The sequence below is a fragment of the Phyllopteryx taeniolatus genome, chromosome 17 (assembly GCF_024500385.1).
Source record: "Phyllopteryx taeniolatus isolate TA_2022b chromosome 17, UOR_Ptae_1.2, whole genome shotgun sequence".
Taxonomy (NCBI): domain Eukaryota; kingdom Metazoa; phylum Chordata; class Actinopteri; order Syngnathiformes; family Syngnathidae; genus Phyllopteryx; species Phyllopteryx taeniolatus.
This window is the reverse complement of record NC_084518.1, coordinates 16,879,994-17,020,370: the sequence shown is the minus strand read 5'-3', so window position 1 is coordinate 17,020,370 and position 140,377 is coordinate 16,879,994. Positions and strand designations below refer to the sequence as shown.

The following is a 140,377-nucleotide window of genomic DNA, read 5'->3' as shown; positions in this document are numbered from 1 at the left end:
ACAAGGCGGCCGCTTGTTGGGACGTCCAATGAAAACAACGCCAGCGTTTGCAGCTCGGACAAATTGTGCAGTGTTTGCTGAGGGCAAAGCGCCGCCAGGGAGGACGTACGTACGCATGTGTGTACATGGCATAAATTAATATACATTATATTAAAGCACACAGGCCGCAGAGAAGAAGTCGTCCCGGCAATTTTCGAACTTTGGAGGTCGCATCAGGAGGTCGCGGGACTTCTAAATCAAATGTATTTTAGTGCGAGGATCAAAAAGTAGATCTTGTTCCTGCTGTGAGACAAAGCAAAATGTATTAGGGTTGGGGGTCACCGGTTGCACGACTCAAACGATAACTCCCGGTTAATGTGTGTATATATGACATCGCCGAAGAAGAAATAGGCAGACACTTCTAAGAAAGCAGCCATCAGGTTGTATTTGAACTGTCTGCTTGCATCCTTTTATTAAAGTGTATCTTTCATTATTTTTGAAGTGCTTGTCCTGTCTCTTGTCAACTAAAGGGTTAACATTTTCCCCCTCGATGGACACACCAGACATCGTTCAGTCATGTGTTTGTGGGATGCCGTGTTGCTGTGTGAAAGCACGCACATTGGCAGCAACATCCCACACCACTGGGATACGTGTAAATACAAAGTCGGAAAAATTCTCCGACGCAGCAACTTTGCGGTGATTTCTGTGTGAAAGAGCCTATACACTCTTAATCAGTAGCTAATTTCACACTGCCTGTGTCATTTCCCACCCATGTCCGCATTTCTACATGCGTGGAAATGATGCAGAATGGGAGTGAGAGGACCCCAGAATTTTCCACCTTCGAAGGTAGTATCAGAGCCGTGACTGAGAAGGGACAAATCCTGTGTGAAAGGGAACTCTGCCATTCCGCGACAGGGGTGTGAAGTTTAACACCGGACATTCACTTCCCCGACACCTTGTTGCGGTGAAACCAGTTGTCTGGAATTGATTCACGTCACTGATCGGATCTGCAAATTATGTCATTACAGCCAATCACAACATCTGCAAAAAATGCAAAATATCGATCAGATCAGTGGAAAGTCAACTTTTCTGTCCTTGTTGTGTTGAAAGCAAGTGTGCATTAGTATTTACAATGACACTTTACACTTGCAGGAAGAGCAGGGACAGGGGGGGGAGGAGGGGGCCTCCACAATTGTTCCTCACTGCAGCTTTAGGCCTGGCTTGCATTTCTGCTGGGATGACGAAAGCGGCCAGCGTCACCCGAACGAACGGCTTGTTATTTTTTGTCAGCGTCCGTCTAAGCACAGAAACACGTCACCAACATTAAAAGCAAGGCGCCTGCAACAAGCGCAAACACTGGATGTTTGCAAAGTGATCAAAGTCTGCATCCCTGCTTGCACATGAGATGATTGAGTGTTCCATGGGGCCGCTTGTTAAACATCGCCAGGCAAATGGTTTATAGATGAAAAAAATAACACATTAATAAATAACAAATGTTGCCTCGTCTCTCACATATACAGCGGTACCTCCAACACCTTTAACTTTGTACTTTTCCCACAGGTGTTTTGGTAACATTTCTGGGACATCAAAATATTGCAAGGATCATTTTTCTAGAAATTCTAGAAGAATTATAGCACACTGAATGAAGTTGTAGACTGCTACGTCAGCTCCTACCTAGCCGCCAAAATGGCTCCCGGTCACTTGTGTTTAGAAGGTATGGTGTGTGTTATGTTTTAGCATTTTGCATTACATTTGTGGTTGATTTAATTTTATACTTGACTTTTATTACCCCTCAGTCATTATTAAAGCTATGAGACAGTGCCGTTGTTTTTAACGTCTTAATATTGGACTGGTTACCTTCTGCTGATACCTGTATGACAATTAATTGATAAAATGTCAATTTCGACCCAGAAATGAATTATCCCAATGTTATGTATTACGTAGTTTATCTAAATGGGAATTCTGTTTTTCAAAGCCAACAGAACCGGTTTGCTTTACCGTATCCGTGTCGATGGGCTGGTACGAAAAGTCAGCTGCTTTCTGGAAAACGGGATTCTTCTGAACAAACATCCGCTGATGGAACTCCTGCAGTACCTGTAGTAGATTTTTGGCAGATGAAAAACAGATGCGATGCCGGACTTCGCAACGAAACGAAAAGGCGTAGATGCTTCTTACCCCGTTGGAGCATTCCAAGAGCTTGTTGAAGACGTTGTGGACGGCCTGGTAGCTCTCCAGCTCAGTCTGACACAGCGACACCAGGTAGTCCTTCACTTGCTCGTAAATCCTACCATCCAGCACCTGCAGATGCCCACCAAAAAAAATTCAATCTAATGTCTTTAATTCTAGGAATAAACCGATACTTTGCGTCTGTACAGTACTCGTAAAAATGCACCGATACTACACACTGAAAACGCCGTGCTGCTCACCTCTGGCCGAGACAGCCACGTTCTCACCACGAAGCCGTGACAGTACGGCACGTTTATTTCATAGCTTGTGGTATTCTTAAGAAGCAATTTTATATTTATTTTTACTCACTTTATTTTGTAGTTAACAGAGAGCGAGAGGTATGATGGCAACCATATTCCTACCTTTCTCCTATGTATACTATGCCTCCTAGTAATCAGACTGAGACACCACATTTAACTGAAATGCCTTGCGTTACAGGCTACATTTAAATGAAATATGTGGCAAGACTGTGAGAAAGTGTTATATTTGAGTGAAACTTATGCCATGTTCAAGAAACTTTTGTTTATGAATAGTATTCTCAAATAAAACATCACAGATGCAAGACGTAATGGCATTACAAACTATAAGTACTCTGTATCGGAGTACTCAAACTTGAGTACCTGTACTGTGTCTCAAAAAAAGTGTTATTGGTGCATCACTATTTAGTTCCATGCAGTAGAAGAAATTATGATTTGATCCCCTGCTGAATTTGTAAGTTTGCCCACTTACAAAGAAATTAACAGTCTCCAATCTTTATGGTTGATTATGGTAAGAGGCAAATATCCGTCAAAAATGCCTTTAGGGACACGAAATATAAAATTAGGATCCTTCAACTTTTTTGGCGGCCGCTGAGAAACTCGCACTCAAAACAGATTTTCTATTGGGTTGAGGTCTGGAGATTCCTGCCGTGTACTTCCAAGACTGCTATCTTACCTCTCTCAATATCATCATCATCACTCCACCAGGCCAGCTCTCGTATGGAACTCCAGACCAAGGTCAATTGATGGTCATTTGTGCGTCTTTAATTTTTTTGAATAATGGTGCCAATAGTCCCTACCTCGCTACAAAGCCTTTTGTGGCTAGTTTTGTAAGCCATTGCAGCCCTAGCCAGACTAAAACCATAGCTGAGTCGTAGGGGATAAAATAGTAATTTCACCCAATATTTCTGATTGAGATTCTGTCCATCGTCACGATCAATAAAACAACTATCAAATTAAATAAATCCCCACTACACATGTATATGGCGCAACAGTACACCTTGAGGCAGTCGCTTAGGTCGGTGTCGTAGTAGCGCTGCTGGTGGGCGTTGGCGGCCGCTAGCGTGAGCAGGTAGTCATTCCGGCCGTGGGTGGCTTTGGAGTTGCACTCGCTCCGCTTGGCTTTCAGCTGGAATGCAGGAATTTTGTCAGAAAATGTCGACTGTGTCTGTCGTATCCTTTGCAAATAGCTCATCAAACCTTGACAGTTGCCCTCTGCAGACTAGATCTGGACTGGAAGAGACTTAGCTTGGACCTGGACAGACAAGAAAGAAGACAACACGTCCCATTTTCTTAAAAATGAGATTTTGCACGAGAGAGTACATCTTTAACAGGATCAGGCCATCAATCAGTGCCCTCGGTGTAATTTATAAGCCACAGTCAGCTCGGGTGGCCAGAGAGTCATTACAATTTACTAGCTAGTTTTCCATGTGTAGTGTCATAATGCTGAAATCGAAGCAGGTTTGGTCCCACTGCTGCCTCGCTAGCACGCTAACCGCAAAAATTACGGTTCAGAAAATACGTATTTTCAGGGGTTTGTTTTCAATCATACTAGCAGTTATTGTTTCAGGCCGTAATACACTTCCTTTCTGTAACACTTTTAATAGCAACAATAGCTAGCAGTAAAAGTGTACTGTATTTTAATAAATAGTGTTCTGGAGGGTGTTTAGTTCCTGAACTGTAGATGAGGGAGGCATTTTTTTGAATAATATTGAACAATGTTAGCTTAATATTTCAATTGATGTCAAGTAAAAGCAGAGTTTCAAACAAAATAATTTGGACAGCTAGGGAGAAATGCTACAAAACTGCAATGAAGTCGAATAGGTTGACCGAATGAGGCACACAATATTGTGGAGTGACCATCTGTTAAGTCTGCTGCGGTGATTCACAACCACTCATGTGCTGTTGGAAATGATCCAATAGCACTTAATTAATATTTACAACAAACTTATCTTTGTTCTAACAATCTATCTATGCCAGAAACTTATAGAGACCGGCAGAACAATTAAACGCTCTTTCACTAGATAGCAGAAGGTACAACTAAACTGTGTATCCACATGCTGCCATTCAACAGAATTATAATAATTATTATCATCAAATGTCATTATTTTAGTACGTATACTTTTTGTGACCTTTTTGTTTGGTGGAGTGCTGTGACATTCTTCAAATGTAGAATATATGAAACACTGGTCTACTGGACCGCTAACTGTCATTAAAGACACCTTGTCGGCATCACGTAAAAATATCTTTAAGGGCCAGGGGATTCCACACATTTGATCGACGGTTTACGTGCTGTTGTTTTGGTTAGCAAATGAGTTGGCTCTTACTTGGCTTCTAGCTCGGCCTTCTCCCGCACGGCTTGCGCCATGGTCTCTGCCTCCTGGTACTTCTTCCTGCTCTTGGTCAGGTCTTTGACGGACTCCTGCAGCTCAGCCTGGATGCTCGTCAGCCGTTCGATACACTGGTCGACACACAAGGTGGCATGATTTTTACACTCACGCAAATTCAAAGCCGTTCTAAACTACGTTGGATTCGACCTGGGTTGCCACAAAGGGTAATGACACGATGACATAAGTATTTTGATAACAGTAAGGGTTCCAAGGTCAAGCTGGTGCTTAAGATAGTGTAGTGCCACAATAACTTCAAGGTATAGTCAATATCTAATAACTAACTATAGCGCAATAAGAAAAAAATGAAAAGAAATGACCAATCTACTCAAATCCTGTAGATGGTGGTAATGTGTATTACAAACATTAAAAGTCACTTAAACACACTAGAGTTGCATTTGCTGGATCTGTTGGGTGTATACCCTGCTCGGTCTCTACTGCGGAGCTGACTCATAGAGAAAACTGAAAATTTTGTAGTTGGAGCATAATCCCAGCGAGCTAGCTAACCAACTAACTAAGCTACAAACGGCGTCAAACCATTTTTTTTTTTTTTTTTAATGTTTTTTGCACCTGGCAGAGGTAATAAGAAATAGGCCAGATTTATTGCTCCAAATCAGCACACCAAAATTAATCCATCTGTTCCGTGTAAAACAAATGGTTGTGTACACCCAAGATGAATACCATGGGGCATTATAAAACAATTCTGTTCCTCTAATAAGGTCAGCTAAATTGAAATTGGCAGTATTTAAATGGCATTAAATCAAAGAGAAAAAAAATCTGAAGTTCATTTAAAACTGAACAGAGACTCAATTTTGGGGCCATGTTGACATTGAGTAATATTCAGGCTGTTGAAGAAGGCTGGGCTTAAACATCAGCCCGTCACCGAGGCCTACAGAGGACTCGTTGAAAACATCCTCACAAGTGTTTGCACAGTGTGGTACAGGAATACTACCCTGGCTGAGAAGAAGATGCAGAAGTGGGTCATCAAAACTGCAAAGAGGGTCATTGGCTCTGACCTCCCTTCCATGGACACTATTTTCACACAGGACAATAGGAGGAAACCTCAGTTTGTTTTTTAAGGAAAAAACACCATCCAGCCCGTGCCCTGTTCTAGCGGGTGGACTCAGGCTACGACCTGAGACACCGCAGGGCCGTGAGCATCAGCACTCACAGAAATTGCTTCGACAGCAGCTTTTTTTCCCCCCAGCCACTGTCATGCTAGTGGCACAGGACAAAGAGGGAAAATATCACACACTCACTCAGACATTGAGCAATGAACCCCTGTGGTTGGACCACTTATTTGCCACTACCTCAAAAGGACATATGGGCAAGCTCTATGTGATCACTTCAGGTCAAATCCACTTCATTTACACTGCAGGTCCATGTGCCCAATTCTGACTCAATGTCCATGTGCGTTTGTATATTTCTAAGTCACATATCTGCTATTTCTGCATTTACCCTGACGGAACATATGAAACAACCCACATGCGCAGGCAACATGTATGTGACTCCACAAGCGGTGACAACACAGAAGTAAACAATAACACGTTTGTGTTTGTTTGGGAAGACGTGAGCCTCTGTACATCACCAGTCAGGGTATTTCAATGTTACACTCACAATGACAGGTTGGATCCGCCAAACTGCACTTGGATTAGCAGATATCCGATACATATCAGATTTTTATTCTTATTTAAAAGAGGCCTGATTTTGGTCTGAAGATATCTGATTCCATGTTGCTGTTTTTTGTCTATTTATGCATCACACATATCCCAGTTGTGCCACTTGAGAAACAAAAACAATCTTCATTTGAATTTGAATCTGAAATCACTTGAACCACGCAGTGTAAATCCATCTTAATAAAGGGTTAAGTATCTTGGTTACAGTGACCTTTTAACAATACTACAGGGGCGCGCTCTTTGAGGTGGGCTGACCTAAATGCCGTCTGTGTGGCCGTCCAAACGGTCGAGCTTGTGTAACACAAGTGACAGAAACCCGAACTGGAGATTGTGAGTGTCTGACCCCTCGGCGTTACCTTGCGCAGCTGCTGCTCCTTCTGCAGCCGGGCCGTCTTGGCCGGCTCGGCGACCTGCACTTTGTAGTTGTCGCAGGCGCTGATCCTGGACTGGGTGACCTGGACAGTACCCTCCAGATAAGCCCTCCATACGCAGTACATGTTCCTGGGCCAAACACACACACACACACGCAGTGTTGTTTTACACAGCTGAAGCAACAGTGGAGCGGTTCTCGCACACCCGGGGAGGAAGTTTGTGGCCCAAATGGAGCAACAGAGGAAAAGTAGAGAGTTTCATGAAGTGCAAGAGTAGACACCTGATCCACATTGTGCACCCAGAGGAAAGCAATGTGCTCAATTGCTCAATTAAAAGTTAAAGACGTTCACTTTAGGGAAAGGTTTTCAAGCCTGGATGGACTAATACAACATTTCTTCAATTATTTGGAAAACTTTATTTAACATAAAAATGCTCTTAAGCACAGCTAACGTGGAAAAATAAATTAAATGCAATACTGTAAAGATATATTTTTATTTTTACTATAAAGACAAAGGTTAGTTAAGTGTAAGGTGTTGCAAAAAGAATTCATATACTGTACAGTACATAATCTGTACAAATAAATAAATGACGAACATCCTTTTTCCCTTAACTGTTTTCTTTTTATAAATTGCAATATATCCTATTTGAATAAGCCATTTGATTGGCCAACTATTATAGTGTCACATGGGGAGGAGTTACAAAGCATTGCTGTGCATTTCCTATATGTATACTTTAACTAGCATAATGACGCAAAAAAAAAAAAAGACAGGTTAAAAACAAGACATCCGTGAATCCCATAAAAGTTGCACTGGTTAAAAACGAGACTACTGCAAATCCCTGAAATGTTGGTCAAAGTTATGAGAGGAACACCATCAATTCTCCAAAAGTTGTCCAGGTTAAAATATGACATAAACCCCTGAAAATGTCATGCAGGTTAAGACAAGACCATCATAAATTACCTAAAAGTTGTACATGATAAAAAACACAAGTACTGTAAATCCTGCAGAAAATCTTAAAATGAGCCAACCATAAATCCCCCTAAAAGTTGGGCAAGTACTGTAAATCTCAGAAAAATGATGCATGTGAAAAGAGACCATAAGTACACCAAAAGCCACTAGTATAACAATAAGTGTTGGTCAAAATTATCAATTAATAATAATTTTCTAGGTCTGGATCCAGAAGACTGTCATAAACGCCCCCCCTCCCTTTGGTGTTGTTTTTACTCACCTATGATCTGCTTCTTCTGACAGGCTGTCGGGCCATTCTCTCTTCAGGTACTGATTGGCCAACTTTTGCAGGGCCTGGAGGAGACAAAGTGCGGACGACACCTTCACCTTTAACACCAAACTGCATAAATTACCACAGACATGAACTCTTTCACCTATTAGAGAGGGATTTACATTGCTTGAAGGGGGGGGGGGGAGAAAAACTTAATTCATGGACACCAAATGGAGCCCTGAAGATATATTAAAATGCTGCACCTCTGCCAAGTGAGGTTAACCATACCAGAAATAGAGGAACAGAGTAAACATTCCAAGAGACGCAAGGTCCAAGCCGTGTATTAACGGTATGACCATCACTTTAATTTGCATCGCTTCTGGTTTTTAACAGACTTGAATCCCCGCAGAATGTCGGCGATGTGGAGAGATGCCTCTGAACCCGATGGTCCCTGGCGGTCCCGGTGCCAAGGCCGGAGAGCCGCGACAAACCGGCTCATTGTGGGGAGGACGAGCGACTGAACTGGGCTAGCGGACACGTCTGAATGGCAGCGCACGGAGGAGGAAGAGCTCAAACAGAGGAGGTCATTTTCATCGCTGGCTGTGATGGGAATAGCAATCCTCCCAGTTGGCTGGAGAAGCTTGCAGGTGTAAGATACCAACCTCAAATAAGAGTGCCCAGTTTATTATAGCACAAGTCCATCTTTCATGCTTAAAAAAAAAATAAAAAAAAACACACACACCCTCACTTTTAGGCAATGGATTAAAATATCACAATGATTGGTATGTTTCCATTTTGAGATGCTTTTAAAAACAAACAACTTGGGTAATTTGACATCCCTTTGCAGGACTCGCCAACAAATTGCTTGCTACGCTTCGGTTCTGCACATTGTTCTTCTCTCCAGAGATGTTAGCCGCGTCCCAGTGCGGAGGCTGCATCCTTCGGAAGACGGAATGAGTCAAGTCCAAGAGACGAGGCGGACAGCTTTTAAAAAAGCGACACGTCCCACATTTTCATGAATTTGTACGCTCAAACAGCGCCTAGCCAACCTGTATCCCGAAACTTCAAATTTTGTTATGATACTAAGCACAAGAGCTTAAGAAAGGCAACTGAGGCTCAAAGCTTCATTTATTTACATACATATGTAGCAAAATTACGTAACTTGAGCTTGCTCAGGATGACATAGCCAAACAATTTCCTATAAAAACTCAAACTTTTAACAGCATATTAAGCACCACAGTGTAAGAAAGTGAACTGACGCTCCAAGCTAAACCCATTTACATGCGTACACCAAAATGTGTTAATTCCAGCAAGCTCATTCTTAAATATCAAAACAATTCTTGTAATATTTATACTTTTATACACATTTAAACATATCCATGACACAGAATGGCGGCTGAAGCTCAAAGCTAAACCTATTCTAAGAGTAGGAAACAGGATGACTTCAGATTGCATTCTGCAGCATGCATTCTTGCAGATCCCAACACTTCTATTAACATTTAAACCTGTAATAGGAAATAAGAAGACCAGCGGAACAGAAACGCAGCTGAAGCTCGGATCTAAACCTTTTCCCGTACATATGCGTGTAGTAAAATTGTTTCACTCTGCATTGCACATTCTCACATATCCCAATACTTAACACTAAAACTCAGAACTAAACTTTTTCACAGACCCTTTAAACAAAGTTAGGTAACTCCAGCTTGCTCATTCTCATATGGCCACACAATTTCCTAATCATTTAAAGTTATTAAAGTACATTAAGCAGACCAACGGAACAGACAGGCAGCTGAGGCTCAGCGCTAAACCTCAATACATGTAAAACTGATAAGCTTCCTTATTCTTCTTGGGAAACATGGGCCTGTCAACAAGTGAAGGCAGGCCAGAAAAATCACCACTGAAAACTTTGAAACGCTACCCTTGACAGCCTTTTAAAACTTTATTTATTTATTACCTTTCAGATTTGTTCTTCAGTCAGTTTTAGGGGCAAACTGCTTGAGTCTGATGAAGACGCTCTGAGCTAAAAAATAAAAAAATAAATCTTTACCTTCAACCCCAACTAAATTAAGTCAACGTGAACGCAGCCAAGGAAATAGCGGTAAAACTAAACAAAACAGTATAACAACAGATAAACTACCAACAAAGGGGAAATTACGAAATATTGAGGCGCTACCTTTGGCAGCCTCACTACATTGGCTTTACACCACTCTGCCTTGCAAGTAGAATACATAAAGTATGGCAATCCATCCATTTTCTATAACACTTTGTCGGTCGCTGGTGAGCTTGAACCTCACGCCATTCAAAGGCAGCCCAAGTTGTTGCAGTTACTACACAACAAAGTATTTTAAAAATTCTCGCCATGCATATATAGAGCAATTATATATTACTCGTGCACTCACTGTAGTAGCCTCGCCAAGCTGCACTATTTGCATATCTGTTGTTGACCAATACTGGCCACTCATGCCAAAGTAGCATCTGCTCCATTTGCACACTGACTGAGGAGTATCTGCAACATTTGCACAATCAACATTGTCCCAGATTATCACACTACTCGCTTGAAGTCTCAGCGCCCTTTGCACAATGGTCATTGCACCGGACTATTACAATTTTAGTCATTTGAACTGCTCTAAGTGTGAGAGGACTCTGCATCTTTTTGCACAATTGTAAAAAAAAAAAAAAAAAAAAAAAAAAATAATTTTTAAATTAAATTAAAAAAGTACCGGCATTACCAGATAACTAGCAACCCTTTATTGCTGAGTGACTGTTTTTTTGTCAATGTCTTTATGTCTCAAAAGTGTTCTCTGTCAATTGACTGTCTGTTGTCCTACTAGAGCGGCTCCAATTGCCGAGACAAATTCCTTGTGTGTTTTTTGGACATACTTGGCAAATAAAGATGATTCTGATTCTGAAAAACATCTTGGTGAAAATAAGACCGTTTTTGCGTAATGGTGCAGACGGCTGAGCAAACAAGACACAAGGCGGAGGAAGTGGCTCGGACAAATGGGCAAACAGACATGTCGGGATTGCTAGGTGGACCGCAGTCGTGGCCCCTCTTGTCACAGAGGTGCGGGACATTCCTCACGGGGATGTAACGCCACAACACCGCCAAAGGGATTTTTTTTAGACGTCCGATTGACGTCCTTCTGAAAGCTGTGGCTACAAACAACATGTCATCAAACAGGTTGTTTCTTCCTTACCACACACGAGAACAATTAAGTGCCCACAACGACCACGCTATCATCATGACGCCTAAATATCATAAAGAGATCAGACTGGGCAATAAAGATTTATGACATGAAAGAGCGTTTCCTTACCTGAGCGTAGTCCCGCTCTATAGATGCCCTCTTTTGGCTAAAAGTTCTGCAAAAGACAAGTGTGAATTATAAAACCACCAAAAAGTCTTATTTTGTCCTGTCGTATAATAACATCGGTCATTAGTCTACCCGAATCATGACGCCGTGAATTTTGACGTGGAACAGAATGTAGCTTACCAAAGAAGCACCCTGACTTAGGAACAAGGAAACGACTGTAAATGTAAAAAAAATAATAATACATTTAAATGTTTTTTTAAAAAGTCTTCACCGATGTCGTTTTTTATTTTGTTTTTGTATAAAAGTGTTTTCCATAGCACGACATCGACACTTTACAAGGTTCCTATCTCAGGTAACCTTCGGAAACATCGGTGCATCGCCTCGGAGGACTTGTTCCAAGATTGGCAGTCGAACAAGAAACTTTGTGTGTGTGATGTTGAGCTTATCAACACAAACCACACATAATATGACCAAAACTGAGAAATACCTGATTTTTTTTTTATCTTCATGCGTGTCATTGCAGATACAAAATAAACAACATTTTAATATTTGAAAAATCCTTGTGTTTACCAGGCCTTAGTGTCATTCCACACATTTAAAAATGTAGTATACTTGATCCCAGGCCCTGCCTCTTCCTGCTACTGCAATATTTCCAAGAGTTTCATTTGCTCGCTCCAAAGACAAAGCACCAAATGAGAAACAGCTCGTGTTCCTTCGTGTCTGAGCTAATTTACAAGCCGAGGAACAAAGCTGCAGGGACGCCCTGGTGTAATTTATAGGTATACTTCAAGGGGAGAGGTCAGCGCCCCAGGGGGAAAAAGCAGAGCGTAGCAAAAATCATCACGAGGCAAGTAAACATGTCCGGACTTGACCGCCACGCCTCCAAATGATCTGCCGTGACTTCCCGGGAGCTTCCTCCCCGCTCTGGATGTTCCTGTCGTCGTTCTGGCGACGGGAACATCTGGCGGCTCGCCCGTGGTCTTGACTCCCAGCTGTTGGGAAGCTTCAGAGCTGTGCCACCGGCCACAGACAGGAAGTGGGGATCGGTCGGGCTGTCAAATTGACAGCGGCACGAAAAACACGACCGCAACCTTTGACTTCTCAAGCTTTGCAACGCATTTTGATAACAATACTGTCTGGTTCTGCTCCACCACTTTGACAACGTGTCTCGATTACATGCGAGCGTGTGCAAACTAAAACATAGGAGGTCCTCGGTTTATGTTGGCCAAATTCAGATTAAAGATCCCTCTCATCAGATGTGTTTTTATTTTTATTTTTTTAAACACCGAAGCCACGATTGGACATGCGACCGCTAACCTCAGATCCTCCAAAAGGTCACACTCGGCTTGGTGTTTGACGTGCAGTCTGCTTAGCTGCTCGCCGTGAGTGTGTTTCAGCTCCTGGGTGACCCGGACCTGCAAAAGAAGATGACGAAGAAGACGTAGAAGAAGAATTGTTTTGAAACACTTTACTAACAAAAGGGCCAGAGTCCAATTTATCTATTTGATAAACATAAATAGCCAACTTGGCTTCCCTGGAAGCATTTACATTTTAAGAGATAACACTTAAATGTGTCTTTTTTCTTGTATTTGCTTGCGCACATTAACTTTGCAGCTGAGAAAACGGCACCGAAGAGGTTAAAAACATTTGTAAGCATAGTATTAGTATCAAAAACATCATCTCCTACACTTGACAAAAACATGGAAAATATGTTCATGAAATTTTGAAAATGGACAAGATTGACAACGTATAAAAATGCATTTGTGCATAAGTACATTGGAGATCAACCATATTTACATTTGTTTGATGTTAAACAAAGTAAAAAAAAGAAACGAAACAAAAAATGAATTTGAGAGGGGGGCAAATACTTTTTCACAGCACAGCACTGTATGTTGAAGTGATACATCTCCACTGAGAGACAAGCTTTGTATGTTGGGGAGGAGCTACTTTTAGCCTGGGTTGTTAGTGGACGTTATAGTGACTCTTTGAGACACGCATGTGCTCGCGTACTTACGGCGATTTTTTTTTTTAATTCAATCAATTGTGAGCCATTTATTGTTAAGGGTAATGTTGTAAGATGATCTTGAAATTATATTCATCATAATTGCAACCATAGCGTTAACCGTTGCTGTCATAGTATCGGCACATTTTTTCGAGTCACAGTATGAGTACAGACATACTGTACCTAGTAACCATTGATGTAAACATGGGGGCAACATGCATCAAACTAGCCTATAAAAAGTGTCTATTTATGCTTGCATACTTCCAGACACTCATAAAGGGAGGGGGGGGGGGGGGTGTCCACTCTTGCATTTGGCTTGGATAAAAATATAAACCGCAATGAGAATAAGAATAAATAAATCCCTTTCTTTTCTCTATGGAACTGTACGCTAGTTTTAGTGCAGGAGCTGGGTAAATTTAAGTGATATTTCATTGAACTTGAGAAAAAAAATTATCAAAACATCCATCCATCCATCCATTTTCTGAGCCGCTTCTCCTCACTAGGGTCGCGGGCGTGCTGGAGCCTATCCCAGCTGTCATCGGGCAGGAGGCGGGGTACACCCTCAACTGGTTGCCAGCCAATCACAGGGCACATAGGAACAAACAACCACTCGCACTCACAGTCATGCCTACGGGCAATTTAGAGTCTCCAATTAATGCATGTTTTTGGGATGTGGGAGGAAACCGGAGTACCCGGAGAAAACCCACGCAGGCACGGGGAGAACATGCAAACTCCACACAGGCGGGGACGGGGATTGAACCCCGCACCTCAGAACTGTGAGGCTGACGCTCTAACCAGTCGGCCACCGTGCCGCGATTATCAAAACAATATATAAAAAATATAGGCTCTCTAGAAATAAAATACAAGAGGTTACAAACGGCCGGCGATTAATTAGTTTGCCCAAAAGTGTAAGAATACCTGTTTTTCATTCATTTTACATTTGTCTTGTAAGTGTTTTTCTTACAGCTTTTACTGTAATTATGTCTTTAATACTGCATTAGTGATACACTACGGTACGTTCCGATTTACGTACACGTTCGGAACTCCGTCGTTAACTGTGGACCCCCTGTGTCGACACTTAACATCCTCAATTAATGCGTTGTTGTGATTTTTAAGACATTTAAGCCACTATCGTTGTTCCTTTTTGTCATCGACAAAGGGGGAAACATGAACCAAACTACCATTAAAATGTAGTCGTTTTAAGCTTGCATACCGCCAGACATTCGTAAAATGAAGAGCAGGGATTAATGCGACATATATGTAACCAAGTTGGGTCCACTCTAGCATTCGGCTAGGATAAAAATGAAAACTGCGTCAGACTAAAGTAGACTTTTTTAATCACAACAACAATCTATCGCTTCGATCTCGCAACCGTCCGCTCGTTTTAGTGCGGGTGAGCCGAGTGAAGAGAAGTTATATTTACTTGAACTTAAATACGCTTTAATGAATAACTTGCGCACCGATGTAACACGTTCATCGTGAAAATAGGAGTTATAGAAGGATTGAAAAATAAAAAAACTGTTGAAAAGTGAAGTTTGTGTGCAAGTGAGAATACCAATTAATTCAAACGGGAACGAGCCGAGGGCACTTCAGGCATAGATGTTTCTCCTAAATTGTGGCACATGAGATTTTAAGTAAGTTTTCTTCGCTTTTTAAAATTTTTTTTTAGGGGCAATTAAATGTGTGGGGTAGGTAAATCCAAGCGATAAAGTGGCGAAAATGTTCAAGCAAAAGTGGTCTTTTTCCGTTGTTGGTCTGGCAACCATTAAATATGCACCACTTCGTCGAGTAACGTTAGCTTCGGAGGCTACACACAAACTACGGAGGGGGGGGGGGGAACTCACCTTTCTCGGTGGGGGTTGCATCCTTCTTTCTGGACATAAAAACAACGCGAAAAACTCCTAAAGTTTATCAGGGCGGGAAAAAAAGTTGGTCCGTGTTTCAGCGATTTGGGGGGGTGGGGTGGGGGTCGACAAAAAGAACGATAGTCTCAGGCGGCCATGGCGAGTCCGGTAAATTGTGAGTCCGAGCCCCGTTGATGAAAACAGTGCTGTTGCTTGCGGCCCCACGGAGCAGACAGAACAGAAAGCGCCAAGTGGCCGCGGTGAGTAAAACTACTTCCGTCCTTTGCTTCAAAATAAAACGCAAACTGCTTCCGCGTTGTGTGTCAAAATAAAATATAACAACAACTACGGTACATCTGAAATGACTCAAAAGAGTATTAGCACGTAATTTAATGATAATCATTTGGATGCAGGACATAATTACTATATTGTTATTTTCACACTTATTTTTGTTTTATTAATATCAGTTTATCAGTTTCGTGTTTTATTAATTTAAACTTATGCATTGTAAAATATTCCTTAGATGTTTTTTAAGAATGAAACGATTTAAAATATGGAATTGGTGAACATGAGAATTAAAATATTTTATAATTTCTTAGTCCTTTTTTTGTCAATGTCTTTATGTCTCCAAAGTGTTCTGTAAATTGACTGTCTGTTGTACTAGAGCGGCTCCAACTACCGGAGACAAATTCCTTGTGTGTTTTGGACATACTTGGCAAATAAAGATGATGATGATTCTGACTCTGATTCTGATTCTGATTCTGATTCTGATCAGATATGTGCATGATTACAAATGAAGACTAAAATAGAAAAGCTGTTTACTCGGGACTTTTTGAGCAGTTGGACCATTTCAGCAGTAGGTGGCAGCAAAATTTCAAACTCGACTGACTTTAAAACGTGTGCAAGAAGGGAGGCTGCCTCTGCGCATTTAATTAACCGCTTCACAATTGCAAAACCACTTTTATTATTTCAAAAGGAAGAACTCCACATAATCTAACACCAAGTCCACAGGGGCTATATAATGTCAATTTTGGGGTGAAAGTAATGCAATTCCCGTTTTCCTCCCCTTTCATGTGGGAAAGATTGATTGGCAAACGTGGACTGCCAGACTGTAAAATAGTTTATTTTTTTAAATGGAGTTCATTCTCATTGTTTCATTATTTAGAATGAATTCAATTATGACTAATCAATTATTTATTAAAATATGTAAGCGGTACAGAAAATGGATGGATGGATATTTAAAACATGTTTAATGTTATGTACAGTAAAAAAAATATATATACATTAGTGGATCTGTGATTTTTGTTTTTGATGACATGGTGTAGATAGAAAAAGTATATGACTGCTCGTTTTTGCATCTTTTATTCTTCTATGACTGTACAAATAAACATACAAGTAAATTAGATGGATAGCATCTAACTTGCATTTTATTCTTATCTCTGAGGGCTGGACTTCTATCCTAAAACCGCATATGTTGGTACTGAGTGTATGGTATAAACTCTACAGAATTTGAGACAACAAATCCAGCCTTTGCTAAAGGGTTAGCATTTGCGATTAGCATTAGCACGCATGCAATTACCATTTTAGGTTTAAAAAAAACAACCACTAACTACCATTCAGCTCATGCATACATGATGTTATATGTACATTACACATCTAATATTGTCTTTAAAATGACTTGCAGACGCGCCTATGTCATCTTTGGCAAAGTTTATCAATGGCCCAACACTGTGTCCGTCTGCAATAAATGTCGGTGTGAAACACTGGTTCTGGCAGCGCAAATATGGCTCTGGGCGGAACTTTTTTTTTTTTGGTCCCGGTGGCGCTTTGAGACAGAAATTCTCCATCGAATTGCGTTTTTTTCTCCTGATACCAAACAAGCTTTGAAAAATCCCGCACCCCCCCCCCCCCACCCCCAAAGAATTAACTTATATCACCTTCCACAGAAATAATAGAAACATTATTTTAAAAATATTGACAGATAACAAGAAAATACAGTCAGGTTTCCATTTTGCCTAAGCATGTATGTTAAAACGATACTTAATAAACATTTAAGAAAAAGTTGTCCATTTTATAGAAACTTGTCCTGCAGGACAAAAATGATGTATATTTACAAGAATTTTGCAAATACATTTGAGAAAATAGTTTTATATGTATATGTATATATATATATGAGGATCAATAATATACTGTACATTGACTTGGTCATGCTAAGACTGTTGTGTGTGCATGTGTCCAATTAAAAAAAATATGAGGAAAAGGATGTCATTGTACCAAAAAAAAAGGATATTTACAAGAAAAATATATCCAATTTATTGAGGAAAATTGTTTTATTCTAAGAGGGGCAAAAAGCTGCAATTTCCCAATAAATAGTTATTATAAAAATATGAACAAATGTTATTTCAGGTGAAAAATATAATTTTACAAGAAATATTTTTCTAAACTGTTGGTAAGTCAAACTTGGCTACAGTCCTCGAAAATGGCCAAATTGACCTAAAAATGTATTGTGGATCTACTCATGCTGAGTATCCCTACCAAATTTCATGTTGCTAGGGAAAAAATGTTTTGCACGGCTGAATGTTAAAAAAATTAGTCAAACTTGGCCGCCATTTTCTGAAACTTCAAAGCAAAATGGCAGACTTCCTGTACCTGAGAGTATGGCGATAAGAGAGACACACAGCATAGTTGTGTTGAGTTTAAAAAAGTACCTCAATAAAAGATAAAAATCAAACAGCTCTTAAAGATTAAATGCAAATATATTGGACTAAAAAGTTAAATGCAACAGATATGGACTTAAGCAGTCATTTCTTTCCGCGTAAAACTAAAGGAAGCCTGTGAACCACTACTAGTATACCAACCACACTTTGACAATCACTGTCCCAGACAGACAAAATAGACAGCCTTGGAAATGTTCATTACATTTGCATTAACACAGCTCAAATGGTACAAAAAGTGATTTGAGCGGTAGAAACAAAAGGCCAGCATAGTTGTGTGTTTATTTAACTAGAAACAAAAACCTCTGTTCCCGTACCGGGAGTCAAACCCAGGTCACCTGGGTAAAAACCAGGAATCGTACCCACTAGACCATATGGGACTTCAGGTATCATAGCCTTGCTATCCCAACAGGATGACTTATCATTCTGTAAAAATATAATAATAATAATATAAGTATCTAGAAGTTAGTTATTTAAAATAAACTATTTATTTATTTATGATTACAATTATTATCTTTTAAACCTCATTGTCTGTGCTTGTGAAAAATCAGATGTGGCCCTTGAGGACAAAAATTTGGCCCCGCCAAATGTGCTTACTTTTTCCATTTCCTCTCTATGAGTGGGAATGAGAGGGAATTATGAACAGTTCCAAATAGTAACCAGCGTGAGCACAAAACCTTCAGGCTTCAGAACGTCTGAACTTTTGGGGGGCTTAATCAGAGGTCACACTAATGGTTGAAAAAGTTTAGAAATAATTTATCTTGGTCTCATTTTTTAAAAGCACCAAAACCTGCCATTTGAACAGGGGTGTGTAGACTTTTGATAGCCACTGTATGATGCAAACACAGTGGCGAGGCAGCAGGCCTCATTTGCATAAAGGGGAAGCTCGTCAGAGCAGCTCATCACAGTGTGACTGTCTTTTTGTCTCTCAACAGTTGTGCACGTCCATCTTGTGCTCCTTCCTCTTCATCATCCCCATCATCATGGAAGTCAAGGTGGTGGAGAACATCTACCTGCTGGTGGTCGTCACCTTGGTCAGCGTGGTGCAGAACGGTGAGCCGTCGCTTGACAGTTACATCAATTATGGATTTATTGAAAATTGTTCCCCTTCCCAAATGTCGCTTGACGGTAACATCAATTATGGATTTATTTAAAAAATGTTCCCCCTCCCAAATGTTTTTCAAGCCTTCTTCGCTCTCAAAGTGGAGAAGGAGTGCAACAGTCCCGCTTTCACTCGAGTGGCTTGTGCCAAGTAAGACACACTTCACATTCTACTCAAAAATAATAGTAAATAACTAGACTAAAACTTAATTATTCATGTTTTATTTAAAATAAACTAATACACATTTTAACTCTTTTATACGTAATTGGTTTTTATTCATTTTGTGATGTAATTGATTAATTCATAATGCACACTTAAATAAAAATGAGAATGAATGTTTATTGTATTTACTCCAATTATTCTTTTTAATGTATGCAAAATACCATCAATATAAAAATAAAAATACAGAAATGATTGACTTATTATTTGAAATAAACAATTTTAAATATTTTTCTCATACACATTTTAACAACACCAACAACAAAAATCTACAGATAACCTGCAGGCATTTGACCCTTGAAGACAAACGTTTGACCACCCCTGGTCTTTGCATTTTGGCTTTTTATTTCAATTTGACTATCCAGGACCAGGTCAAGTGTCTCATCTAACATTTTAGACACTTGAACAGGATTTCCTGTTTCTTCAGTGGGAAGCAGCTTGTGCCACTTCCTGTGGTGCCACCGATCCAAAAAGATGTCCAAACTCACTCTGGTGAAGGCGTAAAACACTCCCTACGTCTTATTTTTTGAAATGTATTTCTTTTTTACTGAGCCGCTTCTCAGTAAATAATACATGATTATGGCCCAAACTCATTTTGAATATGAATTTCATACAAATTTTGTGGAGTTGGTGGGGCAGCGACCAGTTACATTGAGAAATTTCAGTCTGGTTACAGAGCTGGTCAAAGCACTGAGAGGGCCTTCCTCAGAGTAACTAATGACCTGCTTTTAACAGCAGATAAAGGGTAAGTCAAAAAATCGGTGGCATCTTTTAAATCACTTTTTTTTTCTCATCACGAATACCACACATTTGAAGAGGGGTGTGTAGACTTTTTATATTTACTGTACGGACAGGTGTGTGTATTTTTATTTGCCAACTCCCAAGCTACGGCTTGGGGCCCCAGTTTAACTGGACCGCGTCAAAGGACTTCCTGTTGGTTGTTGCATTAAACACATTATCACTTTGATAGTGTTTCGATTGTACCGCTATCACACTGGAGTCATCTGGATGCGCATGTGAGGACAACAAAGTTACGTAACTTGGAGGAGGCGAAAACAAATTTTGTCTTTTGATGCCACAGGTTTGGCACACCTGTCTTCATGAGCTCTATCAGGTTGTAGGAGGAGCATGTTTAGAATTTTGAGTGGCAAAATGAATTTGTTAATAATCCTGACCATAACAAAATGTGGAAAAGGTGAAGCGCTGAGAATACTTTGCAGATACACTGTACAGTATTAAAAATGGTATTCCAAACTAACACCCAGCATTCCCATCCATTTCCCTTCCCTGCAGCCGAAACTGTATGGATGCCTACACCACCTTCCTGGCTCTCATGTGGTGTGCTGGCCTGTCCCTCAGCCAAGGTAAATCATTAACACGCAGTCACGCACTATCACTAGCCTTTTGTGTCTCTGTCTGTGGAGGTGTGTGTGTCTCTGTGTGCACGTGTTTGAGTGTATCTGTGCGTGTGTTTGTGGGGGGAGGGTTGTGCACGTGTGTCGTGTCTGTGCGTGTATGTGTGTGTGTGTGTGCATCTGTGTTTATGTGCTTCTGTGCATTTGTGTGTGTCTGTGTGCTTGTTTGTGTCCGCAAGTGTGTATTTGCGTCTGTGGGGGTGTGTGCACGTTTGTATGTGTGCGTCTCTGCTTCTCTGTGAGTGTGTTTGTTTGAAGGTACCACAAAATATGCATACACATAACTCTTCCGGGTGTGCCTTCCCGTTACCTTGTTTATCTCGGCCACAGGTACAAAATTCAGACAGTTGGTCCAGATATTTAAGCCAATATTAACAGTTCTCTCAACACGGGCACGTTTGCATCTGCTTTGAAGCACGCCATTGTTAATCCTCTGAGAAAAAAAGTTAATTTATTTAGTTTAGTTTATTTCTTTTACGAGCAATAATCTGTTGTTTGAGAAATTTCCACTCTCTACGCAGCACTGAGACTGCTTTGGTCAAGGTCTCAGATGACTTGCTGCTCGCGTCCAATAGAGGCCAGTCTTCTATTTTAATACTCCTTGACCTCAGCAGAGCATTTGTCACGGTGGACCATGATGTCTTGATCAATTGTCTGGAAAATGATGTTGGCATCAGTGTCCCATTAAAACCTGGTTCCACTGACTTTTCACGTCTTGTCTGGCTGATGTCAAACAGTTGATGTCAAAAAATTATTATAACTTAATCACTCCAAAACAGAAGTGATCATTATACCCCCACTCCCCTTGTCCACAGGACTAGTCGTATAAATAACCTCTCCTCTGGTCTCGGTGCCCTCTCTGCAAATATTTGCAATGAGGCCCGAAAAGCGGGGTTCAATCCGGCCTCGCCTGTGTGGTGTTTGCATGTTCTCCCCGTGCCTGTATGAGCTTTCTCTGGGTACTCCGGTTTCCTCCCACATCCCAAAAACATGCATGGTAAGTGGATTGAAGACTCTAAATTGCCCGTAGGTGTGAGTGCGACTGGTTGTTAGTTTATATGCGCCTTGGGATTGGCTGGCGACCAGTTCAGGGTCTACCCCGCCTCTCGCCCGCAGTTAGCTGCACCCCAGTGAGGATAAGCGGTGTAGAAAATGGATGGTGGATGGAGGCCCGAAAAATTGGGTGGCATTTTTTACTCAAATTTATCATTTGACTCCAAGGTGACCAAAATTCTACAGTCATGTTTCTTACGCATCAGAAAACTTACCAAGATAAAATCATTCCTCTCCCTTGGAGACTTAAAAAAGGCTACTCATGCCTTTATAAGACTTGACTACTGCTATGCACTTTACTCTGTATCAGCAAACGCAATATACAAAGATTGCAGTTAGCCCAAAATTCTGCTGCCAGGTTTTTAAGAGCCACTAAGAGAAGAGACCACATCATACCAGTCCTTCATGCCCTCCATTGGTTACCTGTGAGGTTTAGAATTGATTTTAAGATTTTACTCCTTGTTTTTAAAAGCTTTGAATGGTCAGGCTCCAGCTTATAGCTGTGATCTACTTACTCCATGTATGAGCCTGATTGCTGCCTGAGATCCTCCAGCAGGGCCTTTCTTAAGGTTCCAAAAGCTCACCTCCTCGCTAAGGGTGATTGGGCCTTTTCAGCTGGAGCTCCTAAAGTGTGGAACTCCTTGTTTGAAGATCTCTGGCAAATAAACTCAATATCCTCTTTAAAATCTATCCAGAAGACTTACTTTTATCGTTTGGCTTTTCTTAACTTAACATTTATAACTCTTATCTTTGTTTCTATTATTGCCCATTGTTGTGTATCTATTTCATTTTTAAGGACTTTATAACTTGTTTTTGAAAAGTGCTACATAAATGAAGATATTATTATTAAAATTATTATTTCTGTGAATTAAAAAAAAATATATTAATAGTCATTAATAATGGCATTGTTTTTTCAAGCTCCCGCTGCATTCGCTGGCCTGGTGTACGTGCTGGTGCGTCACAAGTACTTTGTGGGCTACATGGGACAAAGCTCTCAGAGGTACTTTTTTCTTTCTGATTCTTCCGCATACTTTACCCCAAATTCTCACTTTCCCCGCTATTCCACAATTGTCATGAAAATAATTTCCATTGAATTGAATGGAGACATTTTCCTAATTTAATTCATCCTTCAATATTTTCTTTTCAATATTTACTTAGTCAACCGATTCAAACCATTTCAAATTCAAACTGTTCGGTTTATTGGCGAACCATATTTCACATTTCCCAAATTCCCACAAATTTTAAAAATGTACCTAATTATTCCACATTTCTTGACTGATTCAAACCGTTCAAATTGTTCAGCTGACATATTTGCTATCCATACTCAGTTTACGATTTTGCTACGTATCAGTATCACAAGCATTAGCGTGTTAGCATTCCATCCATGCTCATAAGAAATAGCAGCTGAACACAGGGCAAGAGATAAAATCCTTATAAGCAGCCTTAGTGCTTTCTCTACTCAGGTTACTAACTTGCAAACTTGGGTATTTGTGCCATATCATGTGTAAATGTGTATTGTTATGACAACAAAATTCCTTGAATCCATATGTCAGCATAGCAACAGTTAGCATGTTAGCATTCTATGAAATCTAATCAGAAACAGTACATGTGTACGAATGTAAGATATAATATTTTAACCTGCCTTGGCACTTTTGTTACTCAGATTGCTGTCTTGCTGTTTGTTAGCATAGCAACCGTTATCATGCTAGCATGTAATCGATTCTCATTAGGAATAGCACCTGAATACAGGGCAAGACGTAAAATTCGTATTAAGTAACCTCAGCACTTTATCTACACAGGTTGCTTACTTGTTACATGTTAGCACAGCCAATTTGAACATGTTAGCATTTTATCAAATCACATTGGAAACAGTACCTTGTCTTGGAACTTCTGTTTCTCAGTTTGCTATCTCGCTCTATGTTAGCATACCAACCGTTAGCATGTTAGCAATTCTCATATTAGTACTAGGAAGGGGTGACTGCTGATACCAAGTATCAGTATTGGGCTGATACTGGCCTTATTTCAAGGTATCAGGTACTCGTAAAGGTTGCTGATACCAGCCACCGATACTTATTGCAAAAAAAAATCTGACATCCAGTAAGTCCTCCTTGCCAGTAGTTGGCGCGACACTGCGGCAGTTTGACACCCATGTCCCATTGAAACCTGGTTCCACTGACTTTCCACATCTTGGCTGTCTGATGTCAAACAGTTGATGTAAAAAATGTCTGTCATTGTGTAATTGAAATTCTATGTGTCAAAAGTACTAGTACTACAATCAAGCTGTGAGAACATTGATCCTGACAGCACTATATGCTCGTGTTTTATTATTGATTGTTTTTTATGTTTTCATAACTCCCAATTTCTTTGAATCAGCACTGTACGATGAAAATAAAGATACTTGGATAACTGTAATAATTATATTAGTAACACATCATTCACGGTTAATTTACGTAACGCCGTCAGACAGTGAGTGTACTGTACTTTGAAGAGTTTTATGGTGTCATTGTCATCGGTATGCATTTGGCTGGCAACCGAAAGTTAGCATGCAACCTCATCCCAAGCGCGGAAGTTGTGTGTGCATAGTCCATTCATACTATAAACAGCATTAGCAACATTTTCTAGTATGTCTCAAAATCAACATTACTGCTTCCATTTCAATTGATTTTACAGATGTTTTTGTTTTGTAATATTTGTTGTGGTCTGACTGGTTTGTTCACATTGGCATGAAGCACTCCTGGCTACCTGTTTGGCAAACGCGTGCTCTTCTTTCTGATGCTGATGAGCGCACTGGGAATCGTCAACTTCCTGCTGGCGTACTACTGCGGGAGCAACTTTAATAAGGAAATTCTGGAGACCCTCACCAAGGCCACATCCGCTCTGCTGCTCATCCCTTAGCCCCAACAAAGATGGACCCCCACAAAAAACAGCAACTTTTTTTTGTAACCTTGTTTTCTTTCCATTCATCTGAACATGCAATAAAAAACATGTAGAGTATAAAAAGTGTATAAATGCATCAGTGCAAAACATCACATCCATCACACGGTACTAGAAAACAATAACAGCAAAATGCAGCGTGTTGACTGAACAAGCTTTCAGGTCGTCATTAGGTTTTCCGCAAGGCTTCGTGGGAGGCGTCGTCCAATCGCATCTCCGCCAAAGTCAGTCAGGCGCCCCCATCAGGACAGTCGCAACTGTCAAGAGTCAACAAGAGATGACATATATTACCGTCAGGATACTTTTTGTGTGTAAATGTCTCAGCATTCATCGATTTCCACGACACAAAGTGAAATCGATGCAATGTCACACGATGCTCATCTCTCAGCATTCCCACACTATATTTTAAGCAAGACATGCATGTGTTTATATTTAATGCAGAATATGTCAATCTACAGCAGACGATGCTGAGAGTCCCTCAGAAAAAAAATTGTGAATGTTTAAAGGGGTTTTCTTTGGGTTTTTTTTTAAATGTACACTGGAAGTAGTGTAATGCTGGTCTCTCAGCATTCACACAATAACAAGAAAAAATTGGGTGGGAGGCGGTGTACAGTGGAAGTACTAATGCTCATTTCTCAGTATACATCAGTATTACTCTACTATAAATGATCGTCTCTCAGCATTCACACAATAATTTTTAAATATGTATTTTTATGGGATGTACATGTTTCGCAGTAGACCTATTTATATGCTAAATGTTTTTGGGACACGCAATAGAATAAGCTTAGTGCTCGTCTCTCAGCATTTGTTTGGCATTCAGTTGCGTTACAACCAAGATCAGAATTGTTATTTTAGCTTGAAGGCTTTTTTCGCAATTCGGTTTTTTCGCGCCAATTCTTTTTTGAGACACAATTGAATGAGTGTCATGCAGTCTCTCTGCATTTACACAAAATGATGTTTGCTTGACATACAGATGCGTAATAATCAGGTTCAGAATTGTTCAATTATCTTAGTGTGAACAACAGAACGATTTAAGTGCTCATCTCTCAGCATCTACACACAATTAGTTTTGTTTGATACAAAGGTTACGTTACAATCAGCAGAAGAAAAATGTACACTTTTTTAGTGTGAATATCTGTCTCGCATTAATCACGCAATATTTTTTGGGATACATAGTAGAATGAGCATAATGTTTGTCTCTCATGCAGTAGGGTTAAAATCAGGATCAGAAAGATGTATATTTTTTAGCTTCAATTCTTGTCTCGCAGTATTCACGCGAAATGTTTTTGGACAAACAATAGAATGATTAAAGTGCTTGTCTCTCAGCATTTACACAAAAGGATGTTTGTTTGATATACAGTTCATTTATAAGCAGGATCAGAGCAGTAAAAATACTTTAGCGTGAATGCTTGTCTTACGGTATTCATGCTAAATGTTTTTGGACACAGAATACAATGAGTGTAATGCTCGTCTCTCAGCATCAGCATAAGAAATCCGAGTCCAACCTTGAACTTCCTCTTGCTGAATCCCAGCCAGTGCGGGAAGTCAAAAAGTGGATCAGAGTGGTACTTGAGCGTGAAGGAGGAGTCAACCCACTCCGGTTTGATTCCAGTCATGTTGTGGGTCGCCCACATGTTCAATGCGTCGGTCAGGTCCACCTGGGGTGGAAGACTTGAAAGTCACCTTTTTAAATGAGGACAATCATCCAGCGTTGAGATTTTGACTCACTTCCACCTCGTAGCTCTCGCCCGCCACCGACGAGATGGTCCAGTCCAGACCCGCCTCCATGTGCCACCGGACCACCGGGTCGGCGCCCCGCACACACACCACGTAGCGCTTCGCAACCTCTGCAGGGAATCCAACACACACTCAAAACACATTCATGCATGCTTGTGTAACACTCGGTGAACCACTGAAAAACGTTCATCTAGCATTTACCAAATTAGAAAACACTTATGAACGTACAACAGCATTTGCTTTATGCTTGTCTCACAGCATTGGCACCTTTATGTGAGTACTCGTCTCTCAGCATTTGCACAAAAATGTTTTTTTTTGGGGGGGGGGGGGGGGGGGGGTCTCACACTTAGCATAGACCCTTGTCTCTGAGCATTCACCCAATAAGAAAAAACTTTTTCTTTAACATACAAAAGCATGCGTGTAATACTTCGGCATTGGCACTGTTGTGTGTGCACTTGTCTCTCAGCATTTTCCCCAAAAAACCTTTGTTGGTTGCACGCTACGCTTAGCTAGGACGCTTGTCTCCTAGCATTCATCCAACAGGGAAACGATATTTCTTACATACATACAACAGCATGCGTGTAATGCTCGTCTCTCAGCATCCAGTATAATTAATTACCTGTGCACTGAGGCAAGCGCGTGGCCACCAGCATGAAAATGTTTTTGGTCACCAAGCTCCTCCGGAAGTCGCTGTACTGCCACAAGTCTGTCAATGTGACGCTCCTGTTTAGTTGTTTGGAGGAAAACATCACTTTAATTCTTTTACTTTTTAAGATCAACATTTCTCAACTTGTTGAATCACGACTTTCATTCATACATTCAAATGTTCATCACTGTTGAAACACAACTTTAATTCTTATATTTAAAATACTAATTCTTTACACTTTATGGAAACACACTTATAATTCCGTTGTTTAAACATTTCTCACTTTTTTTGAACAACTTGAATTCTGGTAGTTAAACAATTACCACTTTGTCAAAATACAATTTAAATTTATCATCACCTTATTGAGAAACACAACTTTGTTATACCCAAATATCTAATTCAAACACTATTTAAACGCACCATTAACTCTTGCTTGAAACAATTTCCCTGTGTTGAACAAATACTTTAATTCTGAACTTTGAATGCAAACGATTATCACTTTTTATTGAAGTTGAATTCCTCTTGCTTCAACTTTCATCACATCGTTGAAACACAGTTTTAACTCTTCTATTTGCATGCAAACGACAACAAATGAGCCCCCCAATCCCCGCTCCAAACCAACCTGCCCAGCGAGCCGTGGAAGACGACGCTCCCCGCGGACGTGTCGCAGGGGTCGGCCAGCAGCAGACTGGTGTCGGGGTCACCGCGGACGACGCTGCGGAGCGGGGTGCTCTCCACCGAGAAGCCGCTCGGGGGTCTCCGGAGAAAGTCGTCTAGCTCACTCACTGTCATCCTCGCCAACCTGGCGCTCTCTTCTTGTTCCATTTTGTCAACTTCGTAAAACTGGCTGCTCGGCGCCTCGTTTTTATAGCGCCGGAAAGCTAGCCGTGTTAAGAGCGTGCCACTTCCGGGTTCACGTCAAAGTTAAAGATAACTATAAAGTCTTATTGATAAAAATGGCCCTAAAAAATTTAAGAAACGATGTCCTTATTGACCTCCAGACTGGAAACTCAGGAGTTACAGCAGTCTATTAAATAATTCCCCCCAAATAATATAAAATAGATTAATAATACATAAATAAATAAGACATTCATTTTTGTTAACTTTCTCCCTCTTTAAAAATGTAGAACTGTTTAAGTCTTGTTAAATTTGATGGCAGTGGCCTTAAAAGGTTTCTCTAAAAGTCTTAAATTTGATCAAAGTCACACAAAAAATCCTAAACTTCATGGAAATATCATTTAAAATGCTTACATTTTATGGCGTTATCCTTAGATATGCTAAAAGTGGCCTTTAGAGGTATTCAATTTGGTGATGGCGGACCTAAAAGGTCTTTTTAACGTCCTGAATTTGATAGAAGTGGCCTTAAAAAAATATTTCAAATATTTCAAATTTGATGGAAATTGCCTCCAAAAAAAAAATCTTAAATTTGATGGAAGGGGCGTTAAAAAGTCCTAAATTTGAAAAAAGGTTGCCTAAACAAAAAGTGTTATTGAATCTTAGAAAATCAAATTTTTAATGGAAATGCCCTTTTTAAAACTGATGGACATGTTAGTAAATAGTGTAGTGTTAGTAAAAAAAACAAAAAAAAGTCTTGATGTGATTAAAGGAGGCCTTAAAAATATTAATTTTGATGGAAGTGGACTTAAAACATCTTTAAAACGTTAACATTTAAGAAAATAAAAACATTGCAACTTTGATGGAAGTGCCTTTGAAAAGTTAAATTGATGGACATCCATGTAAAAAGTCTCCTAAAAAGTATAAAGTTGTATATATTTAAAAAAAAAAAAAAATCAAAAATTTGAATACAATACTGTTAACAATTAACAGTTAACAATTAGCTGGAAGTGGAAAATTCATTTTATTTCACTATGCTGCAATGTCATCATTGATTCATAAAAAATGAGTCATCATTTCAATGAAATGAAAGCACTGTAGCGATTGAATGTGTTTCACTTTTTAACGTGTAACCTGTAGCACACTTTCCCGACACGTTACGTGGATGTCGACATGCAGTGCACTGAGCTGCTCCTCAGTTTTCCACGAGAGGGTCAAAATATTCTGGACAAGTCTTAAATTCAATGGCGTTACAGTAATGCAAGTGCCCAGAAAAAAAGGACATTTCTTATGGTTGTTGTTGTTTTTTTTTTTTTTTATGGTGTATTTGTTATTTTGAGTATGCAGTGACAATAAAGGTGAATCTGTTTAAGAAAAAAAAGGTGTAAATTCAATGTAAGTGGCTTTTCTTGTAAACTTTAATTTTTTTCTCGTATTATTACATTATCTTTCCTCACGATATTATGATTATTACTATAATGAGATTGTTGTTGGTAGAATTACATCTTTTTTTCCTCATAGAATTAGATATTTTTCTTGTAAAATAACATCTATTTTTTTTGTGAAATCAAAAAGAAATTCTCCCAAAATTTCCCTTTTTTTCCCTAAGAAGATGACTTTTTGGCTTTTTTCTTGAAAAAAAAAATGTGTCTCTCGTAAAATGAATAAAATAAAATGACATACTATTTCTTGTGATTTACTGATTTCTTCTTGTAACATAGCATTTTTTTCTCATGAAATTTGTTTTTCTCTGGTAAAATTAAATCTTTTTCACATAAAATTCTAAAAGTTATGTAACTCAAATAACAGCATTTTCTTGTATAATCAAGCCTTTTTTTCCTTGTGAAATTTCTTTTTTCTCTCCTAATAAAATGACATTGTTCTTCTCATAAATTACAACTTTTTTCTTGTAAGATGACATATTTTTTGTCATCTATCTTTTCAAATGAGTCACCTGTTGCCTTCCAGGACACTCATCAATCATAGAAGCATAAATGGTCATTGCAAACCATTGATGGATAGATGTGCTTAAACAGTGAGTCACACGGAATAACTTTATCACTTCTTTTTTTCACATTCTGTGCTTTGGCTCCATGCCGTGTTTATGCACGCTGGCTGGCGTTTGTCCTATTGTCTCCGCTGACGTCCGTAATTTACATAAAACACTTGTTTTATTGCCGCAGATAACCGTTTGCACACTTTGCCCTCGTCATCATGCTTCCTGCTGCACATTCCCACTTGCTAAATGTGGTTTTCTTTTCCTGCAAAACTACTTGAGGAAAGCTTTTTTTTTTTTTTTTTTAAGTTTCTGTGGTTCAAACTGTTTGACTCACTTGCTCCAGATTACTGCAAACCTTAGAGGCTGGCCACATTTAGTGCCTCATTTCTGTAAGTCATTGTAAGTCTTTTTTTTCATGTAAAACAATTCTATTTTTATCTAAAAATGACATATTTTTGACTCAATTACATTTTTCTTAGACAATTAATTTTTTTTCTAATAAATTATATATTTTTTTCATTTAAATTATAGCTGTTTTCTCTCACGATTCTTTTTTTTTCGTTAAATGACGTTTTTTTTCTCATTAAGCTACATATTTTGTCTTAAATTGATATTTTTTCCTCATAAAATTACTAATTTGATTCTTGTAACATTACAACCTTTTTCGTGAAAATTTAATATTTTCCTGTAAATTTCATTTTGTGTCTTTCTCATGAAATGCCACCTTTGCTCATACAGTCACATAACATTTTCTCCAAAAATTACTTTTCTCCTGAATAACAAAAACTAAAAAAATCTTAAAAGAAATTTTTTTCTCCTAAAATTCCATTAATAAAATAATGTTTTTCCTCATAAAATTACATATTTTTATAACATTATATCTTTCTTTGTAAAATGTAATATTTTTTCTTGTGTAATTACATATTCTTTACCCCGTAAATTATATATTTTTTAAATCATAAATTAGTTTTTTCTTTTAAAATCACATACCTTTCTCTTAAAATGTTAAAGTTTTCTCTCAGATTTTTTTCCCCTAAAATGATATCTTTTCTCTTGTCAATTTAGTTTTTTCCCCCTTGTAATATCATGTGCATTTTTAAAATTAAATTTTATCAAAAACAACGTCATTTCTTTTCTCATAAAATGACAATTATCTCAAATTATCTCAATAACATTTTTTGTCATGAATAAAAATAAAAACAATTATTGTAAAATGTAATCTTTTTCCTAATAAATCACATCTTGTTTTCTTGTAAATTACGTCTTTTTTTCTTGAAAAAGTTTATATTTTCTTCTTGGAAAATGCCATCTTTCTTTCTTATAAAATTGCCAATGATTTTCCTCCAAAATGGCACCTTTTTTGAAAATTATTTTTTCCTCATATATTAACTTTTTCTTTGTAAAGGTCAGTATTATTCATTTTAAAATTATTTTCAAATGACATCTTTTTCACACGCATCTCTTTTTTCCCCCCCATCAAACTCAATGGTCTCGATGCGACAACCTCTGATGTCTCTGTGTGCATGTGCACACTGGATTTGACATTTGCACCGGACAAACTGTAATGTACTTACATGTGATAAGATTTCACCTTTTCAAATTGCAATAGCAAACAATAACACGCAAGATCAGTTAGAAAGATGTATTTTAAAGAAAATCAAAATTAAAGAAAGAATACATCATGTCCTCCGGGCCAAAGAGGAAAAGAACCATCCGGACTGTTATGGACGCAAAGTTTAAAAGCCAGCATCTGTGATGGTATGGGGCTGTGTTTGTGCCAATGGCATGGGTAACTTACACATCTGCGAAGGCACCATTAACGCTGAAAGGTACATACAGGTTTTGGAGAAACATATGCTGCCATCCAAGCAACGTCTGCTTATTTCAGGAAAACAATACCAAACCACATTCTGCACGTGTTCCAACAGCGTGGCTTCGCAGTAAACGAGTGCGTGTACTAGACTGGCCTGCCTGCAGTCCAGACCTGCCTCCCATTGAAAATGTATGGCGCATTATGAAGCGTAAAATACGACAACGGACACCCCGGACTGTTGAACAGTTGAAGCTGTACATCAAGCAAGAATGGGAAAGAATTTCACCTACAAAGCTTCAACAATTAGTGTCCTCAGTTCCCAAACGTTTATTGAATCTTGTTAAAAGAAAAGGTGATGTAACACAGTGGTAAACATGACTCTGTCACAGCTTTTTTGGAACGTGTTGCAGCCATAAAATTTGAAGTTAATGACTATTTGCTAAAAACAATAAAGTTTATCAGTTTGAACATTAAATGTCTTTGTAGTGCATTCAATTAAATATAGGTTGAACATGATTTGCAAATCATTGTATTCTGATTTTATTGATGTTTAACACAACGTCCCAACTTCATTGGAATTGGGGTTGGACATGGCTGCTATTTGTTCACGTGCGTCCACATGTTTTTTTCATGTTGTTTTTCAAACAAAAGCGTCTCAGCTTGCCAAGCGATACATTTGTTTTCCACTCTCTGTGATGTATTTTTCCCAGAGCTATTGAACACAACGCACCACACAACCTGTGTACTGTACACACACACACACACACACACAAAACATACAACTGTTTACCTCATCACAAACATAGTTGTTTTTCTTGTGCTCACAAACATACAATTGTTTTTTTAAAATATTATAAAATAGCATATAGAAATAAATTGGTTTGATAAAGTGTCATTAAAATCATTCAGTGCCAGCCCTACCAGTTAACATGGATATTTGACTTCCAAAGCAGTCAATGGCAGTGAATGTGTTAAAGTTGTATATTTGTATGTTTCTGTGCCTTTAATGGGCCTTCGCTTTGGGTGAATTCCCAAGTAGGATTTTGTCAAGCCTGGGAAATTGCCCAAAATGGCTGTTTCAAACCAAAATGGCTAACTTCCTGTTCAATTTTGTGTCCAACTTTGCAGGTGGTGCGACATATTCCTATTAACTAAATTACCTTTTTGTAGTGTTTTAACATGCTCACCAAACTTTGCAAACACGTGTATCTTGCCCCAGGCACGACTGCTTCTGAAGGCCCTGGGCAGATTAGATTGAGATGGAAACAAATACAGGCTGAAATATGATTGGACAAAAAACATATCAAACATTCACATACATGTACTGGAAGCAGTGCAGTCAAGAAAAATACTACAAAATGAAGATAATATACTGTTGGGAATAAATCAATACAATTTCATGTAAAAAAAAAAATGTTAGGCTCTGTGTTGTATAGGTCATTGGTTCTGATTGTATTTAGGCCACCACTGCCTCCTAGTGTTATTATTGTTACGATCAGGCTGTCCTTTTTTGTAATTTAACATCTTAGGGAAGTTTGCTCCATAATATATACACAATATGAAATCTCGTGAAACAAGAAGTGTGTAGCACGTAGGGTCCTGTTCTAAAATTTCGCCTGGAGTTGTGTGAATGCTCCACATAGCGAAAGAGAACTGCAGCCTTGCTCCACTTCCTGCTTTCGTTCCACACTAGTTCTAGTTCTCTATTTAGAGGCACCAGACTGCAGACGTGACTACACACTCACACCCGGCACAACATTAGGTGCACCTGCACAAGCTTTGATACACTTTTGCACCTATTTAGACTGGGCATAAAGAGCAGCTTGCTTGTGATAGCGTCACTAAAAATTGAGCACTATTATCTTTGTAAAAATTCAGCCCCCCCCCCAAAAAAAAACAACAACAAAAAAAACCAGTTAAATTTAGAAACATACTTTTTGGCAGGTAGGTCCAGCATAAAAAGTCTCAAGAAGTCATGCTATAAGATTCACATGAAGTCAGCCATTTTGGTTTAAGGCAGCCATTTCAGGGTGAAGTTGATCATTTCCAGGGTCCCTCAGAGATTTCGTCCAATTGTTTGAATTTGAACCTCCTAAACTAGTCGAGTGATGCTAAATTGTGAAGCATTTGGTCATTGTGAGTGGGTAGAGCATGGCGGCAAAAGTTTGATGACTTGCTATAAAACAAGAAACTCCAATAAATTACCTTCACAAAGTCTTAAAAATTCACCCTCTGAAGCCAGATTCTCTTAACAACATGAAATTCGGCAAGCAGGTCCAGCATAAGCTGACCCACAAAAAAGTCTCAAAAAGCCATGCTATAAAACTCACTGGAACTCTACCATTTTGGTTTAAGGCTGCCATTTTGGGGTCAATTTGTTCATTTCCAGGGGTCCTTGTAGATATTTTGTCAGCCACAGTGCTGCCTGAATACAACTCAAAACTACAATTTGCTCTGCACAGCTGCTTTGCTTTTAATCCCACAAAAACATCATTTTTTTTCTCTTTCTCTTTTCTCTTTTTCTCTTTCTTTCATCATTTCACTGATTCGCTTCTCAGCATCCTCCATGGCAGGTGTCTTGCCCTTGGACCCGGGTGCGCCCTAGCGACACGTTGACGAACACTTGGCACCAGCCAATGGGAGACGTCCTCGGCGCCAGTTTCCCGAACGAGAGCCGCTGATTGGTTGCTAGGGGCGCGGCCCCGGGCCATCTCGCTGCTGTGTGCAGGCCGGGTGCTGTTGGGCTGTCAGCGGGAGCGAGGAGGCGAGACAGACGGACGGATGAAAACCAGCCACACAAACAGCACAAAAACAGGCTGAATAGGTGGCGCAAGATGGCTCAGTGAGCGTACACGTCGACGAAGAGAAGGTACAGTTGGGATTTCATGTTTGGCTTCCCTGCTTGCCTGGCGCTGGCCACAAAGGCAGAGAGGCAGGCGATGTTTTGATGGAAGATGTGACGACCACCGGGGCTCGAACGGGGTTAGCTCGGTGGCTAAGGACTTAGCTTCGGGCACGGCTGGTTATATTAGAAAAAGAGACCTCTTCGTGACCTTTCAGCCACTCACACGGTGGCTGCACGAGAAATGAATATGCTAATCGTACATTGGATGATAGCGTGACAACAAGGCAAGCCAAATTAGCATTGCTAATTGCTATTATCAGCAGAGACCACCTATATGAAATTAGTGGTAATGGGCCAGGCTTTGAACTGGAAAGAATTGTGACGTGATGTTGATTAGTGTTAAATCAATAACGATGTGACTAGATTTAACTTTATTGTGGCAGTATTTGGCTTTACCATTAAAGCTAGTCACATTGTGAACGAGTCCTGACAGTATAGTCAACCCACTCGCAATGACGAAAACTCCAAACTTTTGCAATTCAGCGTCACCCATCCGTCTAGAATATATAGCTAAAATTGGGTAACAACTGGACAAATCTCTCTGAGGAGTTTGTCTTTGAAGGACCCCTGGAAATGGCCAAAATGACTCTCAAATGTCCACTTCAAACCAAAGTAGTAGATTTCCTGTGTCTTTTCACGCATGGCTCCTTGATCATTTTTTTGTCCGTCTGCTCATGATACACTTGTCTACCGAATTGCATGTTGCTATGTTAAACTGGCTTTTGAGGCTAAATTTCCCCCAAAAGTGCGCATTTTGTGGCAAATCATCAGACTTCGCCATCAGGCTCCACCCACACTCAGTGTTGAGGACTCCAATTTTTCACAATGTATTATCGTTCATCTCTCTCGTGTAAGAATTTCAAATTTAATAGGAATCAAGACAAGATCTCTTGTAGGAGTTTGGTTTTGAAGGACCCCTGGAAATGGAGAAAAATTACTCAAAAATGGCCACTTCAAACCAGAGTGTCAGACTTGTCAGTCTATGGAAAGTCATCAAAATTTGGCATCAGGCTCCACCCACACGTAGTGACAGAGACTATTCACATTGTATTGGCTGCCTACTGTCTGGTATATGGGGTTCAAATTTGGTAGGAAATCTCTCGTAGAAGGTTTGCTTTGCAGGACCCATGATAATAGCCAAAATGACCATAAAATGGCTGATTCAAAACAAAATAGCGGACTTTCTGTGTCTTTCCCTGCACACTTCTGAAGGGTTTTTTGTGTATCAACTCATTGATAGTCATGATACCCAATTTCTTGTTTGATGTTGCTAAGGGAAACGGGCTTCGGGGGCTGAATTTTCCCCAAAACCTGGAGCAATCAGACAAAAATCTTGCGTTTAAAGGACCCCCGGAAATGGCCAAAATTACCCTAAAATACGCGCCTCAAACCTTGTCACCTTTCCTGTGCCTTTTCTGGCATGCTTTTTGAGACTTTCTTATGGACTTGCATCTCAACCCTTGCTGATTTGCAAACACACGTTCTGTAATGCCCTAAGATGTCGCCCACACTGCTCCTTAAGACGCTATGTTAGCGGAGGAGTAGCTAGTTGATAGTTGGCCGACGACAGAGAACAGCACCTTGATAGAAAATTCCAGTCGAGGTCCGACAGGCGGGCGAAGCTCCTTGCTGGGTTGATGCCGGAGAAAACAGGGTGCTAAACTTCTCAAGATGATGCAAAGAAAGTTACGGATTGTTGTAGTGCTGGAGGTTAAGAGCTGATCAATTGCTAACAGCTAGCTGCTCAACATAAGGTACAGTAAGTACCCAACTAAAGATAAACAGTCGTTTGCGATATATGTATTCATAAAAATGGGCTTATCTATGTATCACTGAGTCACAAATAGAATAAAATCGCTCATTGGAAAGTAGTAACTGGTATTTTTACGGGTTAGGAAGCGGCAACATTTACACCTGTATCCTTTCCAAATCAAAACATCTGCAATTTAGGTTGCAAAATTCCAGGAATTTTCAAAGTTGTAAACTTTCATAGGGAATCTATGGGAATTAACTGTAAATTTGTCTCTATTTTCTATTAATTCTCTATTAATAATCTATTTTTGTCTAGCCACGCCCCAGCGTCATCATCCCCCCGGGACCCTCCATCTCACCAGCTGTTTTCCACAGCCTGTCTGCTTTGGCGACCCACTTAACTCCATTGTTCTGCCATTTTTGTGTCAGTTTGGGTCATCCATTCAACATGAAGTATGCAATTGAACGAGATCCAGTAGGACAGATGCTGCGGTTGCAAAGATCATAATTTCTCAGGTTTGATTGACACTTATGAATGACGATGTAATGAAATTGTACCTCGCGACAAACCGCAATAATAAAAACGTCGTTAAAGACCCTGTAAACGGACCCCAAAAAAAGTGTTTTAAATTTGATACACCACAGAGAAGAGTGTTGTTAAAAAGTCTGCCAAATTTGAAAGATTGAACAAATCAGCAGTTGTGTAAAATAAGGCTCCCAAATCATCCATCCATATAGCCATCATGAAAAATAAAAATAAAGCCCGCCCTCAAGTTGCAGGACTGTGTGGTCTCAGTTGTGCCATCTTTGTTTGAAGTGTCCATTTGAGCCCTTATTTTCACATATTTGCATATCTGTTGTTGACCAATACTGGCAACTCATGGCAGAGTAGCATCTGCCCCATTTGCAGACTGACTGAGGAGTATCTGCAACATTTGCACAATCAACATTGTCCCAGATTATCGCACTACTCGTCACTTTAAACTGCATTCACTCCTTGAAGTCTCTGCGTCCTTTGCACAATGGTCATTGCACCGGACTATTGCGAGATTAGTCATTCGAACTGCTCTAAGTGCTAGAAGACTCTGCATCTTTTTGCACAATTTTCCTCCCAAAAATAATAATTTGTACCGGCATTACCAGATAACTATATATTTTATTTTTGTGATAGTCACGTTAACGCTGAGAAAAGAGCTTATTAGCAGGAAAATGCCGTTTCACTGCTTGTTTGGTATCATGAGAAATCCCAGAAAGGGGGGGGGGGGAAATCTTTTTCATTTTGAATAATGTTATTGTCATTTTATTTTAATGCCAAATCGCCCAAATCAACACGCAAACACAGCTACAGTTAACATGCGGCTAGCTAGCTCGCTAGCTGCTAGTTTGTGTGCTTGTCTCGGTGCTGCAAATTGTGTGAAGTTGCTCACAGATGTGACATGTAGCACATATTTTGTTTTAGTGTTTTCACATGCGTCATGTTCAGTCCATCCACTCAGCAGGTTGTGTAAAAGTGGGTCAGTCGTCGTCCATGACGATGATGGTGATGATGATGGTGTGGGTCTCGAGTGGATTGTTTGCTCCCGGTGCTCATCTTGCTGAGTGTGCGTGGGACTGTGTTTTTTTTCAGGTTGTCGGTGGATGCTTCTTTAGTGTATATTGTTTCAAAAAAGTGCAGTGAAACCTCGAAAGTGCCTGCGCAGTTGACGTCGTACAATTTAAAACTCAACCGAGACCGTCCGTATACCAAGGAGACATACATTTTTTTGGTCACAATTCAAAACAGTTCCCGGGTGTCTTAACAACATTTCTGTGGCATACTTTCGTCAAATACTCAAGAGGATCAAGAATGATGGACATACAGCGTGTTGTGTGCCATGGCGATACTGCTGGGCCAATGGCGAGCCTGGATCTTGTTGGGCGTGATTGTGATTGTTATGTGAATTCGCCCCACCGTGATGTCGCAATCGAGCAAAATTCAAAAGAGCTGCCTCACAGACATATTTTAATCAATAAGTTGATGACTTAAGAATTACTTGTTTGGTAAATTTCACACTGGACAGGCGGGCAGACGTTGCGGACGCAAAATTATTTGAGTACAACCACGAAAAAGTTAGTTTTCTATAATATATGCCCCCTTTAATTGTTCATTGGAGTCTACAGGTTGAGCGTTTCTTACTGGTGGGCAAAAGAGCATACTTGTTTTTAACCTTTCAATAAAATATACCCCCACCACCATGTCGTGAACTCACTCCCATCTTTACTCAGTCATCATTGTTGCCATGGATACCACCTGGCACCACACACCCGTTGGCTTACATGGTGCGGTCCTTCGGCCAGGCAAGTTTGCGCACACACAAACACACATGCAGAGACACAAAAGCACACGTGCACAGTGCACACACATTCCTCGGAATCCACTCCCTGTCTTAATATGGCCTCAAGTGCTGCCAAAGTTACCTAACGCAAATGCGTTTATGTGAAAAAGAGGAGATGAACACGCCAGAATGTGTTGTTTTCCTCCACCAAAGATGCTATGTCAGCATTTCTGTTTGTTTATTTGTTTGTTTGAAGTTTTGAATATTTTTTCCCCCGTTTTAAGCCTTTTTCCCCAAACTTCTCTGTGACCAACAATTTATTCAATTCAGTAATTTTGGCTTGAAGCATACATTTTAGGGACATTTTGTTTATTTCCAGGTGTTCTATTTACTCAGTCCGGCCCTTTTTTTTTTTTTTTTGAAGCATCCATTTTATGGTCGCATTTGTCATTTCCTGGTGCCCTTTTGACTCAGTTCTGCCATTTTGGTTTGGAGTCTCCATTTTAGTGATATTTTGTCTATTTCTAGGGGTTCTACTGAAAAATTCAGCCAATTTGGTTCAAACTGTCCTTTTGGGGGATTTAAAGTATAAGTTTTAGGTACATTTTGTCCGTTTCTAATTGTCCTATTGGCTGAATTCTGTGTCCATTTTAGCTGTCATTTTGATTCAGTTCTTCCATTTTTGAGTTTCCAACGTCCATTTTAGGGTAATTTTTGTCAATTTCCAGGGATCCTATTGACTTAATTCGAATTGTGAATTACAATGTCCATTTTAATGACATTTTGTCCCTTTTCATGGGTCCTATTGACTGAATTCAACTGTTATAAATGGAAGTTTCTCTTTTAGGTACATTTTGTCCATTTCCATCGGCAGTATTAACAAAATTCAGCCATATTGGATTGAGGCGGCCCTTCTAACGCCGTTAAGACTATTACCCGCAGTTATCACAGTCTTTAGTGTATTTCTGATTGCCAGTGTTCATCCTGAGGCCCTTTAACGTTGACAATAACAGCTGTGACTGATAGAATGGGCTCAAGGGGGCACCATTGCAGTGTGCAGAATTGACGGCTGCCTGCGTAGCACCAGGGCAACTGATCCACTGTGGAAATTTGATACTTGACAGTGAACTTAAAAGCAGATGATGATTTGATGATCTGCGGGCGTTGAAAAAAGTAACAAGCCTATTTTGACAAAGTAAGGAATCAAAAGTACAGATATGTTTACAAAGTAAAATGTGGTCAGAAAATAAATACTGAAGTACAGATACCACAAAAATCAGCTGAAGTACAGTAACGAAGTACTTGTACTTTTTTTTCTTCCCACCACTGAACGCTTGTCATCGAAATCAATTCAACCTGCTGTCGACAGGTCTTGGCTCATGTGTACTCGTCACTGATGTAAAATGTTTGTTGTATGGTGTCATTTGTTACTATGAGTGAGTTGGCATCATGAATTTCACCTGTCAGCCCAGTGAACTCTTGAACTGCTGGCTTGATGATTTCGCTGAGCCAAAAGTCAACATGTTCCTGCCCTGCTCTACGTTTCTGTTGGACCAAGCTGCTCGCTCATCAGTCCCGGCAGGACTGGTTTTGAATCTCGCTGAGTTATCAAAAAGATGGGACGAAATTGTCTGCGATGCAGTTGGAAAAAAAAGATGTCACGAATATAATTTGAGACTAGCCTACTTTAAACATCATTTCAATCCATAACGATCTGTTTGTATAGTACCTAAAAAAACAAAACAATATTCTTTGAATTGCATCACATCATAGTGTGTTGTATTATTAGAGAAAATACAATTAGTTGATTAGTTAATTATAGTGAGTGAAATCGTCTCATAATTGGAGAGTAGTGTCTTGTAATTGAAATCTATCGAATTGTAATTGGAATGTATTGTATCGTAATTGAAGTGAATTGTTCCATACCGTATTGAATCGTAACATCATACGGTATCGAAATCGGAGTAAATCAACTTGAATCGTAATTGGAGTGTGTGACATTATATTATAATTGGAGTCAATCGTGTTACATCGTATCAGAAAATGGTATGGTATCGTAATTTCAATGTTTCGCATCATAATTTTGGTGAATCTTATCACATTGTTTGGTTATCGGAGTGAATCTCATAACATCGACCGTTTTATTGTTATGTTTAAGTTAAAAAATACAAGCTCATGTTGCACATTTACAGTGTAATGACAAGCAACAATAAAAAAAATAACTCTGCTTTGTCATCTTGGGCTGGGCGATTATGGAAAAAATAATAATCACTATTATTTTGATTGCTATTGAAAACACAATGGATAAAGACGATTATTCATTGATTTCCAAACTTAGTATTTATTCAACTACCAAAATTCAACTTTAAATAGAATGAAAAAGAACAACCAGAAAATAAATTAGTAACAAGTAAAATAATATATATGGTCATAGAAACTATATATTCAAGTAAATTTCTGTCGTTCCTGCTGTGTGTACCTTGGCCTCTTAGGGGCAGTGTGGTGCACGTATGGAAATACTCTTACATAAAGAGAGAATGAATAGAAGAAGAAATTAGCAAACTTTATTAATATAACCCGTTTTTGGAAAATTATGAAGAATATATGCCTGTGAATATTGTTATATTACATGGTTGTGTGTGTTATTATAATGTTTGCTAGCTGGTCGGGTAAATAGAGTTTTCAATTAAGTACGAGCATGAAGCTGGCGATGTTTCTAAAAAAAAAAAACCAAAAAAAAACAAAGAAAAACTGTGTTTTGTTTAATTGTTCAATGTGTGTGTAATTTTTGTTGTTGCGTGTTTAGTTTTACAGTAAACTCCAACTGGGATGTCAAAAAAAAGGTTAAAGCATGCTTTGTGGGGTGGGGGGGGGCAAGGTAACAGACATCACACGCTTGTTTCAAGAAACACAGATGCGTTCAGGATTCTTTCACAGCACAGGAACTTGCAAACTCACAGCGTGTTGTTCGGCACAATCGTTTTTCTTCAATAATAATGTTTTTATGATCGTGAGAAGCCAAAATCAAAATCACGATTAAATCTCCATTAATCGCCCAGCCCTAATACACACAAACACACACACAAAGTTTGCGTGTGGATATTAAAAAATATCAGCGCTTTCAGTTGATTTCTTGTTCCTCAGTGTCAAGCTAGCTTTGTTAGCTTTCTTGTCTTTCACTTATAAACACGACACTATTAGCAAACTGAATGGCAAAAAAAAAGAAAAACACTTAGCACCTGTTTCCCACTGAGGGGGAGGACACAAGCACTCTTTTGTTAACAACTCATCAGAAACCTGTTGAGCAAGACCGTTCACCGTATGGCCTGGCTTCATGGCTCAACTTCGTTTTGAGCTTCACGGGACCATTACATCAGTTAAATGATACGACAGTTGCGGTTTCAAAAACAAAACAAAACAAAGAAAACACAAAAACCAACAACTGCTGATGGAGCAACTGCTATTGGGGCGATGGCCCACACGCCTCCTTTCTCTTGCGATGTCTACCCGCGTGGAATCAATCAAGACTTGTTCGGGACTTTTCCGACCCTCTGGCGACAATTTAAAAAAATCTATTTATTTATCTATCTATCTTTTTTCAAAAGTGGATTGCAATTTTAATTCCTGCTAAAGAATAGACAACTTGAGTGGTATCCTTTTTACATTGTTTTCCATATGGCAAGAAAGGAGCCCAGTGGAAAGCAATGGCGGAGTCAATCGCACTGAACATTGGCAGACATGGTGCCCATTTACAGTGTACGTTGCAAAAGCAGTGATTTATCCACATTTTGGTAACTTGTGACATTTTTGAGGTACAGTATGTTCTTCCAAGTCGCAAGATGAGAAGCCCGCGAGAGAGCTGAAATAGTGTTTTTGTGAATTTTTTTTTTCATCAAGATTTCCTTTTACGGCCATATCGCCCAGCCCTCAGACGAGAAGATCAGGAAGAATTCATCTAATTACCACGAGTCTAGTTGTTGACCTTCTGGCATATATGGCACACTGACTAATCAGGTCGAGCAAAGCAAGTAGAGCGACTTGTCACAAGACTGACTGTCACCCAATAATGAAAGCCAGCCTCACAAACAGCCGCTACGGCCGCCGATTACATAGTAGGATTGCTTACGTGCGCGGGTTTTTAATTGATAACGCCCAATTGACAGTTGTACAGAAGTAAAAAGATAATAGGGAGTTTGCAGCGTCTCCGCCTCGTGGCAACACACCTTTGTTTATCTTCCATTTCCAGCCAAACCCAATGCTTCAGTCTATAATGTCTAGTGTGATGCCAAACCAAAGAGGTTGAAAAGAAATGGTTTATTCAAAATCAGATATTTACATAAAATAAATGAAAGTGCTTTTCTCCAATCATCTTGAAATGGTAAAATTCTAATGACTTAAGTGAGTGAGCCAAGCATATACAGTATTTTAGGTTTATATTGGCTATTTCCTTTTTACTCAATTCAGCCACTTTCATTCAAAGCATCACTTGTAGGGACATTATGTCCATTTGTAGAGGTCCTCTTGACTAAATTGTGTCATTTTGGTTCAAAGCCTCCATTTTAGGGATTTTTTTGTCCATTTCCAGGGGTCCTACTGACTGAATTCTGCCATTTTGGTACAAAGCATCCATTTAAGGACCATTTTGTCAATTTTTTTTAGGTAGGGGTGTCGCGATCCAATATTTGATGTCAGCTAACTGTCTGATATCAGCACAAAAAACAGTACCAGATTATATCGGAATGAACCTAAAATGTCCGTGCTGATATCGTGTCGGATAAGTATCGGTATCGGCCAATACTCAAGGCTGCAATATCGGTATTGGAAGTGAAAAAGTTGTATCAGGACATCACTATTTTTAGGTGTCCTTTTACCTGAATTCCACCATTTTTAGTTGCTTAGGGGTAATTGATTTTAATTCCAATCCCATTTAAGGTAGGACCTTAAAAGACAACATTTGCTTCTATTTTCACATTCTAAGAATAATTGCAGAGTTGATAATTTCTTTAGCCATCAATATTCACATATACATAAATGTGTGTGCGTGTGTGTTTTGTTGCTGTTGTTGTTGTTTTCCGTTTCATTCAGATGAAACATGAAGCAACTTGTTTTCCCACATTGGGCCGCTTGGGTGTGACACTCAATGGGGTGATGTCATGACAGTGGTGGCATCAACAGCGAAAAGGCCCCCCAGGGGATAGGTTTTCTACACGGCAAAATAACAAGATAGTTTTTTTTTTTTCTCAGGTGGTACGAAAAAAGGCTTTCTGCAATCTTGATGTTTCTTTGCTTGTTTGTGCTAAATTGGGAAGTGCTGAAGGGATGAGTAGTAGTAGTCCTTATTTTTAGGACAGAATGCCACTTATAACTGATTTGGTGACAAGTAGAAAGCAGCACATTGCTCAAAATAATGTATTCAATACCTGGGTTACTCTTATCAGGATGAACCGGTGAAACAAATGCCATGAGAGCAATTGTCTTTGCTAGAAGCCCTGCACATTATCTTTGCAAATGCCATCTGCTCATCAAGTTTAACAGTCAAACTTGTGCGTCTGTCCCAGCATTGAGGGCTTTTCCTGTTTGTGTTTGGCTTAGTCCCACCCGCTTGTTGAGGGGTGTGTCAGCTCCCAGTAACCCAACACCATTAACACGTTGAGGTTACTGTAACTGGCTAAACAGCCTCGACCAGTGAGCTGAAGGAACTCAAACGCTTACTCACACCCACATGCCGCATGTGTCGGCCGTCTGGATCAAGCCGGCGCATGCATGGTATTCTATCACACTTCCACACTGCTGCGGGATGAGCGAAGAAGAAGAAGGAAGCAGGTGTTGGGAGTAGTACTTCACGTATGATCAAAGGGAGTGTTGGAAAAGCCCCTAAGAGGGAAGAAAGAAATACAGCAAGTGGACGAAGAAAGGGGGATCCACCCAAACATCTTCAAGCACCCAATCGCAGCAAGCTCTCAGAATTGGATCCCACCCTCGTTCATCACCTGAGAGTTGAGTGCAGTTGTGCCTCGGAGAGTCAGACAACAAAGAACCATGCCTGGCGCGTTCGCTGAGCTTTGAAAGGAAAGAAGATCTTGGAAAACAAAGAACGTTTCGGACGAAGACTTTTTGGGAGGAAAAGCTGGAATCTCTTGGGCAACTCCGGCGACTGATAGACAGAACTTATTAAAGAGTGCGAAAACACTGGATGTACAAGGAGATGAAGATTTCAGCCACACGATCAACACCATCATTTTGAGTTATTTGTAAAAGTTTTCCGTAACCAGCTTTTCATCGTTCGCTGTCAAGACATCATGTGTCTTCTTCCTCCAAATGGCAAATCTGAGGTTTTAATGAGAAACTACTGAGAAAAGCACTCACCCGACAATGATGTCCACGGAAGATTTTGGAAGCATTGCCAGCCTCGGGGCTGAAAGCGGAATATCAGACTACGGTGACAGCCTTTCCATGAGAAGCCAAAGCCAGAGCCTGGATCAGGACCAAGACCTGGTCGATTCAAGCCAAGGCCTGGATGGGATTGTCATGGAGCGCATTGCCTCTTTGCCACTACCTTTGGACATGTACGATCCCATCGACTTTATCGGGAGATTTTCAAAGTTCCAGTCTAGGTCCAGAAAGCGAACACGAATCATCGTAGGTAGGTGACCACATGCTAGTTCCCTTTAAAGACTTAATATTACAATGGATACAGGCAAGGCTCACCTAAAAGTCACTGATGAACCGTAGGAAACCTAATTTGAATGGGATACACTCATGCAAATGTGCTCATGAGATGAAGGTTATTGAATGCTAGCCAATCAGTAGTCACCCCGTGCGAGCAGGCGCTTGGTTTGATCCACTGCGTAGTCCTCTACTACCTGTTTGAGGCCACTCTCTTCTGAATGTCTATGACTTGAGCAGTTTACTAGTTGCTCTGAAAACCGAAAAAAAAAATATATATATATATATATATATCAAAACGTTTTAATTCTTGGTATCTGACACAAGCACACAACTAACTTTAACTTTAGTGAGGGAAGACATTGTTGAAATAATCAAGTTGTGCACAAAGGTGAAACAAAATTGGGGTTTTAGCTCACTATGTCAGTCGGCCAAAGATAAGTCATTTAATTGAAATTTGGTTCACCGCTTCCTGTCCACTCAGTTAAAAGGACAGCCACGTGTCTGTTTATGGCAGCCCCAACAAAAAACCGCTTGGTTTTTGTCAGGGCTTCTCACTTTCACATGCCGTCACTAGGCCCGTCTTCTTCTTTTTCTTCTTCAAAGTGAGCCCTCAAGTACGTTGGTAGCGAGGCTGTGACAGAATGTAGAAAAGGTTTGTCAGGTCTGATTAGAAATAACTTCCAGCAGGTAGACTTAATGTTCATTAACGTCATCGATTTTCCATTCTGCTGCGACAGAAAGCTCACGCAAGGTGAGCAAGTATGTGCAGCACACATGCCTGGTGGGGCTCATATGTGTTCATCCAATGTCATGTTAAGCGTTCCAACAATCCACATACCACACCAGGAGTATTTGAGGTTATCAGTTCATGCCGTGTTGTCTGCTTGATACTGCTGGCCCAGACTGACATGGAGAATGTGTGTGCTGTATGTGTGTTTTGTCATCATCAACTGTCAATTCGATAATATCCTATCAACAGTGGTTTTTCCACACTCAGCTTAATTAATGTTGCAAACGAGGTGTGAAATGTGCATTTCCTGTGTGCATAGAGAGATGTGCATGTTAGAAATAGGGCTGGTCAATATGGCCTTCAAGTAAAAATTAGTTTTTTCCACAAGAATCCAATTGAGAGAAACCTCCCCCCTTTGTTTATAAGGAAAAACTAATGAATGTATTAAATGTTGCCTTTTTTAAAAATGTTTTTTTTTTCGCGAAGAGCCCTTCAGTCATAACCTGCATGTAGTCACGATCCTTAATAAATTAACATTTTAAATGGTTAACATCATAAAATAAGCTGTCAAACTGCATGGCTCAGCGAGGAATCCTGGTTAAAGTAAGCCATTTGAAACTAAAAAGAAATACTTTTCCAGAGGCAGAAGCAGCAGCCAAAACACACAAGCATACTCTTTCCGGTTCAATAGATAGTTTTCAAATAATCAAATTGGAGTTTTCAGTATTGGAATATGACAGCTATTTATTTCCAAATAGTACAAGGAGTAATGATTCTATTCATATTCTGAAGTCACTCGTTACTGTTCACCTGAATAACAAATTTACTGGCGCCATGTAGTTAGTCCAAGCAGTGCACATCAGCGGGGACTTTGGACTGCGGAAGTTGCTAACATAAAATCTATGGGGAAAACAAATCGCCCTGAGAAATAGACTTGAATTAATCAATAAAATCGATGAGCCGTGCAGCCAACCCTAGTTAAAAATAATACTACGCTAAATGGCAAAATAGTGCGCCAGGTTAAATTACAAGATCCGGTCTCCAGCCCTTCATCCCCTTCCTTCCATCCATCCCTCCCTCCCTCCAACTGGCCTCTAAGAGGATTGGCTGCTCTCCTCTCCCGACGACATCTGTGTATCGCTGTCCTGGGAGAGCAAAACAGAGAGGGGATGGGTGTTGTTTAGCCGGCAAGATAGCAAGACCGAGAGCACACATCCCTCTCTTCCGGCACTTTCCATCCGCAACGCCTCATCCTGTTCTCCGCTGCCTGTCACCGTGGCGACATAGCCCCTGCAGCCATGGCGACCGGCCAGCAGGATTCTGGCTTCTTCGACATCAGTCTCAGGTCTCTGCTCAAGTCCTTCGGAGGCAGTGAGTAACGCCCGGCTATTGACTGCTCGAAACGCGTGCATTTTCAGCTGGCAGTCTTGACAGGACCGTGTCACAGCGTTTAGCCGCTTTACGTAATGCGCTGACACTGGATGAAGGGTGAGCTGAGGATACAGTGGATACACCTCAGCACTTTACTATGTTAATTACTCAGCACATCATTTGCATCTTGGCGGGCCAAGGTTATAATAGTTAACAAAAATGAACGAGGTAGTGAAAACTACATGAAAGCTAAAGATAAAACAAGTACAAAACAATCCGTAACTAACTATGTTCTCCATTTTTGTCTTTTTTCCAATTTATTTCATACATATGCTTTTTGGGTTGGCTCTACCAGCAACATGGGTTTATGTTGTGATGTTCAGGTGTGTCTTTAGTCTGTTGGCTATTGTGATTTTGACCAAGTACACCATCTGCATCATCTAGGCGTCCACAATACTCTTAGAAAGCCCGATTTCATCTGATCTTGGAAGCCAAACAAGGTCAGGCCTGGTTACTACTTTGATGCGACACCAACTGGGAATACCAGGTTCCCGTAAGCTTTCCTAAAAGAAAGATGCTCATTTCCAGTTGTGCCAGTCCCAAACCTGGATACATATGGAGGGTTCGAGTCACGATAGGCATCTGCCAAAACGTCATCCAAAAAACAGCAACCCCGACTAGTGAACAAATTGAAGACGAAGAACACATTATCTGCAGCTAATCTCAGAAGCAGTATTGTACAATGTACATTTTGCACTTCAGTTTCCGTCTTGTGGACTGCTATTTTTGATTGGTGGATCATTTGTTCATCTGTCCTAACTAAAAAACTTTTTTTAAGTTGTATCTCAAGTTTTTATTTCACAATACTTAATGTTACCTTTTTTAATCTCTCATCTGACAAAACAGAACTAACACTAACCTAATAAAAACTAAGCAAAAACAATGCATTTAAAAAAAAAAAAAAAAAAAGTCCATCCATCCATCCATTTTCTGTACCGCTTCTCCTCACTAGGGTCAAGGGCGTGCTGGAGCCTATCCCAGCTGACTCTGGGCAAGAGGCGGCGTACACTCTGAACTGGTTGCCAGCCAATCGCAGGGCACATAAAAACAAACAACCATTTGCATTGACCTTCACACCTACGGGCAATTTAGAGTCTTTAATTTGCCTACCGTGCATGTTTTTGGAATGTGGGAGGAAACCGGAGTACGCGGAGAAAACCCACGCAGGCACGGAGAGAACATACAAACTCCATACAGGCGAGGGCGGATTTAAACCTTTAAATTCCTCAGAACTGTGAGGCAGATGTGCTAACCCGTCGTCCCCACCGTGCTGCCCAAGAGAGTCCAAGCAAAAATAAAAAATAAAACTCATGAAAAATCCAAAACATCTATAACCTTGAGTTGGAATAAACACCTGGAACATGATAGTTCCTGTTTCCCATTCCAAACATCACCACTGCCAAGCTGTCTTTTAGGACTGCACTCAGTTCTAAGGTCAAAGAGACGGAGCGGCGGGAAGATCAAGTGACACGTTGAGCCCAATCGCGGCCTAAACAGCTGACAGTTTGACGCCGGCCGCACTGAAATAACAATCACGTCATTGCGCACACTCGCCAACCGAGGTGACTCATGCTGTGTGCCAGGATCGATCCAGATGTTTCCATGTCTTGTCTGAAGTCTGGACGTCGTCACAACTGGAAATAGTTGGTCTCTTGTTATGGGAAGAAGCTTAGGTCGCTCGGTGGTGTTTGTCATCCTATTTTAAAGCGTTCCACCCCGGCATCCACCCATATGAACATACCTTACGTTTGCATTTGACAGTGAGGTAGGGCACGTTAGCTCACGTGGCTTGCAAGTCGTGATTCACCACGTCTGCATGACGTGGAAGATACCTCACCATCGTTGTCTGTGGTTTCCCCCTCAGCTTGCTTCCTTTATTGCCTCTTTCCTCTTCCTGGTGTGATCGAAGCATGTCATTGCTTGGCAGGAACCAGCAGGGCGAGCCTGTCGGTCGCTCCTGTTGGTCGGCTGCCTAATCTGGCTACAGTATAACGCAAAAAAAACAGAAGAGATGCAGGATGATGTCAGATGTTGTGTTCATTTTTTTCAGAACAAAAAGTGTATTTTATCGAGAATCTAGTCCTTTTTTTAGAGGATAAAGGCATTTTTTTCCAGAATAAAATGCCTGATATTATTGGAATAAAGTTGTATTTTTGAAATTTGTGAACCCCTGGTTTAAAGTGAATGGAGCAAGATACCCCAGGCTGGCTAAATTTAACTCAGCCATTATTAGTGGGTGTTTTCATCTGCTGCATTTGATTATTGGAGTTGTTTTCTTTGTTGTATGCCCATGTGACTTAGTTTTGCACGTCTATATTTGCATGTGTGCACTTGTGTATAAGGAGTGTGGGGTAAAAGGGGGGTGTCGGTGGGAGTGGTGCTCTAAAAATAGCACCCTCCTTCCTAGTGCTTCTCTTAGGGCAGTGTTGAAATTCTTCTGGTCAATCGCCACAAGGGGCCTTGGAACGTGACTTTGGGACACTTCGAAAAGTCCCAACAATGCGTTTCCAGACGACTTTCCGAGTGTCAACTGCGGATTCCAAGGTGGCGACGGCGGGTCGGAGTTAAAGCGCAAACTCGGCGACGGTTCTGAAGGTTCACGTGTCTGTTTGGTGCTACACCACCTCTGCTCTGGCCCGGTGTATCCAGCAAGGAGATCGTTTGAGCATTCCATGTGGTGGACAGGAGTGCTTCCATCCAAGATGAGCTAATCTTCGCCTCGGCTCGGGGATTATATGTGCTGTCATGAGATACTCTGGATTTACGTTACCTTCCCTGTGAGATGATGGAGCTTCTCACCTTTAGCTTTGGTTAACCATGCCGGACAAGCTGGATAAAAACCTATTTCTGATTCACTTATCACAGGCCAGGTTCTTCTTCTTTTGGTCCAGCATGAAGACTGTAGTCTACAGGCTATAGGCTATAGGCGCCACCTGTCCCAGTCTTACTCCATCCCGTCCACTTTTTCTCCAGTTTTCTTGGACTGTCTGACCACCTGCACCATGGAAGTGCCAGCGAGGTGGAGCAGGGCGAGTGTCATTAGCTTCATCAAGGGTCTTGGTAAGCCCTCGGGGGGATCATGTGAGCGCATGTTGTCCTGGTGGCGTGAGTGATCATGTTTCATGAAAGCAGGGGGCTGCCTGGGGGAATGACCTGTTTAGTAATTAGTGGTCTCTCACCTTTACACTACTGCTGGCAGCAAGGTTCGCAGTTGCTAACTCGTTGAGGAATTGCTTTTTTGGAAAAAAAAGAAAAACACTTTTATGTCGTCAACATGTATCACTATCTCTCCACTTTGCTCAATGCTCAACCTTGCGTCATACTATCACCGTTTCTGTCCTGATTCAAACTACAAATTTTCCCCCTTCCTTGCAGAATTGTTTTATTTCAGCAACAGTGGAGGGTTTTCGGGCATGAAAATGCCACAGCATTTCAATTGTCTGGACTTTGAATACGCCACACCAAAACTTCTTTCTTTTTGTGTTCCAGACAAATCCCGTGAGGATTCTTGTCTGCTTTTAAAAAAAAAAAAAAAAAAAAAAAAAAAGGACACAACATATTAAACACATGCTAACAATGTGTACTGACATCTCCCTTTTCCAAGCCTCTCCGGTGGGACTGAAGCCGCCCGTCCCGCCTGTCACAGGAAGTCTGGGAGAGAGGAAAGGTCCGGTCATCATGGCACCCGTCAACGTGGACCCGGAGACCAAGCCGGGCGAGTTTGTCCTCAAGAGCCTCTTCGCCAACTTCACGCTGCTGTCCGAGCGCAAGATCCGTATCATCATGGCGGAGCCGCTGGTGAGCCATTCCACGTATATGGGTAGATAGAGTGGCTCTTTACGACAGGAAGTGAGGATCAATGTTCTTTAATGTAAACGCAGACCAGGCTGCATCTCTATCCGCTTGTCTGGTGTCCGTCTACACTTAGCAGAGCATTTTACCTGGACTCGTTCTTATTTTAAAATGGAAAAGATTGATGCACAAGTTCACACATTCTAAAGGATGGGCGTTCTTTAATCAATGTATTTCTAGTTTGGATAGCTAAGTTACACAATTACTTTGTCAGATATTTAAAGCAATTGGTAAAGTGTATCCTCTAAATTCACTGTGGATTGAAATAGTTATTGAATTAAGTTGTTCTGCATAAATAAAAGTTGTCAATGTTTGTGATTTTTACCAAACAAGTTTAAGAAATTCTTTGGATTGCATTTGGATTGGACTGACATGAAATCAGTGTACTGTACATGGCTGCGTTATCTAGCGACAGTTATGGATAGCTTAACCAAAATTCTTTGCCTACGACATCAAAAACAGAAAAAAATCATCTTCACAGCAAATCAGAATATGATTGCCAGCGCTTGCTCGAATTACTGTGTACAGTGAGTTGGGGTTAGTAGTTACGATTACTCGGAAACCCTTGGAGCGCTACGTCGCTAAGAACCAGCGGCCTATGAATCCACGACCTCGCTTAGCAGCGGAGGCGATGTGAACTGAGGCGAAAACACAGCTAGCGACAGTTCGGGATATTTTCACCAGCATTTTTCGCCTACAACGCCAAAAATAGAAAATAACAATATCCACAGCAAACAAGCATGTGATCGCGAGCCCTTTACGATTTATTTACTACTCTGTATTTTATTACCAACTACTCGAACATTTACTACAGTAACATTTGGAGACTAAAAATGATCACTGCAGCCCTATTTTCAATCAGCCTAAATAAAGCCCAATCCTTTTATATAAAATTTCATTACAATATAAAATATTACAAAAGCTCTGCAAGTAAAAATCCTTTTTAGAATTGTTGGACGTAACTCCAATTTTTTATGTGGTATCTTTGTAGGAGAAGCCGCTCAACAAGTCTCTGCAGAGAGGAGAGGATCTACAGTTTGACCAGGTTTCGGACATGTGACCATGACATCATCATTGATAACAATTTGGAACCTGTCAATCACGTGACGCTCTCTCCTCCCCCTTCCGTTCGCCCCGTTTTTGTATTTGCAGCTGATCAGCAGCATGAGCTCCCTGGCAGAGTACTGCCTGCCTTCCATTCTCAGGACGCTCTTCGACTGGTACAAGCGTCAGAATGGCTTGGAGGACGAGTCGCACGAGTATCGGCCGCGGGCCAACACCAAGTCGAAAAAGTGAGGAAAACCGACACGCTCGCACAGACACTTTCAAAGCTCGTCTTTCCTCTTGTGACCCTTTCTGTCTCCTGTCCATTTTAGAATCCAAAAAAATCACTCAAAGGTCCCCACGTCAAGAGTGGGCAAAATTTTGTACTCAATGCCCATCTTTTGATTTTTAAAATTGGGCAGATGGGCCAGGTTGTTAAAAAAAAAAGTACATCTATTTATAAATTATAGAAATATCAGTGGCATGCAAAGGGGATGGGGGTGGTGGAGGAGGCGGTGGCCCCGGGCATTAAATGTACAATATATGCCAATTTTTTCTCCGAATATTTGTTTATTCATATACATAGTATCATTAATTTTATTATGTAAAAAATATTTTGTTCATTATTTATAAAAAAAATCAATTGACCAAGTATTCTTTTGAATAATTAAAATCATGAATAAGAAATGAATAAATAAATGAATTAATACATTTTAACAGACCAATTTTAGAAATAAATGAATGCAACAAATATTACAGGACTCTTGATAATGTAAAAGCTTATGAGTGTGTGTGTGTGTGTGTGTGTGTGTGTGTGTGTGTGTGTGTGTGTGTGTGTGTGTGTGTGCATTTGTGTTTGTGTGTGTGTCAGCGATGAGCAGCAGAAGGACTACTTGCTGGAGCGGAGGGATTTGGCCATAGACTTCATCTTCTCTCTGGTACTCATTGAAGTTTTGAAGCAGGTGAGTGTGTGCGTGTGCATGTGTGTGTGTGCGTGTGTTAGCGGCAGCATCACGCCTCACCTAACGTGGCCATCGGGTTCATTTTTTTCCCCCCCTCTTGTTCAGATCCCCCTGCATCCCCTGCTGGATGGACTCATCCAAGAAGTTATTAACTTGGCCTTCAAGCACTTCAAATATAAAGAAGGGTAAGGGAGGCACCGCTTAGGATACATTTTCACCGCATGTTCAAAGTGATGTTCCTTTTTTTTTTTTTTTTCTTTGCTGACAGTAAATATAATGTAAATCTGTTACATAAGAGCTGTCTAGACAAATATGATGATGAAACCCTAACTTGAAACCTTAACCCATGGTTGAAACCTTCACTTAAAACGGCAGTCCTAACTTAAAACCCTAACCCTGGCTTCAAACCGTAATTTGAACACAACTCGACTACATTAGAGGTGTCGAAATAATGTTTTCCCTCATTTAAGTCAAGGAAGAGTCAGCCCAGGCCAACTTAAACATTATGTAATGTTTAATATTTGTATGATTTATGTCTGTGAAATGCACATGGATATTCGTTAGCGAGTCAAAAAAATTAAATGGGAATTGGGCACTCAGGAGTACAGTGTCAATCCATCATTCACTGCCATTGACGGCTGTTGAATTCAGGACTGGCAGTGTATTAAATATACTATGTGGACAAAAATATTGGGACAATCGCCATCTAGTTGGAATTGCATCCCAGTACTTGTGTCTATACAGCATACTACATACATTATACTCCAAATGGAGGAGGAGGTTGTCATGCTCATCCAAAATGTGTCTCAGGTATCTCGGACCTAACACCGGCAACATGCACATCGTGGCGGACCTCTACGCAGAAGTGGTGGGAGTGGTGGCTCAGTCGAGGTACTTGCACATTCACTTTGGTGTATTTCGCTCTGTATTATTTACGAGGAACATGCACTGCCATGTTTGTGTTTTTATCTCACGACTGCTGCAGTCCTAACCCTGCATTCGAGCGCACACACACAGACACGCACACACACGCATATTCCCTTTTCAACACCCCCCCGCACCCACACCCACCTCCTCCACCCATCCTCTGCATGCCTTTCTAAATATAGCCTGGCGGCGCCATGTTGATACACATCACCCCGTGTTGTCCATCACAAACATCCCAAACTTAACAAAGTATGAATGAAGAATTCCCAACATCCGCCAATACGACTAAAATGCAGACTGTACCTTTATGTATACTGTATGTATATACAGGGTCTGTCAAAAGTAGGGATACACTTTTTAAATGCATTTTTTAATAAAAAACAAAAATTGTATACAGGTACCATGAATAATTGGAATTAGCCATAATTAGAACAAATACAATGAATTCTAAAGGAGTACTTGACAGGAAGGAAGGAATGCAGAAAATTAGTTTTAAAAAAAAAAAGGGAGGAAGGACACAAAATAAAAGGGAAGGAAGGCAGTAAGGAATGTAGAAGGGAAGAAGAAGAAAACAGGCCTGAGGTGGAAGGAAGGATGGAAGGCAAACCCCAACTTTAAACCCTAACTGCAATGGGAAACCCTAATTTGAAACCCTAACCCTAGTTTGATACTCTAACCCAGGCTTGAAACTCTAAGGCCCTGTACACACAAAGACAGTCGGACAGTTTTTGTGCCAATTTTGCCCATTCCTGACTAAGCACGTCAAACGCCAGACAATCTTATGTTTTATAAGCTTACCCTATAAGATTGTCTTAGGTCTGATGTGTGTCTAAGAGTGGTTTCGGCCTCATTTTAGTGTCCGAAACAATGTTAACTTATGAATGTGTTCAGTATTTAGGACCAAAACTGTTAACTGCTAGATGTTTTTAATCTTCATGTCACAGATGAATAATCTTTTCAAAATTGAAAAATCCCTGTGTGTACCAGGCCTAATGTGTGTTGAAGCAACAGAGTAGCGAGCGTCGACCATCAGTTTCTAAGTCCCTCATGATTTGGAATTTCCACTGTTTGCTTGTGAGCAAAGACACACGTGGTTTTGGACCTTTTTTTTTTTTTTCCGTTCAGGTTCCCAGCTGTGAGAAAGAAGTTCATCTCGGAGCTGAAGGAACTGCGTCAGAAGGAGCAGAGCCCCTACGTCCTACAATCCACCATCAGCCTCATCATGGGCCTCAAGTTTTTCCGCATCAAAATGTACCCAGTGGAGGACTTTGAGGCGTCTTTCCAGTTCATGCAGGTAACAAACGGAGCTCCGTCTATATGGACCTCAATGTGGTGGAACTCAGCTCTTGCGCTGTGCGTTTAGGAGTGTGCACAGTATTTCCTGGAGCTGAAGGACAAGGACGTTAAACACTCACTCGCCGGACTTTTTGTGGAGATCCTCGTACCCGTCGCTGCTGTAAGTGACCACATTAGTGTGAATATTATTTATTTACCACATTACGTAAGAAAATGTTAAATTGTTTGTTTTACTATTTTTTTATTTTTTAATAATTTATTGATACGATATCATCATTATTTCAGTACACATCCTTTTTTGTGCTACCGCGAGTCATTTTCTAATGTAAAATATTTGCCTCGGCTCAATAAAGGTTGGCAAACACGGCGTAACCAGTAAATTTGGCGAACTCTTTTTCTCTGTGTGTGTTCATCGTCTGATCGCCCGCAGACGGTGAAGAACGAGGTGAACGTGCCGTGCCTGCGCAACTTTGTGGAGAGCTTGTACGACACCACGCTAGACCTGTCCTCCAGGAAGAAGCACTCCCTGGTGAGATGCCTACGCCTCCTCCTCCTCATTAGCAGCAATTTGTGCGGCCACTTACCGCAACATGCCGACGCTTATCTCTTGGCGGGGAGGAAGCGGGAGGAGGAGGGCCGTCAAATTAGTCTGGAGTACGGTGGAGAATGACACAGATGTTTACATCCACATTTACATGCATGCTTTGCACTCATTTACATGCAGTACAAATAGCGTGTTGTGTTGTGTGTGTGTGCGGAGCACCAGAACAAATATCACTTAAAACAGGATCGATCATTTCATGATTACAACTACAAATCCTGGATGGAAACCCGACTTTAAAGCCCTACCCCTATCTTGAAACCCACATTTTCAACCCTAACCCTGACTTGAAATCCACATTTGAAACCCTAATCCTGTGGCCAAATTTAAATTTGAAACTCTAGCCCTAGGGGGTTTGCAATTCTAGTTTCAAACTTTAATCTTTGTTTTAATGCATAATCGTGGTTTGAAACCCCAATTTTTAACTATATCCCTGCCTTGAAACCCTAAACCCATCTTGAAAAACTAATTTAAAAACCTAATCTTTTCCATGAAACCCTACTTTGAAAACCCTAACCCTGTCTTGAAACCCTAATTTGATTCCTTAACCCTATCCCAAAACCTAATTTGGAACCATAACCCTGGTTTGAAACCCTAAATCTAGCTTCAAAAACTAATTTAAAAATCTAATCCTTGCTTTTAACCCGACTTTGAAACCCTAACCCTATTTTTCAACCTTTACTTGAAACCATAACCCTGCCCGGAAACCCTCATTTGAAACAGTGACCCTTGTTTGACACTCTAAACCTAGCTTGAAAAACACATTTAAAACCTCATCCTGCCTTGTAACTCTATTTTAAAACATTAACCCTAGTTTGAAACCTTACTTTGAAATCCCAATCCTATCTTGGAACCATAATTTTAAACCCTTACCCTGGCCCCAAAAACCTGATTTGAAACATTAACTGTAGTTTAAAAGCTTAACCCAGATTTGAAGCCAAATCTTGAAGTTCTCACCCTGGCGTGAAACCTTCATTTAAAACCCTAACCCCGGTTTGACAACCTAGCTCTGACTTGAAACACTGGCTGTCATTGGCACCCATGTAACTGATTGCATGCTTATTATTTAAGTTGTCAAAGCAACATGAGCCGTAGCATGAGGCCTTGGTGCGACGCGCGTGGTATGCGCCCCCTTCTCACCGCCTCCACAGTGACTTAACAGCACTCATCCGTTTGCTTTCATTTTCTATGAGCAACCTGCCAGTCAACGTGTTGGCATCTCTCCGTAATTATTATTGTTGAAAGAGATGCAATACGCTGACAACTGATGATGACATATTTCTGCTAGGGTCGGGCAATGTGGCATAAAATAAAACATTTTATGTGAACGCTGCCACATAAACGCTAATCGTCAACCCATCTACGACGTTTTCCATTATGTGTTACCTTTAAGATAGCGGACTTAAAGACAAAGTTATGCGATGGTTTTAAATACATGTGTAATTGTTTTATATTTAGTTTAACAGTAAACCTCAACTGGGAGTGGCATCAAACATCTCAAAGCGAAAAATCGGCCGACGGCAGCTCCCAGTATCTTGAAAAACTTCTAATAATGTAATTAGGTCAGTAGTATCTCCAGGCACCGCTGTACTTAAAATAAAATAGTCTTCTAGAACAGTTGAAAAATCTGCTAAATATAGTGACTGAATTTCTAATTGCGAAACTAACTCTGTTTGCAGCCATGTTCTTAGTGTAAGCAGTGCACATCAGCAGGCACCCACTTTAAACTACAGAGGCCGCTAAAAAATCGGTTAATTGCCCAGCTGTAATTTGTCTGTATGTGTATGTGTCCACCAGGCGCTGTATCCCCTGGTAACATGTCTGTTGTGCGTGACCCAGAAGCAGTTGTTCCTCAGCCGCTGGCACGTTTTCCTCAACAACTGCCTGTCCAACCTGAAGGTCAGAAAAAAAAAACAATGACAACAATGTGGATTTATGTTATCGTATTATTGAGTTATTTTTGAATTGTTTCTGAATGCAGAATAAAGACCCCAAGATGGCCCGCGTGGCTCTGGAGTCGCTGTACCGCCTGCTGTGGGTTTACATGATCCGAATCAAGTGTGAGAGCAACACCGCTACACAAAGGTGACCACATACGCGCACGCGCGCACACACACATACACACACACACACACACACCTACTTAAAGGAGACAGTTGACATTTATTATTATGTGTTTTTTACCATAACGTAATTTAAAAACAATGAAATAGTAAGACGTAAAAGCAAATAGGACACTAAAATAAGGGCTCAAGTCTCACGCTGTGTTGAACCCCAAGGAATAAAAATGAGTTTTAGGTCAGGTTTTAAAAATGGACAGCAAAAGGGCTTGTCTAATGTGCACCGTGAGGTCATTCCATAGTTTGAAACCCGTGACAGAAAAAGCCCTATCTCCTCTGAACTTCAGCTTAGACCTCCAGGAGCAGCTGGTCAGCTGACCTGAGGCAATGGGCAGGAGCGTAGGGATTGGAGCAGCTCAGAGAGGTCAGGCGGGGTGAGACCGTTTTGAGATTTAAAAACAAATAGCAAAATCTTAAAATGAACTCTAAAGTGCACAGGCAACCAGGGGAGGGAGGCCAGAATAGGAGTTGTGCTCCCTCTTACGTGTTCCAGTAAAGAGGCGAGCAACATTTAGCTACATAGATGAATACTGTAGTTTGTACAATAATTGCACTTTGTAAAATCAGTTTTTAACATGAAACGCCTAAGTCAAGGCGTCACTGTACCTTTTGCGAGAGGAGAATTTGCACACTTTTGTGGATTTTCAACACTTTTCCTGGTTCGTGCGTCTCCCGTAGTCGCCTGACGTCCATCACCTCCACTCTCTTCCCGAAGGGGAGCCGCAGCGTCGTGCCCCGAGACATGCCGCTCAATATCTTCGTCAAGATCATCCAGTTTATCGCGCAGGTGTGTAGGATATTATCAAAGCTTCCTGTTATGGCACGACTGCGCATACTGTATGTTTCGACACCTGTGACATCTGTTTGTGCTCAGGAGAGGCTGGACTTTGCCATGAAAGAGATCATATTTGATCTTCTGAGTGTGGGGAAGCCTGCCAAAGCCTTCAGCCTCAACCCAGAGGTATGATTTATTTATCTATTTTTTTTTTTTATTGAACAGATGTTTCTCTCTTTTTCAACAACAAGGTTTGTGCCACTGGAATAACTGTGATAGGGTTGGGCCACAAGTTTGTGTCGTTTTAAAGACCCTATTTGAAGATAATTGCTGAAAACGTGTGCAAAGGCCGAGAACTATGCAGTGCTCAATTGTGTGGCTATCACATTTAAACTGTTCCTCAACATTTCAGTTTTCCTGATTTAAAAAAAATATATATATATTTATTTATTTTGACATCCAATATGTGGACCAGAACCTCGAAAGGCCGAAGATCCAGGACAGAGAAATAATTTTTCCGACTTGACATTCAATGGACACGCCCGCAGAGAGCGTAAAGAATGGCTTGATTTTTCATGATTTTGAAGCCTCATTTTATGTACTTGATTTTTTTTAAATCATTCAGATTTGGCAGTGGTGTTAACAACACTCTTGTCTGTGGTGTGTCAAATTTAGAAGGCACTTTACAGGGACTTTAATCATCTAACATACATTTTGCATTGTGTTCCAATGTCAGTAAGTTAAAGGGTTGCTGATTTTTTTTTTTCATTTTTTTAATTCAGATTGAAACATTTTGCAATGTCTTAGAGCGTTTATCTGTGATCTTTTTATTTTTACTCACATTTGTTTTTCCTGATGTCATGATTAATACCCATCCATAATCGTGATCATTTTGGTACTGATATCCGTTGTGTGAAATGGACATACTGTACTATGTCATGTCTAGTCATGACTTCCCTTCTGCTCCTTCTCAGCGCATGAACATCGGCTTGCGAGCCTTCCTGGTCATCGCCGACGCACTGCAGCAGAAGGACGGAGAGCCTCCCATGCCCAACACGGGCGCCACGCTGCCCTCGGGCAACTCCCTGAAGAAGAAGAAGACCTACCTCAGCAAGACCCTCACCGAGGAGGAGGCCAAGCTCATAGGCATGTCCTTGTACTACTCGCAGGTTCGGAAGGCCCTGGACAACATCCTCAGACACTTGGACAAGGAGGTGGGCCGCTGCATGATGCTCACCAGTGCGCAGATGCTCAACAAAGAACCGGAGGACATGATCACGTATGTGCCACGATTACATACAGTACAGACAGCTTTGCGGTCCCTCTATTTCGCAGATTTTTTTAATACTCTTTGTACAATATTTTTGTGTTATCCATTGCTCCAGCTCTCTCTCAATACGTTGTGTTTAAATGTTTAAAAAAAAAAATTGTATTACAAGTGTCGTGTATTACAACGTTTACGTCTTATTTAACGCGTGACTGAAAACGCGCGCAAAGTCATGTACTACAACAGTATGCTTCATGTTGCTTTTTTATCTTGGACAGGGGGGAAAGGAAGCCTAAAATTGACCTGTTCCGGACGTGTGTCGCCGCCATTCCTCGCATCCTCCCTGACGGCATGTCCAAACCCGAGCTCATCGACCTTCTCTCACGGTGAGCTGTTGTGTGTGACCGTGCCCAATTGTGATTTAATGCCGATATTAGAATATTTTTTTTACGCTCTATTTCCTTCAAAATTTCAAATGACATGTATCCGAAATCCCTGTGTTTTCGAAACCGTGCATATTGGACGTAAATTATAAATAAAACTCACAAGCGTCAACACCAAAAAGTGACAACACACAACTCCTGCTCTTGTTTCTTCTTCCCTGTGTCATCCCTCCTCAGACTCACGGTGCACATGGACGACGAGCTGCGTCTCATTTCTCAAAACTCCCTTCAGAGCCTCTTGTTGGACTTTTCTGACTGGAGGGAAGACGTGCTCTTCGGTTACACGCACTTCCTGTTGCGGGAGGTCCAAGACACCCAGCAGGGTCTTCAGGACGCGTCAGTAAAGCTCCTGCTGCAGCTGCTCACTCAATGGAGGCTGGCGCTGCAGCTCCAGGGGAAGATGCGAGGAGGCGTGGAGGTTTGTGACGGAGACTTCTGCTTATTGTTTCCGCTCTGAAATGAGACTTTGGCTGTGTTTGGAATCATTCACTAATTCCCTACTCCCTAATCCTTATACAGTGAACCTCGTTCATCAAACGAGTTATGTTCCAGACCTACCCACTATAGATACAAATATGCGCAATAGAGAGACCATATAATTAAATACAAACTTTTACCACCCCCACACATGCTTTAAACACAAATCACTTTGAGCAATAAGAGGTAAAGCGTGCTTGCTTCAGCTGTCACTCCCAGTTGATGTTTACTGTAAAATTAACATAAAGCAAAAGAGAATTAAACTTTGTATATTTAAACGCCAACATTTTCAACCAAACGAAATAATTTTGTTTAACGAAGGTTTGCTAGCTTAATGCTAAACAAATAATGTAAAAGGCCAGATAGGCGAAAGGAAATGAGCATAGCGCTTACAGTGAAATGACTGCTAGTCCAACATACAGCAATACTCGCAGGCATATATTGTAAACCCATAAGTTCCTGCCACGAACTGCAAAACGTTCTTTGGTGCCGAGATCTCCCAATATGACAGCAAAGCAATACTTTTCGTTACTACCTTTCAAGACGCGTTGTGGGATACACTGGCGGCAACATACAGTATGGGGGATAACCCATACTTACTACAAATCCAAACATCACTGCAAAATGGAAAACTCAAGGGCACTATATAGTGGATGAATTACGGTATTCCGAACACAGCTTTTGATTCCATATATTTGTCCCCTCTCTTGTCACTTAGGCGAGCCCCAGAATGTCTGAGCGAAGCCCGCACTGCTCGGTTCTCCACGCCGTGGAAGGTCTGGCTTTGTTGCTGCTCTGCTCGTGTCAGATAAGCACCAGGAAGCTAGCGGTGGGCGTGCTCAGAGAGATTCGATGCCTCTTCACCGCGCTCGGACACGCAGAGGTACACCACATACGCAACTTGACTCAATTCATATTGTCTCCTTGCTTTCGTGTCTATTGACTACTTTTGCCTCCTGTCTCCTTGCCTACTTTCCTCCTCGTTTCCTTGCCTCTGTGTCTTCTTGTCTAGAAGTGCACTCGCCTCCTTGTCTCTTTGTTTCCTTGCCTCTGCGCCTGCTTGGCTACTTGTTTCCACATCCTCTTGCCTCCTTTCCTACTTCATCTTAAAGACTCACCTCAACTCATGTTGTGTCCACAACATGTCTGAAAAAGTCTGAAGAAAAAAATGTGTACTCTGTTTCCCCGCCTGCAGGATGACGACAAACCCATGATAGAAATCATGGACCAGCTGAGTCCGGCGGTGATGGACAGCTTCGTCCACGTGGCGATCTCTGACTCGGTATGTAACGTCCGGACCACCGCAGTCGTCATCTCCCCGCAGCCTCTCACTCTGAACGTTTTTATCCCTGCAGTCCACTTTACCCATGAGCCACCACGTGGACTTGCAGTGGCTGGTGGAGTGGACGGCGCGGCTGGTGAGCAGCTCCTACGACGTGAAGAGCCCCAGCCACGTGTGGATCTTCGCCCAGTGCCTGAAGGACCCCTGGGTGCTGTGCCTGCATATCTTCCTGCGCCAGGAGCACCTGCCCAAGCACTGCCCCGTGGCCCTGGGGTATGCCTGGCCCTACGCCTTCACGCGGGTGCAGCTGCTGCTGCCACTCGTCGACCCCAAGTATGTACACACACTAGCTTTGGTGGTTCTTCTTGACGTGTCATAATTTCAGGAAATATTTTTATGAAAAACATCCATATGCTGGTAACTGTGTCCCCTTGCACCATTTACAGAGCGGTTCACGACCCACTTATAATAGATCCATGAGCCACCAGTTGAAAATGCCAACCACAGGCGTACTAAAGCGCACTTGTTTTTGTGCTGGTCTTGTTAATACAGCAGCCCAGTGAACGCAAAGAAGACCAGCACGGCCAGCTCCAGCGACAACTCCATGTCTCTCTGGCGCAACTACCTCATCCTGTGTCTCGGGGTGGCCAAGCCCAGCATCATGTCACCGGGACACCTCAGAGCGTCCACGCCCGAGATCATGGCCACCACGCCCGATGGCAGCGTCACCTATGACAACAAGGTGCGTGCTGGGCTATCATGTTGACGCGGCTTCCTGCAATCAGATAATGAGATGATCATTCTAATAACAATAATGGATAATAATATTGATATTAATGATAAAGCTTTACTCACCTTGGGACTAGACCGGAATAGGGTGCCACCGTCATGTTTTTTCTCTTGTTCTCATATGAGTCATATATCATGTCACTGTTACATGGACCCAGGTGATAGGCACGCCTTCAGTCGCCTGGCTTCTGAAGCAGCTGGTCCCACTGATGAGAGCCGAGAGTCTGGAAATCACAGAGTCTCTGGTGTTAGGCTTCGGCTGCACAAATGCGCTCGTCTTCAGGTATGATGGCCAGTAGGGCTGGGCGATTTAATCTGTTTGATTGATTATTCAAGTTTATTTGTCATGAGAATTTCTTTTGTGGTATCCATAGTTCAAAGTGCATCCACGCTGATGTGCACTACCAATGTAGCTGTAAACAGAGAGGAGCTGGTTGCTATATTTAGTGATTTTTCCAGCCCTTCTAGCAACCATTTTCAAAAAAGAGACTGGTTCTTTTCAGGACTTGTCTCAGTCAATTGATGCCGAATCCTCACTTCCCTCATTGCCACCCAGCCTCCTCTCTGAGCAGGCTCGGGATGGAGAAGGGGAATAAAACCAAAATAAACCTGGTTTTGAATAATTGTCATTTGCTTTTTATATAAGTGAATGGGGGGGGGAACAATCTGGAATCTAAATGTTCTGGAAAAAAAGTATGAGATTTTATTCTAAGGTCACATGGCTAAGCCCTAACATTGTGTCCTAAGAGTGTCTTCCTCTGATCCTGTGGTGTCTTTTTCCAGGGAGCTCATGGAAGAACTCCATCCGCTCATGAAGGAGGCGCTGGAACGCCGACCTGAGGTATAAGAAAATGAAGGAACTCTAGTCACTGTCAGGCATAGCTGGCGTAATAATTACGTGGAATATGTGCGCCCGGCTTTCAGAACAAGAAGCGACGGGAGAGGAGGGATCTTCTCAGGCTGCAGCTGTTGAGGATCTTTGAACTGTTGGCCAATGCGGGAGTCATCAGTGACAGGTGCAATACAACAACCAACATGACGTCTGTTTGAGATTATATGCAACTAAATTTCAACCAGTATCCAATTTTCTGTTTCCATTGCCTAATGTGAAAATACCAAAGTAACTGATCCGTCCCATTTTTTTGGGCAGCTTTCCATTAGGGTACCAACTGCACAGTACCTAAAGCAAATGGCACGGTCACTTTATACATGCTCACGGTTTGACCATGTGTCAAGTGACCATGTCATTTTATTTATGTACTGTTCCACTGCAGCTGGTACCAGATGGAAGGGTGCCAAAAAATGTTGACACAGTAAACAGCAAAGGAAGACATACTTCTTCTCAATGTGGATCTTTAGCCACATGTAGAGAAGAAAGATACTGTACTATGCCAACGTTTTTGGTGCCCTTTATTTGCATACTAATTGCGGTGTCACAGTTCCCAAAATCAAATGACACACGGTCACTGTTTGACAATTCACACAGCTGTATTAACGACGTCTTCCCGCCGGTCCGCAGCACCAATGGAGCACTGGAGCGCGAGTCACTGGCACTGGGGGCCTTGTTCCTGGAGTACGTGGATCTGACGCGGATGCTCTTGGAGGCAGAGAACGAGAAGGAGATGGACGTGCTCAAAGACATCAGAGCCCACTTTAGCGGCATGGTGGCTAACCTTATCCAGTGTGTGCCCGGTGAGTGACACAGTAACACTACAAGTGGGTAGTAGTACCCTAATTTCTCGTGTATAATGCGGATTTTTTCCCCCCCAAAAATTGTCAAAAGTCAGTAGTGCGCATTATACATGGGTATAGGGGCAAATTGAAAAAACCTTCGCATTTTATAAATGTATGTCACCATCTCGCGGTTATGAAAAAGCTGTACACTTTCATTCCAAAATTCCACCGCCACCTACTGGTTATAAAGAAGGTGTAGCCTACACTTTCATTCCAATATGACAGGGGGTACCTACTGTATGACTGCATATATGTACCGTTATGCTCATAAGTTTACATACCCTGGCAGAATGTGTAAAATATAGTTGTTTTTTTAATGTGACTGATGAATGAACAACAACCATCATTATTAAAAAACTAAATACAGATGTTTTGATCATACGGGTAGAAGCAAAATCATGCATTGTAAAAATTCACTATACATAGGTAGAAGGGTTTTCCAGAATTTTGAGGTCAACTTTGGGGGTACGTATTATACATGGGTGCGCATTATACACGAGTAAGGAGTAGTAATAGTAGTAGTGTAGTAGCAGTAGAAATACTGTAGTACTAGTCAGTGGTAGAATAAAATGAAATAGTAATAGAATTAGAAGGAGTAGTAGTAGCAGAAGTAGTCGTAGTAGAAGGAGTAGTAGTACTGTCATACTAGTGGTTGGAGAAGAAATAGAATTAGAAGTAATAGTGTAGTAGTAGTAGTAGTAGTACTGTAGTGGTAGTATTGTAACCTGTAGTAAATCTCTCTAACGCTGTCTGCATGTGTGTGCGTGCGAGTAGTCCAGCACCGTCGCCTCCTGTTCCCGCAGCAGTCGTTGCGACATCACCTCTTCATCCTCTTCAGCCAATGGGCTGGGCCCTTCAGCGTCATGTTTACGCCGCTGGACCGCTACAGCGACCGCAACCATCAGATCACTCGCTACCAGTACTGTGCGCTCAAGGTCAACTTTGATGGAAGACAGCCTCCCTCCTGTTCATCTTCTTCCAAACCTGTTTTGGTGGTGCTGACATTTTTGATTTCTCTCGCCCAGGCCATGTCTGCTGTCCTGTGTTGCGGTCCAGTGTTTGACAACGTGGGTCTGTCAACCGACGGCTACCTCTACAAATGGCTGGACAACATCTTGGCCTGCCACGACAAGCGGGTACATCGGAGTAGTAGTAGTCGTGTCAAGCACACTCAGAGTGGTCCTGACTGTTTGTGGTTACCCTCTGCAGGTTCACCGTCTGGGCTGCGAGGTTGTAATTCTGCTGCTGGAGCTGAACCCAGACCAGAGCAACCTGTTCAACTGGGCCGTGGACCGCTGCTTCACTGGATCCTATCAGCTGACGTCCGGGTGCTTCAAGGCCATTGCCACCGTGTGTGGGAACAGGTACGACAATCATGATCCTGCTTTTCCTCCTAAATTAAACAACTGATTAACTCGTAGATTTAATTTTTTTAAAATAAAAAATAAATAAATGTGATAAAATCTATTTTTTATGTAGTTTTTATTATTTAATAATAATGAACATCATTTAAAAAGTTTTTGATTCCCTTAACTTTGTGACATTTTTTGTATGTATGCATGTATTTATTTATTTATTTATTTATATTCAATGTTTTAATGTATTTAATCGAAAATGTCATTACATCAATATAGAAAATTCCCATTAATTTGAAATTTATAATTATTTAATGATGTATTAATGTTTTCTCGGATTTAAGAATAGTTAAAAATGAAATTAAATCAATTAAAAAATCTATTGATTTTATTAATTTTTTAAAATTAATTAATGCCTTTATGGATTTGTTTTAAATTATTTAATAATACGCAAAGATTTCATTAAATCAATGAAAAATCCTATTATGACTATCAACTATTGAAGGGCTTATTTGATGAATGTTTTTATTGTTTAATAATGCAGTGGATCCCCGCTATTCGTGAGGGATAGGGACCGGACCAGCTTGCGAATAGCGAAATAATAATATAATAATTATAATAATAATTGACACCCATTATAATTGAATTGAATCCCCAAAAAATCTTGAATAAGCGGGGATGAACCACCAATAAGCGTTTTTAGAGTTGGTTTTCCCCCCAGATAAGAAAAAAAGTAAAATAAAAATGTTATAATAAAAAAAAAAAAAAATAATTGAAAAAAGATTCTACAGATAGGTGAATCCGGGAGTGTCGAACCACGAGAATGCGGGGGTCCACTGTAACTAAATATGTAATTATATTATAAATAGATATCTATCTACCTTTCTATAGTTACATCATAAATATCATAATATTAATCCTATTGGCTGGCTAGGAACTACCCGTGTGACCTGGTGACGCTCCTCAACCTGGTTCTGTTTAAGGCGTCAGACACCAGCAGGGAAATCTATGAGATCTCCATGCAGCTGATGCAAGTGCGTGTGCATTCATTTACACTATATCGGCTGCTTGACATATATATGATATGATACGATACGATACGATATATGATGCCATATATATGTTCAGGTGCTGGAATCCAAGCTGTGCGCATACTCCAAGCGCATGGTAGAGCAAAAGCCCGGTAACATCTTGTACGGGACACACGGGCCTCTGCCACCTCTCTACAGCGTCAACCTGTCACAGCTCTCCAACCAATTGGCCAGCATGTACCCGGAGCTCACACTGCCTCTCTTCTCTGGTCAGTAATACCCCCCTTTAACACTTTTAATATTTGTCTTACATGACTCGAAAAATAGAGCCTCATCCCCCAAAGCAGACGTTTTGCATGTTAAACCTGACAAAGTGCCTGCACTCACCTGTGAGAGGCAGCAATTTGTGACAGAAAGTGGTAGTACAAGCAGTAGTAGTAGCAGAACAAACAGGGGTTAGGTATCCGTGCCTTTGTGCGTGCGTCCATGCATGCATGCATGGTGTGCCTTCCAAGTGTCATCATCATCCTGTCAGTATCATCTTGGTAACATTCTCTCTCTCTCTGTCTCTGTCTCTGTGTCTATGTGTTTTGCGGCACAGAGGTGAGCCAGCGCTTCCCGAGCACCCACTCCAACGGCCGTCAGATTATGCTGTCCTACCTTCTGCCCTGGCTGGGCAACATGGAGCTGGTGGACACGGGCCTCCTGCCGCCCCCCTCCAGCCCCTGCACGCCGGACGAGGAGGTCTCCCGAGGTCCGGCCCCGTGTTTGGCGGGCGTGTCGCTCTTCCTCCGGGGCAACGGCTGGGGCTCCCTGCAGGCCACCTCGCTGGTGCTCAACAACCTCATGTTCATGACGGCCAAGGTGGGACGCGTCGTGTACTGTCGCTGTTGTTACCCTAGGTGTACACACGCTGCCCTGCTTACCAACTTTAGTTCCCGCAGTACGGAGACGAGGTGCCGGGCCCGGAGATGGAGAGCGCCTGGAACGCTTTGGTGTCCAATGAACGCTGGAGCAACAACCTGAGGATCACCCTGCAGTTCCTCATCAGCTTGTGTGGTGTCAGCAGTGACACCACGCTCTTGCCATATGTCAGTAAAGTCACTCCTTAAACACTCAACACTTCTCTTACGAATCACCAAGACACATAGTAGTTTAAGGAGTCCAACTTGTAGTAATAATACACAGAAATTGCTTTTGTCAGACATTTTTGTCATAGAATGATTGTGGTGATGACTGCTGCTGATCAGTCAGTGTTGTATTTGCAGATCAAGAAGGTGGTGATCTACCTGTGTCGTAACAACACCATCCAGACCATGGAGGAGCTCCTGTTCGAGCTCCAGCAGACGGACCCCATCAACCCCGTGGTGCTGCACTGCGACAACCCGCCTTTCTACCGCTTTGCCGCCAGCAACAAGGCGCCCACCTCGCAGACAGGTGAGCCCCCGCACCGCTCCACTCACTTCCTGCGCAACGCTTGGATATGATGTATGTGTGTGTGTGTAGGCACCACCTCCAGCAGCAACACGGTGGTGGTCGGACAGGATAACCTGGCAGACACAGACGAAAACAAACTAGTCAGGGAGAGTGAAGAGCGGTCAGTATTTATTTATGAATTACAGTTTGTGTACATGTCAGCATGATGGTAACGTGTGTGTACGTTACAGGAGGGCCAGGGCGCACAACAGGCTGGAGTCTCGCTACAGCAACAGCTCAGGAGGCTCCTACGAGGATGAGAAGAGTATGTAGTCTGTTTTTTTATCATGTATCATATACACGCATCATCCACTTTAGGAGATATCCGTGTACAATCCCATGACACCCAATACAAGTTTTATCAACTCTAATTCAAAATGTACTTCTTCTGTTGGCCTCGTTTTTTTTTAAAGATATTTTGTAATTCTTTTTTGAACTTCAACATTATTTTTTCCTTAGACGACCCTCTCCCACCGTACGCCGCGTGGCTGGTGAGCGTCCTAGAGACGAACCGCCCTCAGCCACTGCCCATGCCCGTCAACGGCGGCTGCTGGGCACCCCTGGTGGACTACCTGCCCGAGACCATCACGCCCAGGGGACCCCTTCACAGGTGCGTCGGATAAAACTCTGGAATGGAATGTCTCAGCCATGCGCAGAAGGAATGTCGCCGGGTGTTAGCCGCTACGCCATCGCCCCAGAGATCTTAAAATGGGATGAAGGATCACTCGAGGATGAAAGCTTCTGTATGCAATCTTGTACATTTTGAAAATGCCTTCTGGGCGAGACGTCCTTAACCTTCTGCTTGGCTTAATAACTGTTATCAATATGTAATACCGGTAATATTATACTTATGCCACCGAGGAGCTTTTTAACCACCTCGGTGACCTCAACACCAGAGATAGGAGAGCCCGCCTCAGAGAACCCAGACTCTGCTTCCTCATGAGAAGGCGTGTCGGTGGAATTGAGGAGGTCTTCGAAGTATTCTCCCCACCGGCTCACAACGTCCCGAGTCGAGGTCAGCAGCGCCCCATCCCCACTATACACAGTGTTTATGGTGCACTGCTTCCCCGTCCTGAGACGCCGGATGGTGGACCAGAATTTCCTCGAAGCCGTTCAGAAATCGTTCTCCACGGCCTCACCCAACTCCTCCCACGTCCGAGTTTTTGCCTCAGCAACCACCAGAGCTGCATTCCGCTTGGCCAGCCGGTACTCATCAGCTGCCTCAGGAGTCCCACATGCCAAAAAGGCCTGATACGACTCCTCCTTCAGCTTGACCGCATCCCTCACCATTGGTGTCCACCAACGGGTTCGGGGATTGCCGCCACGACAGGCACCGACTACCTTACGGCCACAGCTCCGGCCGGCCGCCTCAGCAATGGAGGCGCGGAACATGGTCCACTCGGACGATGACATGACCACAAAGTCGATCATCAAACTGCGAACTAGGGTGTTCTGGTGCCAAGTCCACGTATGGACACCCTTATGCTTGAACATGGTGTTCGTTATGGACAATCCGTGGTGAACACAGAAGTCCAATAACGGCACACCACTCGGGTTCTGATCGGGGCAGGCCGTTCTTCCCAATCACGCCCTTCCTGGTCTCACTGTCATTGCCCACGTGAGCATTGAAGTCCCCCAGCAGAACGATGGAGTCCCCAGCGGGAGCGCTCTCCAGCACCCACTCCAAGGACTCCAAAAAGGGTGGTTACTCTGAACTGCTGTTTGGTGCAAAGGCACAAATAACAGTCAGGACCCGTCCCCCCACCCGAAGGCAGAGGGAGGCTACCCTCTCGTCCACCGGGGTGAACCCCAATGTACACGCGCTGAGCAATAAGTATACCCACACCTGCTCGGCGCCCACTCCAGAGTGGAAGAGACTCCAACACCTCACGAGATGACTGGTACCAGAGCCCAAGCTCTGTGTGGAGGCGAGTCCGACTATATCTAGTCAGAACTTCTCGACCTCACACACCAGCTCGGGCTCCTTCCCTGCCAGAGAGGTGACAATCCACGACCCTAGAGCCAGCTTCTGTAGCCGCGGATCGGATCGCCAAGGTCCCCGCCTTCAGCCACCGCCCAGCTCACACTGCACCCAACCCCTATGGCCCCTTCCACATGTGCTGAGCCCATGGGTGCAGGCCCGGCCACCAGGCGCTCGCCTTCGAGCCCCACCTCCAGTCCTGGTTCCAGAGGGGGGCCCCGGTGACACGCGTCCGGGCAAGGGAAACCGTTTTCCTTTGTTTTTAATCATCATAGGGGTATTTGGAGCCGTGCTTTGTCTGGTCCCTCACCGAGGACCTGTTTGTCATGGGTGACCCTGCCAGGGGCATAAAGCCCAACTTAGCTTCTATGATCATTGGGACACACAAACCCCTCCACCACGATAAGTTGACTCAAGGAGGGGATACTTAAAATTATCATTTTTAATATTATTTATAATTATAAACTGGTCAATGATTCTTGTATCAGAATTAAAAGGAGTCAATGAAAAATATATACATAGAATTTTACCTCATATTAAATTTTTTATTTAGTGTATCGTTGATTGATCATGTGTGTCTGTGTTGTTGTTGTTGTTGTTGTTTAGGTGTAACATTGCCGTCATTTTCATGACGGAAATGGTGGTGGATCACAGTGTGAGAGAAGATTGGGCTTTGCACCTTCCCCTGCTGCTGCACGCGCTCTTCCTGGGTACCAACACATATACACACACACTCAAACTCAACACATTCCTTATGTAACACACTCACTGATGAGATCAAATGATGAGATGTGAGTGCGTTGGTATTTGACAGTGACGTCTAATGGTAGCGTGTCAGTGTGCACTTTCACGCTCTGACGCACAAACACACACACACACAGACATGCATATGTTGTTTTGTGTCCCTTTTGACAAGTACCCACAAAGCAATCATCATCTCAGCACTGGTCTGACATCTAACATGCACATACCTGGCATGTCATAATTTTTGTCAACAAGATGCCAGGATGCATTTTTTTCATTTAAAGGATAAATGTGATAGAACTTAGCGTGTATCCAAATAGTTGTGGGTCTGCCAACCCATCATGTGTTAAATTTAACAACCAAGTCAATCTTTCCTTGTCTCACTATTTCTGAAAATCCATCCATCCATCCATTTTCTTTACCGCTTATCCTCACCAGGGTCGCGGGCTGCCACAGCCTATCCCAGCTATCTTCAGGCGTGAGGCGGGGCACACCCTGAACCGGTCGCCAGCCAATTGCAGGGCACATTGAAACAAACAACCCTTCGCACTCATATTCACACTTTGGGCAATTTAGAGTCTTCAATCAACCTACCAAGCATGTTTTTGGGATGCGGAAGGAAACCAGAGTGCCTGGAGAAAACCCACCCAGGCACGGGGAGAACATGCAAACTCCACACAGGTGGGGCCGGGATTTGAACCCCGGTCCCCAGAACTGTGAGGCAGTTCTGAAAATGTGTCACAAAATCCAGCACGCATGTTCATTCTGACAGTACACACTGAAATCGGAAAACAACCTACACTGTGAAACGCACAGGTAGTCGGCCATTTAAGTCTGGAGTTGCAAATTATTGAGTGTTTCTCTGTTTGTATGTGTCCACATCAGGCCTGGACCACTACAGGCCAGAGGTCTATGAGCACAGCAAGCGCCTCCTACTGCACCTACTCATAGCACTATCGTGTAACAACAACTTCCAGGTGAGGGACGGTGGCCGACTCCTCCTCTTCCAGCCCCTCCTCCCCGTTTTCCTCTTGCTTGTTGTCCTCCTCTTTCATCAACTCGTCTTCCTCTACACCCACCTCTTTCACCTCCGCCTCATGTTGCCATCTCATATCAGGTGATTGCCTCCGTATTGATGTTGACCAGAGAGAGCAGCGACAATAAAACCTTGACCATCAAATCCAGCTACTATAGCAACCATCAACACTCAAGTAAGATCCTTGCTGTCCATCTTCGGATCCCCGACAGTTGCTCGGTAACGGACCACGCTCATCACCCCCATCCTTCCCACCCCCACCCCCGACAGACATGCCCGACTTCCTGCGGGAGTGCCAGGCATCACCCATGGCCGACTCTGGCCTCAGCTCCACATCCAACTCGTCCTCGGCCAGCCTGGGCGGTGGCAGTACCGCGGGCAGCGTGGGCAACCTGCCCCTGATCACGCCTGACGACCTGGAGGACTTGGAGGACTCGCCCCACGAGACGGACGAGAAGACCAACAAACTCATCGAGTTCCTCTCCACCAGGTAAACAAGCGCACATCCCTAGTATCACTTTGAGTGTATTTACTGAGGAGGATCTGCACGTAACAGATTGAAAAGTCATCTTAACCCTCCTGTCATGTTGGCTTTCTTACCAACCGTGACCCTTTGTCCATGTGACCAGCTGTACTGTATTTACTCATGAAAAAATATAAGACTAGAATTAGTTTTCATATTTTTCTAAAAAAAGAGAGGAACAAAATAAGGTCAGTGCAATAAGTTTAACCCGAGGATCAGTGAGTTTGCCTTGCAAGTTATTATTATTTTTAAATTATAATAATACTTTTTCCATTTTTACTTAAAAAAACAAAAGGGGAGAAATAGGACCTGCAGAATGAGTTGAATTCTTTTTTTTGTTTTTTGTTTGCAGTTTGACCTGCAACTTAACAAGAGGGTTATCTAATACATTTAAAATGAAAAATTATAATTTTTAGTTGTTGTTTTTTTTTAAAGAGGAGGAGGAAATAAGTTGAATCCAAGATTTTTTTTTTTTCCCTTCTATGTTTTAAAATTTCATAAAATGGTCAATACGACCTGCAGCACATCTTTCAATAAAAAAAAAAATCCTAAATAGAAAAGTAATGAAAGTGAGGTCATTTGAAGTGGGGAAAAAAAAAAGTAAATGACAAGTACAATTTATATTTTACAAAGAAAAAATGTAACCCGTATCATTTTGGACGGTCAGTTTGTCCTGCCACGTAACAAACATACCAGGAGGGTTAAAAAGTGCATGAAGTGTACCTGAGGTAACGTGATGTGTGGTGCTACCGGTGGCGGGTGTGCAGTGCCTGGAGTACTGTGTTGTTGTTGCTCAGAGCCTTGGGGCCACTGTGGGTGCACGAGGACATCACGCCCAAGAACCCAAACTCCAAGAGCACCGAGCAGCTCTCCAACTTCCTGCGCCACGTCATCTCCGTCTTCAAAGAGTCCAAGTCAGGTGAGGATTGATGTCCTTTTACTTCACAACTACAGTACAGTCCTCCATTCAAGGTTATGTTTGTTACGTTTCTAATTACATAATTTTGGAATATATACCGGTAATGAAAATTAGCCCAGCAGAGCAAATTTCATATTCTTTTGAATAATTTATTTAAATTTTGGTCATGTGCCATGACATGACAAATGGGTTAATGATGAGATATAAACATTTTTAAGAATAATTTTTTTTAGAAAAAAAACCAAAAAATGAGGCCAGGGGAAGAAGTGTCTCTTTTTTTGGTTGGGGGGGGGGGGGGGGGGGGGGGATTCACCTGTAACTGAACAACAAGGTTATCAAATACATTTAAAATGGTAATTTAATTTTCAATTAAAAAAAAAAAAAAAGGAAAGGAAAGGAAGGCAAAGGAAGAAATAAGGCCAGCGGAAGCGGTTTGTTGCTGTTCTTATTTTAAATTATTTTCTGAATTGAAACTTCATCAATAGTAATAATTATAACTTGTGAAAACTTAAAACTTGACAATATTTTTATTAAATATATTTAAAATGGTCATTAAACATTTCTGCACCTTAACAGGATTGCTATTAAATATATTTCAAATGGCAATTAAACATAAAACAAAAATCTATTTTTAAAAAGTTCAGGAAATAATAAGTTCAGCAGAATTTATTCAAGTAATTACAATAATTACAGTATATTTTTGGCAGGGTCAATTTGACCATCCATCCTTCCATTTTCTGAGTCGCGGGCATGCTGGCGCCTATCTCAGCTGACTCTGGGCGATAGGTGGGGTACACACTAAACTGCTCGCCAGCAATTACAATTTATTTATTTTTTTTGCCATTTATTTATTAAGTTCAGTGGAATAAGTTGAAATCATATTTCTTTGAGGTCAATTTGACCTGCAACTTCCAAAGATGGTTATTAAATACATCTACAATTGTAATTATATATTTTAAATATTCCCCCAAAAATTTTAATAAAGAAAACTATTTGTATACAAACATTAAAATGTAAAAATGTCCGATAATGTGTTCCCTTTAAACTTTTACAGTGGGTCAATGTGACCCGCAACAGCTTTAAGACTCCAACGAGAGAAGCACTAAGTAAGATTGCATAATTGTTTTTGTCATGCAGACTTCCACCTGGAACAGCAGCTGAGCGACGTGGCCCTGCAGACGGCACTGTGCAGCTCCTCCCGTCACTACGCCGGCCGCTCCTTCCAAATATTTCGAGCACTCAAGCAGCCAATCAACAACCACGCCGTGTCCGACCTGGTGTCGCGCCTTGTGGAGGTGGTGGGCGAGCACGGGGATGAGGTGCAGGTGAGGTCCCACCCAAAGAAAAAAAAGAAAAAGAAAAAAAAACAGACACAGACCGTGTTCCTTTTTCACAAGGTGCTTTTTTTGTCAGGGCTATGTAATGGAGGTGCTGCTCACATTGGAATCGGTGGTGGTCAACCTGGCAGAATGTCTGAAGAACAGCGACCTCATGGTGGCGCTAACCAGGTGAGTTTCTGCTCTTTACGCCGTGTGGACAAAACTGTCTTGATTTAATGCTAACATGCTAACAGTGAGGATGCTAACATTTAGCAAGGTAGCAATCTTAGTACAAACCTGATTTTCCCTAATGTAGTCAGTAACTATTTTGATATGTGGGTTACTAAGATGCTAACAGTTGTAATGCTAATCTGTACCCCTTCCAGGACGTCGTCCCCTGACTTTGTGCTGAGCGACAAGCTGATGAACCGGAAGAGCACGGGCCAGCTCAACTTTCCCGGCCCGGGTTTAGCGGGCCTGTCATCGCAGCGCCACCAACGCTCCTACTCGGTACCCAAGAAGTTTGGCGAGTGCGGCTACCAGTCCAGCGACCCCCCTCGTAGCGCCACCCTTGACCGCATTCAGGCAAGAATTTTTGTATAGATTTTAATACTTTAAAGTGGGTTAAATTAATTTAACATCCATTTGTGTGTGTGTGTTCTGATAGGCCTGCAACAGTCACGGCCTGCCGCGGCTGGGGAGGAGCCCCGGGTCCTGCACGTCGTCGACCAATCGCATCGATCCCAGCGTCCTGTCGGATCCCGCCCATGTTTCGCACCCGTCTTCCATACTGGCCACCGTCTTCTGGGTGGCTGTCTCGCTCATGGAGTCTGACTTTGAGTTCGAGTACCAGATGTCGCTGCGTCTTGTGCACAAGCTCCTGTCCAAGGTATGGAAATCAGTCAATCATTCAAGTCATCGAATCATTAAGGCCATAAACAGAATCGCGGGCTCTAAAAGGCTTGTTTGGTAAATGTAGAGCAAGAACAGTCCATGTCAACCCTTTTCGCCAGGTTCCTTTGGACAGAGCGGAGAACCGCGAGCGTCTGGAAAAGCTCCAGGCTCAGCTGAGGTGGAGCGGCTTCTCGGGCATCCAGCAACTCCTACTCAAGGGCTTCACCTCCCAGGCCACGTCAGACCTCACCCTGCAGCTCTTCTGCCAGCTAACGCCTGTGTCCCGTGTGCCCGTGGTGGACAGCTCGCAATCTCTAGGTAGTACTAGGTTCCGCGACCACGTTCCTTCTACACGATGGCGCTAACCTGCGCTCACCCTGCAGGTTTTCCACTCAACGTGCTGTGCCTGCTGCCACACCTTGTGCAGCATTTTGGACACCCCACGCAGTTCTGTAAGGAGAGTGCAGAGAGGATTGCGCAGGTGACGTGCAGATTAATATCTGCATTTTTATGTATGTTGTCTTTGTGTTTTGGGCTTCAATTAGCATGCAAACTGCTTGTTCAATGAAAATCAACTCTAACCATAGTGAAAGTTTTCTGTATTTTTTTGTAGTCTTACTCATATTTGCCAACCTTAACCCTTAATTTTTTTTTTTTTTTAGAAATCATAATTATTCTATAAAGGTTGTATTTATTAAAGATAAAATGTGTTTTTTTTCTCCGAGGGAAAAAAATCTGGAATTTATTTTTCAAATAATAAGAAATAGTCCTTTTCACTAATTTTTTATGAGAAAATTACAAATTCTTTTATGAGGAAAAAAGTTATATTTAATAAGAATGTCATATTTTTAAATAAAAGGTTTTATTTTTTCAAAAATCTTTTTTTTAGAATTTTTCAAGAATATATATATTTTTTTTCACAAATCAAGTCATTTACTTCGTATATTTCATCAATGAAATGAACTTTTTTTTTTCAGAAAACTAGTTTCTTTTTTAAATAAGTTAATAGTCAGATTTTTTTGTTTGTTTGTTTTTAAATAAACACCGTCCTCTCTTTCGTCAGGTTTGTTTGGTGGAGAAGAACACCAAGCTATCCCACCTGGCCCACGTGATGACGCTGTACAAGACGCGCTCGTACACGCGGGACCCTTTCTCCTGGGTCAGCGTGGTGTGCCGCTACCTCCACGAGGCCTTCTCAGACATCACGCTCAACATGGTCACCTACATGGCGGAGGTGCGGACACCTTGTTCGTATGTGCTGCCCGACCAATGACATAGCGCTAATGTAGCGATCGTGTGTCGTGCAGCTGCTGGATAAAGGCCTTCCCAGCATGCAACAGTCCTTGCTGCAGATCATCTACTGCCTGCTCAGCCACATGGATCTGAGCGCTGTGCACGTCAAGCAGTTCAACGCCGACGTCACCAAGACCATCGAGAAGTTTGTCCAAGTGAGTCGCTCAAACTCTAATACAATTTTTAAAATGAAAAAGAAAAAACGAACTGAAATGAGGGGTTTATGTTTTAGCCCATCTTTTTTTTGTTTTGTTTTTCCGCTATTTTTAAAATATTGGTTTGGTAGATTTTTCAACTTTGAAAACAAGTCAATTTGACCTGCAACTTAACAGAAGTATTCTGTGTATAAGGGGTGTTTTAAAAGTTAAAAAGAATTAGAAAAATACAAAACATAAAGGAGAATGTTTTTAAAAAACAAAAAAAACAAAAACAAAACCATTTGAAGTATTTTTTGTTAGTTTTCGTTTAAATATAAAGTGTATAGGAGGTGTTTTCAAATTTTAAAAAAATCAAAATACAATAAAAAGGAAACAAATAAAGGAAGCCAACAGACGTTTTATACAATTTCTTTTTTTTTTTTTTTTTTTTTTTTTTAGCATTTTTTAAAAAGATTTCTTTGCTAGATTTTTCAGCTTTAAAACAAAAGAAAAAAAAGACGAATAACAAGCCCAGCAAAAGAACAATCTTTTTTCAATCTTAAAATCTAAACTAAAATATGCATCTCCACAGACGGTGCACTGGAAAGACGCCTTGAACATCCTGAAGCTGGTGGTGTCGCGCTCGGCCAGCCTGGTGCACCCAGCGTACGGTCACGGCCACAGCGACATCTCCAACCTGGAGGTGAGCCGAGTGTGGGACGGTTCGGCCAAGGCCCTGCCCGGGAAAACCCTGGACTTCACTTTCGACATCTCCGAGGTGAGGCAGGGCTGAGATTTTAAAGCCATATTGCCTGACCCTAGCTGGACGCGCTTTCCTCCAGAAGGTACGGAAATGTGTCTTCACCGCCTTCTTCTCCTCGCAGACGCCAGTGATTGGGCGGCGCTTTGACGCGCTGCAGGGTTCCGGCGTCAGGGAGGGCAAGGCCCGAGCCATGGCCGTCACCCGCAGCACCTCCTCCACCTCATCAGGGTCAAACTCCAACACCATCTTGGTTCCTGTCAGCTGGAGGCAACCGCAGTCTTCTCAGGTGGCGGTATTGTACTATACATGGCTAAACAGGTTAAAGTTGACAAAAGTCAGCTGTGCATACTTTTGGCCTGGACGTGTTTCACAGTGTAGTCAGGTGGTTTCTTTTTCTAAGGACAAAAAAAGTCATAAGTTGTATCTTTTAACAATACAGATTTTTTCTTCCAGAGAAAACCTAGGGGTAAAGATGCATTTTTCAAAAAAAATGATTGTATTTTCAAGAAAAAGTTATATTTTTCAAGAATAGTCTTCTAGGTTAATGTCATATTTTTAACATAGACCTTTTGTTTTTAGGGGGAAAAAAAGTATTATTTTTTAAATAATTTCTTTTTTTTCTTGGGGGGGGGGGGGTGTCAGATTTTCTTCTTGAAAAAATAATTGGATGTTTTAAATAAAGTATTAGTAGCACACAGTATTTTTTCAAGAGAATTTTTTTTTTAAAAAAGATGTCATAACTCTTTCAGGAAAAAAGAAAAGATGCGTTCTTTTCAAGAAAAAATAAAAATTTGCCCCACTGTGATGTCACAATTGAGAAGGCATCCCTCACAGCCACATTTTTGGAAATAGCTCAGTAGAGATTGACTTGGCTGTTTAACTTCCATCTTAGTGTATAAAAGACATTAACACATCACTTTTTTTTTGTCATATGTCCCTATCATATGCACACTTTGCAAGTGCTTGACTTTTATGTTTTTGTTTCCGTCTCTCCTTCAGAAGCGGACCAGAGAGAAGCTGGTAAATGTTCTTTCTTTATGTGGACAAGAAGTTGGACTGACAAAGAACCCGTCGGTAAGCCGCTGCCTCACTCTCTTCTGGAACCATGTTTATTTCTAAAGCGAGGACTCACTCTTCATTTTTTTGTCATCACCAGGTGATCTTCTCATCCTGCGGGGACCTGGACATGATGATGGAGGTGCGCGAGAGCGGCGTGTCGTCAGAGGAGGGCGGCACCAGGGAGGACACGCTGGACGACACCGCCAGCGAGCAGCAGTTCCGGGTTTTCAGAGACTTCGACTTCCTGGATGTGGAGCTGGAGGACGGAGAGGTGAGGGCGGGTTTGGTCCATGGTAACCTCTGTCGTGTTCTCACCAAGGTGTATTAGGGCCATAACCTTACTACGAGAATAACATTTTTTTTTCAAGAAACAAGATTGTACTCATACAAAAATAGAATTAATTTAATTGAAAAGATGTCTTTGTTTTTTGGGGGGTTTTTTTCCCCTGATGAAAAATGCCTATTTTTGTAATATTAAAATATTGCAATATTACGACAAAAAAAGTTTTTGTCAAGGCGTAATATTATGAGAATAAATGTTTATTTTTTCAAGGAAAATAGGTGTAAAGCTACGAGAATTATATATATAATAATAATAAAATTGTAATTTGAAAATAAAATATTCACATCAGAAAAAATATATTTTTGAGAACAAAAGGTGTGAGATTAGAAAAATAATCATATTCTTCAAGATTTAAAAAGTCATATTACCAGAATAATTTTTTTTTTTTTCAGGTGTATTACTACAAGAATTAAGACTTTAAAAAAAAAAGTTACTATTTTACAGTAATACAAGTGTAATATTAGAAAATATGTTTTTGAAAATATATATATATTTTTGGGAGCAAATTTGTAAGATTAGAAGATTGAAGTGTATTTTTTCAACTTGGAAATTTTATTTTTGTGGTGGAATGTGTAACATCAAAATAATTGTTTGAAAAAATATTTTATAAAAACTATTTATATTTTAGGAGAAGAAATATTTGCAAACAGAAGTTGTAAGGCGTATTTTTTTCTAGCATTTCTACCATCATAATATAACAAGTATAAAGTATTTTCTGTTTAAAAAAAAATTTAAAATTATGAGAATGAAGTAAAACGTTTTTTGAGGGAAAGAAGGCCAGATTTATTTCAGGACAAAAAACATGGAATATTGCAATATTCCAAGAATAAAGTGTGACCAAAAAAAAACCGTTTTTATATTACACGAATAAATTTGCTTTGCATAAAAATAAAGTCAGAATATTACTTCAGTGTGGCCCTAATACTCTGTCATGCTTTGTGTTCTTAGGTTTTTGCCCCGCTTTAAGTGTTTTTTTTCCCCTACTACACGAACAGTTTTTTATTAAATGCATGGAGTCATTCTCTCTCTCTCTCTCTGTCTAACTGAGTGTCTCTCTTTCTCCCCTGTGCTGCCCAGGAGCTCCAGGTAAGTTTCCCTCACATTCAGCATCTACATGAGCTTTTCCTCACACAGCTGCGGTGGTGTTGCTGGCTCCTTTTACCATTGTTGCTGTTGTTCAGAGATGGGGGATGAGAGCCACATTAGTCAGACTTATGTAAATTGCCAATTTTAGGACTTGGGAATTGCTTTGCAAAACTTCAAAAAGCCTAGACTTGACTTTGACTGGAACTACAGTAAAGTGTCTGACAAAAGTGAGTACATTTTTGTAAATATTTGATTATATCTTTTAAGGGGACAACACTGGAAAAATGATAAAAATGAAATGACAAATATAAAGTAGTCAGTACACAACTTGTGTAACTGTAGAGTTACTGTCACCTCGTGGTAACACAACGCACAGATAATATAGTGGACCCCCGTTGTTTGTAGGGAGACCAGGGACCAGGCCGGACCGCGAATAGCATAAATTTGCAGATAACTCATGGCCATTATAATTGCCTGGGGGGAAAAAAAAAAAACTTTTTTTAAACCCAAAATATTCTTGGGGACACACACATACACATACACCAATAAATGTTTTCAGGGTAGGTTCCCCCATAAAGAAGGAAAAAAAAAAAACATTAAAACATTTTTTTTTTTTTTTTTTTTTTTTATCTGCGAATATGTGAATCCACGAGTGCCAAATCGCAAGTATGCGGGGGTCCAATGTAATGTCTAAACCACTGGCAACAAAAGTGAGTAGAACCCTAAGTGAAAATGTCCAAATTGGGTCCAATTGGCCATTTTCCCCTTCTTGACTTATGACTAGCTTAACCCAAGTAATGACTTGACTCGACTTACTTGAAATTTAGTGGGGACTTGGCTCAACTTGCCTGACTTTGCCTCAGTAACTTGGACTTGCTTGAAACTTGAAGGGAAAGGCTTGAGACTTGCTTATGACTTTCACATACCGTCGCTGTCGGGCGGAAACTCTGTATGTACAAATATGCTCAATATTATATTTTTTCACAAATCGATACTATTGGTCTGTCCCCACCTTGTCAGTCATTCTTATGCAGTCATTATTAAACAATTGAAAGTGTTCAAAATAGTTTAAGAACAAATCTAGTAACTCTTGGACACTTGAACTGTCTGAGAAGCTGGTTAAACTCCGCTTCTTCCCTCACGCTGCATGAGCCGTGTGCGGCATTATGTCGCCTCAAGATTGACAGTGACGATATGTGACTTCCTCCCACCTCTGTCAATGTTGTCGCTTGGTGGTCGAACAAACCAGCGCGTCGGCATCGTGAGCACAAGTGTTAATAACCGCTTCTCATCCGGCACTCATTAACGTGACACATTGCCGTCTACTCGAAACATTCACCGCCATCACCGCTCCTTCTTCCCCACTACCCCCCACCCCGCCGGCTGCTGTTTTTGTGTGCGTTCACTCCAGGGTGAGACGGTGGACAACTTCAACTGGGGGGTACGGCGCCGATCCCTGGACAGCACCGAGCTGGGCGACCTGCTGGAGGAGAGTCAGCACTCGGGCAGCACGCCCAGCCTGGGACACGAAGATCCCCACGATTCCGAGGAGTCCTCCGAGGAAGAGGAGTCCTCAACCAGCCGTAGCCTGTCGCACTCGCAGCTGGTGTGTAGGACCACGGTCTCATAACGTCACACTTCATTATTCAAGATGCATTGCAGTTAATAGGGATAGTCAATAGGACCCAAGGCCTGCTATGAATACTAGATGCCACAAGTTGGCATCAAAATGAAACTCTTCAACATACTTCAACATAGTTCTTTGGCACCTAGATGGCAGCAATGCGCAATTTTTTCCAAAAAGAAAATCTTAACTCAAAAAGAGTTATTTGGCACGAAAGCCTTAGTTTTGTCTCAATAAAGCTCCTCACCTGACTTGAACGTAGTACTTTGGCACGACGTGGTACTATCGCAAGCCTATGTATGTTATTGTGGGTTACTCTCCAATTCATTGTCTGACAGACCCGCTTTTACCTTCCAGACAAATCTGTCCCCGTCGGACGAGACCAACCACACGGACTCTCTGTCCACGTCGTACGACACGTCCGCCGACCCACCGTCCTTCGGCGCCACCACACCGGGCCAGGGAGCAATGCTGCACGATCAGCTCAGCGGCCTCCACGTGAGAATCCACACAGTCACGAACAGCGGGGGTTCTCAAACTTTTCGGAGGATTATAATGCCACGAAAGGGCAACAAAGCATTACTTTTATATAAGACATGGCGATGGCCTGGCCCCAGTTTGAGGACCACCGACATACACCATCTAAAGTTTCTTTGTATACACTGACGGTGCAGGCAAGGGCGTGCGGCGACGACGAGGAGACTCAGGCTCAGGACGACGAGCTATCTCTGAGCACCAACGAGCTTCCCGTCGGCTCGGACTGCGGCGAGAGTTTCACCCTGGAGCTGCCGGGACAGGCGCAGGCTCAGACGCCTCATCTGGACCGCCGGCTCGACTACTGCCAACCGCCACTGGACTTTCTGGATCCGAACAGTCTGCCTAGGTGAAGAGCAACTTATTTTGTGTAAAAGTTGCACATTTTTTCTTTTTAGGTCAGCAGAAACCTTTTTTTTTTCTTATTCTTTTTATTATACTTTTTAAAAGAAGTATTTGCAATAGCACTGTTTAAAAATCTAAAAAAAAATCTATTTATTTTAAATTGGGATAAAACTACTTCTGCTGAACTTATTTTTGTTCTTTTTTTTCTTTTTATTATAATCTATTGATTTATTTTTCGGGTAATTAAAACCCTGCTGATTTATTTGCTGGTGAAATTGACCCATACAAGCCTGGCTTGTTATTTTTTTCGATGCACAAAAAAATTGAGGCTAAAACTTCTGTTGGCCTTATTAGTTCTTTTGTTCTTGTTATTAAGTACAGATTTTTAAAGTGTTGCATTTTCTTACCTGGTCACATTGACACAAGCATATTTGCGCTGCAGCAAAGAAACCAAACAACCTAACAAGAGGCCAACCAACTCAACACTTGTTTCCCATCTCCGCGGCGACAGGTTACGTGACGACGTGGACGACTTGGAAGACTTGGGCTTTCCGCCTCCACCATCCCCGTTTTTCTCCGCCATCTTGGCCGCCTTCCAGCCGGCCGTGTGCGACGACGCCGAAGAGGCGTGGCGCTGTCACGTCAACCAGCTGGTGACCGACTCGGACGGCTCCTGCGCCGTCTACACCTTCCAGGTCTTCTCGTCGCTCTTCAGGGTGAGGCCTCCTCCGGGGGTTTTCCCGGCTCAAATTGAGGCAGAGGTGGCACCATTGGAAAAGTCCTGACTCCCCGTCTGCTTTGCGGAGCTTTCCGTTACCTCTTTTGAACTTCTCGTCACCTCTCCATCTCCAGAACCTCCAGGGGAAGTTCTGCACCCTGACCACGGACGTGGCTTCCTACCTGGGCGAGGGCCTGAGGGGGATCGGCTCCAAGTTCCTCAAGTCCTCTCAGATGCTGACCACCTGCTCCGACTGCCCCACCATCTACATCGATGCCGACACTGTAAGTTCTACACACGCTAGCGACCCGAGTCAGGTCGGTTGTTGACTCTGTGCTCGAGACTCAAATCTCCTGCTTTTCAGATCATGTCTTACGGCCTCCTAGAGAAGATGAAGTTCAGCGCGCTGGAGCTGCAGGAGTACCTGGACACCTACAACACCAGGGAGGATGCGGCTGTCACGGTAAAACTTGCGAGGACCATTGTGTGTTTGGACCATAGGAACTACAAGTACTGTACCAAGAACTAAAACGTCCTCGAAACTGCAAGTCTCAAGAACTAAAACTTCCTGGAACTGCAAGTCTCAAGCACTAAAGGTTCCTGGAACTGCAAGTGCCCTGAACTAAAAGGTCCAGAAACTACAAGTGTAATGGGAGTAGAATTACTACAGACTAAAAGTTCCTGGAACTACAAGTACCAACAACTAAAAGTTCTTGTAACGACAAGTACCAAAAACATGTATCAAGAAGTAAAAGTTGCTGGAACTACAAGTGGTTCCTAGAAGTGCATGTACCATAAACTAAAAGTTCCAGGAACTCCCAGTGTAATGGAAATTGTATTATTGCAGCAAACTAAAACTTACTGGAACTACAAGTACAGAACATTAATTATGATACATTGGATGTAAATACATGAATTATGCTATATTAATCATGAAATATGATCTCAACATGGTACACTAGTTGTATAAAACCATAACTGTGATATGCTACATTAGTACCATGAACTAAAAGTTCCTGTCGTTTGTTGTTTCCTTCAGTGGCTGCGCAGCTGTAAGGACACATTTCCCAGGTGCCCCAGCGACAGCGTGGTCACCTGCCAGCCCGGAGACTCCGAGGAGAAAGTAGGGAACACTTACGTGTACACTTCCTGTTTCTTGTTTCCTGTTTGCGGTTGGCTTTGTGATATTATTTAAACAAGACGGTTTCTGCATTTTTTCATAATTTGAAAAGGTTCCCAGGTGTAATATTATCTCCGTGGCATGCGTTTGTTGAAATACCCCAAGGATGAAATATGATAGACATATTTTTAGACACACATACACTTCTTCACAAAGCAATCAAGTCAGTGCAGCGTTTCAGAAGCTTGCGCTCCTATAAAGCTAATCTGTGCATCAAACAACACTGAATTACCTTGTGTGAAGCCACCTTTGGATATATTTCATGCCCAAGACACCAATTAATGAATTGGTGTCAAAATCAATTAATGTAGAGGCGAGGCGAATTACATTGCCAAACACAAATAGCCCCCACCCTTACGTTGATAACGTAGCCAAACATTACAAGATTTGTATCAGAAGCTAACGCAAGTCTGTGCTAACACTGCACTGCTGTTTACCTTTTGGTTTTGATGTGATAGTTCTTCGAGCAAAGGTGTTCTTTCGCTCTGTAACTTGGTCCAACTTGGTCTAGATGAAGTCATTAGCTCAGAAACGCAATATGGGGTGGAGTTATGCAAATAAGCCCAACTGTGATGTTATTGTGAAAAAATGCATAATATGTCTCCTGTGAGAGCTTGACAACCGAGTTGGCATCATTGGTGCTAGCTGTGTGAGTTGGCATGTGTCTGACTGACACTCTTTTCTTCCTCTAACACGTTTTCACGCTGTCTAGCAAATGGAGTCTCTGGCTGTAAGTTCTTCTCTTTGCTCTCTCCGAATAAAAACGCTCATCAATTCTGCATGCGCGTTCGCCACAATCACGTTTTGATGCCGCCGTTGTCGTCGTCGTGTCCGTTGCATCCGACTGATGTTCTTTTTCATTCTCGCAGCAACTGGAGCTGTGCCAGAGGCTCTACAAGCTGCACTTCCAACTGCTGCTGCTTTTCCAGTCCTACTGCTCACTCATCGGGCAGGTTCACGCCATCAGCTCCGTGCCCGAGGTGAGCGTTTCCACTACAAATGAGAAGGATGTTTTCAGTCCTACTTCCACTTCAAGTTGCAAGAACTTGGTACTTGAAGTTCCTGGAACTAAACTGAACTGTATGGGCAAATGTAGAGGGACATGTCCAGGAAGGGAAAATTCAAAATAAGTCACATATCCATTGTTTTTGTCTTAGCTGCTGAACATGTCTCGGGAGCTGAGCGAGCTTCGCGCCAGCCTGCAGGCGGCGGAGGCGGCGGTGGCCAGCGACCTGGAGCACGAACACTCGGCCCACTCGCTCCACGCCCATGCCGCCCACATGGCCGCCATGGTGGTGCCCAGCTTCCCGTCATCTGAGGCGGCGGTCAAGGCCATACTGGAGTGTCTCAGGAATCAGGAATTCACCAAGGCCGTCCGTTACATTCAGGAGTGCAGGTACACAAAAGGGAGGAAATATTAAATAAGATGTCACAATGTAAAAGCTAGATTTAGAGATCTTATTGTGTGTTTGTTCCAGGCGTCGGTGGCCTCACGGCGTCTTTGGTGGCGGCTCCGAGAGGGAAGTCCAGACTCTGCTCAACGTATACTTCCGGCACCAGACTTTGGGCCAGACGGGCACTATCGCCCTGGTGGGCTCCCGTCAAGATCTGGGCCTGATCTGCTCCAAGCTGCTGGAGCTCAACGGCGAGATCCGCGACATGATCCGCCGCGCTCAGGGCTACCGCGTGGTCACAACCTACCTCCCCGACTCCAGCGCCTCCGGGACCAGCCTCTGACAGCAGCACCCCGGGAGGACCCCGGGGCGGCGTACCGAGGAGCCGCCTTCCGTACGCCTCCAAACTACGGTTCCCGCCACCTTCCGCAACCAATTCTAGAATTTCCTCCCCTCGTTAATTTTTCAGGACCGGGGAGGCATTTTGATGCCTTCAGAGGTTGCCTACCGCGTGTTACCCACGGCGACAAATGGGACGCCCTGCCAACTGTTGCATCCCAAACAAATTTGCCGGCTTATTCGGGCGCGCCACCTGACGCCGGTCTGTTCCGGCACCTCCCTCGGTCACCCCCTCCAAACCCACGGCCCCCCGTCCCTCTTACCTTACCCCATCCTGAGGGCACAGGGGAAGTGTCAGCGTGGGGTTGTTGCTGCCCAATAGGGGGCGCCGGCACAGCCTTGCCTCGCTACCTGGGCAAGGTGGGACACGCCACCCTGCCCCTCCTGAAATTAGGGGGGCTCCTCAACGCCAAACCCCCCAACATCCAGACCTGAGACTTGATATCCAGTGACGAGTGAGGACATTGAGCATACTAGTACACGGACCTTAAGCTGGATCTCAAGGAAATCGAATACATGCTGAAACGGCTTTCTGGGTTCTTCCAACGCCCCTCATCGAGGTGGCAATTTGTCCCCTGTTGATGTCCAAGGTGGGGCACACGCCGCCCAGGGGGTGGGTTCCTGAACGCTAAACCCCCGACGTCCGGACCTGACACTAGCGCTAACTGGGACGCCAACTGATTTTTACGGGCCCCCCCCGCCCCGATTGCACTAAACGGACCTACAGGAGCAAGTGTTACTCTACTGTGAGAGACTCCAAATGCTAGAATAACTTGACCCGAGATGACTGAAACATCAAAGACACGTCGGCTGTTTTTATTGCGTTACCCCCACCGTGACTCCGTAGTACCTTGGCACTGTCACACCCCGTCGCTGCCACTCCCATGTTTTGTCGGGATGTTGAAACTGTAGCAATTTGTGTGTTCGTGTGTATATGCGAGAGAGACTGTGCGCGTGCTGACATTCAGCACTGTCAAAAATGTGTGCGACTACTGATCACTCCCCACCCCTCATCAGTCATGTGACCTGCATGCATCCTATAGGGAGTGTTGCAAGTATTTATTGATAAATCTGAAAGATGATCAGTTTGTATGCGCTACTGAAGGAGCTTCAAGCTCACGCAGGTGTTTTCTTGTGTGTGCGTGCGCGCGTGCATGCTGACGAACGGGAAATTGCACATTTTTAAAAAAAGAAAAAAAAGCTTTTTAGATTGAAACTGTAGTTTTTGTCCACCTTGTAAATACTTTTACAGACATTGTGTGAAGTCCTTTTCAGTTCTGTCCAACTTTGTGTCCAAAGTAAAAGAGTTGAAACAAACCATGCATCCATTTTCTATCACGCCTATCCAAGCTGACTTTTTGCAAGAGGTACACCTTGGACTGGTTGGCAGCCAATCCACATTTTTCACAATTTAAAAAAGCTAACATTGTTTTAGTCAAAATCCACAAATTATCGATGACAGGGCACTTCACATTGACTATGGCTTTTGTTCCTGTGACGACGGGAGAGGCGGAGCTAGGGCGTTGTGACTAGGTCAGCAGGCTACCTCTTAAACAGAGGCAAGCAGAAGACGTTTTCCCTGGTGGAGACAGCACATTATCGTCAAGAGTCATGGGAGTTAGTGACACATTGTGGTAGTTTAACGTGAATTGATAAAAAACAAATCACGCAGCAACATTATTGGTGTTTCCGGGAAACCCACGTAACAGGATGGTTAAACTGTGGGAAAGAATTCTCAGTCCACACTTGGGATGCACTTAGTTTATTCCTTACAAAAATAACAGGGTGGGGGGTGGCAACGACATCATCACAAAATCAAACTATGTACTTGAAGCTGTAGGTGGCGTCGCAGGAGAGCTTCATGCCCCGGCAGCGGCAACACAGATCCTGGCGGTGAGGCCTGGTCATGTTGATGTGCCTCTGCTTCCTCTCGCAGCTGCAGCACGTCTCAGAGCAGCCCTGCACAACGACGCCAAGAAGAAGTGTAGCATTTGTTCTTCCCATTTCCATTTGGCAAGCAAAAATGGAAACGAAAGAAAAAAAAAAAATTTTTCGTTATTGTTTCTTAATCCAACACAAAAAAAACCTGCCACATTGTTCATATTCAAGTGCATGTGTGTGTTTGGTTGGGGGGGCGGGGGGGGAGAAAAACTAGTGTAAATAATAAGCACCATAATGCCCTGGCATGTGGGCAAGGAGAGCCACAGTTGCCGATTGACACTTTCAGCCATTAAGTGGATTGAATACAAAATGAGAAGACTCGCAAGGAGCTGCTGTAGGCCACAACTCGTAGCCAGAGGCTCACACGCAGACTAACAGGCCATATATATGATAGAATCATCAAAAACAAAACAATCAGCCACTTTTTTTATTTGCTTCTTAAAAATTGCAGCTCTTGCTACCTTGCATACGATGGACTCCACTCTGTAGGGGTTGAAGCCCACCTGACACTTCCGGCAGAGCTGCTTGTAGTACACCTGCGGGGGATGCACCACAATGTAAACGCAATAAAAGGTCGACACATTACACCACGCAAACACCTGACGTTTAAACCAGGGGTATGTCGCCTTTTGATGTCCACTGTAGGCAAGTCACCTTGTTGGTTCCCGAGATGCACCACACGTAAGCACTCTCCCACCGGATGTTACATTTCTTGCAGTGGAAGAAGCCGTACCTCTGCTCCAGAAACTACACAGCACGTGACACGTTTAGTACAAAGTGTGGAAATGTCATGAAAGTATCGCGAATGACTAAACATCTTGGGTGAGTGTCTTCTTGGAGGAGTTCGAAAACCTGTAAGTTGGAGCCCCTGTTGGGACGATGGACGGGGGTCTTGTGGTCTTCGTCCTTCTCGTCTTCCTCCTCGTCACGTGACTCCGACTTTCTGTCACCGAGCTTGGCCGGAAATCGGTGCTCGAACACCGGTGAGTAGATGGAAAAGCGCAACTGGCTCACGAGAGGGGGCGTGCTGGGCGCCTTAACTCCGACCTCGCCCTCCTCCTCGGGCTGGAGGTGGTCGCCCTCCCCCTGGTCCAGGAGCGTCTTGGGCCCCAGGGAGCACTGCACCGTCTTGTCCACTTTGGCGTTCACCTGCACGCCGCACTCGCGGGTCCGAGTGCCGCTGGCCGGCCCCGCCTGGGCCAAGATGGCCTTGCACAGCTCCAGGTAGTTGACGCCGTGCGGCGTCACGAAGCGCGCCTGGTCCCGCTTGGCCCAGCAGACGCCCCCCGGGGCCGCAGCGGGGGCGCACGGCACGCCGTAGGGTGGAGGGAAGGTGGACGGGCAGCCCTCCATCCTAGAGCCATAGAGTGAAACCGGAGGCAGGCGCGCCCGATCGGGTTTATACAACATGTGATTGGACGGCATTATAGGGGATCCCAATTAGCTGATTGGGAACAGGGCCACTGCTGCCAAGTTGTTTTCAGGCGATAGCCAGGTAGATGTGTAAGAAAAAAATACGTACTACTCATTCACTACCATCCTTCCCAGTTAACATGGATATTTGACTTCTAAAGCCGTCAATGGCAGTGAATGAGGTTAATATTTCATTTGACAAAAAAAAAAAAACAGGAGGAAAAAATGTACTTTTAGGAGGAAATCAAATAATTCATGAGAGAAACGTATCAACATATTTTTATGATGTGTTTGTATACATTTTTGTCACTATTGTTGTCATGAAAAGTCATTTGTTTAATGTAATGCACCCGTTTAGTAGCACACGGCCATCCCTGACAGCATACGTCACGTAAATGTTTAACGAGCATATTAATGTCATCTCTTCCTGCGCTCTCTGCAGTGCAGATGATGGCAGCCTCAAAATGTTGTGTTGGAGCGCCCCCTATCCGGCTACCACGTTAGACCAGAGACAAAGAAAGCAAACATCGATTCCTTTTATTTGTCAGACTCTGCGTACACTATTTATACCTGTACGATTGCGTGCGTGTAGTTAGGCGAGGTACTGCAAATTTCACGTGAATTTGTGCCCGAGTTGAAAATAAATCGGCCGTTTGAAAACACGTCTTGTGTTGCGTTCAAGTGCCATCGGACATTGATGAATTCCTATGAATGACAGGCTTTCGTATTTATAATCTCGTAAAGCTTGTCAACGTTGTATCAATATGATCCTGAAATTGTATTAGTTCGGTGTACTAGTAGAACAACTGTCGTCCAAGTAACATTTTCTCCACTATTAGTGCCACTTTTGGCCTACCAGTATGCAATTCAACCTTAAACTGCTAGACTGCACTAGTAACACAACTACAGCCAACTAGTAGGATGCGTGTGTCACGCACTAGTAGCCTCCTGGACCCTTCTAGCAGTTGCCAAATGCCCACTACTGTACTCTAGTACTACTAGTAAGATTATATGATTTTATTAGTAGTAGTAAGTCATTTTCTGTCTAAATTATTCAATAAAAGCTATCCCTCACCCTGTTGTTTTGTTAAGTTTTTTGTTTGTTTGTTTGTTTTGAGTGTGTTGGGTCCAGAAGCGCCCCTGCCTGCCAAAGCGTACAGCTGCAAACATGAACTTCCCCAGCTGGGGGCGCTGCTCGCCTGCCAGGCCGTCTCGATGCGATGCAGTGAACGTTCCCATGTTGGCGCCATTTTGGAGTGGCCAGGAGGGGGAATCGGCTGCAGAGGAGACGGCGACCGAGCACAATTCAACGCAAACAGGTACCCAAACGACACAAAATAAACGCCTACGTTTGACTCCAGCAAAATAAAAACAGCGGCGACGCCATGGCCGGACGATACGTAGGAGCGAAGCCCGGGAGGTGGCGTGTGTGGGAGGGGGGGGGAGACCTCGGCTGAGACGCCCCGCTTTCCGTGCCTGTGTGAGCCCGAGCGCAGCCCGCCTGGCTCGGCTGCCGTGTCCGAGCCGGAGCGCTTGTGGCTCGGCTGCGCATGGTGGTGGTTCTCCCTGTTTTCTAAAGCTCGTCGCATGCTAGTACCGCCGAGCCTCCCGGGTGGTTGAACGGAGGCGGCCGTGGGGTGTTTTAGCGGCGAGGTGGTGGCTACCCGCGGGGATGTTTTTGTCCGCCCGCCCTCTCTCTGTCATCGCGGAGCTCCTCGGCTAGTGCGGGTTAGCCGCCTAGCAGCTAGAGAGCGATTTAGGTGGCTTGCCGGATTAGCTCCCCGACACTGCTCGGTTCCTCATGATAGTAAGAAAAAAAGACTTAAAACAAAAAAAAATCCATGAAATTGCTTCTTCAAACTTTAGCGTGAATCAATTTGTCTCACTCACACAACAAGAGGCTAATCTGGTTTACCTCTGCTAATGTTTTTACATCCTTAAAAAAAAAAAAAAAAAAAGATCACTACTATTCATCGAAATTAAATTGTCACGGCAGCAATATACACCCAGGTACACTTGTACAATCATTATAACAACCAGCAAAGTGCCAACAAAAACCAGCAGCATTGAAGAGGATGAATTAAAAATGTCCATTTAATCTACACAAGAAAATGCAGATTTAGAGGTTGTGTTAAATCAATTGGAGTTTAACTATGCTACTGTAATATTTGTGCAACTAGGAGGTATGGGTGTCAAATTGCAAAGATTAATTGTTTTACATAAGGACCAACATTATCAGACAGATCTTGATACAAGCATCATTTTCTTGAAACAAATATTAAGTTATAAATCTTTACAACCAGGAATAATTTCTGGCCAACGTCGTAATGCGTAGATAATAGGGGTTAGATTTTAGATGTGACCTTTTTGTTGAATCAGTTTCAAACTTTAATAACTTAAACCTGGTGTGGTTTGAAAGTTGGATAAACACACAGACAACAAATAATAATAGTGAGTAATTGAAATGTAATTATAGAAAGGCAAGGGCCCAGGTTTACAAAATAATGGTCAAGAGCAAAACAGTTTGCAGATGGCAGTCAGTTGACGTGTGGTTTAATTTGACACTCAAACATGCATAGAAAAAAAACAAAAACAAATTCAGAGTTTAGAATGAACAAACCCTCCATAAGTTGTTGAAATGCATAAGAATGAATAAGTACAGCACATTTAAGAGACGTAGTTAATAAAACTCATGAAATTAGTGTTGGAAGCGATGGGAAAATATGAGGCATCGTGGCGGGTCAGAGTTACATGATAAGTGACCTGGCCAACGATGGCTTCTGAAAATATCTGTGGCAAAATATTTGGCAGAAGCATAGAACATTATATAATATTGATATGCTGGATTTAAAAAAAGATCTTACACTGATAAGTTTTTGAGCTTGGGTTTAATTAGAAGTATTATTTTAATGCGTGTAGTCGCTCTTTTGAGAAATTTTGAAGTCGTGATTAAACCAAGGACAGGTGCTCTTCGTCATCAGTAGTGGTGTATAATAGCGGCAATGTGAATAACACGAACGCAGTGAAACACGGAAAACAGCGGCTCCATCCTTCAAATTGCGTGACCGAGAGCGTAGCTCGTCGAGTGACGACTGCCAGTCAGCAGCGGATGCACACGTACCTTACACCAATTTTTTTGCTATTATTTATCCACATAGAGGGTTGGAAGTGAAGTTGTTTCTGTCTGAGTGTAATTTCTTTGTCCCCTAAATTCAGCCCCTTAAGTGTATTCTGTTTTACAGCCACCCCGTCTGACAACTGCGCTAGAAATGTGAGAGGGCAGGGGCCGTAAACACGAGAAAGTGTGAAACTTCAATGGTGGTCTGGCAAGCCAGGAATATTGATGTCGTTAATACAATCCTCATCTAATCTGATATGAAGTAGTGGTGCAGGAGTTTGTCAAAAAACACATTTAATCAGTCATCATTGTAAATGCTGCATTTGAAAGTCCGTATCAAAATCAATGGGTCTGATGGATGGACGGGAAAATAATTTTGATGCAGATATGATCGAGTTTGTGAATTAGTTGTCTACGTAAATGTAACATGTAAAGGAAATGTGCATGACGGATTAGAAATTGTAAAATCAAAACAAGTTTGATCCAGATTGCGCGTTAGTCATCAGGGTAATTGCCACACGTGAAAGTTCATGTTCAGTTAATGTGTATTCTGCATCAGAATTTGTCACGTCAATGCGGGTTTCATCCAGACTTGATCCAGATTGCGCGTCAGTGAGCAGTGTAAATGCAGCTCGTAAAAGTCAGTGTTCAAGTAAATGTGTCTGATGTGTGAGAAATTGATATGTCAAATCAAGTTTAATGCAGATCTGGTCCAGATTGCGCAGTAGTTGTCAGTGTAACTGCAACATGTAAATGTCCATGTTCAAGTAAATGTGTATGATGGATTACAGATTGAAAAAAACAAGTTTAATCCAGATCAGATCCAGATTGGGCATCGGTCATCAGTGTAAATGCAGCATGTAAAAGTACATGTTTAAATAAATGAGTTTGTCAGAATGGCAACGTAAGTGGGCTCCAGGTTGGATGTTAGTTGTCAGTGTAAATCCAACGTTTTAATTTCATTGTTCCAGTCAATGTTTACGCCTGATCAGAAGTTGTCAAAGATCGGTCCCCGTCCATTACTGTTTTTTTATTTAATTGTGATTATCTTTGATGTGCTTTCATGGGGTTTGCATGATCATTGTTTCCCTGCGATTGGCTGGCAACCAGTTCAGGGTGTACCCCGCCTCCTGCCCGATGATAGCTGGGATAGGCTCCAGCACTCCCGCGGCCCTTGTGAGGATAAAGCGGTACAGAAAATGGATGGATGAATGATCATTTTGTTTGGAAATGCCAGAAATGTTCTCTTCCCGGCTGGCATTTGGGACAATCAAATTTCTCATTATTATGTGACATGTAAATGAGCTTTGCTCTGATTGGATCGCTCATCTTCCCCACTTGAAATATGGAAACCTGCTTGGCTCTAATCGCTCCATACATATCACGGTGTCTGTTTGGGCCGGTAAATTGCTCATAGCGACTTTGTATCCTTCGGGGCACCGTCCAGACTTGTGTCCCTTGCAACAGTTTGATCGCGGGGTTATTGATACACTATCAGCACGTATTCGCTTCATTTGCGCCAGATTGATATCCTCCTGATACCCCCCCACCCCCTTCCTATTTTTACTCACCTTTCCAGCACATCACGACCAGCACGGCAAGTCACCCCCTCTGTTTTTTTTAATTTAATTTATTTATTTTATTATTATTTTTAAATCTCTTCCTGGTTTTGATTCCCTTTTCCAGCCCAGCGGGACGCGCGTCCCCCATTACCACAATTCACCAAGCTGAAAGGGGACGTGGATGAAAATGATGAGAGATGGGGATATTTGAGCTCGTCATCCGCTCCCATTGATTTTGAATTGAACCTGCCGAGATGATCATCGCTGGCGCCAATGAATGGGAGCTTTGCTATTTCATAGGGCACTGTTGCATCATAAATCATGAATATAATTTAGTATAATTGTAAAACACAACATACACTCTGTATACTTTATAGCCGGTATTTTTACGGCTTGGCAGGGGCTGAGACTCGCTCACTTAAAATAGAAATGCTGTGTTGCCATTCAGCTGAGTTGAGTGGGTGGATACGAAACACGAACTGGGCAGGTGACGTGAATATTATTCGACAAAACTACATCCCAATGTCAGCGATTTCAAATCCACCCGTTTTTGCGAGCCTCATGTCGTTTCTTGACGTTTGCAATTAATCGACAAACCGCGCAGATGTGAAAGTTAAACCATGTCTACAGACATGACAGAAAAATTTAATCCATGTCTGATACAGACTGGGCATCATTCATCAATGTAATTGCAACACGCATAAATCCATATTACGTTTAGATTTTCCTGGCTTAAATTTTGCTTCATTTATTCACTTGATTTTTAACCTTGAAAAGACCTAGTGGAGGTTTCCATTCTTGCTGGTTTGCGGCTGTGATGATGATAAACGATGGTGATGGTGAAAACAGGCTCCCTACCCAAGTACGGAAAGTATGCAAAAGTTTGGAATTTGATTTCATACATTTTCAGGTCTGCAAAAGTATGGAAAATGGAAACTATTGTGTGGAAAGATTCATGTTTCTAAGACTGTTACACGAGTTCTATTTTCTAAAACAAAAAGTAATGAATATCGTAAGATTTAAATCAACTTGACACGAGAGGGATGAAATGAATGCCAAGAAAACAATACAATAGGCAATTAAAACACTTAGTGGCACAAAAACTGACGAATATGAACGGAACACTTCACCATTGTTTTGACTGATACCCTGCGACACAGTCAGCGAAGACCGAGAGAGAGAGTACAGTGTTGCCAGCCTGTGAGCTTGCATCAACCGTCACGTAAAAATGTAGTCAATATATGTGTAATCATAAAAACTGAATTCATCATAACACCTGGATTGTTATTGAACATCATCAAACTAGAAAACCAATTTGCTGGAGTACTGAATAGCGTTTGCATTCACATAGAAAGTTATGGATTGGAATAACTTCATAGTCAAGTCCTTTCGGTGTTGCAAGAGAAAAGAACTTGTTTTAGTAGAACTTTCTAATTTGGCTACAAAATGATCCCCCCCCCCCTCCTCCTGAGAAGTCTGAAAATTAGGGTCTGGGAAAAAGTATGGAATTTAAAAATCTCGTGTAGTAACCCTGGACTGAGTGTCAGTTGTGGCCGCAGCAGCTCTTGTATGAATTTGTTTATTTTGTTACTGTTTGTTCAATTCAGCGATTGAAAGTGCACTGGCGGCTGTGTCTATCCTTAACCACTTTTGGGGGCATTTGAAGATAATATTATAACTAGCTGTGGCATTGATGTCTTGTGTCGGCGATCGTAGATGTGCTTGTTGCGCTACGTTAGTTTGTACTGCTCTGATCAAATTATTCGGCTGAAATCGTTTCAGCCCTAATTCTGCTCATGTCGTCTGTCTTAGTGGAAATTGAAGTCGCCGGTGGCCTTTTTAATAAATATTCGTTTGGCAACAATGACTGGGCTTATGCAAGCTAGCTCCTCTCTGTTCGCAGTCATCTTGTTAGTGTAAGCAGCGCACATCAGCAGATTTTTGAGCTACCGAAATCACCCCCCAAAAAATTGTCCTGAGTAATAATTATTCAGGCAATTGAAACATGTTGGCGTGCTGCTGTTTCAAACGACATAAACGTGACCGCGCAAAAGCATATTGCTAGCCGCAGGCTGAGCTGCAACTGTGTTCGTTTATGGAGTAGCCGTCAGTCAGGTAGTTCGTCACCGCTTCCTGTTTTAAATCCTGCTTCTGCTGTTGTGTGTTTGTGTTTGTTCAGGCAGTGAAGACCTCCAGAGGATGGCTCACTCTAAAGCTCGAGCCACTGACGGGAAGGTCACCTACCCCCCGGGGGTGAAGGAGATCTCCGACAAGATCTCCAAGGAGGAGATGGTCCGCAGACTTAAGGTGAGTCTCCGCTCCTCATTTTGTACTCGTCTTCTGTGTGCACTACTTGATTCGACGATGGCTCCATCTTCTCCCTCCAGATGGTGGTGAAGACCTTCATGGACATGGACCAGGACTCTGAGGAGGAGAAGGAGCTTTACCTGAACCTGGCCCTGCATCTGGCTTCGGACTTCTTCCTCAAGCACCCCGACAAGGACGTACGCCTGCTGGTGGCGTGCTGCCTGGCCGACATCTTCCGCATCTACGCTCCCGAGGCGCCTTACACCTCCCCCGACAAGCTCAAGGTACCAGAACATCTCGTTATCGCGCTACCTCCTGCTACCTTCTCTTCATTTGTACTTTTTGTGCTCCCTGCAGGACATTTTCATGTTCATCACCAGGCAGCTGAAAGGTCTGGAGGACACAAAAAGCGCTCAGTTCAACAGATACTTCTACCTGCTGGAGGTGTGTGCTTAGCATGTTAGCTTTGCCTTTCAATTAAATAAGACGAAAAGAGAGTTGTCCTATTAGAATGTGGCGAGAGGCTCAGAGCTAAGCAGTTCACTTTTGACATGAAATTGGGCAGACATGTCTGGGATGACAGGATGCACGAAAAGGTGTAATAGTGCAATGAGTAATGATTCGATTCTGATTCAAATTCGTTCAATACTGTCAACATGAATAACGAATCGGGATTTAGAGTCCGAGCCCTGGTTTTGGTGACTGGCGACGAGCGAAACCCTCCATTCTGCTGACATGTTTGTTCTGGGGTTAGAATTGCTTGCTGATAGTTGTTTTGTGGTCATATCTTGCATGTCTCAAACGCTGGTTCTTTCCCAGCTTGCATCTGTGTTGACATGCGTCCTGGTTTTTCTGCGCAGAACATCGCCTGGGTCAAGTCGTACAACATCTGCTTTGAGCTGGAGGACAGCAACGAAATATTCACCCAGCTGTACCGCACGCTCTTCCAGGTCATCAAGTAAGTCCTCGGGCCCACTCGCACCCCCTTGAAATCCTCCTCCCACCCCGACATCTTTTCATACATGAACCTCCGCCCCTTTTGTTTCCATAGCAACGGCCACAACCAGAAGGTGCACATGCACATGGTGGACCTGATGAGCTCCATCATCTGCGAAGGTGACACCGTGTCCCAGGAGCTTCTGGACACAGTCCTAGTCAACTTGGTGCCAGCGCACAAGGTGTGTGTAACACACATGGACACACACTCACAACAACACACTCCAGTAAGTGTTCAGTAGGTTTTTCTTTTTTTCCCCCCATACACTCTCATTCAATGAGCCTCCTGCAGCTGATAAGTGGTACTGCAGCTCCGATCCTCCGGTTACCTTTGGATTTATTTTAAGGTCCTAATTATCCTTACAAATTTTTTGTAATTTGTGTTCAGCATTTAAGTGTCACAGAGATGGTAGGAAGCGGAACAGCGTATAATACTTGATGCTTTACTATTTTATATTAAAATCGTCATGTACTGTCTTTGAGAATGAAAATATTGTGACTTAGAGTTGCGCTCATATGGCAATGTAGTCATTTAGCACACGTATATCTCAGTAAATTAGAATAGTGTCAACTGCTTATTTTAGTTGTAGTTCAAACTCATTCTATCGAGATGCACTACACGCACTCAGAAGGAAATATTTCATTATTTTTTAATATATATATAATGTTGATTCTTATTGTTTTTTTTTTTTTTTTTAAATTATAGTTTACAGAGAACAAAAACCCAAATTCACCCTATCTAGAAACAAGAATATTACATAACAAACAATCAAGAAACAATGGAAATTATTTTTAATGTAGAAATTTGGCAAGTAAAAATAGCTTACATTTGTTAAAATTGGCCTTAAACACGTCTTATATTTTATCAAAGTGGCCTTTATAACAGGTCTTGAATTTTGGCATCAAAAATATCTTAAATCTAACCAGTGACCTCAAAATACCTTAAATTTGATCAAACAGGCCTTACAAAGGTTATAAATCTGTTTGAATTGGTGTTTAAAAGCTCTTAAATTTGATGGGGGCGCCTCCTGATGGGGAAAGTACTGAATCATGTTAAATGGGTTTTTATGCATTTTTCTTCGCATGCAGAATTTGAACAAGCAAGCATATGATTTGGCCAAAGCTCTGCTGAAGAGGACGGCTCAGGCCATCGAGCCTTACATCACCAACGTGAGATCAATTTCCTCCTCTTTTCTTTTGTGCGGTGTCGCTCGCTCGCTGACATTTGTGCGCCGTTCAGTTCTTCAACCAGGTGCTGATGCTGGGCAAGACGTCTGTGAGCGACCTGTCCGAGCATGTGTTCGACTTGATCCTGGAGCTCTACAACATCGACAGCCATCTGCTGCTCTCCGTGCTGCCGCAGCTAGAGTTCAAGCTCAAGGTACAAGAAAGGAAAATGGCTTTCTATTCTTATATTTATATAGACGGAAGTATGACGTCACCTTTTACTGGCCACAATGTGTTCCCTCGAAGGGGGCCGAGCATGGAAAATTATCTTTTAAATTAATTCTTATTCAAATTACTATTCTGCCAAATTGTAATTGTTATTACTCTTATTATTCTGTCAACTAAATTTCAGATCTTTTTTTTTTTTTTTTTTTTTTAATCCTATTATTATTTTTCCAGGAACTAAATCACATTTTGAGGTGGCTAGGATTATTACTTTTCTGGCAACTAAAGCACCTTTTGGGGAGCTTTAATTGTTACTCCTAATATTATTATTATCATTATTATTCTGGCAATTACATTGCCTTAGAGGTTCCGCTTGTGATTATTATTATTATTATTATGGAAACGGAATTTAGACCCATTTACAGTTGTCGCACCTGAACAAACTCCACCAAGGTAAATCACCCCCACCAAATGTGAACTTGTTTAACTTGTTTGCGCCTTTTTGTGAGTGCTATTAGCGAGATAAAACTGCCAGTCAGCAGAATGTTGCCAGCGGCATCTCAAAAGCATCTTGGCAGATGGAGGAAGCTCATTAATCGCTGTCGTTTTCTCAAAATAATAGCTGCGATAAAACCCCTCGCCCCTGCAAAACGCTCTTCTCTTTCCTCCATTTTCCATCACGGTGAAGGACTTTCTCCGTCTTTCTGTGCAGAGTAATGACAACGACGAGAGGCTGCAGGTGGTCAAGCTGCTGGCCAAGATGTTCGGCGCCAAGGACTCCGAGTTGGCGTCGCAGAATAAACCGCTGTGGCAGTGCTACCTGGGCAGGTATGTCCGAGAAGCCAAATATGTATTTTTGTGACGATGAATTGTGGTGTGTGATGTGAACACTCTCACCCTCTTGGGAAGGTTTAACGACATCCACGTGCCCATCAGACTGGAGTGTGTCAAGTTTGCCAGTCATTGTCTCATGAACCATCCAGACCTGGCCAAAGACCTCACAGGTACCTGATATCCAGTTGCCACTCATTTCTTCTCTTTGGCTGATTGGGGACTCATTTGGACAAATTCCCAAGTAGGAGTTTGCACACCCTGGAATTTGTCCGAAACGGCTGCATCAAAACCAAATGGCCGACTTCCTGTTCAGTTCCGGGCTTGGGTTCTTGAGACTTTTTCATGCCAATTTTGTGTCCATTGTTTTTTTTAATTTTTGTGTGTAATTTTCTGAGAATTCTTGACATCATCAAAGTGCGACATTTGAGTTGGTCAAAGGTCAAGCCCTGGTTCTTAACAAAATGGCTGACTCCCTCTTCATGGGTCCTTGGGGCTTTCCAGGGGATACTACTGAGTGAATTCTGGGGGGTTGTTTGGGACCCTTAAAATATATACATTTTCTAACCAAAAATGGAAAAATTGGTGACGTTTCAGACGTGGGCTTGCATCATGTTTTTCTGTATTCGTTTCCAGAATTTTTGCGAGTGCGTTCACACGACCCGGAGGAGGCCATTCGCCACGACGTCATCGTCTCCATCGTCACCGCCGCCAAGAAGGACCTCTCTCTGGTCAACGACGCCTTGCTCAATTTTGTCAAAGAGCGCACTTTGGACAAGAGAGTAAGGCCTTGATAGCCGACTTCCCGTTGTGAGGTTTTTAAAATAGCTCACAATCGTGCTTGCTGCTTCCCGTCTCAGTGGCGCGTACGGAAGGAGGCCATGATGGGCCTGGCGTCCATCTACAGGAAGTACTCATTGCAAGGCGAGGGCGGACGCGAGGCGTCCAAGCAGATCTCGTGGATCAAAGACAAGCTGCTGCACATCTATTACCAGAACAGTATTGACGACAGGTGTGCGTTTGTCTATGAATGTCAATAAATCACACGTATCGGAGCTAACGCTCAGCGTCTTGATTGTCCTGCCGTGTGGTACAGGCTACTGGTGGAGCGTGTCTTTGCCCAGTACATGGTTCCTCACAACCTTGAGACGGCAGAGAGGATGAAGTGTCTTTATTACCTCTACGCCACCTTGGACACCAACGCTGTCAAGTGAGTGGTCCTTAGTAGTCTGGGACTTGAAGCGAATAGAGCTTCAACACTTCAAATTGACACAAATTTAAATAATAAATGCAAGCCTTTCCCCTGGTTTTCCCTCCTCTGCTATTTTGAAATAAATTTGGCAAAATGGATTCATGTAATTATTGCTACGCATGTATTTTACGCATGTTGAAAGCAATCCTCAAAAGTCCGTGTAATAGGTTACTGTATGTGAACCCTGCATTATTTCTCTCCTTGCAGAGCTCTGAATGAGATGTGGAAGTGTCAGAATCTGCTGAGGCACAATGTCAAAGACCTGCTGGACCTGGTTAAGAAACCCAAGGTAGCTGATCGCAGGCTGGAATCTGTCGGTTTCGTCAAACGTGTTTCCCCCTGGGTTTATTTTTCTGTTTTTTGCCATTTGCAGAGTGAATCATCCAGCAAGGCTGTTTTCGCCAAAGTCATGGTTATCACCAGTAAGGAACCTCTCTGTACTTCTCACTGTGCCAGGAAACATTTTAAAGGCGTTGTTTCCAAACAATTCAAAAGAAAATGTTCCATAATATGTCCGCTTTAACTTTGTGTGCGTCTGTCAGAGAACCTTCCCGACCCGGGAAAGGCTCAGGACTTTGTCAAGAAGCTGGCTCAGGTCCTGGAGGACGACGAGCGAATCCGGGACCAGCTGGAGACGCTGGTCAGCCCCTCGTGCTCCTGCAAGCAGGCCGATGTGTGCGTGGTGAGTAGTTCTTTGTTTAAACTTGACACCCTGGTGTTGATTTTATTTTTGTAAGCAAAACACATTTAGAGACAATCATTTTCAAACAAAGCGCAAGAACAGCAGTTTCAATAGTCGTTCTCTGTACGTCTCTTTGATCATTTTCAAAGAAACCGATTTTGCACATTTATGCACAAAAGACCGCTTTATACTTTCCACCCACACACCTAGAATTTACAGCGGTTTACATTAACAACTTTCTCACATTTTTACATTTTTAACTATGTATACTTACATACTACATTGAGTTTTTTTATTTTCAATGCAGCGAGACATCACTAAGAAGCTGGGCAGTCCCAAGCAGCCCAGCAATCCCTTCTTGGAGATGGTCAAGTTCCTTTTGGAGAGAATCGCTCCCGTGCACATCGACACAGAGTCCATCAGGTACCCGCCGAGTACACATTTTAACACGCACATCTTGGCACAAAGGCTAATTCTGTGCTCTTGTCAGCGCTCTGATCAAACAGGTCAACAAATCCATAGAAGGAACGGCTGACGACGACGAGGAGGGCGTTCCCACAGACAGCGCCATCAGAGCCGGCCTGGAACTGCTCAAGGTATAAAGCAGTTCTTCCCCATTGCAAAAGTCTTAAAGGAGACATACAGGGTGTCCATAAAGAGTCTTTAAAATATGAGAAATTTACTACTAAAGCAAATGAACAGACATCATTATGGTTTAGGCGTTCACTTTTTCCAAATTGAAGAACTTGAATACTGAAAGCATAGCAGTGTGTGAGATGCATTGTCATGGTGACTCCCAGGTGTTGTCCTTCACTCACCCGGTGTCCTTCCACTCGGCCGAAACCTTCGAGTCTCTGCTGGGCTGCCTAAAGATGGACGACGAGAAGGTGGCCGAGGCGGCGCTGCAGATCTTCAAGAACACGGGCAGCAGGATGGAGGAGAGCTTCCCGCACATAAAGTCGTACGTGCCACAATGTTGTCTTTTTTCAGGGTATCACCAGGACAAGTGTGGCCGAGGGGAGCATTGATTTGTGCATTTTTGGAATAGTCTTAAATAATATTAACAGTATAAACAGGGTTTGTTTGGGGTTTTTTACCACGGGAAAAGGCTAATAATTGGATAGAGGTACATTTTTATTTTGGATTTTAAATTCTATTGAATGGGGAATTTTCTCAACAAAAATATGACTTCTTCAAGAAGTTGGAATTTTTGGGAATGCTGAAATTTTTTTATTCCAAATGATTTGAATCGTTTGAGAAATGGGGCATTTGTTCAATTTCTCGATTAATTTGGGAATTATTGAAAATGTAGTTCAAAATTTTCAACAAAGAAAAAAAAGAAAAAAAAAATTTTTCAGCCAAACCAAATTATTCTAATTAAAAAATGTTCAACATATCAAAAAGAATACTCCTTATTCAGATTGAATCAGTTAAGAAATGGTTGTTCCCCCCCCCCCCCCCCCCCTCATTAATATGGAATTTTACAAAAGTAAGAATGCTCAGTATGTAAACTGAGAATTACATTTTCTACACGGTTTTTCTTACTGATGGGGGAGGAGGGGGTAAGGGGCACCTCTATTTGAGGGAGGCTTAAATGAAGGCCATATGTTGGTTCCCCCTTTTCCAGTGTCTTGCTGCCAGTCCTGCAGGCCAAAGCCAAGCGGGGCCCGCCTCGCCAGGCCAAGTACGCCATTCACTGTATCAACGCCATGTTCGCCAACAGAGACACGCACTTTGCACAGATCTTTGAGGTCAGTCCATGTTTCTGATTAACTTAGTTACACGCTGAGAAATGTACTCACCATTTGTGTGTGTGTGTGTGTGTGTGTGCGTGTGTGTGTGTGTGTGTGTGTGTGTGTGTTGATGATGCGTGTAGCCGCTACACAAAGGTCTGGACCCAGCCAACCTGGAGCAGCTCATCACCCCTCTGACCACACTAGGTCACCTGGCCCAGCTGGCCCCGGAGCAGTTTGCCGCCCCCCTCAAGTCCCTGGTGGCCAACTTCATCGTGAAGGATCTGCTCATGAACGACAGGGTACGAGCAAATTGGCCTTTTGGGAAACTAACAAACACTAAACATACTTTTAAAAGGCTCCAGTATTTTGGTGAAAATGGTCTTTAGCAGTGGAAGAGAAACTTGTTAAAAGGGGGGAAAAAAATTATAATTTTTTTTTTTTTAACTGGTTTTCATTTAGCTGTAGGAGTGAACAGAGCTCTGAAAAAGCATCAAGTAAATATAAATGGTTTCATTGAGATCCACTTTATGATGCTGTTGGTTCAACAATGATAATGTATGGGTTGTTTTTGTGTGCAGATTCCAGGCAAGAAGACCACCAAACTTTGGGTTCCTGATGATGAAGTGTCTCCCGAGACCATGGCCAAGGTCAGCACTTGCCCCTCAATCTGGTCACTAAAAAAAAAAAAAAAAAAAAAAAAAAAAAAACATTGCAGGAGACATTTAGCATTTTTTTTCACAATTTCAAAATGTTGCTAATCTTAACATTTTTGTGGTATGTGTTGGTAAAATAGCCCCCAAGGATCAACACTTTTACACCTGTTTGTCTTGACTTGTTTGGCTGAAATTATCCCGTTTTGAGGGGCGGCCATGTCCCATGCAAACGAGCCACTGCTCACCCTGCCCCATATATTGCTGGGCTAATGGGGAGCGCGGCTTTTATTACAATTATGACAGCGGGCGAAGCTAAGGTGTTGTGACAAGGCAAGCAGCTTGTATTTGATGCGGAGCCAAGAGTGTGAGGAAAAAGCGAGTGCCGGTAAAAGGCAAAGCAAGCATTTTCACTGGAGGATGCAGCACTTCATGCACTTTTTCAATTAGTGTGTTGCTCTTTGCATGTGGCGGCAAACATAATAACACCCCCCACAAACCTTCACCTTGGCGACTTCTCAGAACAATCACATATATGTGCCACTGCATTGCAGCTCTGCTTACCATTTTGCATTGACATGATAGTGTTTCAGACAGCTTAGTTGAAAATTATGATTCTTCGTCCCATCCCAGCCTCCAAATTGTGGCAGGAGAAACACAGACACATTTTCAGAAATAGTCAGCGATCAAAAGATTGACTCGTTAGTCCACTTACAATATGTAATGGTCTTATGTTTCAGATCCAGGGCATCAAGCTGATGGTACGCTGGCTGCTGGGGGTGAAGAACAATCAGAGCAAGTCGGGCAACTCCACGCTGCGTATGTTGACGGCCATCCTGCACAGCGACGGAGATCTCACCGAGCAAGGAAAAATGGGGTACTTTGTTTGCTGTCAACATTTAAGGCTGTCATTTTTATCAAAGTGAATTTGCTTGTTAGGTGAACAAAATATACACGTAAAAGTACTGTAATATTGGTAATGAGCCGTCTCATTATCCCTTTCCCACTGCCACTTCCTCCTGTGTCCTTGTGCGTCATTCCCAGCAAACCTGACATGTCGAGGCTTCGCCTGGCAGCCGCCTGCGCCCTGCTGAAGCTGGCTCAGGAGCCGTGTTACCATGAGATCATCACGCTGGAGCAGTACCAGCTGTGCGCGCTCGTAATCAACGTATGTCGACTTATTACTTTGCGGAGGCCCTTTCCCAGTTTGCCCAGTCAACAATCTTTTGTGCCTTTCAGGACGAGTGCTACCAGGTGCGTCAGGGTTTCTCGCAGAAGCTGAACCGGGGCCTGTCCCGCCTGCGCCTGCCTCTGGAGTACATGGCCGTGTTCGCCCTGTGCGCCAAGGACCCCGTCAAGGAGCGGCGGGCCCACGCGCGCCAGTACCTGGTCAAGAACGTCAACATACGGCGCGAGTACCTCAAGCAGCACGCCGCCATCAGCGGTAATGACCGGACACGACCAGATGATATTTCACAAATAATTGAATTTAATGTCGATTATTTGTGGTAAACAGACAAACTGTTCTCGCTGCTGCCCGAGTACGTGGTGCCGTACGCCATCCACCTGCTGGCTCATGACCCAGACTACGTCAAAGTGCAGGACATTGAGCAACTCAAAGACATCAAAGAGTGAGTCGGTATTGTTAAGAGATCTATTATGCAAATTTTACAGGGAACTGCATTACCATGACGACCTACGATGTTGTGACAAGGCGAGGGCAACTCAATGCTGTCTATATATAGTGACTGTCGCTATTTTTGGGTACTTTTCCTAGCCAAATGTTCTGCCTGTAATTCATATATTTAATGTGTTAAAGACCCAAAAAATAAGTTGTTTTATTCATTATATATTTTTTATTAATTGGTTATCAGAATTTGTTATCAGAAACTGGGAGGAGGGGGGTGGAGGAGGTGGAAGTTGTTGTTACACGATAGTGCTATGAGTAGGTGCAGTAGGAGGCGCTTGCTGTGCTCATAGACCTCCGGCCTGTAATGGTCCAGGCCTGATGAGGACACATACAAACAGAGAAACACTGAACAATTTGCACCTCCAGACTTAAATGGCCGACTACCTGTGCGTTTCACAGGTAGTTGGCGTAGGTTCTTTTCCGATTTCAGTGTGTACTGTCATGATGCGTGCGTGCTGGATTTTGTGACACATTTTCAGAACTGCCTCACAGTTCTGGGGACCTGTGTGGAGTTTGCATGTTCTCACCGTGCCTGGGTGGGTTTTCTCTGGTTTCCTTCCACATCCCAAAAACATGCTTGGTAGGTTGATTGAAGACTCTAAATTGCCCGTAGGTGTGAATATGAGCGTGAATGGTTGTTTGTTTGTGCCCTGCGATTGGCTGGCAACCAGTTCAGGGTGTAACCCACCTCCTGCCCGATGTTAGCTTGGATAGGCTCTAGCACGCCCGTGACCCTAGTGAGGAGAAGCGGCTCAGAAAATGGATGGATGGATGATCAGCCCCCAGCTGCGGAGCTGCATTGACTCATTATCCATTTAATTTAGATACGTGGCGTAAAGTCAAAGCTCTAATTAGCCATATTTGGAGCCCCCTACTGCTGGAATTTAGCATTACAACAAAGCGGTCTGTCGCTTCGATATAACGTAGGCTACGCTGAGTCAGACTTTCCTCGTCTCCCCTTCTCGACTGATGTTTTTTTATTATTATTTATTTATTTTCAGCCCCTAGTGTTATTGTATTGTAAATTGTAAGTATTAAATAAAGTTTGAAAAAAGTGTCCTCCTCTCCCCACTCGTCATGGGTGACTATACACTGTGGTTTAATAGAGCTGTTGAAATCCACAAGGTAGATAAAACGGGCGGAGAGAAACTGTCAATATTTCAATATTCAGCTTAGCATACATATACGTACTCTAACCATTGTGGTATTACACTACCTTTTGCTAATGTAGAGACGCATACATTTCCAGCTTCCCCCCAACCATTCAAATAATGTAAATGTACATTATAAAGTAAACAAATGATTGTGTATTCCAACAATACTTAACTATATGTATAATGTACCTGTAAATAAAAGAAAGCAAACCTTGCCAAAATGTACGCGGGAGGTATACGTACGTATTTTAGTGCCTCTCGCTGGCCTTTCGAATAAGCAAGCGTCTTTTAAAATACTGTATCGCTCCCGTGCCCTGATTTTGTAGCAAACCGCATCTTCCAACTATTAATCCATCTTTTTCTAGTTTAACAAATGTAATAAAGTACAACATACTGTACGTGCAGCATCAAAGCATGCGTCCACCTTTCCACTGGCTCAATATGCAGCGGGTGCGGAGAGGGTCGCTTCCTACTTGACAGCAAGACGTGAAAGACGTTTTTCGCCTGTCGTCCTCCTCTTCTTTGTCTTTTCCGATCTCTGGCATGCTTTTCGTGTCTCGTCTCCGGGCCTCAGCTTTATGTCACCGGCGATCGATGTCCTTAGGGAGATTAAGGAAGTTGCGGCACGGCAGAGAGAACCTCTCCACGTCATGACAGGTGGGGAAGCGGCAGCAGCGTTGCGACGCTCAAAGTTATAATCAAGTGGATAAAAGTCCTCGCAAACCACATCGCTGGGTCACTAGCAAGATAACTTTTTACAAGAAATGAGAAGGATCAACAAAACACTTTTGTTGGTCACACTCATAACACTCATTTGATCACAAATGATAGCACTCATTTCCAGCTACGTCATTTGCTGTGCGCCACCAACTGGGCCAGCGCATGGATGTATACGGTAGACACTAAATATAAAAAAAATTAAATACTGAAAAATACAGCAAGGTGGTAGAGGAGGTGACAGGCTAAATCACCATTTTATCATCTCGTCTAGTATTGGCTTGGGTAAAAATATATATATATTTTTTTTAAGTTGTGGGTTGTAGTGTTAACTCTGGAAGAAACCTAATGTTGAGCTTTAAACATTTTCAAATTCATATTTTGTAACTTTTATCACTGTATTTCCCATCAGAGCTCTGTGGTTCGTGCTGGAGATCATCATGGCCAAGAATGAGAACAACAGTCACGCCTTCATCAGGAAAATGGTGGAGAACATCAAGCAGACAAAAGACGCGCAGTCGCCCGCCGACTCCAAAACCAATGAGGTGCGCATTGCGTCCTCAGTCCCACTTCCTGTTCTACAGCTGACCGTGCAGCTGACCATATGCCAACAACCTCCTTTTCGCAGAAACTGTACACGGTGTGCGACGTGGCCATGCACATCATCATGTCCAAGAGCACCACCTACAGCCTGGAGTCGCCCAAAGACCCCGTGCTGCCCACCAGCTTATTCACCAAGCCCGACAAGGTTGTTACCATCATTAAAACATGTCAAAGTTGTCTGGTCACATCGAGCAGATGAACATAATTATCTTTCTCGTTTGTGTCACTTGTTGTTGGGCAGAATTGCTAGAAATCTATTATCATATCATCGACCAGGAGTGGGCAAAGCACAGCCTACTCTGTTCTTTAATCCAGACCGCCGACAGTTCGCACATGCATTTCACTATGGACTCTCTGCTCTGTATTACATATAAAATGTTTTTCAAAGTCAGCTTTATTGTCAATTCTTCACACTTACCAGCCATACAAGGAATCGGAATTACGTTTCTCACCATCCCAAGACATTTCTGACACTAGGATTTACCAGTAAAAAAACAGTCAATTACACAAGTACAACAAATCGACATAACACTAAAGTAAAAAAAACAAACAAATGTATATTAAAAAATAAATAGCGCCATATTTTAATAATTTAAATGTGCTTGTTGTTCCAGAATTTTAGCAACACAAAAAATTTTCTACCGCCCGAGATGAAGTCGTTCTTCACGCCAGGAAAGGTGAGTGTGGACTAGTTGTTGTTGTTGTTGTTGTTGTTCTCTGTCTCACGTGTTTTCCTATTCAGCCCAAGTCCGCCAACGTCCTGGGCGCCATCAACAAGCCGCTGTCGTCGGCCGGCAAGCAGAGCCAAAGCAAAGCGTCCCGCATGGAGACGGCCAGCAACGAAGACTCCTCGTCCAATCCCGGCTCGCCACAGCGCGGCAAGACAAGGTAGAGGTCACGCCCAGTGGCCTAATGCACCAAAACGCTGCGTAAAAATGTTATTTGTGTCATTCGAATGTGATTTTTGTCCTCTCAGGCACGACAGCACTGAAATAGACCACAGTGAAAACGAGGACTTAAGCAGAAAGCGAGCAGACAGCACCGACAAGGTAGCACCATCATACGCGATACCTTTTTAAAAAGGTAAAAATAAAAACAATTTTTTTAAATGCACCACCACATGCTGGAACCTGTGGCTAGTCAAGAGGGGAAAAAAGCAACCGATGAGACATCTGGTTGAGTACCTGGTGATAAACGTGGAGAAAAAAAGAGAGCAAAAAGCAATGACCAAAGGTTAGTTGTTAGTTCTGTCCAACTTTTGGTGTCTTTCCAGGAGAGCGAGAAACCTCGCGGTCGCAAGCGCAGCGTAACGGCCGGCGAAGACGGGGACAGCAAACCCAAACGCGGTCGCAAGAAGGCCACGGCCGTCAACGCCGTCATCGAGTCCGAGGACCAGTGGGGGGACGAGGACAACGGCCCCGAGGACGAGCAAAACAGTCCACCCAAGAAGGGACGCAGGGGGCGGCCCCCCAAGTCGGCTGCGCAGGCCAATCAGGACGCCGCGCCCGCCAAAGGGAAGCGGGGGCGCAAGAAGGCGGCGCCTCCCCCCGAGGACGAGGAGGAAGAGGAAGAGGAGGAGCGGGTCGACGAGGAGGCGGAGGACGACGAGGAAGACGACGGCGCCGGGGCTGAGAACGTGGAAGTCAAGACCAGAGCGGGACGACAGGCCAGGACGCCCAGACGCTCGCAAAGGTAACACCAACACAACCACCGAACTTTGTAGCATACAGTAATAACATAATCAAATAGAATGCAAAGAATTAAACAGTTTGTGCATCATGATTTCATGCCGCAATGCTGATTGATGTGCTGCTCCAAGTGTGTGCATGTTGGTCATCAGGGGGCAGTATAATACTGTATAAATACACAAAAATGCCCGGTCTCTTCTCAGTTCAGTAAGCTGCAGTAAAATTAGTTGTTTTTTTGCAAAGCAGAATGCAGGACTGTGAGTATTTTTAGATTGCCTGTGTGCAAAAAGCCGTTGCTTACAGGGTTATAACTACTGTGACGTCGACGCTAGCTTTATCGGCCGGCCATGTTAAGTGTGTAACACATTTCCGTTACGTTTGCGTGTTTGTGCGCTCATCATCAGCTCCGACGTGACCGAGTCGACGCCGCAGAAGAGGAGAGGACGACCGCCCAAATCGGCTCAACCCCCCGCCAAGAAACCAACGTGAGCAAACACCTTTAATACTACACTACACTGAGGACCAAAACGATTAATCGAATAATTCCATTATAAAATTGCACATTTTGTTGTTTAATAATGTATGTAATGTAATAATATTTTTATCAGATTAGTCGATTCATCAATGGGATAATAGGTAGAATAATCAATGCTAAAAATATTCAATAGCTGCAGCTACACTAAAGCATTATTGTTCCCCTGCTATATTACTGTTTATCTTTCGCGATCAGGATACAGGCAAGCCTGAATTTAGCGTTACGCGTTTTCAATGTGCATGCCGGGCAGCACTGAGGTCGACTGGGTGTAGATGCTCTGTTTGTATGTGTTGCTGCCCCATGTGTGTTAAGTAGCAGTTGTTTGTATATTTATAATGGCCTGAACATTGATGCTAATTTCTAATAGCTCGTCTACGGTGTTTTGCATTATATGTTAGCATTAAGCTACCAGACTTTCGGTAGATGGAATATGGTTTGTTTCATTTCACCATACAGTGATGCCTTGAGATCAGAGGTTTCGTGATTCCGTGGCCACGCTCATATCTCAAAACATTGAAATAAATAAAAATCCAAATAATCCTTTTTCTTCTTCAAAAATCAGTTTGGTTCTTTTTTTTTTTTTTTTTGTCAAAACTTGTGTCCATGTGGTGTGTTTAGTCTGCAGCATGTGGTTTCAATGTAAGTCTGCTATTTAGTTTTTTTTTTTCTTTCAGGCGCACCGGACGGTCGAAAGCGGCGGCCGCTAAAGACGACTCTGAGGACGAGGAGGATGAGGAAGAACAGGAGGAGGAGCCTACACCCAAAGTAGGCAAACACACCGTCCTCAACCGCAGCGCTAACGCGGGAAAGACGTCACGGTTACGACACTGTTACGACACGTTTACGTGGTTTTTCACATGTTTAGGACACGTTAAAGTTGCCTGTGATGTGTTTATTTAGAACATCTTTACATTGTTTTGGGCACGTTTCGGTTGTTTGTGATGCCTTTACTGCGTGTTATTTGGTACATTTATGAAGTTTACGACGTGTTTACGACATGCTTGGGTTGTTTAGAACCCTTTTAATTTTGTTTAGGACGTTGTTTAAGGAGGCACGTTTACATTGTTTAGGTTAGGGCATGTTTAAATGTTTTTGAGGGGGGCACGTTTAGGTGTATTAAGACGTGTATGTTGTTTGGGGGGGTAACAGTTTGTTGTTTAGACATGTTAACGTTATTTAGGGGGACACGTTTAGGTTGTTTAAGGCATGTTTATGTTATTACGGTTTGACATTTGGTACACATGATTTTTTTTGTTTGTGATCATTATTTATGACATATTTACGATATGTATAGGTTGTTTGTGTCATATTTACTTTGTTTAGGACACTTAAAACATGTTTACATTGCTCAGCACAAGTTGACGACATGTTTACGTCATTTAAGGCACATTTACGACACGTTTGTTGCTTGTAATGCGTTTACAGTGTTGAGGCCACGTTTCCGCCACCTAACGAGGCGTTTTGCCTGCCGTTTAGGGTCGCAAGAAGGCGGCAGCCCGACGAAGATGAGCCGGCGGGGGCAACAGAGAGCCAAGGAATGAAAGTGTTTGAAATCTGAAACATGGACAAGCCACATGAACCTTTTCCACTTTTCCTACGCGGTTGGCTGCCACTGTTACACCGCCCTCCACGTGCACACTACTACTTCCTACGTCCCGCTTCCGACTTCCTGCGTTCCCGCCGCCGTGTTGATGTTGGCCAGGTGTGTTAGCTAGACGCTCACGTTCAACATAAAAAGGAAGACGTGTGCTTGTAAATAGTCTCTATTTGTGCATTTCATGTGTTCATGTTTGTCGTGTTGGATGCTGACTGCAGGAGGCGCTCACCTTGTTATTGTTATTATTATTGTTATTATTATTAAAAAAAGAAAAACTAAGTGTTCCTCCCATCATCACCCTTCCTCCTCCTCTTCCAAGAGATTATTCATCTGTTTTTGTGCTGTCTCCTTTTAAACATGAATTTTTGTTTACAGCCTGTACATTAATAAGACCTTTTTTTACTGTGGATTAAAAAAATGCTCAAAGGTTAACTAGAATCATTTTACTTTTGTGTTTTTCTTTGTGATAGAATTGTCTGGACAGCATACGTCATTTTTAATACCATTACTCTTGTGTTCAGGTACAGCAAACATGACCTGGCAACAATTTCCATATAATACCAAAATATATCAAATGACTTAATTTGGTTGTTCCATATTTGATTAGATTAAAATAATTTAGTTATAATTAAACTATATACATACAGTAATACATACACTATTATATTGAAAATTTATTTTGAGTGAATATTTTTTGAGGTGAAAAAAAAATTATCCACGGGGAGACAGAATTCCTTTTTAAATTAGCAATGTTGTTTAAATATATGTAATGATTACATTAAAATACATTTGATTTATACTTTTGGGTGACAGAATTCAAAATATTTAATTACATGTCATGAATAGATTAAGTCATAATACAAAATATTCGTATTTTAAACAATTTATAACCAACCTCCCTGTGAAGTATAAATGATCAAGTTAGCCACTAGAGTGCAGAATGGTACAAAAAGAATAGCATTATTGATTTTATTAAACTTGGCTATCTTTATATCCTCATGATTCAAATCTTGATCGCAGCCAAACAGGGGGGGGGGGGGGGAATAAACCCTCACACCAGTGTGTAAAACATTTGGTACACCTTCACAGTTCAAAAACACTTCCCACCAAGGAACACTTTTTGTTTCCTTGCTTTATTGTGACAGTAACTTTAAAGTCAGGCACAAACGTGATGGATTTGAATCAGCTACCGGGTAAGTAGATTACCTCCACCAAGGCCTTTTTTTTTTTTTTTTTTTTTTTTAACTATTAATTGAGGCCAAAAACATAGATTTTGATTTTATTTGTTTTTAAATTTGAAATGTAAAAACAATAATAATGTGTATAAAATGTCGGTGCAGGGTTGTTGCAATTTGTTTGAGTTCTGTGGTCTCTTTTGTAGTCAACAATTCATTCACCGTGTTGAGTGGTAATAAATTGTTAATGGTCATTTATTGCCATTGGGTAAACGCACACACTCGCAGTCAGGCCTCGTGTGTGTGTGTGTGTGTTTTATGGCCAGGAAAAGGCTGGCGTTACTTAGCAACTGGACGCGGGGGGGACAGGGACGTTGGGAGTGTGACCATGGCGCCCCAGCTGTTTGCCTCCACTTGCCACCAATCAGCCCTAAATGGCATCACTGTAAATGTACATACGAAAGACTGATGCTCATAATGGCCCCACCCCACCCCCATTCAGGCCTCGTGCACCACCTGCGTCACACCAAACATGGACATGAAATGTGTTTTTTTTTTTTTTTTTTTTTTTTTAAATAATCAATCCACAAGGTAGTTTATTACCACCACTAAGGTGTTTTTTCCATGATTAGTTTTGTCAGAAATACATTTAACCAGAGTCCATTTTAGTACAGGTGTGTATGAATGTGCAGGTTGATTTCGATTGTTGAGACTTAATTGAGCAATTGAGCGGTAATAAATGCTGCCCCCACTCGCCACCAATCAGCCTAAGTGCTGATCCAAATTCGGATTGTTGGGCCTTGGAAGAGGTCTGCGCGCTCCTTAGTAGTCGAGCATTTGGCCTCCGTGTTGAGCGATAATAAACGCCGCCCCTCCCCCCACTCGCCACCAATCGGACCTGAATGGCATCAATGTAAATTTGCTAATGGGGGATTGATACTCATAACGACCCTCACCCCTTTTAATCGGGCTTCTTGCACCAACTATCACAGCATACACGGACATGTAATATGTTTATTACAATAATACAAATAAATTATGCTTTAATGTGTGTGTTTGTGTGTGTGTGTGTGTTGTTGGGGGGGGGGGGGGGATTATCTACAGGCCACCAACAGCCTAGATGGCATCAATGTAAATTATTATTGTTATGGATGCTGATAACAACTTCCCCTCCCCATTAAAGCTTCTCGCACCACCTGTGTCCCACCAAACATTGTAGGCCAATTGATGCAGTAATAAGAAGAAGAAGAAGAATAAGCTTCACCTGGCGCTTCCTGTGTTGCACTTTCCCTTCTCGTCAGCTGCTCTGCAAATGATTGACCGAGCGAGCGCGGCCCCTCCGCCCGGCCTCCTCCGCCCCCTCCCCCTCCCCACCCGGAGGGGCTCAAACGCCAAAGCATCCCCGGGCATGGCGCAGCGCAACTCGGCCACGAGCGTCGCCGCCCGCCGCCTGGCGCTGCTGGCCGCCTGGCTCGCCGCCTGCCCGGCGTGCGCCTCCGGCAAGCCGGGCGCTGGCCTGCGGACGTGGGGGCGCTTCAACAAGCTCCCCTACCCGGGCGACAAGGCCTTCCTGCACGGCACCTTCCCAGCGGGCTTCATGTGGGCGGTGGGCACGGCCGCCTACCAGGTGGAGGGCGCCTTCGACAAGGACGGTAAGGGCCCGTCCATCTGGGATACGTTCACCCGGGGCGGCAATCGCAAGGCGACGGGCGACGTGGGCAGCGACAGCTACCACAACGCGGCGGCCGACGTGCGCGCCATCCGGCAGCTGGGCGTCAGCCACTACCGCTTCTCGCTGTCGTGGCCGCGGATCTTCCCCAACGGCACCCGCGGGAGCCTCAACGAGGCGGGCGTGCGCTACTACCGCGGCCTGCTGGCCCGGCTCAAGGAGGCCCGGGTGGAGCCGGTGGTGACCCTGTACCACTGGGACCTGCCCGACGCGCTGCAGCGGCGCCTGGGCGGCTGGAGCAACCCGGACATGGTGGAGGTGTTCCGCGACTACGCCGACTTCTGCTTCCGGGCGTTCGGCGACGACGTCCGCTGGTGGATCACCATCGACAACCCGTTCGTCGTGGCCCGGCACGGCTACGGCACCGGGGTGGTCGCCCCGGGTGTCAAGGGCGACCCCGACCTGCCCTTCAGGGTGGGACACGTGCTGCTCAAGGTCAGAGGTCATACTTAATCAATCATTTGGGATTATGATGAATCATTTTAGGCACGGTTCAATTTAGTATTTTAAAGAGACCCAATTGCTTTTTTTTGGGGGGGGGGGGGGGGGGGGGGGGGGGCATTCATTATTCGCTGAAAAACTTTCCTATTTGCTGTAGTTGTACTCTTTCTGATATGCCTAATTTGAAACTTTTACCATTTTTTAAAACCCTAACGCAGGCTTGAACCTCCAGGTTTAAGATCCTGACTTGAAACCTTAATTCAGCCTTGAAAACCAAAGCCAGGGTAGAAAACATCTCTTGAAACCCAAACTTGAAACCCTAACCCAATCCTGCAACCCTATTTTTAAACTTGTTGAAACCCTAACTTGACCCTTAACCCACTTTTCAAACCAGAATTCAAAACTTTGAATCTTGTTTGAAACCCTAATTTGAGACCCTATCCCAGGCTTTAAACCCTACTTTAAAACCCGTTGTCTTGAACCCTGCAATAGAAAGGTGGTTAACGTTTCTATTTCACGTTTGAAACCATAACTCATTTTTGAAACCCTAATTTGAAATCGTAACCCATGTTTGAAGCCCCTTAACCTGAGTTTAAACCCTAATTTGAAACGGTCACTTGAACCATAAATCAATCTTGAAACCCTAATTTAAGCCCTAACTCAGTGTTGAAACCATCATTTGAAACCCTAATTTGAAACCAGTATCCATCTTTGAAACCCTAACATGAAACATTAACCATTGCTTGAAACCCTAGTCCATTCTTGGAACCCTATTTCGAAACCTTAACGCAGGCTTGAAATCCTAACCCTGACTTGAAACCCTAAACCGTGTTTGAATCCCTAACCCTGGCTTGAAAACTGTAACTTGAAACCATAAATCAATCTTCAAACCTTCATTTGTAACCTTAAAACTGGTTTAAATCCCCTCATGGAAAAAAGCCCAATATAACCCTCATTGAAACGAGGACGTCATAATCGTTTTGAAATTGTCGTGTTTGTGTTCGAGGCTCACGCGGCGGCGTGGCACGTGTACGACCGCGACTACCGGCCGCGCCAGGGCGGGCGCGTGTCCATGGCGCTGGCGTCCCACTGGGTCCGCCCGAGCCTCACGCGCGTGGAGAGCCTGCGCGAGTGCCAGTGCTCGTTGGAGCACGTGCTGGGCTGGTTCGCCGGGCCGCTGTTCGGGGACGGCGACTACCCGGCCTGCATGAAGGCCCGCCTGGGCGCCCGGCTGCCGGCGTTGGCGGGCGAGGAGCGGCGGCGGGTGAGGGGCACGGCCGACTTCTTCGCGTTGTCTCACGGCGCCGCCCTCAGCTTCCAGCTCATCAACGACAGCCTCAAGTTCGGCCAGCAGGAGGACTTGGACCTGCGCATGCTCCTCTACTGGGTCAGCGCCGAGTACGACCGGCCCGACATCTTTGTGGTGCAGAGCGGATGGTAACCGCACCGCCACACTTGTCGGGGGGCGGGGGGGTCGACACGTGTTCCGTGCACGTCACATGTATGTCGTTGTCATGCTTTCAGGTACGTGCTGGGCAGCACAAAGACTCAGGACCCGAAGCACATGTACTACCTGAAGCGGTTCATCGCGGAAGCTCTCAAATGTGAGTGACGGCGCACGCAACGCGGCCCGATGTACGTGCGGTACGCAGCTGATGGCGTATGTCGCGGCGGGTCGCGCGCGCAGCCATCGCGATGGACGGCGTGAAGGTGGTGGGCTACACGGCGTGGTCTCTGGTGGACGGCTTCGAGTGGCACCGCGAGTACGGCATCAGGCGAGGACTCTACTACGTCGACTTCAACACGCCCGACATGAAGCGAGAGCCCAAGACCTCGGCCACCTTCTACAAGTGAGCGCGATGTGCTGAGTCGGCAAAGAGGAAGTCGTCGTCGTTTCCCTCTCGTCAGCACTTCATCTCATTCCGCGTTCACAAATCGTTCATGATTCACATTTGTACTTTTTGACTTTTGGATATAACTTACTTACTTACTTACTTACTTCACCTGCACGATACTCGCTTACTGTACAATTCATTCCTTCAAGCGTCACTCTTTGACTTGATTTCCCGCCTTTCCTCAAACTCATTCATTTGACTGTGACTTGAGCTATGACTCTATTGCTTTACTCTTTCCCATTAACGATTACGTTTAGCATAACTTGTTTTTATTTCATTCTTACTGTTTTTCTTCCCCTGTCAATCAATGACTTGAGCTATTACTCAATGACTCAACTCTTGCTTTATTATATTTTCAATGCGTCTTTGACTTTTAACTATCACTCTCTGACTTGACCATGACTATTAAACTATTACTTGAACTATTACTCTCCTACTTTACGGTTCACTTTGACTATTAATCTGTTATACTAGGTATTAACTCTTTTAGTATAACAAATACTTGATTACATTGCTCTTCATGTTTTTTCTTTGCGCTTGAGGATTTACTATTATTCTGACTTTACCAACTAGTCTTTGACTTTAAATATGACTTGCTTACTTTACTTTTGGTCTCTTACATGAGTCATTACTCTGACTTTACTCTTACTCTTTAACTTTACCTATTAATCTATTACTTGAACTTTGACCCTTATTATTTCACGCTTACTCTTTCACTATTTGTTTTACGTGAACCGCTATTTGATTATACTTGTTTTTATTTGGACTAGTACACTTTTGCCCAAATTCTTCGCTATTATTCTACTATTCAACTCCGAAGTGTGTGTAGCGTTTATGTTAGCCGTGACGACATTTGTTGTGTTGTCGCGTTTGGCGCTGATGTTTGAGTGTCGTCGGCAACAGGAACGTGATCCAGAGAAACGGTTTTCCGGAGCTTCCGGAGAACCGTCCCGCTCAAGGAGTTTTCCCGTGTGACTTCGCTTGGGGGGTCTCGGCCAACTCCATCCAGGTCAGTGTTCATCAATCACCGCGCTTCCGGAATTCATGTTAGATATTAACTTTTGTTGTTTTTATTCGGCAAGATAGACAGCAAAATGTACAGTTTTTGTGACCAAAACAAAATTGTTTTATGACAGCTCTTTTTAACAAATTGTTCAGTTTTTACAACAACATATACTTTTTTTAAATTATGAAATATAGTGGTTTTACCACAACGTTTGTCAATGACTCCCTTTTTTTGTTTTTTATACTTATCATGGCAGGGATCGCTCCCTAATTTTACAATTTACAGCTTTTTGCTTCAAAGTGTAATGTTTTATGACCAAATCTGGTGTTTACGCGCATGTGTGTTTCTGATGTGTTTGTGGGCGAGGTGGAGAGCTCTCCCAGTCAATTTGCGGACCCCAGCGTGTACGTGTGGAACATGGACAGCGGCGAGCTGACCCGACTGGACGGCCTGGTCGCGCCGCCTCCACGCCGCAACGCGCACTGTGCCGACTACGTCAGCATCGGACAGCAGGTGACGCGCAACAACGCCATGTGAACTGACAATTTCTGGTATTACTAGAAAAATATAGTTTACGTGTATGCGGCAAAATGTCGTATTTCATGGACACAAGGTAGTGTTTCTGTGACAAGGTAGTCTTTATGGGCCAAAGCTTTATTGGCTAATGTTTATGTGGTAAAATATAATGTTTAGTTGCACAACACAGACGTGTTCTGGTCAAATAATGTGTTTTGTGTCTCAAACTAATGTTTTGCACGGCAATATTTTGTATTTTGTGACAAAATGGAGTGTTTTATGGTAAAATAGTGTTTCGCATACGGCAATAAAAAAAATTTTTTTTCTCAGTTTTTGGCATTTTACCAAATAATAACTTTGGATTTGGATCATATTGGAGTTTTATATTGGATCACGTTGGATTGCACTTTTATCCATAACTGAGGTACTGTCATCATCTTCAGTTTCATAGGTTGGATCCCAGTCAAGGTTTCCTGGAAGTAAAGAACCAAACTGCTATTCGAATTTTCCTTGTTGGGCAATAGTGGTCTAAGTCCGTCAAATCTATTGCTATTTAATGAGAGATGATAAATAAGAACATATACGAACCCTTTTTTGCTGGAGGGATTCCATCAAGGAAGTGGGAGTTGGCCCAGTGTTGCACTTATGAATCAAAAATGTCAAAATTGGAACTAATCCTTGGTTTAGACCAGAATTTTTCTGGAAAAAAAAGCCTTTTCCCTATTTATTTGGCGTTAGCCCACTGTAGTTCTCAGTGGCTCAATTGTGTCGACGACGACGACATGCATAAAAGTGTAATGTGACACTTACTGCGTGAAATATTTGTTGCGTCAGGTGGATGAAATCCAGGCAGTGGGCGTGAGCCACTTCCACTTCTCCCTCAACTGGTCGGCGCTGGTGCCGGCGGGCGACGTGGCGCGACCCAACGCAACCCTGCTGGGCTACTACCGCTGCTTCAGCCGCCAGCTGCTGCGCGCCAACGTCACGCCCGTGGTCACCCTGTGGCACCACACGCGCCAACACAGCAGCCTGCCGGCGCCGCTCGACAGTGCCAACAGGTGGCTCAACAGGTACTCGACTCCCATGATGCAACGGGCTTAAAAAGCTCAGTTGGGAGGGATCTGAAGGTCCTCCGGTTCGATCCCGAGGTTCAGCACATGACTTCGGACAAGGAGGGGTGATTTTATGACTCTTGTCGTATCTCCCAGTTGATTAGTTTGCGTGTGAGTGTCTGGGCGTGAGTTGTGGTCTACAGCAGCTCCTTCCAAGTGTTCTAATTCCTATGATAAAACTGGTTTTTGATCAAATCTAGTGTATTTTTGTGACAAAATGAAGTATCAGGTTGTATTGACAAACTACAGTGGTTTTCTATGAAAATTTACATTTCATTTGATGTGATATGAATTGTGAGAAAGTAAGTTTTTTTTGTGTTTTTTTAAAATGTTCGTTGTCGTACACAATAGTTAAATGAATACGATGAAATAATATGCGTTGTGTCGGGTTCAGGGAGACTCCGGGCTTTTTCGCCGACTACGCGCGCCTGTGCTTCCGCGAGCTGGGCGAGCACGTGAAGATGTGGATCACGCTCAACGAGCCCAACGACGAGATGGTGAGCTACCAGGAAGCTCATCAGATGCTGCGAGCTCACGCGCTGGCCTGGCGCGCTTACGACCGAGACTTCAGGCCCACTCAGGGCGGTCAGGTGAGCGACCCGTCCAGCGGTGAAGACGTTCCGGCCTTCACACGCCCGTCCTTGTCAGGTTTCTCTGGCTCTGCACATGGACTGGGTGGAACCGGCCTTCTCGTTCAGCCGCGAGGACGTGGAACCGGCCAAGCGGGTTCTGGACTTCCGGGTCGGATGGTTCGCCGAGCCGATCTTCGGCAGCGGAGATTATCCTGTGGGAATGAGGAGCTGGCTGCGACAACTCAACTCACTTGAGTATATATACAATGCTAATCAATCTACAGAAGGGTCTGCCCCCTAAAAAAAAAAATTGGGTTCTCGGATTTTTAGAAAGTTCCGCCCCCGAAGTCACTTTCACATAGCAATGTGAAATTTGGTAGATATGTCTATCATGAGTAGAACCACATAAAAAGTCTCAAGAAGCCATGCCTGAAAAGTCAGCCATGTTGGTTTCAAGAAAACCATTTAAGGGTCAACAACTGAGTTAACGCCACAAATAAGACAGCAAATATCTTGGAAATTCAGCCCTTGAAGCCAGTTTCACTTGGCAGTGTGAAATTTGGTAGACATGTCTATCATGAGTAGACCCACAAAAAAGTCTCAAGATGCCATGCCTGAAAAGACACAGGAAGTCAGCCATGTTGGTTTGAAGCAGCCATTTTTTGAGTCAACAACTAAATCAGAGCTTGAAAATTCAGCCCTCGAAGCTCATTTCACTTAGCAACGTGAAATTTGGTAGACATGTCAATCATGAATAGACCCACAAAAAAGTCAAAAGAAGCCGTGCCTGAAAAGACACAGGAAATCAACCATTTTGGTTTCAAGCAGCCATTCTAGGCTCATTTTGGACATTTCCAGGGGTCGTTTAAAGCGGAACTCCTTGAGATTTTGTAACCAAATTTGAACCTTGCACACTTGACAGATGAACAATGCTAAATTGCTTCGTAGAATTGAGTTTTGGTCATTGTGTTTGGTTGTGTCGCAGACTTCCAGTGTTCAACGAGAAGGACCGGCAGCTGGTCAAGGGCACGTACGACTTCTTCGCCATCAGCCACTTCAGCACCGAACTGGTGACGCACGCCAAGGAGGACTCGTAAGAGCGAAGCGAACAGGCGCCGCCGCCGCCGCCGGCATGTGGCGAGCATGTTGACGCGCGGCATGTGACGACCATGTGGTGCGTCCGCAGGTACACGTACACGCCCATGCTGGAGGTGCAGCACATGATCGACACCACGTGGATCATGTCGCCTCGGCCCGTGGTACCTTGGGGCCTGAGGAAGGCACTCAACTGGGTGAGGCGGCGCTTTCGGACCCGCTCCCGTCTTAAAGCCGGCCCACGGAGCATTTACGTTATCAACACATTGAATCAGATGTTCATCCCCTAAAATGGGTTGATTCAAATGTATGTAGCAGTTTTGGGCTTAAGAATGTTTACAGACAAAATGTAGCATTTAGGTGCGGATTAATGGCAAAGCGTAGTTTTGTAAATGCATAGTGAAAATATAGTGTTTTATGACAAAATGTAGTGGTGTGGCCAAGAGTAGTGTTTTCACAGCAAAATGTGTTTATGTGTCAAAATATAGGGTTATTGGACAAAATAGTGTTTTTAACAGCTAAGTATAGTGTTCTTGCAGCAAAAAGTAGTGCTTTGGCACAAAACATAGAGTCTATATGACAAAAAAGAGTTTTTATGGCAGAATGTAGTGTGTTATGAGAAACATTTCATGATTTCCTGGGAGATTATAGTGTTTTTAATTGCAAAATGTAGTGTTTATGTGAGAAAATATATTGTTTTTATGGCAAAATATAGTGTGTTATATAATAGTGTTTATGCAGTAAGATAGTGTTTCTATGGCCAAATGCAGTGTTTGTATGGCAAAATCGTGTTTTTGTGGCTAAATACGTTGTTTACGTGGTAAAATACCGTGACATTTACAATATAAAGAATCTTGTAACATTTGTTGCGTGAAAAAAAATTCCCTTAAATTGGTTCATTAAACTGTATTGTTTTTGTAATTAATGTCTCTGGTTTAATCGTTGATTTATTGTCAATAAAATAAACAAAAGTTAACAATTCATTTCGAATAGTGCAATTTAAAAATGGGATGGAATTATTTTATGATGAAACCGTCATCGACAAACTGGTCTATTTCAAACTCCGATGTGCCCCTTGTGCATAGACGTTTTCCCACCCTGGAATGTAGTGTGTAGGCAAGCAGCGCCCGCCGTCTAGTGGCGTTGGGAATCCGACTTCACGCTGAATGAAATTGCAGGTGAAGGAGCACTACCCGCACGTGTCCGTCTACGTGATGGCCAACGGCGTGCAGGAGGACCCGGCCCGCTTCAAGGATAGCCTGAGGGTCTTCTACGTGTACAACTACATCAACGAGGCACTCAAAGGTGACGTCGGCGCCCGTGTAATGATTACACTGTCCTGAGGTCGGCGGCCGTCGGCGCAAACATAAACACGCGATGTCAAAGTCACTGAACTCCGGTCAGCCGTGCTCAACCTCAGCATGTGACTCGCTAGTTTATCTTCATTTGTCCAGTACGCCAACACAAAATGGATTTTTTTTATGAGTTATTGTGTTGAAAATAGTCGTTGTGGAAAAGCTTTTTATGACCAAATAATATGTTTGGCCAAATTGTGTTTTGTAGCAGCAGGACTAGGTGTGTTTTTAGGCAAAATTGTATTTGTTTTTTGTTTGTTTTTTTGACCGAATTTATAGAAAACTATCGTGTCTTTGTGGTAAAATGCCGTGTTGAAGCGAAACGAATATGATTATTAAACTATTCTTGTTTCTTATGTGTGCAGTGTGGCAGCTTTAGGGTTTTTTGTACTCAGGAAATGTGCTTTTGTCATGAATATTTGTCGTTTGATGTGAAATAATTTTGCCGGCAGCGTTCTCCCTGGACGGCGTGAATCTGAAGGGCTACTTCGCCTACGCCCTGAGCGACCAGCGCGACCCGGGCTTCGGCCTGTACGGCCACGTGCACGAGGAGGCGGTGGTGAAGGCGTCGCTGGCCAACTATCGCAACATCATCCGGCACAACGGCTTCCCCGTGCCGGGGGCGCCCGCCCAGCGGTGCCCCCGCGCCGCCCGGCCCTGCCCAGGCTGTCGGGCTCTGGTCAAGCGACCCGTGGTGGGCTTCCTGACGCTGGTGGGCTCGGCCACGCTAATCACGTTAGGCCTGGTCGTCTACTACGCCGCCAGGAGACGCAAAGACGCTTACTGATGATTGACAGCTCGCTTTTGCGCTGTTGGTGTTACTCTGATTCATGCGTATTTGCTTTTAGAAGCTTCTAGCATAACTTGAATGTGTGTGTGTGTTTTTTTCTCTGTAACTTATTACTTTGACCAACCTTTTATTGCAGTAATCTTCTTGTCGTGTCATGCACTTTTCATTGTTGCGCTTCATTAAGCCCGTTTCCACCGAGCACTACGCTTTGACAGCCTTTTACAGCTTCCATTGTCAAGTTACCCAACGTACCAAAGTAACTCCTCTGTAGCAGTTTTTGGTCCATTACAGCTGCGCTGATGTCATTGTGAAACACCTCCAGTTACACGCATTAGACCGGAAAAATACTGCAGGGTATTGAAACTGATAACCCATTTGTAGCACTTAAACAATATCCCCCAAAAATTGTAATCTTGCGATAAAAGTTTGATTGTTTTCACCATAAAAATTGTAATATTACATGGATAAGGATATCTTTTTTTTTTAGATTTTGTTCTTTGAAAATACTTTTTTTTTGTTTTAAATAAAGGCATTCGTTTCAAGCATACCATACTTGATTGAAAAACAAGTTCAAGCAGCATACGTAACACATAAAATATGACATTATGCACAGTATCAACATTTAATCAAGCAATTCTCGTAGTAGTACACTTACGTACCACAATTTGAGAATCTTGTTGTAGAACAATATTCAGTCAAATGTAAAAATGACAGCTGGTTGTTTTCTGTCAGTGTTGGTACTGGAAATTATTTGTTATTTTATGTGGCAGTTATTTAACAAAATATATCTCTTTCCTTATCCATCGTCCAGGTTTTTGTTTTTGCTTTGTGTTTCAGGGGATTCTTGCCTTGGACCTCCAGGGGGTCTACAAACGCCCCTGCCAGCTCCAAAACCTGAATTCACTGCATTTGGGGGAAAGGTTTTAATGAATTCAATTACGAAGAAAACACGTTTTAAAAACAACAATTTAATGTGTGGTGCAATACAAATAACACATCTTATTTTTGTTTTAAAGCATAATGGTAATTTGAAAACAAATTTGTGGCATTTATAATGTTTCAAAATTCACCCTTTTGACTTTCCGTAGCTCAAGCGGAAGTAGCGAGTCGAACGTCAACAAAGCGTTCCGCGGGAAGACTTTTTCAGTTGCCTGTCGAAGAAGCAGCGGAGTTGCCAAAGTTGTCCCACGAAAATGAGTTTGTGGGTGGACAAATACCGACCCACGTCGCTCGGCAAACTCGACTACCACAAAGAACAAGCGTCCCAGCTCAAGAGCCTGGTGAGAGGGACGAAAAGTGCGGCGCAAGTTCGGCTCTAGCGTCGTTTTTTTTTTTTTTAAACTACTTTAGCTTAGCTGCTAAGCTAAATGCGCACACTTGGCCTCTTACTGTGATTTTAGAACGTGTTATTGGCGTTTAACATCGCTTCCATTTTGGTTTTTAATCCTAACACTCTCCTAACAAAATGGAGCCGCGACTTCGGTCGCAAATTACCCTTTCTACTGAGTTGTGCGTCACTTCATGCTACGCAGTGTGTCGTGTGTGATAAATGACACAATAATAACGTGATACTGCGTTTCAGGCATGAGTGGTTTATTTAATTTAACTAACCTGACAGGTGTATGTGTTGTCCTATCATGTAAAGCCAAACCTGATGTTGTGATGCTCTCTCTCCACTAGTGGGCGCGCTTGGTTGACCGCTTCAACTCTAGGGTTTCCTTCACCTATTCGCAGATTTTTGTGGGATTTTTATGATTTTTGGGGGCGGTGTTTTTCCCCCGCCAAAAATCTGATTCACAATTTTGTTTTCTTCACGGATAGAAAAAGCAAACGACAATGACATTATTCAAAACAAGTTTTGCTTTGTGTTTTTTCCTGCTTGCGGGATTTGCTTTATTTTTCCTGATACCAAACAAGCATGTTTTTTTTTCCAAGCAGGGCTTTTTCCCCAAGCACTAATTTGTATCATCTTCCTCTGAAATAATAGAATTAAATATTATTTTTCTGGAGAGATAATGTGAAAATAAGATTTTCCTCTTGGAGGGAAAAGTACCATATATGTAAACAATCCTTAATGAATGTAAAGTATAAACGTTCAACAATTTAACAGCTGCATACTTCACAATGGTTTCCCTTTTCCGTATGTCGGTTGCCCCACGCTCTTTTCTTGTGTAGGGTCGTACAGCTGAGTCAAGGTGACCTCGGCAAAATATTAGCATCTTGGAAGCACATATCAATATGTGGATAAATTACTGCTTTTGCGATGTATAAATCCTGAGAAATAAATTCGAATTCATTGATTGGCCAGCCCTTGGTGAAATTAAAGTGTATTCCACATGAATCTAATAAATCCAAAAATGTTGCCTGTTCAGTGGTGTTGTGCTTGACTGTTATTATTCAAAACAAATTGTGTGTCTGTATTGAGGTTCAATATGGCGACTTCCCCCATTTGCTGGTCTACGGTCCGTCAGGCGCGGGCAAGAAGACCCGCATCATGTGTCTGCTGAGGGAGCTCTACGGTGCCGGTGTGGAGAAGCTTCGCATCGAGCACCAGACCATTGTGGTGAGAAGAGAGTTGCACTCAATCAATTGTGTATATATATATATATATATATATATATATTCATATTCAAATCCTTAATGGGTTAATCTAGTCTGTCCAAGAGGAAAACAAAAGCGAGCTCAGCTTTGCACATTGTTGTTGTTTGTAGGCTCCCTCCAAGAAGAAGATTGAGATCAACACTATAGCCAGCAACTACCACCTGGAGGTCAACCCCAGGTAATGTCTTACCTTTACAGTATCTCACAAATGTGAGAGCATCCCGCACATTTTTCTAAGTATTTGATTAGATAGTTTCTTGGGACAACACTGAAGAAATGACACTTTGCTACTGTGTAAAGTCGTCAAATTAACTCAACACCACTGTTAATATCTAAACCACTGGCAACAAAAGTGAGTACACCTCAAAGGGACAAAACAAAAACAAATTGGGCCTGATTGGCCATTTTTCTTTGTGGCTCCCGGTGTTTTCTGTGGGAAACCCATCCAAGTGGCTGGAATGTTTTTAGTTGCCAACCCCTACGCCTTAAATAAAAAAAATATGTTCCCAACACTCTGAAACGTCGCTCAGTGATGCAGGCAACCAGGACCGTGTGGTGATTCAGGAGCTGATCAAGACCATGGCTCAGTCTCAGCAGATCCAGTCCAGCACGCAGAGAGAGTTCAAAGGTGAGCTCGCGCCCGTCACTCGACTCCAGAAGCGTCTCTGACGTGGCCTTCTGCCGCTCGTTTGCTTGCCAGTGGTGCTGCTCACCGAGGTTGACCGGCTGACCAAGGACGCCCAGCACGCTTTGCGGCGCACCATGGAGAAATACATGGCCACCTGCCGCCTGGTTCTTTGCACCAACTCCACCTCCAAGGTCATCGGGCCCATACGCAGCCGCTGCCTGGCCGTCCGCGTTCCCCTTCCCAGCACAGAGGAGGTAACAACGTGTGCTCTTTGATTAGCTTAGGGGCCCTGATTGGTGGGTCACTGCAACACAGTTTTTGGGCACCGTGCCCAAAGATGGCGCCAAAGCCCTGTCTAATAGAAAAGTAAACCGTCGTCTTGACATTTTTTTGCTGATTTCTTTCAGATGTAGTAAATCTGAAAATAGGCAAATCCGCGAGTAGCGAAACTTCAATAGGCCGGGGCAACACTGTACTACTTTCCTATTAGGTGTTTTTGACTCTGACTATTTTTTTAAATACATACACTGCCGCTCAAAAATTTGGTGTCACCCGTCCTAGACAATTTCATGTTTTCATGTTTTGTATATACGTCCACGACTATTAAAAATTATGTGGGTTACTTAAGAAATGTCCTTATTTTTGAAAGAAAAGCTTTTTTTTTAAAATTATTTTTAACCACATTGGCACTGCCTAGAATGTATTTCTGATGTTTTCTATATTGGAATAAATAGTATTTTTCTTAAAGAAATAAGGACATTCCTTAGTGACCTCAAACTTTTGAACGGAATTATATTTCACAAGCGACTCTTTATCGTTAGTTGGTCAGTTAGTGTGTTACTTACGTTGCCGATCAACTGATAGCTTCCACCACTGCCAATAGCGATCCGGACCTTTCTCTGCATCGTCTGAACAAGTTTATCACCTTCTTTTGTGCGGCATGAATCCCACAGCCTTGCCCGCCTGTTAGAGATCCAATTGAATCTCATGAAAATATTTTGAATGGTGAATGGCAAATAGGCAGGAGTTGGCCGGGATCGCCAATGTGTTTTTCCCCTTTGTACCTCAGGTGTGTCACGTCCTCACGTCTGTGTGTAAGAAAGAGGGTCTCCTGCTGCCGCCCGAGCTGGCCAAGCGGATCAGCGACAAGTCGGGGCGCAACCTCCGCAAAGCCCTGCTGATGTGCGAGGCCTGCAGGGTCCAGCAGTGAGTTGCACAAACCGTTTCCTGTCGTTTACAGCTCTGTAACTTCTATTTGATGCGTCTTGTCTCTCTTACTTGTCTTTTTACTTTTTTGATGACTTGTCTATTAATTGTTATGCCTCTTACATGTCTGTTACCTGTTGCTCAGTGACATCACACTCTTCCTACAGGTACCCCTTCTCGCCGGACCAGGACGTCACAGAAACCGACTGGGAGTTGTTCCTCCGAGAAACGGCTAACGCCATCGTCACTCAGCAGACCCCGCAGAGGTAGGAGGGGCTACAGGTGGCGGACATTTTGTTCAGCTGTGCAAAATCCTGCCCCTGACAGTCTTGACTATATGAATTAGTTGGCTATCTTTAGGTACACTATCACACCATACCAAAAAGTGATATGGTACAGATCAGTGATTTTGGTACCTTTCTCAAATTTGAACAATCTACTGCCCCCGCAACCCGACCTCGGATAAGCGGTAGAAAATGGATGGATGGATGGACAACACATCGTTTCTGTATTGAAATACTGCTCACAACTGTACCGGTGTGTGAACTTGCAGGACTTGAAAATATATTTGGTCACTTGGGGGCAGCAGAAACACTTAACTCTGCTGTCAGTCATTTAGTCCACAATCCAAAGTTCAACAAGGCTGATTTTGTTTGAACCAGACTGTTGGAGGTGAGAGGTCGTCTGTACGAGCTGCTGACTCACTGCATCCCTGCTGACGTCATCATGAAGGTAGGTACCACACACATTTATAGTGTGAACCCTTTGGAATTACCTGGATTGCTGCATCCTCTGTCTGAAGATGGTGCCATGGATTGCAGAAGCATAAAACTTTAGGGGGCGCACACACTTTTTCCACTCTGCTCAGTAACACTAGAATACTGTGTTCAGCTAAATATTGAAACTTTGTTTGTGTGTTGTTACCTTAAGAAAACTTGTTTTTCTATTCTTTTAATCACATCACATTTTATGACCTAGTCCATGGAATTCCAAAGGGTTTTCTTGCGACTGTACAGTGTTTCCCTACCTATTGGTGCTTGTTTTTTTTTCTTTTCTTTTCAAAAAAAGCTCAAATTAATTTGAAATGCTCTGTACCTTGTTAATGTGATGAAAAAATGTAAAGCCCAAACCACTTATTTTGGTGGGTAATGTAGAATGACTTTGTTATTCAAGTGTTTTGGGATCACAGTTTGTGGTATATTTACAGTTTTTACACTATTAATAGAAGCCACTATGAAGCTTTTGATGGGGAGTCAATTATTCATTTGCAGTATTATTCGCAGGGGATTACTATACACACATACGCGTCTAAATGTGCGCTTCCTGGTCCTCGTCAGGGTTTGGTGAGGGAGCTTCTGAACAACTGCGACGGGCACCTGAAGCCCGAGGTGGCGCACATGGCGGCGTACTACGAGCACCGGCTGCAGCTGGGCAACAAAGCCATCTACCACCTGGAGGCCTTCATCGCCAAGTTCATGGCCGTCTACAAGAAGTTCATGGAAGACGGCCTGGACGCCATGATGTTCTGATGGCGGATTCTCGCGCCCACGCTCACATTAAAAGTACTTTTTGATATTAACATTGTTAGGACATTTACTTACTTTACACAAATACACAGCACAGAATAACAATTGCTTATGCTCATTAGCTATGCTAATCATGTTTCCACTGAGTGTCCTGTAATAGTTTGCAGTGTTTGGAAGTTTACATCCTTATGTGGTGTTTGTGTGAGATCCAAAAATGCAATGGAGTGTTACCGTACCAAAAAGTGGGGGAGACTTGCTAGTTTGGGACCCTTTGGTTCTGTTTTCATGTAACTGGAGGTGAGGGACCTTGATCATTAATACAAGTTAATATAAATGGAGAAGGACACCATAGAGTTGTCAGTTATTTTGGTACCCTTCACTACTTTTTTTTCAGTATGTAACTGGAAGTCATTGCTATTGGCATCACTTCATAAGATTACAACTTTTTTCCTTAAAAAACTTTTCTTGGAGAAAATATCTATTTTGTTTGGGGGGGGGGGGGTTACTTTATTCTTAAGTTTAAGAAAATCTTTTAAAAAATGCCCTTGGGGGGTGAAATTCCTGAAAAATGTATTTTTAAAGAGAGACTATTATTGGGGGAAAATAATGATTTTCTTGGGGGAGGGGGAAACATGAAAAGAATACTTTATTCTTGAAAATATTTTTCTTGGAAAACTGACTAAAATACCATTTTACCCCTGAAAAAAATTCTAAATTAAGTACCGTTCAATTGTATTTAACTTTTTGAGTACAATATATTTGTTTTCAAACATTTAGGTACAGGTATTATTTAGGTCCATTTTTTTCCCCAAGAAGCACAGTTTATATGTTCAAACTGTGCATAATGTTACAGTGGCTTTGTATCAAATGTATTTATAAGGTTTATAAGTACATTTGATACAAAGCCTGTGGTTTTTGATGAAAACTTGGGCCGACGACATGACTGTGTATGTTGGTCCATATAGTGGTACTTGGACAGGATGATTTAATACTTAGTGTACAAATTGCCCTGAAGTATGGTAGAGCAAGAATCCTATTCATTTTTTAAACTGTCAATGCCAGAAGCCTATTAATTTTGAATGCTGTCCAACACGAGGCAACGGTAGCAGAAATCAAAGTTTGTGTTGCGCTTGTCCGTTCACTTCAGATTTCACTAAAAGTTGACTCTTTGGCGAACCTTGTTAATATTTCAACATTATCATCATGTTGCAAGTGAAAGCCATGCACCCCCCCGCCCCCACCAAACCCGAGGATAAAAATAGCCCCCGCAGTAGCCATATGCAACGTGTGTAGCACGCAGGAAATATCTGGACTGTTGGCCAATGTGACGACTTTGGGAAATGAGGAGGGAAGAGAAGAGACTTGTGTTTATATTACGGGTGTGTTTATCCACAAAGGGGGTCTATGTGACGCTATCAGCCTCTGGGAGTCCCCGATTGGCCCAAACATAGCAGTGTTCATTTCCTGAACAATCGCCTCACAGTGCGCCACCATTGGGTGGAGCCCCCCAAAACTAATAGCACTTCTTTCCATTGGACCAATGCCTTTTAACATGGATCCCATGTGTTTCAGAATTAATGTAATAAAAATCATAATAACTCTAGAACATCCAAATAGCTCTCCGGTCTTAAACAATTCTCATAATTTGCTGAGTTAGAATTTGTTCTGTCATTATTATTTGTCATTAAAATAATTTGTAATGCATTTTGTCAACATATTTGTAGCTTTAAAATAATTGCAACTCATATTTTTGTCAGTTAATGTTTTAATGTTTTATCATTTTGACAAATGATATAGTTTGCAATACTATTATTTCCCTCACATAAAATACATATATTTTTATTTCACTCCAGAGTCATCGATGTCAGTAATTTGTTTAAAAAAATATATTTTTATAATACAAAAATATGGTAAACTATTCATTGTAGTTATTTTCCCTAAGAGGATAAATTAAAATATACTTTAAAAAGTTCCATCCTCGATAAAAACTAAGGACAAAAATATTTTATTATTATTAGATAAAGTTATTTAATATAATCTATGATTAAAATAGTGTAATTTAATATTATTGAAGTATAAATAAGTGAGACATTTTCCATTAATAAATAAATGCTATACAATGTAGTTGTAAATATTTTTTTAATTAAAAACTCAAGTTAAATACAAATATGAATCCACCTCACATAGTTAAAATTTTTTTACCTAAAGTATATTTTAAAAAGTTAACATTCTCATTAAAAAAACTACAAAATATTTTCTCTTAATAAAATAATTCAATAAAATGTATTATTAACATCGTATTATTATTGAAGTATACATGTTTAAATTTTTTAAAAATATTTTCTATTAAATAAATCCTATTGAATTAGTAAACTTGTGTTATTGAATCAATATAATGCATATAAATAATGGACAATATGAATTCCCCTCACATGGTTAAAGTATATAAAGAAACAGCCACTAAGGAATCTCCATTCTAAATGAATTTAATAAATTATTTTTAAAAAAATTATTTCATCAATAAACTGTATTTTATATATTAAGACCTTTGTACCCAATCATACACGCGAAGAAAGTGATGTGTGGAAAAGACTGGAGGAAATGTGGACTGAATTTCAGTCTTTTTGTTTGTGTGTGGGGGGTGAGGTGTAATTTCAGCAGGGGGCACTATGGTCAGGCGGTTAATCAATTAAAAATAATGGTTAGCACGTTTCCCACGTTATTTGAATGAACTTGTCTGGCATCCATGCGGAGGCTAAAAACCACCGCGCGCTGCCGAAAAATGTGTCCTTTTTAAAGGCTTTATTCCTCATTTTGCTGATCTCATCAATGTGCTAACCTCAACTAGCTCTAGAATCAACCGCGCACCACATCCGGAAGTCCCATAAAATCCAATTAATTGTGTTCAGCTCAGCGCCAGTGTCTGGCGGGCGGGGGAGGTGCATGGGTTTTACATTCTACCTCAAGTTAGTTGTCGACATGGGTGAGAACCCCATTGATTTTGAATGTTATCTGACATAAAATGGCCCCAGAAGTTTGCCATTTTGTTTGGAAGGTGCTAAGAACCTGAGCAAATTCAGACCTCAAAGCCAGTTTCACTTATGCCTGGATCAGACTACAAGACAAATTTGGTCTTTCATGATTGCACTATGTCAGACTACTGCCATAAAATCTTGCCGTATCTCGGTCAGACAGTGGCGACACCACACGTTTTCCGATACCACCATATCCCATCTTTTACGATCACTTGGCTTTATCTTGCCAAATCAAATAATGTCGAGGAGGCGTGACCAGAAAACGTGTCACCTTTAACCACAACCCGATACAACTGTTACCGTGGCGACAACAAGTTTTCAAAACAATGGATCGCCGTGGCAATGTTGGGACAAAAGAAAAAGAAGAGGGGGGGGGGGGGGGAAACGTGCGGTGTCACCGGGCGCTCAAGAGAGTACGTTTTGGGCTGTTCATTCAACGATTGCTCGCGTTATGTTCACATACTTTTAATACGAGGCAGGCAACAAAACGATATGTAGCGACAAAATATATAGCCTAGCAGACTAGTGCTAGGACTAACGTTGATACGTAAACATGCATTCTGTTAAATTATGCGCCAAAGCTTTGTGGAACATTGGTTCGTGTGCGTGAATAAATGTTGACAACGGCGACCAAGTCTGTTGACAACGGCAAGCACGGGAGGCGATGAGCCGGTCACAATATGGAATCTTATTCGTCGACGTCAAGGTGCGCTGTCGGGGAATTGTTATTGATATGTCACACTACGGCGGCACGGTGGATGACTGGTTAAAGCGTAAGCCTCACAGTTCTGAGGACCCGGGTTCAATCCCCGGTCCCGCCTGTGTGGAGTTTGCATGTTCTCCCCGTGCCTGCGTGGGTTTTCTCCGGGCACTCCAGTTTCCTCCCACATACCAAAAACATGCATTAATTGGAGACTCTAAATTGCCCATAGGTGTGAATGTGAGTGCAAATGGTTGTTTGTTTGTATGTGCCCTGCGATTGGCTGGCAACCAGTTCAGGGTGTACCCTGCCTCCTGCCCGATGACAGCTGGGGTAGGCTCCAGCACGCCCGCGACCCTAGTGAGCAGAAGCGGCTCAGAAAATGGATGGATGTCACACTACACGGAAGATAATAATAAAAAAAAAATTAAACATGCCAGACTTTTCATTGTGGCGTCGTAGGGCTATCGCAGGGCCAAATCGTTGGTCGTGGATTATGTCACACTACAAAAAATTTCGTTGTTCCCGGCAAAATTTGTCCGTCGCGATCTGGGAAACTGCCTGCGATAGCATTCATTCATTCATTCATTCATCTTGCATTCTGCTTATCCTCACTAGGGTCGGGGGTGTTCTGGAGGCTATACCAGCTATCTTCGGGCGAAAAGCAGGGTACACCCTGAACTGGTCGCCAGCCAATCGCAGGGCACATTGAAACAAACAACCATTCCCACTCACGGGCAATTTAGAGTCTTCAATTAATGCAGGGTTTTGGGATGTGGGAGGAAACCGGAGTGCCCGGAGAAAACCCACGCAGGCACGGGGCTGGGATTTGAACCCCGGTCCCTGCTTTAGGATAAAAGTGGATTTCTGGGAATGTCTCTCACGGGATTCCCAGCCAGTCAGTCTGTCAGGCCTCAACAACCACCCAGAAGCCATGATAGACTGTTTCTGCTACACACGCACACACACAATTACACTAACTCTGAACTGCCCGTCTAGCCTCTGGGGCCTCCTAAACCATGCTGCGCCTTTCCACTATGCACTATCACTGAGAGTAACGTGACCCGTGTGTGCGTGCGCGCTCACACACACACACACACACACACACACACACTGACGAGATTAGAAATACTAGCGATGAGCCGTACACCTTCTTATCCATCAGGATACAAGGCTACATGGCTATTGGACTGTCAAGCTACAAGGCTACAAAGCTATCAGACTAGACGGCTTCAAGGGTACCAACCAGCAAAGCTAAGCTACAAAGCTACAGGGATAAATGGCTGTAAAATTGCATGGCTATTAGGATGATAAAGCTACAAGGCTTACAAGCTACACAGCTTCAAGGTTACCAAATTGCAAAACTGCAGCGTGGTTACGTGACGACCAGGCAACAACAGCTTCAATGCTACCAAGCAGCTATAAAGCTACAAGGCTACAAAGCTTCCAGGTTACAAGGCTCCCAGGCTTCAAAGCTAGCAAGCTACAAGTAGCAACATGATAAGTGGCCGCCACCTTTGTGGAATTTTCTCAAAAACGTGGAATGAGCAAACGCTTCTGAAAAAATCGATTAGTCAACTACTTGACCTATTGCAGTGCCCACACAGCTCTTCTCACAAATAATGTTCCATTTATGGTTTGTTAGCTGTTTAGGGCAAGAAACACAGTGAAATGTGAGAATATTGACGCGTCGACCTTGAGAAGCCCTCGCAATTTTGGCCCGTATGAGCTTATTGGTGGATATTTTGAACTGAAACTTGTCAGCCAATCGGAGAAGGGGTTCCCCGGATTGCAGACGAAATGAAAGGGTCGAGGAGGTGTTTTGAGAAATGATCAAATTATACTGTTTTACTCTAATTTGAAGGCGTTTTTGACCTGATTTTTTTAATAGGCAATATCACATAAAAACGTTCCCCAAAAAGTAAATTTTTATCTGACACAAAAAAATACATTTGTACAAACATCCACTCAACGTATTGCGCTTCTGAGCAGAGCTTGTCGGCACGTCCGAGACCACACGTAAGCCGCCGCCTTTGCCAAACTGCCATTTTGGGACAGGAATAAGGTGCGAATAAACACTCTGGAGGGGGAAAACAAAGCCAAGAAGTGGGGGGGGGGTAAAAAAAAAAAAAAAAACATGCGACTGACTGATTTACATGCCAACACATAAACACACAAACACATTCTCTCACTTATTTAGCTTAGTATTATAGTTTTGCAGCCTGTTAGCCTTGTTGTTGAGTTGTAGCTTTAGGTTGATAGCTTATTTGCCTTCTAGCGCTGTAGCTTGGCAGCTTGTTAGCCTGTTATCCAAACACTCCACACTTTCATTCATCTGAGAGAGCCTTCAGGGGGGAATTTCATTTATGGGTTGGTCCCGTTTAGGGGTCATTATTAACAAAACAAACAAGTTCTCGTGTAAAGTATCTGTAGTAGAAATAGTGATTAAAGCTGATTTACAGAATGTGAACTAGCATTTAAAGCCGCGTTTTCACCAAGTACTACACTTGAGTTCAGTTTGGTCTGGTCATTTTTTTTATTGATTGTTTAAAAAAATGTGCTAAGAATAGATTTGATGACAAAAACACTAGCATTTGTCACAAGGTGACCAGTCCTGGGTGTACCCCACCTTTCGCCCCAGGTCAGCTGGGATAGGCTCCAGCTCACTATGCAGTATAGAAAATGGATGGCTAGCTCGATGGACTCCAAACATCCACATCCTCGTTGTTGTTATTGTTACTGGAGAGTTTGGGACTTCTGCTGACCCACTTTTCATCCAGGCTGTTTTTTTTAAATTCTTTTTTATTCCACAATTCCATGCCGCTCGCACATCAGCGGCATTTCTGCTGACTTGGACGGAGAAGAGCAGACGACAAGCGCAATAAAAGTGAAAGCATGTCTCCGTCACGGTACGACGGACAGGGAGGAAAACGAGTATGGCTTCCAACCTCGGAAAGTCCAACGCTTGAAACTAAAAAGTGAATCCTTTTCATTTTTGCTTTCGCTACGACCCTTTTTGAATCTTCCATGTTGAATAGAATAAAGCAAAGCAAATTTATTTATATAGCCCATTTCATACACAAGGTAACTCAATGTGCTTTATGTGATTAAAAGCATTTAAAAGCAAAGAAAAATACAGCTTATAAACATTTACAACAATGAGAATAAAACAAAATAAAAATACAATTGAAACAGCATACAGTGCAAGAAATATTTAAAAGTGAAAATGCTCTGAAAAGCATGGGGAAAAAGTAAAAGAGTTTTTAATCTGGATTTAAAACATGCACACTTGGGGCTGATGTCACTTCTGTTGGCAATTTATTCCATTTGTGTGCAGCATAATAGCTAAATGCCTGAGTAGCTATTTGACCTGAGTCTGTAGATCTCAGAGCCCTACTTGGTTTATATTCCATTAGCATTTCATTCATGTATTCTGGACCTAAACCGTTTCGGGATTTTTAGACCAGTTGCAGAACTTTAAAATCTATTCTAAAGCTGACTGGAAGCCAGTGTAAAGACTTTAGAATTGGAGTAATATGCTCTGACCTCTTTGTTCTGGTCAGAACCCGAGCTGCAGCATTCTGAATGAGCTGCAGCTGTTTCATGCTCTTTTAGGGAGTCCAGTCAGAAGACCATTACAATAGTCAAGTCTACTTGAGATAAAAGCATGGATGACCTTCTTCTGGTCTGCTTGACACATGCAAGCCTTCACTCTGGATATGTTCTTCAGATGGTAGAAGGCAGTTTTAGTAATAAATTTAATATGACTGTTGAAAGTCAGGTCGGAATCTATCAGAACACCAAGGTTTTGGGCTTTGTCTTTGGTTTTTAAAGAGAGTGACTCCAGGTATTTACTAACAGCAATTCCCAAAACAATTATCTCAGTTTTGTTGTGGTTTAATTGAAGAAAATTTTGGCTCATCCAGATAAGATGTATTAGTTCCCTGGTCGATAAACCTGTACAGGAATAAATAGCCATGATTGAAAGTAGTGAAAGTGAACGATAAATGTTCAGGGTTGAATGTGACCAGTCGCAACAATAGTCAGCAGTGATGTTGCAAAAACCTACAGATATCGATAGCACTACGCACAAATGAAACTCTAAACGGCATTCAAGTCTGCTGAAAAAAAAAAAAAATGCAGAATTAGAAATTTTTGGATTTCAATCACGGCGAATCAAAGAATAACATACTACTTTAGTCGAACAAGAGCTCCAATGCTACCACTCTGCATTTACCTGTACTTAAAAAAATACAAAGTTTTCATGATTTGTGAAAGACCAGGGCTTCGACCTTTGGCCAAGGTGTGTGTGTGTAGTTGTCGGAATGTAGGTCAAGGTGATTCCAATCTGCTCCTTGAGTTTATTGTAGATGTTTTCCACTTGGTGCACAGCTCATCCATCTTGTGCGTGTGTGTCTGGGTGCATCTTTTATGTGTGTGTGTGTGTGTGTGCGGCGGGTGACGAACGCGTTGCGTGAGCGATGCCCAAAATAGACGCCGGCCAGCAGGAATGAAGAAGCGCGAGGAAGATGAAGAAGAGGCCCGAGACCAAGACCGCTCGTAGCACACTGTTAGACCAATTTTAGTCACAAATCTGAAGAAAGTTGTTATCGGGAAATAAACGTAAATGAAAACCAAAAGGAGATGAGACTAAAAATATCCAACCTACACACTTCAAAAGCTAAGCATTTTGTATCTTTTAGTCTGCTAGTAGCCCATGAATGTTGAGTATTACAAAAACAAAAATTTTTTGTAATTTAGCGTTGTTCTTCTGTTTAGTATGCATACAAATACCAATCGGACAAAATCTTTACGACTGGTCTGTCTTCAAAGTACCCTTGGAAATTCACAAAATTACCCTACAATGGCTGCTTCAAGCCAAAATGGCAGACTTCCTGCGTCTTTTCGAGCATGGCTTCTTGTGCCTTTTTTTTTTGTGTGGGTCTATCATAATAGACAGCTACCAAATTTCATGTCGTTATATAAAACTGTCTTCAGGGGATGACTTTTAAAGTGGCGTAAATGTAGTTGGTGCCCCTAAGATGGCCAATTTAAACCAAAATGGCAGAGTTACTGTCTCTTTTCAGTCATGGCTCCTTGAGACTTTTTCGTGCGTCTACTCATCATAGACCGGTCTACCAAATTTCATGTTGATCAATTAAACTGGCTGAAGGGGTGGGGTATGTGTGACAGTGTGTGTGAGAGAAAGAGTGTGTATGTGAGTCTGTAAATGTGGGGGGAGTGTGTGTTTTTGTGATATAGTGTGTAAGTGAGCGAGATCGTGCCCGTGAGAGCGTTGTGTAAGAGAGAGTGTGTTACAGTGTATGTGTGTGAGTGAGTTTGTGATTGTGTGTGTGGGAGGGAGAGAGAGAGCCAGTGTGTGTGTTGCACGGGGAGTGGACGGCGGGGGTCTCTCATTCACATCTGGCGCTCCTTTGTCACACGTCCCGCCTCACTCGCGCACGAGGACACCCGAGCAACCACGCGCGTTTTCAAGTGGAAATTTTAGTCGCTGACTGCGGAGGAGGAGGTGACGCAGCAGCTGAGGACGCTCACTGCGGCACAATACGTTTTGGTGGGGGACTTGTTTTTGGGGGTGGGGGCGGAGGGGACCTGTCTCGCCTCAGGACCGGGATGCGTGAGCCATGACGAGCCCACGGAGGACGCCCACGCTGCAGCTGCGGAGGTCCATCAGCGAGCAGCTGAGGGAGTCCACGGCCAAGGCGTGGGATCTGCTGTGGAGGAATGTGCGCGAGAGACGGCTGGCAGGTCAGACTTGACTCCATTTTGTGTGCTTTTCATTTTGATTGACAGTCAGGCAAACAGTCCTCAATGCAGTCAAGTTGTTGTTTGTGTGCGTGTGTGAATGTGT

General features: G+C 42.7%; 9 protein-coding genes and 2 long non-coding RNA genes across 20 annotated transcripts in view; 7 read left to right on the top strand and 4 right to left on the bottom strand.

Annotated features, from left to right (window-relative positions):
- LOC133467103 (uncharacterized) overlaps positions 1-2,053 on the top strand; it is a 2,137-nt gene extending 84 nt beyond the window's left edge. Inside the window, exons 1-3 of the long non-coding RNA XR_009785139.1 lie at positions 1-105; positions 1,540-1,693; positions 1,955-2,053. The exon at positions 1-105 is cut by the window's left edge and continues 84 nt beyond it. This is a non-coding gene — a long non-coding RNA (uncharacterized LOC133467103). The remainder of the gene's footprint in view (positions 106-1,539; positions 1,694-1,954) is intronic.
- The window catches only part of LOC133467098 (F-BAR and double SH3 domains protein 2-like), a 26,183-nt gene extending 10,669 nt beyond the window's left edge, over positions 1-15,514 (bottom strand). The window contains exons 1-10 of one of the 2 annotated variants that reach the window (XM_061751578.1): positions 15,270-15,514; positions 12,741-12,838; positions 11,427-11,472; positions 8,125-8,198; positions 6,882-7,026; positions 4,790-4,923; positions 3,663-3,717; positions 3,463-3,591; positions 2,155-2,277; positions 1,978-2,073 (exon numbers count right to left, since the gene is read on the bottom strand). In XM_061751578.1, the coding sequence (XP_061607562.1) occupies positions 1,978-2,073; positions 2,155-2,277; positions 3,463-3,591; positions 3,663-3,717; positions 4,790-4,923; positions 6,882-7,026; positions 8,125-8,198; positions 11,427-11,472; positions 12,741-12,838; positions 15,270-15,290 (921 nt within the window). In that variant the 5' untranslated portion in view covers positions 15,291-15,514. The remainder of the gene's footprint in view (positions 1-1,977; positions 2,074-2,154; positions 2,278-3,462; positions 3,592-3,662; positions 3,718-4,789; positions 4,924-6,881; positions 7,027-8,124; positions 8,199-11,426; positions 11,473-12,740; positions 12,839-15,269) is intronic. The other variant, XM_061751577.1, reaches the window with a different exon arrangement.
- alox5ap (arachidonate 5-lipoxygenase-activating protein) lies at positions 15,421-24,772 on the top strand. The gene is made up of 6 exons (XM_061751580.1): positions 15,421-15,529; positions 18,919-19,036; positions 19,169-19,235; positions 20,598-20,668; positions 22,691-22,772; positions 24,502-24,772. The coding sequence occupies exons 1-6, from the start codon at positions 15,464-15,466 to the stop codon at positions 24,665-24,667; spliced, it is 570 nt and encodes a 189-aa protein (XP_061607564.1). The 5' UTR covers positions 15,421-15,463; the 3' UTR covers positions 24,668-24,772.
- Positions 24,760-27,964, bottom strand: LOC133467100 (mesenteric estrogen-dependent adipogenesis protein-like). Its single transcript, XM_061751579.1, has 5 exons — positions 27,712-27,964; positions 27,063-27,166; positions 26,435-26,553; positions 26,212-26,364; positions 24,760-24,963 (listed from the first exon to the last, which is right to left on the bottom strand). The coding sequence occupies exons 1-5, from the start codon at positions 27,912-27,914 to the stop codon at positions 24,949-24,951; spliced, it is 594 nt and encodes a 197-aa protein (XP_061607563.1). The 5' UTR covers positions 27,915-27,964; the 3' UTR covers positions 24,760-24,948.
- Positions 27,965-32,154: 4,190 nt separating this feature from the next.
- Positions 32,155-34,256, bottom strand: LOC133467711 (uncharacterized). The gene is made up of 3 exons (XR_009785296.1): positions 33,941-34,256; positions 33,670-33,846; positions 32,155-32,975 (listed from the first exon to the last, which is right to left on the bottom strand). It is a non-coding gene; the product is annotated as an uncharacterized LOC133467711 (long non-coding RNA).
- Positions 34,257-34,446: 190 nt separating this feature from the next.
- fryb (furry homolog b (Drosophila)) lies at positions 34,447-88,576 on the top strand. 8 transcript variants are annotated; one of them, XM_061751279.1, is made up of 64 exons: positions 34,447-34,604; positions 51,142-51,335; positions 52,381-52,434; positions 52,542-52,681; positions 53,305-53,395; positions 53,501-53,580; positions 54,206-54,286; positions 55,448-55,616; positions 55,686-55,778; positions 56,049-56,147; positions 58,017-58,118; positions 58,201-58,304; positions 59,018-59,126; positions 59,214-59,300; positions 60,089-60,393; positions 60,660-60,767; positions 61,002-61,242; positions 62,020-62,184; positions 62,497-62,583; positions 62,657-62,916; positions 63,136-63,325; positions 63,531-63,655; positions 64,156-64,213; positions 64,297-64,388; positions 64,892-65,064; positions 65,881-66,041; positions 66,132-66,242; positions 66,316-66,470; positions 67,396-67,495; positions 67,590-67,761; positions 68,094-68,356; positions 68,437-68,583; positions 68,761-68,929; positions 68,999-69,089; positions 69,160-69,233; positions 69,428-69,578; positions 71,556-71,659; positions 72,579-72,670; positions 72,811-72,904; positions 73,000-73,219; positions 74,020-74,171; positions 75,309-75,496; positions 75,585-75,679; positions 75,877-76,075; positions 76,158-76,379; positions 76,504-76,702; positions 76,768-76,865; positions 77,448-77,618; positions 77,692-77,832; positions 78,407-78,592; positions 78,699-78,863; positions 79,577-79,651; positions 79,734-79,907; positions 82,477-82,671; positions 83,047-83,187; positions 83,364-83,572; positions 84,080-84,284; positions 84,421-84,570; positions 84,651-84,749; positions 85,326-85,409; positions 86,179-86,196; positions 86,336-86,446; positions 86,624-86,862; positions 86,945-88,576. In XM_061751279.1, exons 2-64 carry the CDS (start codon positions 51,216-51,218, stop codon positions 87,201-87,203), a joined length of 9,012 nt encoding a protein of 3,003 aa, XP_061607263.1. In that variant the 5' UTR covers positions 34,447-34,604; positions 51,142-51,215; the 3' UTR covers positions 87,204-88,576. The 8 variants fall into 8 exon arrangements, with proteins under 8 accessions (XP_061607263.1, XP_061607264.1, XP_061607260.1 ...); XM_061751276.1 differs by lacking the exon at positions 34,447-34,604 and adding an exon at positions 44,397-45,350 and having other exon boundaries at positions 74,050-74,171; XM_061751274.1 differs by lacking the exon at positions 34,447-34,604 and adding an exon at positions 44,397-45,350.
- Positions 88,577-89,005: 429 nt separating this feature from the next.
- Positions 89,006-90,660, bottom strand: zar1l (zygote arrest 1-like). Of its 2 annotated transcripts, none has more exons than XM_061751890.1 (4): positions 90,053-90,660; positions 89,855-89,947; positions 89,662-89,736; positions 89,006-89,255 (listed from the first exon to the last, which is right to left on the bottom strand). In XM_061751890.1, the coding sequence occupies exons 1-4, from the start codon at positions 90,623-90,625 to the stop codon at positions 89,208-89,210; spliced, it is 789 nt and encodes a 262-aa protein (XP_061607874.1). In that variant the 5' UTR covers positions 90,626-90,660; the 3' UTR covers positions 89,006-89,207. The 2 variants fall into 2 exon arrangements, with proteins under 2 accessions (XP_061607874.1, XP_061607873.1); XM_061751889.1 differs by having other exon boundaries at positions 89,006-89,218; positions 90,053-90,659.
- pds5b (PDS5 cohesin associated factor B) lies at positions 90,075-113,561 on the top strand. The gene is made up of 36 exons (XM_061751888.1): positions 90,075-90,183; positions 91,732-91,932; positions 97,473-97,600; positions 97,681-97,884; positions 97,958-98,044; positions 98,461-98,558; positions 98,652-98,778; positions 99,686-99,766; positions 99,837-99,977; positions 100,701-100,816; positions 100,898-100,992; positions 101,456-101,601; positions 101,680-101,831; positions 101,916-102,029; positions 102,279-102,360; positions 102,445-102,493; positions 102,614-102,753; positions 103,061-103,176; positions 103,244-103,349; positions 103,554-103,714; positions 104,381-104,504; positions 104,630-104,788; positions 105,068-105,136; positions 105,880-106,016; positions 106,184-106,307; positions 106,379-106,583; positions 106,656-106,770; positions 109,113-109,245; positions 109,329-109,448; positions 109,918-109,980; positions 110,046-110,191; positions 110,280-110,352; positions 110,577-110,995; positions 111,396-111,476; positions 112,201-112,291; positions 113,003-113,561. Exons 2-36 carry the CDS (start codon positions 91,782-91,784, stop codon positions 113,033-113,035), a joined length of 4,386 nt encoding a protein of 1,461 aa, XP_061607872.1. The 5' UTR covers positions 90,075-90,183; positions 91,732-91,781; the 3' UTR covers positions 113,036-113,561.
- A 2,015-nt stretch (positions 113,562-115,576) lies between these two features.
- kl (klotho) lies at positions 115,577-125,356 on the top strand. The gene is made up of 13 exons (XM_061752093.1): positions 115,577-116,462; positions 117,475-117,905; positions 117,993-118,072; positions 118,156-118,318; positions 119,267-119,372; positions 119,736-119,882; positions 120,720-120,955; positions 121,392-121,587; positions 121,646-121,824; positions 122,555-122,662; positions 122,756-122,861; positions 123,843-123,969; positions 124,472-125,356. The coding sequence occupies exons 1-13, from the start codon at positions 115,611-115,613 to the stop codon at positions 124,804-124,806; spliced, it is 3,066 nt and encodes a 1,021-aa protein (XP_061608077.1). The 5' UTR covers positions 115,577-115,610; the 3' UTR covers positions 124,807-125,356.
- A 132-nt stretch (positions 125,357-125,488) lies between these two features.
- Positions 125,489-130,823, top strand: rfc3 (replication factor C (activator 1) 3). The gene is made up of 9 exons (XM_061752094.1): positions 125,489-126,089; positions 127,235-127,372; positions 127,521-127,588; positions 127,941-128,038; positions 128,111-128,292; positions 129,108-129,244; positions 129,412-129,510; positions 129,907-129,976; positions 130,582-130,823. Exons 1-9 carry the CDS (start codon positions 126,003-126,005, stop codon positions 130,771-130,773), a joined length of 1,071 nt encoding a protein of 356 aa, XP_061608078.1. The 5' UTR covers positions 125,489-126,002; the 3' UTR covers positions 130,774-130,823.
- A 9,273-nt stretch (positions 130,824-140,096) lies between these two features.
- Positions 140,097-140,377, top strand: part of stard13a (StAR related lipid transfer domain containing 13a) — a 45,684-nt gene continuing 45,403 nt past the window's right edge. The window contains exon 1 of the mRNA XM_061751644.1: positions 140,097-140,274. Within this exon, the coding sequence (XP_061607628.1) occupies positions 140,151-140,274 (124 nt within the window). The 5' untranslated portion in view covers positions 140,097-140,150. The remainder of the gene's footprint in view (positions 140,275-140,377) is intronic.

What these genes read in the sequence shown, in the direction of transcription:
- zar1l (XM_061751889.1), bottom strand. Translation starts at nt 90,625, where the DNA reads ATGCCGTCCAATCACATGTTGTATAAACCCGATCGGGCGCGCCTGCCT. An exon ending in GCATCTCGGGAACCAACAAG is followed by an intron (nt 89,737 to 89,854) that starts GTGACTTGCCTA and finishes CATCCCCCGCAG; the next exon opens with GTGTACTACAAGCAGCTCTG. An exon ending in TGGAGTCCATCGTATGCAAG is followed by an intron (nt 89,219 to 89,661) that starts GTAGCAAGAGCT and finishes GTCGTTGTGCAG; the next exon opens with GGCTGCTCTGAGACGTGCTG.
- fryb (XM_061751274.1), top strand. Translation starts at nt 45,080, where the DNA reads ATGATGTCCACGGAAGATTTTGGAAGCATTGCCAGCCTCGGGGCTGAA. An exon ending in CTGCCACTCGTCGACCCCAA is followed by an intron (nt 62,917 to 63,135) that starts GTATGTACACAC and finishes TTGTTAATACAG; the next exon opens with CAGCCCAGTGAACGCAAAGA. An exon ending in TCTCCATGCAGCTGATGCAA is followed by an intron (nt 67,496 to 67,589) that starts GTGCGTGTGCAT and finishes ATATATGTTCAG; the next exon opens with GTGCTGGAATCCAAGCTGTG.
- pds5b (XM_061751888.1), top strand. Translation starts at nt 91,782, where the DNA reads ATGAACTTCCCCAGCTGGGGGCGCTGCTCGCCTGCCAGGCCGTCTCGA. An exon ending in CAACTCAAAGACATCAAAGA is followed by an intron (nt 106,771 to 109,112) that starts GTGAGTCGGTAT and finishes ATTTCCCATCAG; the next exon opens with AGCTCTGTGGTTCGTGCTGG. An exon ending in CCCCCCGCCAAGAAACCAAC is followed by an intron (nt 111,477 to 112,200) that starts GTGAGCAAACAC and finishes TTTTTCTTTCAG; the next exon opens with GCGCACCGGACGGTCGAAAG.
- alox5ap (XM_061751580.1), top strand. Translation starts at nt 15,464, where the DNA reads ATGAAAACAGTGCTGTTGCTTGCGGCCCCACGGAGCAGACAGAACAGA. An exon ending in GAAAGCGCCAAGTGGCCGCG is followed by an intron (nt 15,530 to 18,918) that starts GTGAGTAAAACT and finishes GTCTCTCAACAG; the next exon opens with TTGTGCACGTCCATCTTGTG. An exon ending in TGGCCTGTCCCTCAGCCAAG is followed by an intron (nt 20,669 to 22,690) that starts GTAAATCATTAA and finishes TGTTTTTTCAAG; the next exon opens with CTCCCGCTGCATTCGCTGGC.
- LOC133467100 (XM_061751579.1), bottom strand. Translation starts at nt 27,914, where the DNA reads ATGGAACAAGAAGAGAGCGCCAGGTTGGCGAGGATGACAGTGAGTGAG. An exon ending in GCGCTTGCCTCAGTGCACAG is followed by an intron (nt 26,554 to 27,062) that starts GTAATTAATTAT and finishes GATTCCCTGCAG; the next exon opens with AGGTTGCGAAGCGCTACGTG. An exon ending in GCGAGAGCTACGAGGTGGAA is followed by an intron (nt 26,365 to 26,434) that starts GTGAGTCAAAAT and finishes CTTCCACCCCAG; the next exon opens with GTGGACCTGACCGACGCATT.
- kl (XM_061752093.1), top strand. Translation starts at nt 115,611, where the DNA reads ATGATTGACCGAGCGAGCGCGGCCCCTCCGCCCGGCCTCCTCCGCCCC. An exon ending in TTTGTGGTGCAGAGCGGATG is followed by an intron (nt 117,906 to 117,992) that starts GTAACCGCACCG and finishes TCATGCTTTCAG; the next exon opens with GTACGTGCTGGGCAGCACAA. An exon ending in ACGCACGCCAAGGAGGACTC is followed by an intron (nt 122,663 to 122,755) that starts GTAAGAGCGAAG and finishes GTGCGTCCGCAG; the next exon opens with GTACACGTACACGCCCATGC.
- rfc3 (XM_061752094.1), top strand. Translation starts at nt 126,003, where the DNA reads ATGAGTTTGTGGGTGGACAAATACCGACCCACGTCGCTCGGCAAACTC. An exon ending in CGTCCCAGCTCAAGAGCCTG is followed by an intron (nt 126,090 to 127,234) that starts GTGAGAGGGACG and finishes GTCTGTATTGAG; the next exon opens with GTTCAATATGGCGACTTCCC. An exon ending in CCCTTCCCAGCACAGAGGAG is followed by an intron (nt 128,293 to 129,107) that starts GTAACAACGTGT and finishes TTTGTACCTCAG; the next exon opens with GTGTGTCACGTCCTCACGTC.